General features: G+C 39.2%; 5 protein-coding genes across 11 annotated transcripts; 4 read left to right on the forward strand and 1 right to left on the reverse strand.

Annotated features, from left to right (window-relative positions):
• The first annotated feature begins 9,590 nt into the window (after positions 1 to 9,590).
• On the forward strand, positions 9,591 to 19,810 carry LOC146316873 (neuroepithelial cell-transforming gene 1 protein-like). Its single transcript, XM_084734593.1, has 12 exons — positions 9,591 to 9,885; positions 12,425 to 12,491; positions 12,655 to 12,714; positions 14,066 to 14,173; positions 14,258 to 14,425; positions 14,701 to 14,763; positions 14,859 to 14,955; positions 15,189 to 15,265; positions 15,367 to 15,624; positions 16,889 to 17,059; positions 17,149 to 17,335; positions 18,800 to 19,810. The coding sequence occupies exons 1-12, from the start codon at positions 9,740 to 9,742 to the stop codon at positions 19,135 to 19,137; spliced, it is 1,740 nt and encodes a 579-aa protein (XP_084590719.1). The 5' UTR covers positions 9,591 to 9,739; the 3' UTR covers positions 19,138 to 19,810.
• A 6,020-nt stretch (positions 19,811 to 25,830) lies between these two features.
• On the reverse strand, positions 25,831 to 31,342 carry LOC146316874 (ankyrin repeat and SOCS box protein 13-like). Its single transcript, XM_084734793.1, has 6 exons — positions 31,189 to 31,342; positions 29,779 to 29,978; positions 29,520 to 29,670; positions 27,939 to 28,073; positions 26,733 to 26,924; positions 25,831 to 26,639 (listed from the first exon to the last, which is right to left on the reverse strand). Exons 1-6 carry the CDS (start codon positions 31,229 to 31,231, stop codon positions 26,491 to 26,493), a joined length of 870 nt encoding a protein of 289 aa, XP_084590919.1. The 5' UTR covers positions 31,232 to 31,342; the 3' UTR covers positions 25,831 to 26,490.
• Positions 31,343 to 33,551: 2,209 nt separating this feature from the next.
• tasor2 (transcription activation suppressor family member 2) lies at positions 33,552 to 57,806 on the forward strand. Its single transcript, XM_084733444.1, has 22 exons — positions 33,552 to 33,982; positions 34,239 to 34,387; positions 34,699 to 34,794; positions 34,892 to 34,964; positions 36,764 to 36,855; positions 36,953 to 37,090; positions 38,534 to 38,667; positions 38,799 to 38,815; positions 39,072 to 39,171; positions 39,276 to 39,370; positions 39,475 to 39,581; positions 39,895 to 39,967; positions 40,082 to 40,153; positions 40,881 to 43,043; positions 43,877 to 44,186; positions 44,381 to 44,846; positions 47,688 to 52,133; positions 54,249 to 54,371; positions 54,452 to 54,605; positions 54,731 to 54,836; positions 56,615 to 56,796; positions 57,010 to 57,806. Exons 1-22 carry the CDS (start codon positions 33,949 to 33,951, stop codon positions 57,105 to 57,107), a joined length of 9,228 nt encoding a protein of 3,075 aa, XP_084589570.1. The 5' UTR covers positions 33,552 to 33,948; the 3' UTR covers positions 57,108 to 57,806.
• A 2,189-nt stretch (positions 57,807 to 59,995) lies between these two features.
• taf3 (TAF3 RNA polymerase II, TATA box binding protein (TBP)-associated facto) lies at positions 59,996 to 72,103 on the forward strand. Of its 2 annotated transcripts, none has more exons than XM_084733817.1 (7): positions 59,996 to 60,369; positions 60,821 to 61,063; positions 63,243 to 65,068; positions 65,336 to 65,418; positions 67,424 to 67,694; positions 67,835 to 67,941; positions 71,222 to 72,103. In XM_084733817.1, exons 1-7 carry the CDS (start codon positions 60,204 to 60,206, stop codon positions 71,334 to 71,336), a joined length of 2,811 nt encoding a protein of 936 aa, XP_084589943.1. In that variant the 5' UTR covers positions 59,996 to 60,203; the 3' UTR covers positions 71,337 to 72,103. The 2 variants fall into 2 exon arrangements, with proteins under 2 accessions (XP_084589943.1, XP_084589942.1); XM_084733816.1 differs by having other exon boundaries at positions 59,997 to 60,369; positions 63,240 to 65,068.
• An 8,847-nt stretch (positions 72,104 to 80,950) lies between these two features.
• LOC146316877 (CUGBP Elav-like family member 2) lies at positions 80,951 to 121,285 on the forward strand. Of its 6 annotated transcripts, none has more exons than XM_084734801.1 (14): positions 80,951 to 81,140; positions 96,453 to 96,649; positions 99,904 to 99,986; positions 102,844 to 102,892; positions 105,138 to 105,272; positions 106,206 to 106,285; positions 107,445 to 107,606; positions 109,745 to 109,808; positions 111,287 to 111,421; positions 112,076 to 112,201; positions 114,227 to 114,403; positions 114,524 to 114,667; positions 116,451 to 116,631; positions 117,590 to 121,285. In XM_084734801.1, exons 1-13 carry the CDS (start codon positions 81,028 to 81,030, stop codon positions 116,576 to 116,578), a joined length of 1,593 nt encoding a protein of 530 aa, XP_084590927.1. In that variant the 5' UTR covers positions 80,951 to 81,027; the 3' UTR covers positions 116,579 to 116,631; positions 117,590 to 121,285. The 6 variants fall into 6 exon arrangements, with proteins under 6 accessions (XP_084590927.1, XP_084590926.1, XP_084590923.1 ...); XM_084734800.1 differs by having other exon boundaries at positions 80,952 to 81,140; positions 114,521 to 114,667; XM_084734797.1 differs by having other exon boundaries at positions 80,953 to 81,140; positions 111,284 to 111,421; positions 114,521 to 114,667.
• The last annotated feature ends 611 nt before the right edge of the window (positions 121,286 to 121,896 follow it).

A 121,896-nucleotide genomic window follows, 5' to 3' on the forward strand; every position in this document is an offset into this window, starting at 1 on the left:
GTAACCATAAACCTTACTTTAAAGTTTGCGGGTTTAAAAAGTGAAGCAAATGCGGAAGTACCTTAAACCTGCATTCTTTCTAAAGGCCAGCAAGGGGCGACGTGACCCTACTTCGCACTTGATTTATGACCTGAGTAAACAGTGTCCTAATGAGTTTATAGTTGCAATTTCCAGGTTCATGTATTCTTTAATACAGCATGATGTTGATTTTTAAACTTGTGGTCCTATTTAGCGCAAAATAGAAGATAAAACAGGGTATGCTTTTGGGTGGGGCTACCATGTGACTGACAGGTCATTCTCAATCAAACTGTCCACCCTCTCATCGGTACAGTGCTCTGCCCTGGTAGCTCAGTTGGTAGACCGCAGGCTTGATATACTGAGTTACTATCTAGTGATCTCACATGCACTGATAAAAGCATTAGATGTTGTCCTTCTGTTTCTCAAAGAAACACTTTGTCTCTGTCTGTACTCTCAGAAAAATGTGATGCCACTTAGTTTGTGTGATTGATATTCAAGGTTCAGCTTCCTTTATACTCTTAGATACATCTGTATCCACACAGCTCTTCTTATCTTTATTTTGCTCTCTTGGTCTCATATCTAAATGATGCATAATGTGAGTGCCAGGTGACCACACCTGGATCCTGTCCTACATTGGTGCGGGTATATATAGCTACAGAGCCACACTGCCTGCGAACCTCATTCTGTCATTTAAATCCTTCGTGTGATGACGTCTTCCTTTGTCTGCACAGTCACTGATCTCGAGCAAGGCGATAAAAGGTCCAGACTAATTAACGGCAGACTGGCAAGTTGCTAAAATCCCCTCGTTACTCACCCTCCAACATCAAACATGGTGACATTTATTTCCATATTCTGACAAGAGTTTCTGTTTCTCTTACGCGCTTGTCTTCATACATAACCATCACCATGCTGAGACAGATATATATATGTTTTCATAACCAGGAGACTGTCCACCAGTGCTTGTACGTCCTCTTCAAAATGTAAAGGCCCAGAAATATTTTAGCTATGAGTCATCTGTCACAAGGTTGATTGGTTTAAGTAAAGGAAGCAGAGTTGATGTCTTGTGCACATGACACACATCTCAGTTTAAGTGCTGACATCATAGAGGGTATACGGACAAGGAAGTGGACCTACAGTTCAGTGTCCTTTCGTTGGTGACAGTCTGGGATGGGTTTCCTCCATTTGGCCAAATGCCCAGAGCCTTACTGGGTTTCTGATCCAAACAGGGTGCTGTAGATTGCTATCACACTTCTCTTAAAGGGCAACTTTATCCTTGTTGTTCCTTGTGTTTTTCAAATGGAAACTCCCACTCAGCTGTTAGAAAAAAGTGGTGATGTACGTTACAGCACTGATGCCCTCCCCTCCGCCATTTAGGTTTATATGAAGAAACGGCATCATGCAGAAACCTACGTCAGGTCAAAACGTTTGCACGTCTGTATTTCAACCAAAATTTGATTGTTCTGATTTTAATGCATGAAAAAAACTACTGTGAAGCTACAGACTTTCATAAAAATCTCAGATGATGGACATAAAGCTAGAAGCACTGAATTTGATCAATGTACTGTTTATCAGACTACAAATAAGACAGTTTAGGTTGGAAAACTAATAGATGCCACAGGCTCACTGATAACTTAACAAAAACACAACTTTGTTGAGGAAGTTGTATCCTATTGTATCCTGGTTTTCACTTTTCTGGTGATTTAGAGGTTCATGATGGAGAGGAAGCTTTAATGTTACTTGTTTTTATGTGTGCAGTTAAAAGTACAGCTAATGTTTATGGTCCTATTAGCTAATCCCTGCTCCCCCGCTCAGCCTATAAACCTCCTCTTCCTAGCAGTCCTAAGCTAACTGGCTAACAGCACCTAACAGCACCGTTAGCAGCAAAGAGAGGCCAGCAAAACATTTTTTCTCCATAAAATATGATCCAGATTTCTTCTTCTGACTGGTATCAGATTTCCAGTAAACTGTGGAGGTGTGTTTCCCAAATGTTGAACTACTCCTTTAACCTGAAGGAAGCAAGACCTCTTTGATGATGCTAATATGTGTCTGCATGTCACATCTGTCTGCAGAAAAGACTTTTCATCGGGAGTAAATCATCTCAGAATGAACCATCAGTGCTTTTTTTAGCAAAGTAAAAGAGCAGTTTTAGAGGGCAAATACTCGAAACAATCAGTTTAAGTTCCCCTCACCTGCTGAACTTCAAACTGATCCAATTCATCAGTCAGGAACCTTAAAGTCAATTCTGCTTCGCTTGAGTTAACAAGCCTCTGTGTTCGTGTCAAGATGAATCAGAAACCTTTCGACTAGGTTCACTCCCTCCTTCCTTCCTCATGTCTCTGCCTCATGAGCACATGATTGCACACATTCATGGGGTTATACCTTCCACCATTAAGGATAATTGCCCCTGCTTTGCCCTAGGTGTGAACCCACTTAGGCACGCTGAGGAGCATTCAGTCTGATCCGAACATAAAGTTGCAACAGGAGACAGACCACCTTCAGCAGGAGTTCAGGGGAACGTTACGCTACAATCACTATAACCTCCTCCTCTTCCTCCTCCTCCATGAGGCAGAGTCTCCACTGACTTCTGCTCTTCATATCCGAGTGATGTCTGACTGACTCACTCCCGCTCTGAATTCTTGGGTGCTTGATGACTCCAAACAAAAATATTGGAGTGATGCCTCCCAGGGTCTCACTCATTTAGCTGTGGCTCAGTCATCGTCCCAGTTTGTTGATGCAGAGCATTTACCATCAAACCCAGAGGAGGGTAGAATTTAATTTCCTTTCTCTTAACTCGTCCAGCGTTGTTTTTCTTGTGATGTGGCAGGATTGAACTGCGACAAATCTTCTCCTTGAATGAAACCGTGCTTCTTCTTTTTTTTGTCCTCGTGTGTTGTATTTTTATATTTGTTTAGATGAGATTTGGCCCGTGGATGTGGTAAAATGAAGGGGAAGAGGAGGTGTGATGAACAGTGTGTCATATGATAAACCTTCACCCCCTTCAGCTCCTGAAAATGAAGCCATCTGGGAACAAACATGAGTCATAGTTCCTGCTAGACCTGATACCTTTATGTATATTGTCAACAGTGTCCTGGTTATTTCTATAGCTCAGGACCTGATTATTAAACCGTTATGCATGTTTTTATCCACTTCTTGCTTCTCTTCCAGTCTACCTGCTGTTGTTTCTTTGACACATCTGTTGTTTTCTGTCACATTTGTTTACATTAAGGCAGTAATTTGTGCCATAACACATTTTTTGACCAGTTTTAACCTTACAGACTAACCTGAATGGAGGATTTTTGTCCTTGTAAGATGGTGACTGATACTGCGCTGGTGTTTATCCTGCTTCTGTATCAATTTACACTCAGTTTGTCCTTTTTTCAAGCACTTTCTACTTTTAAAAGAATAGTTTGACATTTTGGAAAACATACTTCTTTGCTTTTATGCAGAGAGCTTCATATTTATTTTAAATATGAAGCTAGAGCTAGCAGTCAGCTAGCTCAGCTAAGCACAAAGGCTGGATACACAGAGAAACAGTTAGTTTGTCTCTGTCCAAAGATGAAAAAGTCTACCTTTAGAGGTGCTGGTAGGTGGACATAATGACATGCAGACAGAACCAGGCTAGCAGTTTCTCCCAGTCAGTGGCCAGTTAGCTTAGCTTAGCATGAAGACTGGAAGCAGAGGGAAACAGCTAGCCTGGGTTTATCCAAAGGTTACAAAATCCACCTACCAGTGCCTAGTGCTTAATAATTAATGTGTATCTTGATAGATTAATTGGTGCAGCCAGCAGCCGGTTAGCTAAACTTAGCATAAAGGCAAAGGGAGAAAGCTAACCTGGCTCTGTCCAAAGCTAACAATTTGTTTTAATCTGTGCATGGCGTAAAATTTAAAAATACCATGTTGTGGATTTAGTGAGCTTTAGAAGTGATGATAGGTGGATACATTCCAACAGAATCAAGTGGCTTAGCTTAGCAAAAGACTGGAAGTAAGGGGAAACAGCTAGCATAGCTGTATCCAAAGGTTATACAATCCACATATAAAGCTTAATAATTAACATATATCTTGTTTGGTTAATTTGTACCAAAATCAAATTATAAAAACTTCAAGTTATACCAGTGGCTGTAGCTTCATTACATTTGCATGTAGACATGAGTGTGGTATCAATCTTCTCCTGAAACTTTAAGCAAAAAGGCCAAACTATTCCTTTAAAAATATCCTTATCAGTGCTAACATATAATCTCAAACTTTTCTCCAGAGGTATCCTGATGTGCACGTCAGTCTGAAACCTGATTAGACCTGATATGTTTTACTGTGATGTCTGTTTATAATTAGCTTGTCAGAGAACTGTGATGCTGCCTGCTGACCCAGTTGGGTGGAGTAGCAGGAGACACCTGGGGGTTTCCTCCAAGCTTTGCTGACGCTGTCCCTACAAAAACATCCCTTTGAACTACATGAGTGAATTTTGTTCCACCGCTGGGTCACTGGTTTGGCTCGGGCTTTTCAATGTAACCACACCCTCTGCTGTTCGTTTGTAGAATGGGCCACCGTGCAGCGAGAGGAGCAAACACAGGACAGCTGCACTCTTCAAACAACAACTTTTGACCCACATCTGCGCCCAGTTAGCAGCATGAGACTCCATATAACACAGTGTCAAAGAAGGTTCTCCTTTTCCGTATCCAGCATGTCTTGTATTGTATGTTTTGATCACAATAGTGCACAATAATGTCTATCAAGTGAGAAGACTTGTTGATTTAAGTTAACTGCACTCAGAAACTGATTTCATTTGGTGACGTAGATGTTTGTACCCAGTCTCTAGCACCATATGAAATCAGTGTTTTGGGACGTGGACTATCAGCATGTACAGACGTTGTACATGAATAAACTGAAATATGAGATGTTCATGTAATGCCAAAAAAGTAGGTCACATTTGTATAAATTACTGTACTCGCCTGCTTCATTCGCTAACCGGTCACAGCTGCCGTCCTGCTTCTTGTTAAATCTTTTGTTCCCTCTCTGTGTCTCCCAGAACACACATGTATTATCAGTTAGCCTTGTTTTTTAATGCATATTGAGTGTATCATAACATATAGTGGCAATTATGAGATAATATTAATTGCAAAAACAAAATAAGATTCACAAAGTCAGACTTTTTTTTTCCCCATTTGTCTGTTGAGTTGGTTTGCATCACTTATGTTTCTGTTGAGTGTTTTTTCTCTGTTTTGTGTTATCTGTCATCATTCATTCATTCTTAATTTCACTCATTTCTATGTTTGTTGCGCTCTTTTGATTGTTTTTATATTTTAGGTTGAGTGTACCTTTTTTAAATCATATTCATGTGTTGTATTTTTATGTTCAAGACACCAGGAATAGTGAGCTTTGGTGTGTTGTCTTTCAATTCAGCTTTTTCATCTGTAAGTCGAAGAACTCAGTCTGTCTTATTTCAAAAAGCTGTAGTCTCACTTTAAAGGCTGACTCTCTGTCTGAGGTCTGGTGACAACGACTACTAAGCTTTTCAATCCCCCTCATCACGTTTTTTTCTCTATACAGTATTTTTTTTTTCCCCAGCTGATTATAAACTGTACGATGATCTGTTGTACTACTGTACTGTTAACATTTTGTCAAAACAAATGTTTATAAGTGACAGCTACTTTAAACATTTTTTAGGCCATTAAAAGTTGTTATACATATTTATAAAATGCTAAAATTAACCTGTGTCAGAATCAGGTTTAGGTTTACACTCGCAAGAAATTTGTATTGGTGTTTTAGTGCATAACAATAAACATATTAAGAAGGAAAATATAACCCAATAATTTATTCATTATTTATATTTTCAGCTTTTCTAACTGACTTGGCATTACAATAATTTTGTATAACTCAACTGTGAAATAATAATTCAACTGTCAATATATGCAGCATTATTATTTAAAGTGCAATATATTGAAGCATGATGCACACACTTGTACGTAATTCATACTTACTTTCTATCTCTAGTATAGTATTTATTCTACATATACTGCTTTTTTGATAATAAGATACATTTTACATACTTCTCATTTATATATTTTTGTTATATTATTGTTGTTTTGTAGAAGAATGCACATATTTTTATGCTTATTATTATTGCATTGTATTATCGTATGTGAAATTATATTAGATTAGATGTTGTGTCCACAGTAAATGTCACATATGAAATAATTTAATGGAAATAAATCTTTGTGCAGCTACCTCAAATGTCCCTGGTCTCCTTTCTCACACTCACCGGAGCTCAGTCAACTGGAGAAAATTGCTTTTTATCTTCTGAGCTTTCAAGGTTTTCTAACTTCAGCTGAAATAAATTGAAGTGGCTGGATTTAACCCATCTGCCTCATTTAACCCGACTCAGTTCTTTAAAACATATTTATGCAAGAAATGTTTTAAAGTGTCGTCGGCTGCTGGATTTAATGAAACAAATAAATAACAGTAAAAATACAGTCAAGTTTAGAAGTTCCCTTCTTGAACTTGAAAACAGTTTCACCACAAAGTTCGTTCAGCCGTTGTGCAGAGTTGTGCACACAGTCTTCATTACAACATAGAGATTGCCCACTTGTCATAGAACCGTTTTTTTCTATGCTGGTCATAAGTATGAAGGTGCAGTACACGTCTTCTTGTCCATGAGGAGCAATTTCAAAATGGCTTCTCCACCCCGACTTTATGAAGACACTACAGCAGTGATGTCAGGCACCGTATCTCATGTGGCCGACAGGTACGTTGATTAAAGTGGAATGGATGGCCCCATTGAGGTGATGATGTGCTCATGAAGGACAGAGCTATAGGGTCCACGGAGCTCATCATTGTGTCCTGTCAGGTCGTCCTATAGGGGACAGTCAACCAGCCTCACAGAGTGTCTATAAAATCCAATCTTAAAAACACGTAAGAGAAAAGGTTGTCATTTCACATCTCCTGCCTTACCTTAACATGATGTTTTATTTTGAAGGCCATTTATAACATCATTGTATTCATACAGAAATAAAATATAGTTTCTGAGTTGCTGAGTATAAAAGCAATATGCATGAGAGAAGTTATAGTCATTTTCATAATATTTGCATCCCTGTCTCTCAAAATAAAAAGCCTATGTATCCAAATGAGACATTTTACTATTTTTCTTTGTCATGTCATGCAAAGTTTGCTGCAAAATGAACCCACATGGAGGGTAAACTAAAGATGTGGGCCCCTATTGTCCCCTGTCCATCCAGTCCTGTCCGTCTACTACAACACATTTAGCAGACTGAATTATTAGAATCACAATCTGAATCTATTTAATCCCATATGGAAAACATATAGATGCATTTTAACAAATTATTACATTTTATTTGAAACTTGTATGACAGTCAAACCAAATATCAAATGTATATAATTTGGGAACTTAGAGGTGCTTTGTATAAAAGTAAATCCATGCAATATTTTAAGTAGATATATGTGATATCAAACTTGTATGAGTCAAATGGAAATCTTGCAAGTATTTTATAAAAACCTTACAAGACATCAAGGATGTTACATATATAAGACATAACAAAAAACAAAACAAAAACATATATTATGGTGTATATTTATATATAAAGCATATGTCTATGTAATTGTAACCCTCTTTTCTTGGTTGTTGGTGTTCACCAGTTCTCCCAGCCTGTGAGTAACAAGCAGGCTACATCTCATCCCTCTTTCTCTTCATTTGAATATTATTTCATTTATATATTTTCATGTTCATTATTTGAGTTGATTCTTCACGTCCCCTTGACCATAAGTTAATTAGTTCCTACCTGCCATTGTTTTGTGTGGACAGAGTAGAGTGCTGTGAACAAACAGTAGAGGGAGAAGTTTGCTGTGAACCCTGAAGCTGGATGTATTGCACTGCCTTGCAAGAATAGACAATGAAAAAATAATGTATTTACCAGTAACTTAATTCTGCAAGTGCATAATAATACAAACTTAGGCGATAAAAATAACCTAAACATATAACGTGTACTTAAAGTTACATAAGTAAGATCATATATAAAGTCCTAACCACAGTGGCCCAGGTCTGATTCCAGCCCGGGGGCTTTTCTGTATATGTCATCTCCTCTCTCTTTCCACAGTCACAAACATCACATTAAAGCAGAAACGCCCACCCTTAAAAAGAAAAAAACTACAAACACTATATGCAACACACAGAAAACACAATTTGGCACACACTTAACCCACAAATACCCATAAATAATGTTTATTTAATTCATACTTACTTGATTCTTAATTTGAGAAAGATGCATAAGTGTCCATGTTCATGAGTAATTAATTTTATGAGACATGTAAGTCTTCTAAGACACACAATACATAAAACAAACATTTATTAGAGGCAATGGGAAGTTTGTTCTATTTCTATTACACTTACAAGACAACAAAGCTAAACAAAGACGACCAAACATAAACATAAAGCTGCAGGCAATGGATACATGAATAAACAACAAACATATAGCAGCTATATAGCTATAATTGTTACTGTATATTGTTTTTCTGCAGGTTCTTGTTTCTAGCTGTAGTGCATGAATATACGGCAGAGCAGGTTCAAACCTACTGTATAAATATTGTATGAGTAATGCAATAAATCAATCAATATACAGAGGTGGTATGTGCATTTATTGATTGATACAGTATATGTTCACTGTATTACTGTAGAACTTATTTAAACTGAAATTTCACTGTGGCATGGCCAATATCACTTATATTCTTGTGTGTTACAGAAATTATTTGGGCCAAGACAATATAACCAGGAGATTAAAATAATTGCTCTCAATCTCATGCAAAAAATATAATTAAAACAAAACAAAACAAGCATTTATCAATTCCAAGTGGGATGAGTATAGGTCCATATACAGTATCTATAGGATAAGACAAGAAATCCACAGGATATTTGCACAATATTAATATATGTTATGTAGTATTAGAATAGAATAGAACAGATGAAAATAAAATAAAATAGAATAGAAATAATTTATTGATTCCCCAGGGGATATTGGGTCACATTTGCTCCCATTCAAATAAATAAATATTTATATAAGCATCGAAAACATTTAAGAAGATAGAAATGAGAAGTATATAAAATATGTGAAGAAAATAGTAGAAAATCAAAAATGTGCTAAAATATGTATACTACAATATATAACAGTGTACATGTAAAATAAACATGAACAATAATGCCGAAAAATGGCATCTATAAATAAGTACGTTAAGATGGGATGATTGCACAGGAGAGATTTAAAGGATTCTCTGTATGTCTGTATAAATATAAAAAGATACAAATATTAAAATAATATTAGCTTATATTTTATGCAAAGCGTTATTGTTTAATTCTCTGATAACACAGATTGTATTTATAAATCATATATTTTATAGTTTTCTTGTTTTGCAAAAAAGAAACATGATCAGGCTGCATTCAAGGTCTTTTACTTTTTTAAGTCTCCCTGGCCCCTCCCACTTCAGGGTATCCTAGCAGCAGAGCTCTGAGACCTCTCCTGATTGGTCCATTTCCAAGAGTCCGCCATATTCAAACTTCCGCCGTGGTGTGTGTGTGTGTGTGTGTGTGTTCTGTTGTCATCGATCTTCTGCTTTCTTTGTACACATCAGGCCAGTTTTCATCCGTCTGTACTTTGTCGTTTGTTCGCTTACCCTTCACTACGTCTCGCCATAACTGATTTTAAAAGAAGCCTGCTGCAAAATGGAGGAAAATGAGGAAGTAAGTGGAGGGACGGTGGAAAATAAAAAGCATAAACTGCGTAGGATGTCATCGAGGACGTCCACCACCAGTATCATGAGCGCTGCAGAGCCCTCTCCACAAACACTGCGCAGAAATAACTCCAAGAAGTAAGTAAAACATGTCGAGAATATTATATCTTTATATGTGATTGTTTATTTCGAAGCCCTATTTGATATTTAATGTGAGTTTAGCACACTTCGAGCTAACGTTATCGTTACCCTGTTAGCGAATAGTGACGGTCAGGGCTGGTGTTCTAACTGGCAAATGATGCGTTCAAGTTCGCCTCGGAAGCCATGCTTTCGGATGTTGTGCCCATGATTTGTTATGCTTTATCAGCATTGGAAAGTACATTTACTCAAGGACTGTACTTAAGGACTTGTTTGAGGTTGTACCTTATTTGACCATATTGATTTCATGACATTCTGCTATATTTCAAGGAGGGAAATATCGTACTTTTTATTCCACTACATTTATTTGAGTGCTTTAGTTACTAGTAATTTTATAAATAAAGATTTTTGCAGGTGAAACATACAAGTACAACGTACAAGTCTAGCTGGGACGAGTAGACAGAGAATGTATTAACTGTTTTGATAATAATTATATTATTTGTTGTGCAAGAACATTTCATGGTTCCAGCTTCTCAAAACTGATGATTATTTCAATAAATTTTCAATAATTTTTAATATTTTTGAGGTTTGACTATTGTTTGGACAAAACAGTTTAGAACGAGCTCATCTTCAGCCAACTACAGCAGTAAAATTCTGCTTTAACATTAATGAATGACTAATAATAATCAATATATATATATATTAGCATAACAGTCACATATATCTGCTTAAGTACATTTAATAGTTTAAGTACATTTTCCTGATTACACCTACATACTTTTAATTAAGTAGAGGTTTCAATACAGGATTTTTACTTGTAATGGGATACTGTATGTACAGTGTAATATTAGTAGTTTTTCTCAAGTAAAGGATCTAAATACTTCCTTCATCACTGAACTACATTCACAAGAGAAACTAAATGTTTCATAACATAATAAACATTTGTATTTATTTAACTTTTTTTTTTTTGCTTGATAAGTTTCTTTATAAATACCTCTTGATTGACTTATAGATAGAATAATCATATAATCATTTCAGCACAAGATGTAATGGTATTGTGAGTTAGATGTCAGTTACATGTCAGTTACATCAGCAGATATGGTATTAGTTCAGTATTGCATTTTGCATTTTATTTTCAGTTAGTCTCTGGAATAGAAACACATCTTCTTTAAACTTACTCACTTGCCTTTAAAAAGGCATGTTTGCATAGTTAAACCTGCACCTTCAGTATATTTGTTCTTGCAGACTTTCAAAAAATGCAATCTGCAGATAAGGTTGAGGAGAATACTCAATATTTGTGCTGGCTTCAAATATATTGCTGCATTCCCAGAATGTAGACATTTATTATTACAAAATGCCAGAAATAATATAGTAATATTTATTTTCACCCACATGATTATTAGCTTATAATTATCTCTCTGTTTACATGATGACATGCTTATTACCCCCTACAAATCACATCCCAATGGCTTGTGGCTTATAGATTCATCACTTTCTGAGATTTTCTCATAATTCTGTGATTTCCAACATGTCTTGAAGGCAGGATTACAAGAAGTCAGTTGTGTAGCAGAGTTTTCAGCTGACCTTGGCCTTGACAGCACCCTCAGGGTGTCATTCACTAAGAGGACAGTGTATCTCTCTGTACCTGTGCTGTTTTGTCACCATAACTGACCTTTTTTTCTGCAGAAGCAGCAGCAGGAGAGAGCACTGCAGCTCCTTATATGGTTTTAAATATAAACACCCCTCAGTCATCGTCCACAGCGTTTGACAGATTTGAAACAGAACAGTGACTGGAGCAGAAATGGCACACAAATGGCATCCATCAAATTAACAGCATTTCCGATAAAGACAATGATTCTCTCAGCGCTTGATGTGAAGTGTGTCCTATTGTCCTGGGGACAATAAAAATAGCACGTAGGACACAAACATGCGCTGTCTTGGACAGTAGAAAATGATTTTGTTTTTGAAAATACAAGTTAAATTCAGTCATGTTTGTATTAGGGCTGAATGCAAAAAATATCGAATTGTGATTATTTTGACTGATATATATATATATTTGAATGTGATATGATTTGCACTATTAAGGGAGATGATAACCTTTAAATCTTTCTCATTTTCATTGAAAAACTTAAAATGTTTATGGTGCGATTTTTGCAGGAACCTGTACACAGAATCTGATATGTAGACCAAGACATCTCTGCAGCATGGCAATATTTAATTTAAGATGGTATTTTGACACTTATTTCACCCAAATATTGCACCTTCATATTGTGATTTCAATAAAATTTTGATCAATTGTTCAGCCCCAGTTTGTATGCCTTGACTTGGCATCTGTGGTACGTTTAAGCTCCAGTGTCTCTGCACGTATGATTACATCCTGTCCCTCTTGGTCAAGAAGACAAAAAAAAAAAACATCCTCAGCAGATTATATTTATTCATTGCACCGTTACAGCTTGACTCTGCTGTAACGGTGCAATGAATAAATATAAACTTGTTTTCATTTTGCCTGACATTTGTTTACTTGTCTTATTTCCTGTAGACCCCCACTACAGAGAGGAAGCTCCTTCACCTTTCTCACTCCTGGCACTCCGTGGGACTTCAGTCTAGTGAGTCATTGTTGAAAATGCCATCAGTCCATGGAATACTATATTATAATACAGAGTATTCCAAATTGTTATGAGTATTTTCGGCTCTGATTATTACTTTTACATCAGAGATGTTGCTGCAGAACTGTTAAAGTAACCAGTATGTATCCTCATGTTGCTGCAGAAGAGAAAGCGCAAAGAGAAGGACGACGACACCGTGAGTCTGTCCAGCTTTGACCTCAAGGTAAGAGTCAGAGCAGCTCTTTGTTCTGTCTGTTGGATGCAAGTTTAGTGTAGCACCCTTCAAACTTTAATCTGTCTGCATGACTCAGGTACTCACCACAGACGGACACGGGCGCTCTTGTGTGCTGTGAGCTCAGGATAATCCCAGTCTCTGGCAGACTGGCAGAAGTGTCTCTCTGTCTGTCTTACAAAATAATAATGGAGAAAGGAAATCTGAGCCACATTGTTCCTCAGCATGGTCACAGTCTCTTGGTTATGTGAAAGTGCTTGGAAACACTTTGTATACAAGATTAACAACCTAAATTCCCCTTCTGACACTATAAGGTTAAATTTCAATAACAGTCAGCTATAATATTTGAGAGTGGATTAAAGGTTTTTAGAGTGAGTTCTTAACAGTATTAATCACACTGAACAAAAACAGTGCTTTATATGTCAAATATAAACGGTTCATGTGACAGAAGTGAGAAATATCATCTCCTTTCTGCAACTGCAGGTGTTGAACAAAATCAAGCCCCTTTTACACGTGCAGTCTCTCCCTGGAATGTTCAGGAAAATTTCACATGTCAGTGGCAGCAGGGATCAATGTTCAAGGAAATCTGTGCTGCCGATTGTCCACCTCAAGACCTTGTAACATCTCAGAGAAACTGCCGGTACGGCTGAGCTGTGAATGACACAAGTAATATTGCAGGGACAAGCACTTAAAGGGTTACATCTGCCTGACATGAGACACTTTCACATGGAGCAAGTGATCTAATCACAAGGATTTAATGGTTAACACTCTTTTGTTTGTTCTTCTTACTGTATTGAATGTAGGGCTGAAACAAATTATTCCTTTCCTTATCTGTTTACTATTTTCTCAAATTAATTGATCAGTTCTTTGGTCTATAAAATGTCAGAACATTGTGAAAATGTCAATCGGTTTTTCCCAAATCCCAAGATGACGTCCTCAAATGTCTTGTTTATTTCACAACCCAAAGATATTCAGTTTATTATAATGAAGGAGTTAAGGAAGCAGATATATTTATTCACATTTAATAAGCTGAAATCAGATAATTTTGACTTTTTTCTTGGAAAATTACTCAAACAGATTAACTGATTATCAAAATTGTTCCAGCATTTTCCTTATGTCATGTGTGAAAAGCTGCGAGGTGTAAATGTTCCTGAACGTAGCTGCATGTGTGAGTAGTGAAAATCAGCAGTGATGCCTGAAACGTTATCCCAGTTATTTTCCAGGAACTACGTGTGAAAGAGGCTTGAGTTAAAGAAAGTTTTATTCACAATGAGAGCCTTGTCTTAAACAGCATGGTGTTATTTTAGGTTACACTGTTACAGTGCATTTCTTTCATTCCCAGGAACCCAGTAACAAACGTGTGCGACCGCTGGCCAAAGTTTCATCCCTCGTCAACTTGATATCTCCTTCAAAGAATGGAGCAGTGCGGCGCTTTGGCCAAACCATCCAGGTACATGTCACTCTCATGTGAATCCTGTAGAGATTTAAATGAGGAGAATTTGTGTTTAACTGTAAATTACTTTTTTTTTCCAAGTCTATGTCATTACGTGGCGACACCAAGTCACCGGGAATGTCCCTTAAAGCCAGCAGCAAGCCAGCAGGTCCCACTCCCACCAAACGCAGAAACAGCACGCTGTGGTCAGAGACACTGGACGTCCATCAGAAGAGCACATTCTCCACCAAAGAGATCAAGAGACAAGAGGTTCTGCACTTCAGTCTTTATAAAAATTTACAGCACAGTCATGTTGAAGTTGAGATGAAATGGAAAAATTACTTTGTGTGCAACTATTTAACAGTGTATGCCAAAAAAAAAAACAATTTCTTTGTATTCTTATATTAAAATCCAGTCAGGTTTTCCTCCTGTAAATATGACGTTTCCTTATGTAGGCTTGAACCAACCAGTTTTAACCAATAATATTATGACGTTCACCAGCCAATCTTAAACTTTAGTAACTTCCTCTTTTGTTTCCGCTCCAGGCGATTTATGAACTCTTCAGGGGGGAGCAGGATCTCATCGAAGACCTCCAACTTGCACGAAAGGTTTGAACGTTGACATTTATTTAAAATTATACAAAGAATCAGAACATTTCTTGTCATGTTCATCCTCACACTGCTACCTTAATTTTTACATTTAGGCATACCATGATCCGATGCTAAAACTCTCCATCATGACAGAGGAGGAACTAGCTCACATATTTGGAGACCTGGATGCCTACATCCCTTTACATGAAGGTAAGTTCTGATTGTAATGAGGTTTTTTTTATTCATAGAGTGATCATTTTTCCTTTTCTTTTGATTGTTTTTTTTTTTGTTTGTTTGTTTTTGATATTCTGAGATAATAAATTCCTTGAATGAAATTTCCTGAAAGTTCCCACTAACCATTCTTGCACTTAAACTGCTTTAATTGATGTCTTTATTTAGTAGCAAGTGTTTCTAACTGTTTGTTTTTTGTTTTCTGTCTGCAGAATTATTGACGAAACTGACGGAGGGAACTGGCCCTGATGGAACAGTAGCTCAGATAGGACAGATAGTCATAGACTGGGTGTGTATGTCAGCATGATACACATTATTAGATAATATATTTTGTTGTTGTGATCAATTTCAGCATGTAAAAACATTGTAAATGTCACTGTGTCTTTTCAGCTGCCGGGTCTGAACGCGTACAAAAATTACTGCAGCAACCAGCTCGCAGCCAAAGCGCTGCTGGACCAGAAAAAGCAGGACAAGCGCGTGCAGGACTTCCTGCAGCGCTGCCTGGAGTCGCCCTTCAGCAGGAAACTGGACCTCTGGAGCTTCCTGGACATCCCACGGTCACGTCTGGTGAAATACCCGCTGCTGCTGCGAGAGATCCTCAGACACACTCCTCCTGATCACCCAGATGTGGCCAGTCTGGAGAGAGCTGTACGTTATCTACAGCGCATATACCTGAGCAGTAGTATAGGCATTATACAACATGACCCCACACAAACTGCAGCACAAACTGTTCTTGTCTCATAAATATGTAATTTAAAACATATAATCAAAAGTTTTAAGGAATCTGAATGGGGGAAAGTATTAAAAATGCTGAAATCAAAATTTAAATAATAATATTGTGGGGGGAAAAACACTGAAACCAGTCATGCCACAATTTCCCATGTTAAAAAACAGATTTATGCGTCTCTTCTTGTCTGATGTCCACACAAAAGGTTCACTGCTGTGAGCTAGTTGGTTTGTTTTCTTGCAGTATATTTATAATGAAAATTTTAACTTAAAACCCAACATGTTTATCTTGTTGATTAGTGCCAATTTGGCATCATAGAGATTTTGAAAGTTATATAAAACTGCTTTTTCAAGTAGGGTTGCAAATTTTGTGCGTTTTCCTTAAACAAGTGTTGAAAAAGTTAATAATCAATTCATTAATCATTAATAATAAGATGAAAAATGCAGGTTTTGTTCTCATTTTAAGTTTTATTTATACAATTCTAGCAGAATAATAAAACAAAAGGCTCTCACTCATAATGACTGCTGTCTTGCCAAATGCTGCAGCCAAATAAAACGTTGCCGAATGGGCAACAATTAAAGCCATTTTTAGACTAACAAGGCAGAACAAACCAAATCATGAGAAAACCTGTGAGCTCTTGAGAAAAAGATAACATACATATCAATAAATACAATTTTAATCGGTTAACTTCCTAACAAATGATCAATGATTAATCCTGAACATCCCTAATTTTAAGTGATATTTAAATAATTTAATCATTGCCAACATTTAAATGGATTAGTGCCAGTTTATGTTATCTTGTATACAAGTTTACTCATACAGTAACACTTGGATCTCTTTAAGCTTTATTTGTGTTAATAGTAGAGACTTTAGTAATAAACATTTGTCAGATTTTCTGTTCTAATTTCTGTGAGGTTCATCCCCTTTTTTTCATGAAATGTCAGCACTTCAAAAGGAATTTTTGGTAGGATCTTTTTAAGCACATTTTCAAAATTTGCCCTTCATACAATTCCTCATTCAGAACATTGTGAGGATACTCATACTCTGTTGAGTTTGTTTATGCTGCAGTTTGTGCGAGGTTGACCCTTATTTCTGGACTGAGAGGGCTGTTGTTAGCTGCTGAACCTGACAAATAAGATTATCGTTTCATTACGTATTTATTCTTGTGTTTTGTCAATTATCCAGATCACAATAATCCAGGAGATTCTGTCTGATATCAACATGAGAAAAGGGGAGTCTGAGTGTCAGTATTATATAGACAAACTGGAGTATCTGGACGACAAGCAGCGGGACCCCCTAATAGACAACTGTAAGATCCTCCTTTGTCACGGAGAGCTCCGGAACAAGAGCGGCTCGGTGAGAATTAAAATCACTCTTTATTACTAATCTATTATTATCATCCATGTCTTTTAGTCAAACAAGTTTAACTCTCTGTTACTTCACAGAGGCTGCACGTGTTCCTCTTCTCTGAGCTCCTGGTTCTGACCCGACCGGTGACCCGGAACGACAGGAGCTGCTTCCAGGTGTATCGACAGCCCATCCCAGTGCGGGACCTGGCTCTGGAGGACCTGCAGGATGGAGAGATCCGCATGGGGGGCTCCTTCAGAGGGGCCTTCACCAATGGAGAGAAAGGTGGGTTGAGCTGAGTCACACTCCACCTGCTGGCGGAGCGCCTGCAGTGGATCTTTTGTGCAGTCTGACTCTTTAGCTGCTAAATGTTCCACTATGCTTCTCGCCAGTTGCTGACTTTGTTTGTCGTTTAGTACTGGACAGATGGGTTTATCTGAGTTTATCAGGCTTCATACAGGCGCCAGAAATCCTTGAAAACACTTTAATTTTAACGTAGCGTTTTCAAGGTTTGAAAAGTGCTCGGATCTTACATAACATGCTTGAAACTGCTTGAACGTTTAGGTGCATGGCTTTCATAATAAATTAGTTTGCTCAGCTAATATATGATTTAATGTTATGAAGAAGTGAAATAATCATTTTTGTTAGGGAATTTTCCAATATTAGGTATCATCCAAAGGCTTGGAGTCATTGAGAGGCCTGCACTAAATCTTAACAGACTTACTGTCTTTATTCTAGACAACAGATGCAGCTGTCTTCTCCTTGCATATCAACAAGGGAACAACCTGAGTGTTGCTATGGCAGCTAAGGTTGGAGACATGTTTGTCTTGTCTCTCTGAAAGGAGCAGATGTAACTGTTATCATATCACTGACCGTGCAAGGAACAGGAGAAAAGGGTGCAGAGCTGTGGTCTAACATATTGTACATTCATACTTTCTGTAGTTAGTATTTCTTTATGTCGTAGATGTTATGGGTCTGATCTTATTTGGGCATAGATTCATCATGACCTTATCTGGACAAAGTGTGTACTGGTTATTCTTTCATTCTCCTTGATCAAATATTATTAGACCTATTTCAGCATAAGACATATTGGACTCCCGTGGACTTTCTCCTTTTGATGTATGGACAAAAGATAAAATCAATGACAAGTTTGAGAGATGCCATGGCTGAAAACAAGTGAACCAAAACGAACAAACAAAAAGTTAGAGTTATCAGATGATAAATCTGTGTTGGTTCATGACTAGAAGAGACTCCTTTTATATCATCCATAGTCATTTGATCCATTGTTAAAAGGAAAAGTTTAATTAGAGGAACATTAAATTAAATTGGCTGTGCAGAAAAGTGGTCTTTAATAATGCCATTGATGAAGGAGGAATTAGATTAATAGTATATTGGACATTCCCATTTCCCATTTCATATTATGATATTCTACTTTGTAATGGTTTGTAGCTATAATCTTTTTCCAGAAAGAAACTGCAATGTATTTCCCAGGAAACCTAAGTTCAGATTAATTCTTAAGCTTTAAATATAAATATTTTGCCTAACAGAATAATCTGGGAACAGTCTTTATCCTTAGCCCCCAGTATAATGGTTGAATTTAAATTTTGGACAACTTTGGATGTTGGCCAAGAAACTTGTGACAAGGACAGTAGAAAAACAAATGCATCTGGTCTTCCTCTTCCTTTAGATTTTGCTGCCTTAGCAGATCCCATTGACTGTTTCTCTTTTTCTGTCTGTGTCCCTCTGCAGCCAAGAACGTTTTTCGTGTGAGCTCTCTGGATCCATCCCACGGCCAGACCCACACGCTGCACGTCAACGACGTCTACCACAAGCAGCAGTGGCTCAACTGTCTGCGCACTGCCATGACCCAACAACAGGGGGCTCCACCCAGAGCTCAGCAGGGAGAAGCTGTCAGAGCCAAGCGTCGCTCCTCCACCATCTCAGCCACCGTCAGCCACGACGAGGAGGAGACAGACGAGAACTGTCCACCCGCCTCTGGCCCCAAACTCAGGCCTCAGACACTCTCCAAAACCAGACTGGACCAGAAGTTACAAGGCTCAGTAAAGAGGAAGGAGACTGGAGTGTAGACATTTTTCACAAAGGGTTCCTCTCATACTGGCACATGTGTGCAACATGTGTCCTGTCTGATCACGTTTTCATGCAACCACTATTTTTGTGCTTTTGCCTTTATGGCTGCACTGAAAAACCCTGTCCAATCATTTCCGTCCAAATGTATGTCACGTTTTAGTCTTTAAGTGTAATTAGTTTACAAAAACGTGACATGTGGCAGTGTGACTTACATGTTTGTTTACACCAGCTAAAGTGTGTGGAATTAGGGTTTTAAATGTCTACCTAAAAGAACTTTATGCCACTTGTAGCTCATGTAGCTTGATCGTTCATTCCAGTGTCGACATATTTAACCTTTCTCAGTCTTTTGTGTGATCACAATGTCAGTGCATTTGTATTACAGGCATCATGTGTGCAGCTGTCAACTATAAGTGTTATCTGTGCCAAGATAAGGGATCAAGAAGCTGAGCATCAGCGAGGACCTCAGCTGCCTCAGCAGGAAGCTGTTGACAGATGAGTCTAAAAATGTTTTGAGATTAGATGGAAGATAATGAGCAGAACGTGAGCAACAACATTGACCATGGAAACGATAAAGTTAAAAACTTTCTGGGATAAAAGAAAATTGAATGAATCTAGATGTATTCAGTGAAAAGTTGTGAATAGATAAAAAAAAAATAAAACATTTAGTTTGTACTTTTACAAGAGTCCTGAGTGTGATTGACTGTGAGATTACAACAGACCAGCCTCCCCCTGTCTGTACTTTGACCCACGAGTCACTTCCTGTTGACAGAGCTGTTCAACAGTGTGTCGCAATATTTGTTAAGCAAACAGACGCTCAGACAGAAGAAAGTGGGAAAATATCATCTTTTTCACTTGCACAAACAAGGATTCATTTTTAAACTGGAATGAATCATGATTTACATTGAATTATATGGCACCAATTTTTTAAACTAACCTACTTTAAATGAGATTAAATTTAAACCTCTTTTTAAAGCCAGTTTAGTTTTTACTTTAAACTGAGATTAAATTTAAATCTGTTCCACCAAAACTTTGACCTCCAATTTAAAATGTGACCCAGCATTAACTTTAAACTTACACTTAGGAAGGTTTAACTTTTAAAACAGCTGCCTCGTTAAGATCAGATTTCCTTACTGAGCTGCTGTCATTTTCAATTTTCTGGTATTTGGTCATATTGATCCATTAATTAAGCCAAGAGTTTTTGTCAAAAGAGAAGAAAAAATGACCAGGCTAACTAAATGTTTAGCAAGCTAGAAAACAATGTAATATTTTGCTAACTATTCTAGCAAACAATATATCATTTTAACTTTTTTGGCTAGGTAGCAAACAACGGAACATTTTGTTAAACATACAGAGCAGCCAAACATTAACTGTTCCCACATCCTATATACTGACTAGCTCCCCACAGCACAGAAAATATTTTTTATTCATGTATTTGTTTTAATTTGGGTAAGCAAGCATCTCCATATTGATTAAATTCAGTTTACACTAATAAACCTGGATTTACCAAACAGATTAGATTTTATTTGTGTAATGGAACTCTCCTACATTTTAGATCTGGATTTGCTCATTTTAAACCTGGTTTTGCTGAACTCTGATTAAAACTAATCTTTGATTAAATTATTCTTTGCTGGTGCAACCCAGTCCCTACATCCCTAAAGCAGTTTTGTAAAATTTTCAGTTGAGAACGATGGAGTTACGAAGGCAGTTAGCTCTCACAAAAGGTCTTGATTGAGTTTTTTTCATTTGATATGCTGTACTGAAACATTAAAATCCCACTGAAAAATCTATTCTAGTAAATACTTTTCAGTTCAGAAGCATGTTTGATTTTCTACCTTCTCTCTGTAGTACTTAGTACCGAATGCTGGTGACTGCTTGGTGAAACTTTTTCTCATATGAGCCCTCAAATCAAGCTTTTGTTTGGTGTGAAAGAATTTGAATACAGAAGAAAAGGGATGACAATGATTTGCATTAACACTTCTGTTTTTACATATTGCAAGGACAGATTTACATGTAGGTGAACTTTAGCTAAAATATCCACCGTTGTGTCTGTTTTACTGCTGTTGTGTTCTCTGTAAAATCAGTGTTTATCAGCATTTGGCATATGAGGGACTCCAGATAAGAAAAGTCGATGTACTTTATTATTTTGTTTATGCAGAAGAAATCCATCGTGTGTTTATAATCCATGCAACAAAATGACTGCAGTTTCATTAGGAAATAAGAATACTTTGAGGAACCAAAAATGAAACTGCACAAAGAGGAAGTAACTTTTGAATTAATTCTGCTCTGGAGTGAGACAGATGTCGGTCATGACTTCCTGCATGACCAGTTCTCTGGAAAAGAGATCACTGGATAGTTTGATTCATCTAGTTCAGTCATTTAGTTCAGTCATCTGGGAGCAGGTTTCCTGGACAAGATCAGGGTCATAAAGTTCCATCTAACGTGTCCGAAGGAACAAACACAACCAACCAAATTAATTAATTTGACTACAAAAGGCCTCTCATGTCAGCCGTTGACCCTGTGGTATTTATGGCTTATGGTGAGCCACCAACAACTGACAACTTCTCAAGAACTGTGCTGAAATCTGCTTCCTGAAAATATTTTTTTCTGCTGACGTAATAAACTGTTGAAAGTGCAGTTTTCAGTTACCAGTGTTTGGTGTCCAGAGTTTTTGGTAGGATTATAAAGATTCATGTAACTCCACATGGCATTTGTCTCCTCTGTCCATTCGCCATTGCCCATAATTAATATTTTCTGATTGACAGTCACTCAGTGGTTCCCCAAAGAAACAACAACAACAAAAAAAAAAAACTGTTTTAGATTTTCAACACCTTCAAAGAATTTGACTGTCTTCTTTTTCGCCAATGGACATTTTTCACAGGAGCCATTTTGACATGAAAGAGTTGGGTAAACACAGGTGATACCATTGACACTGTTTAAGGTATAGTTCCATTCAGGTCAAACAGTATGCTGCTATTGAGCATGCTGGCTCACTGGAAAGGCCCTGCTACATTAAATGGAACAGGGCTTTAATTAGTATCACTGGTAATGCCTGTGTTTACCCTGCTAACTCATGACTACTATATATGGCTACTGCAAACATGGTCTATTAATCCCTCACCTTTAACCATCTTTATCAGCTACACATTTGACTGAATTTAACTATGGCTCAAATGATATCCCATGCATGTTCTATTTTTTTAATCTGGCATTTGTTGTTTAAAACCTTAAGGGAAATACAACAGATCAATTAATAGATTAGGTATAAAAATCAGGCAGAAACTGTGAAGTGTGAATTCAGATGACAGTGATGAGTAATAGTTTATAAACTTAATACCATTTCAAGAAAACTTCTCCTGACCTCTCTACAGAATTTCCTACCGAACTTCTTTGTAGCTGCTTGTTTACTGACTTGTTTATTACTATTTGATTAACCCAAGTAGCTTTGCCATGTTTGAATATGCTGAATTACCAAGAGAATTTTTTTTTTTATCATTCGTGCTCTATAAATATACAACTATGCCATCGTGCATTCCTCAAAGTTTAAAAAAAAAAAATAGAATTAGTAGGAACTGTTGTAACTGGTTGTTGTAGTTTGTCCGGTTTAACAGGAAGTAACACCTGTTGACTGCAGGCTCGTAGAATTTACAATATAACTCTCGCGAGAATCGCGCGCTGTGTTTCTTAATTGATCTCGTTTTACAAAAAATTGTTTACAATGTGCTAACACTGTGGTTGAGATATGGTTTGGTTTGAAGATACAAAGCATTTGGTAAGGGTTACAGAAACTCATGGTTTGGTTTACAACGTTTATTCCCGCGAGATCTCGCTCGGATCTGGGGTTCCCATCTAAACACAAAAGCAGGTAGCCTGCAGCTTAGCCGCGTTATGCTCAATATACTAAATAAAGGATTACATACTCAAATTACGCGTGTATTGTTATCACATTCATTCAATTTGTCCTTGTTCTAGTTGCACCTTTTTCCATGTAGTTTTGATGCAACATTTTACCTTATTCCAGTACTTTTTTCCTCCTTCCCATAGAGCTTTAGCTGCTAGTTAGCAAGCAGTGCAGAGTTCTTGCACATGCGCAATACGCAGACTCAGGGCGGAAGTCGGGATTTTAGGAAATATTTAGCACTCCACAAACCCCAAACTCTCAAACACTCTTTAACATGTGTTAGTTGTATAATTGTCCAAAACCCTTTGTTTCTTTTTAACGTCTTCTTTCTTTGTTTCTTTTTTCATTACATATTTACTCCTTAACCCCTTGTAGTTATATAAATTGTTGTTATTTTAGTACAGAAACCAGGGACAAGTGTTAGTTTACTAAGTTAACTGATTCTAAACGCAGTTTCAAAGGCTTCTCTGAACTGTCATGAATAATTCTAAATAATACTGTATCATTTAAAATATAAGATAAGATGAGATATTCCTTTATTAGTCCCAGAATGGGGACATTTATATTTAAGTTATAACTAACTATAACTGCATATAACTCTAGCAGTTTGACTTTTTTAAGTGAAAAAAAGGTTTATAATCCCCTAAGTGATGTATCATAAAGACACAGATACCCAATCCTTGTCCGTAATCTATTTTTCTATAAATAGTCATATTTAAGTGTTTATTGAGTCTAAACGTACTGGAATCAGCCTGTAAAATCCCCACAAGTGTCACAGACTGTAAAGTCCCCTAGATTACAAAAAACCTGAAATACCCTGAAAAAAAAGAGGATATGACATATCAGATGTTTGTATATTTTGGACTGATTTGCACATCACCTGACACATTTAACCACAACTTCTCTTTGAGAATACATATCCACTTGTTTCTGTTCATGTGTTGAACAGTAACATTTTTCACCTGATACCTGTCAGGTTCTGCAGCAGAAGTTCCTGTTCAGACATGTTTTTGTACAAGTCAGACTGTATGGACGCTTTTATTATCTGCTCGTGGGTGCGTCTCATTTTCATTTCAGTTTGTGGCAGCAGATTGCTCTCATCTAATCTTCAAAAGGTTCCTCTGTAACTGACCACCCTGATATCTCTGCATGGGGTATTGGTCCTGTGATTGACAAGGACAGCGGTGATACCAGCCTGTTTTTTTTTAAAGTTATCTTTCACCTGGTTCCAACTAATCTACGTCTGTATGTATGTCAGTGTATGCCTGAATGCCTTGCAAAGGGGATGTGTGTGTGAAGCCTGTTCAACCTGTTTATTTACAGTTTTTCTACTGTATATTCACCAGGTTTTGATGAGGTCTCATTTCACTCAGTCCTGTACAGAAAAGTTTCACCATACTGTAAAGTTTCCAGCCCTAGTTCTCCTTAAAATGATTTCATCAGTCATTTAAGTTGGATAGAAAGTTCACAGACAATAATTCCTCAACCTTTCTGAAGTCCATATCATTGTAATATATTTCTAATGTTTTCAGATCTTTCCTAACGTTCCAGAATCATTTCTGTGGGTTATGAAAATGAGTTAGTCGGCTTTTGAAACTTGCTAGAGTTTTTTTAAACCAGCACAGTTAAAGTCTACAATAAGTGTTGTCAATGTTACTTTACTACGTGAGTAATTCTAATTTTCTACTTTTTCATTTAGAATTTTTATTTTCAATTCTGTTTAGTTTCAGTTTCAATTTAGTTTTCATTGTTGTAAATGTTTAGTTTTAGTTTCATTATTAGTTTCAGTATTATTATTATTTTTTTTTATTATAATATCGGAGTTATTAGTTAGGTAAGTAAATAAATGAAATAAAATATACACCGAGGCCATCATTTCAGCTAGTTTTCTTTTTTTGTAAAGTGTAGTTTATACTTTTATTTCGGTTAACTCAAGTAGTTTTTACTTTAGTTTTAGTCAGCTATAATAGCCTTGGTGTTGTAACTCATTTTTTCATGCAAATTAGTTTAAAAAAGAAAGTATGGACTGAATCGCCTCACAACAATAATTTATTTGTGGCCCTTTGAAGCAATACTTCCCTGAAAGGAACATTATTAGAAACAAACACAAAAAAACAACCAAATTTGTATTCTATAACAACAGAAGAGACAACACTGAAGAGTTTTTATAATAGTCCGGTAGCGGTCTATTTATTTACACAAATGTAATAGAGGTAGAACCATCTTTATTATTTACAAATTTACATTAAAAATAAATAGTTACAGAATATATACAAATACATACAGTGAAATAATCCTATAATAAAACTAATTCACGTTCCTCTCTGGGTTCAGTAAAGTTTAACAGCATCTATGATGAAATCACAAGTTCATGTTAATACATTTCAAGCTCCATTAAATAAGACTTTTACTTATTAACACTGACTCAAATGACTCAACTCATGTGAACAGCCCTTCACGCCCACGCAGGGTGTGTAGCGCTCAGTTATTGTAGCTGATCTGACCTCTGCTCAGGTTGAATGTGGGCTGAGGCCTGCGGTGAGTTACTTGAGGTTATCCAACACTGCGTGATAATAAAGAAGATAAAGTTGTAATTTATCCCGCTGTAACAAGTTCAAAAAGCTAACAGGAGATTCTGAGCTTGATGGACAGCCTGGACATTTCCACATATCACATCGTAATTGCAATATCAGTCCAAAATAATCATAATAAGATATTTTTTCAAAATATCTCAGCCCTTGCGCCAGCCTGCTGTGATGGAAACGTGACACCCGGGTGGATGCCGGTATATTAGTAACTTCTACGCCTCTTTGTCACAACAGTTTCATCCGTCTCCATTCAATTAGACTATTATTATTTTAGCCTTCACACAGACTGTATGGTTGAGTCTCTCTTTTAACCACCAGGAGCAACGTTTTTGCAAACAAGCAAAAGACAAATATGACAAACCAGCTGTGCACTTCCTGCTGAGCATGATGCAGCAGAGTTTAAGAAAATGAGGCAGTTGATCATGTTTTTCTGGGAGTTGGTGGATAAAACTTCTAAATATTGGACTTAACATCGATTTAGTGCGCACAAAAATGCTCGTGTTGCTCTGTGTCTGCTGGATGTGGTAACCATAACATCTTGATAAGATGATGATACAGATATAATGGTCACATGTCTGTGTCTTAATTGTCAAAAAATGTGTTAAAGGAAATTAAACCTTATTTTAACTTGCTTAACTTGCCCCGTTTCATTTACTTGGGTAAACAGTTTGCTTATTCTAGTTGTGAAAAACTCTGTGTACCAGACAAGTCTGGTGTTGTCAAGCCATTTCATCTGTGTTGCATTTTTGCCAACTTCAACATCCTGTCATGTGACTTTGCAGAGAGCAAACGAGCAGAGAGTCAGCAGACATAACAGATCCGCATTTAACCTTCTTGGAGCTGCACTTTGATTTTCCTAGGGGTGATTAAATTTCAATAACTGGAGGCGGTATGTAAGAAAGAAAATTTATCATGCGATTGGGCAAGCCCAGCTTGGGAACAGCATCACGTGCTCTTGTGCCGAGAGTCCCTCTCAAAACCACTCTGCTGATCTGCTGTAGACTGAGTGGGGTGTCTGAGGAGGCAGAAACAACAGAGATGACATTTAATCCACGATCTTAGATGATTCATGCTCTTTGATGCACTCTTTTTAAATGAACACACTTACTCTCATAGAACTCGAGGCAGAGATAAGAGGGAGACCCCAGACTGGTGTAGTTGATAGGTTTTTTGTTCAGGTTATCCCTGGCGTACACGTTCCCCCCAAACTCCACGAGTAAGTCGATCAAGTCAACGTTCTTTGTTTTGGCTGCATGATGAAGAGCCGTCTCATGGAGCTTGGCGGCGTTCACATTTGCCCCTTTGGGAAAGAAAGATAAAATTGTATGTATTTTCTTTTATGGAGTGTTTGTGTTTATACATGAATTATAAATCACTTTATAAATGATTATCATTGGCAGTAAATATTAAAACAAACCAGCCATTAACTTCAAATAAATAAATTCAATCTCCTTAACGAGGGATGAGTGGATCACTGTTGTGGCAACCAGTGCTTAACCAAACTATCTAAACATGAAATTGCACAACAAAAGTTGGGTGTCCAGCCAAAATACTCATAACTTTTGGTCCCAGGAAATTACTTTTCAAGGAACTAACCTACTGATGTCAGCATATCCACTGCAGTCTAAAGACAGATGAATATTGGGCAAATGAGTCTGCTGATGTGGAAAAGTGGCAAATGTTTTAATATGTCATTTTTGCATGTGACTTTATAACAACAATGACGCAGCCCATCATAGATCCATCTGTTGTATCCTTACTGGTGTAACTCTATGTGAACATGTCGAACCACAATGAGCAAAAAACAAAATATAGTGTAAGATAAGAGTATAAGATATTCCTTTGGCACTCCCACAAAGGGGAAATCTAATCTCCACCATTTTAAACAATTACTAACACTATTAGACACACAATTAAGTTTTAAATAATAAACTAATTTTAAATCATGAAATAGACACAATTACCATTTACTATATTGTGTAAATCTAGTGTTAATATTAGTAAATAAGGTGATTTACAAATCCGTACCAACATAAACCTCTTCTTCCAATAATATCAATATTGTCACATGAGACTACATACCTGATTTTATAATGGTAATAAGCTGGTTACTATAATATGATATATTGTAAATGTTGTCTTTTCTCAGATTACAGTTACATAATAAAAAACTCAAAACATTTTAGGACTACAGCTACAGCTTCTGAGAAAATTGTTAAGATAAGACAATCCTTAACTAGAACCAGAACGGGGAAATCTGCAGTTTTAGCAAAATATTTTGCCTTCTGTGTGCAGAAGACAAACAAGAACTGACCTGCGATGAGGAGAACTTTGGCGCAGTCGTAATGTTGCCTTGCGCAGGCTACATGAAGCGGTGTCCCGTAGTGGCAGTCATGGGCCTCCATGAAAGCTCCCTGATCAATCATGAGCTGAACACATTCTGAATTACCTGTTGTGAGGGACAAGTAGAATCATGTCTGTGTAGAACAACACTGAATGATCTGATTTCCGTACACTGCTGGGAAATAAATCCCAGGAGGCAGGGAGTCAAATTAAAGTCATTTTGAGAAATGCCAATAAAGAGAGATACTCTACCGCAGATTCTGTCTTTTGGGAATCCAACACCCATTTCCTGTGGGCTGTAACAGACCCTATGAAATGTTTGTACTTTGATCTTTCAGAGAGTACATACGCTGTTGTTCAGCTTCAATAGATTTTGGCTGGACTTTCACTTTAAAGCTTTCTCCTTACTAGTCATTTCTCTTTTCAAAATAATCTAAATCAATACTGCAATCATCTTGAGTGTGTTCCAGTACCATTAGCAAACACAGTCAGTACGCTTGTGTCCAATAGTCTAACTGGTAATTGTGTTATAAGGTTTTTGTTTTATTGACATATTTTGACAAAGTTTTAAGTGATAATCAAGAGCTCAGTGGTCAGCTCTAGTGTTGAATTCTGCTTCCCTGAATCTGCTCTTACTTTCTGTCCTCTGGGAGAAATTTTCAAATATTTGCTTTCAGCACTATTTAGTAAGGTTACTGGTGAAAGTTCAGACTTTTTTAAGTGGTGCTCATCAATAGTCAATGTATTACTTACAGTGGATGGTGTTGGCATGCCTCCAGTTTGGAGAGAGAGCATGAGTAGTGGTGTAGGAAGCTAAGCTATGTACTGGTTTGCCCTATATTTAGAATATTTTCACCGCTTTACCTTACCATCCGACACCCTTTTCTGATGAGAGACCACAAGCTAAGTATTGCTCTTTCCAAAGCCACCAAACTCCTTTGGCAAATACTGTAATTTTTTTTTGCAGAACACGAGAGTTGCTGGTCTACTGCTGCTTAAATCAGTTTAGTTAGTTACTGTTACTGTGTGACTTCAGTGAATCCAAACCAACCATTTAAAACACTAAGTCACACAATAACACAAACAAACTGACCAATCAAGGCAGTGGTAGACCAGCAACTCCCATGGTAAAATTACTGATTTTGCCAGTGGTGTCCGGTGATAAGAGTGGTATTTGGCTTACAAGATGGTGACTTCCCATCAATGAGACTGTCTAACAGCAAGGTAAAGTGCTGAAAATATTATAAACAGAGCACACACTTACATGAGATGATGTGATTATGATATTGATTGTTTTAGGTAGATAAAACTATAGCTATGACTATATGACTATGACTATAGATAAGTGCCCTCTTCAAAAAATCCAAACTATCCCTTCAAGGCCTGCCTTGATGACTCATTTATGCTCCGTTTTCAGAGAAATGACAGAATTGCATTGACAGAAACACTGTGTGGAAACTGGATGAGCAATGCAAGACTGATAAAGCAAACACATCTTGATGGACAGATATACCGCTCCAGGTACATTCCTGTGTGAATGTAAAAGACGCACCTCCCATGCAAGCCTCATGAAGAGGTGAGAAGGTAAACAGTGGAGGGTTAACTGTTGCTCCGTACTCCAGCAGCAGCTTCACACACTCCAGGCTACCTGCTGCACAGGCGTCACACAGCGGAGTGCTGCCATCAATGTTACGAGCATCCACCTAGAGCGCACAGAGCCAAGATTCAGTCAAAAATACACCAATCAGTCCATCATGCACTGATGAAGAAAGCTTTGCTTCTAATGTTGCACATTACTGACACCAACTCACCTGTGCACCAGCGTCCAGCAGCAGTCTGACACACTGGGTCTGTCCCTGTATACACGCCTCATGCAGCGGAGTGATGGAGTCGACCGCCACGATGTTAACTGCTGCGCCTCCCTCGATCAGCTGCTGCAGCTGGAGGGCCCGGCCCTGTGCAGCGGCCTCGTGCACCGCTGACCGGTCCGTCCAGAATCCAAGACCGTGAGCTGTGAACATGTGAAGTCAAACAAGACTAAGCCTCTGTATTCATGATGTTTTGAGTGTTGAGTTATGTTTAACAACACTGTCTGTCTTCAAGTCAAAGTTTATTTTGTCATTCCAACCATGGCTGAAATATTGTTTCTTTTTTGTTTGGCTTCAACCACAGCATGGGGGAGAAGAGCCATAGTGAACCTTTCCTACACTTAGTACAACACGAGACAGGAAGTACATATTTGGGTCTAAATCCTGTGACAAAAAAAAACACTTCACCAAAATGTTTTACAAACAATAACCATAATAACCATCTACTTTTACTGGCACAGAAAGGAGCAGAAAAAAAGTTCTTCAATTCAAAAACCAGATCTCAGCTCTCCCAAATTCATAATTACTCTAAGAAAATTGCTTGTTGAACCAAATATACTTTTAAAAAGTAGTTCAGCTCCATCCAAACTACATCATGAGAAACTGACACTGAGTCAAGTGTAGGTGTGTTTGATTTAGGCACCAGGGCAGCCTAGGGGCAGAATAATATGAATATGGGTAACTCTATATTTGAAGGGGTGTGAATAAGACTGTGAAGACTCTCAAGTACAATTATCAACATATCACCTTGAGGGCAACAGTCATAAAGTCCCCCTAATGTTCATGACAGGTGTCATGACATGGTTATGACACTGTATGAGAGTCTTGTGCACACGCCTTCAAATGAAGTGTAATCTGAACATGTAGGTTGTAACTAACTACTGTTGTATGTGATGCTTCTTTTCCAGTTGTGAAAACTAAGAAACTGGAGAAACATGCACACTCTCTGACACACACACACACACACACACACACACACACACACACACACACACACACACACACACAACATTTAAATTCCTGGCCCTTTCAGCATTCCTTGTTCATATATCTATTTCTATCTGTATCTTTAAGTATGTCATGTTCGCTGTCAAGTGACCGACGCAGTTGCACAACGTGCACTTCAGAGCCTGCTGGCCTCTCTAACGAGCTTACAGCTCTGTCATGCGCTCACCCACTTTAAGTGACCCGTGCTAGCTAACGTTAACCTAGCTAACGTTATACGTGTGACAGAGACCTTGAAGTGAAAAATAATGAAAAGCTAATCATTGCAGCGACCGACGGCATCTAATCATTTACTTAGCTAACCCAGTTTTACACTGGTGTGTTGATCACCAACTGTAAGCTACTTACCGATTTCTCCATACAAGGACGGTCTGGTCCGAGTGATCTCCATCTCATGTTACCGTCTTCTTTTGCGTAAAACCACGAGGATTCAGCCAGACATGTAGTTCATTTTGAAGCAAAAGAATATAGACTGAAAGGGCTGCATTATGGACTGCAACGAACACGGGTGCCGAGTGTTTCCGCTGAGGTTCAATCCAAACAAATGACGTGGAATTCTGGGATATGTAGGCGACTGACCTACTCAAGCGTGAGGCCAGTAAAGCTTTACTACACTCAATCACATACTTGATTTTTTTAAGGACACTATAATATACCAAAAGAAATAATAATAATTCCACAATGCAAAATATATTTATTAATATAATGTTATAATCACAAACATTTCTTATAGTCCCATGATCAAAGCATGGAGATGAAGCTAAGCTAAGTTAGCTAGCTAGCTAATGCAGTGATCAACATTATGGTCTCCTTTGTGTTAGCTAACAAATGAACATGTGTGTCTGTTTCAGGCCTGTGTCTGTAAGTACAAAAAATATTTACAACAGAGTGAAAAGAATGTAATTTCCCCTCAGAGATTAATGAAGTAGGTTTTCTTCTTCTTGGCTAATCGTAGTATAATTTAGGTCCTTTTCACTCACACTGTTCATATTTGATCAGCACTGTTTAGTTTGGCTGTTTGATCTGAGTTTGGTGAGCCTGGTGCATTGCGCTGTCTCACTGAGAATGACTTGCAAATTATAAGCTATCCATGTCCTTGAGTATATTTCATTATCTATTTTACTCTAAATGGGACCACAACTTACAAAATGAACATCATGCTGTATTGAAGAAGACATCAAACAAGCAATTGAGACTGTAAACTCATTAGGAAACTGTTTACTGAGGTAATAAATCAAATGAGAAGTAGGGTCATTTTACCATTTGAGGTCATACGATCAGACTTCTTTTGCAACCAATGGAGTTGCCACCTGATGGCCGTTAGAAAAAATGCATATTGGCTTTATTTTTCAGACCTTGAAGCTCTGTCCTCTAGTCTTTTTTTAAATATAAATTTCATGACATATGTCTGACTTTATGTCAGCACTGGCCTTGCAAGTTTCACAGCTGATGATGTGTTGAGCTATTTTCAACATTTTTATAAATTTGGTAGTTAATGACCTTTTAAGATGTTTTTGAACAATGATAATGTAGATGTTGATTGTACTGATGTAGGTAGATTGTTCTAAAGAAATGGTCCTTTGTATTTTAACCTGTTTTGATTAAGAGAAGTCCGACAATATGAATTTACTATATATACTTGGTAAATGTTTCAGCGATACAGGTTAACCGATGACATGTTTAGGACTGCATTCTAAGGCAGATGTTCTCAAAGTTTTGATGACTGTCAGTTTTGGGAGCCAGTATATCGAGGGCTGCACAGGAAAAGCTTGTTTTAGGATTCATAACTGGTCTCACAACGGTGTTTGACACCCAAAGTCACCTGTTTGCAGATAAAGCAGATCACTTCTTCTGTCCCCCCCGAGGTCTGACGAAGGGAGATGTTGATCCAGCAAATCCCACCATGACCATTTGACCCTTTTGTATTGCAATGCAAAAAATAAAAACACAAAAACAAAAAGCATGGACTGGACATTTTGTTTATGAGAGCCAATGCTGGATATCTGGGGGCTAACTGATTCTTGGCTAGCTCTACACCATTGGTAACCATAACACACCAATTCAAGGTCAGCATCAAAAAATATTGTTTTAAAAGTTCATACACCTCATAGTCGGTTAGTGAACACTTCCTTATCCACATAAATACCTACATCACCATAAAGGTGATAGCAACCAGGAGACTTGGATTACACCAGATAAGCAATATGGAGGCACCGTTATGTTTTTTTGAAAACTGTGAAACTCCAGCAGTGTTTTGTGGACTAAAAAACTAAACCTGACCTTCAGCTGGCATGAAGGTGAGTAGATGATGACCAAATTTTTATTTCGGGGGTGAACCACCCCTTTAAAATTCTGTGGAGCACCAGCAGGAATAAAATAAGCTTCAGTGTGAAAGTTGGCAAAACTACAAGTTCAGCAGCTCATTCTGGGTAGCTGAATTACATGGATGACATGCTAAACGTGTTAGCACCCACTCAAACTTCCCCCACAAGCGTTATACAGAAGAATTACACAGCACTCTTATGTAGTGTAGAGAATCCACGTTATAACCGTCCATAAACAGCTGGTAGAAGGACAGCTTGTACAATGTCAGTCCGTCCGCATTAAGAAATCATTAATTTTTTGACTGGAAGCAGGAAAACACACTCACACACACACACACACAGAGAGACAGTGACACAGACACACAAACACAACCAGCTCGCTAGCACCACAGTTTGGTGTAGACTTTCAAGATGGATGCTTTCGCCTCGATAGGTTTCTGTTTCTTTTTCACCCCGGATTGCATGCGTCGACGGTTCCTGCGTGGAGACTGAACAGCATTGACGATTAAACGGATTTATTAACGAAATGACACGATAAAAGTGGCTCCAAGTGGATGATTTTTTTTCGGTTTCTACGCCTTTGGACTGACGGCTGTGTTTTAACTTCCTGGTTGTCGCGTGAATATGTCTGTTGAAACTGCGGCGAAAGCTCAAGTTACTTCGAGAGGCTTTTCGGATTCAAAATACTTGAGACTTTATAATTCTGCTGTAATGTGTAAAACCAGAGACGGCTGTTTTCAACGACGGGCAAAGGGGGAAAGACAGATTTCGTAAGAGTTCAGCAATGGAAAGTGGAAATGGTGGTGCCTCGAGTAAAGGTGACGAGCTTTTTCCCCCTCGTGTCGACCAACTTTCACTTTAAGAAAAACAACAAATGTGTATTTTTACCCCTCCACGATTTTTTAGTTTGTTTATATGTAACTAGACGAAACAGCACGTGAGTTTTAGATGTCGTCTCTCAAAGTAGAAACAGTCCCAGCCCTGTGGAATAACTCGGAAAACTTTTTACCTAGTTGTAATTTCGCCATTTTGTTTGTGTAATGTGCTCATTTTGTATTTTTTATCCACTTTTAGGTGTTTTAGTACCTGTGTCAGCAAGTTCAGACGCCTTTCAAAACAGTGTTGTGGCTCCACTGAAAAGTGCGTACTTGTATGAAGAGTCAAAGCAGTCCTTCAGATATAAGTCCGCTGTCTTAGTAAAGAATTCAGCTCTGGAAGAAAAGGTCAGTCAAAAAAAATCTCATTCACCATATGTCCCAACCATGTAGATGACATTAACATTAAGACACATTTAATGGTTAAACTCAAATGCACATGGTTTGATGGCAAAAACAGAAATATTTTATTAAACATGCCCGTCTTTTGGAAGCTATAGCAGTGAATACTTAAGTTTTATTTTATATTTTACATCCTCTATATCAGAAAACATGCAAAGAATAAAGTGAATGCATGAACATAGGAATTGCCCTTTAATGCAGTCCTCAAACATGAAATCAAACTGGCCTCTTATGTTTTAATTTGTGTTTTACATCAGTATAATGCTTTCCGAGCAAAAAGAAGAGAAATAGGATATACAGAAGAGGATCTGAAAGAATCCTACGGGTTTCTGCTGTTTGATGATGTCAACAAGGTAAAGGCATAAAAGTCAGGCACACCTGAGAAAAAACATGCTCCAACAAATCTTAAAGATCTCGCACGCTGATAACTCATTTGTTATTTTTTGAAAGGCCAATGCACTCGGAGAAACCGGTGTGCTCACTGGAAACAGCACATGTACAACTCTGGGAGATCCTTCAAAAGGTAAGTTGTGAAGATTTGTTTTTTTCTTTCCTCCCCTCATACTGCAACTATGCCAACAAGAAGTGAGGTCATTGTGATATTTTAATATGAGCAGCTCAGGCATGAACAAACACGGTCATGTTTCTATGCAGAAAACACCCAGTTAAGATTTACACACAAAAATAGCAGTAACATATAACTTGAATTTACTTACTGGCAACTTAGTAAAAAAAAAAATCTAAAGCATTACATTGAGCCTCTCTCATTAATTTAAAGTATTTACCCCAAGTTATTACCTTTATGGTCATATCCAGGACGGTGTCCATGCAGGCAATCTAAAAATATAGTGGTGCAGATCAAGCTAAGAAAAAATCCATGCTGACTGTATGGTGCTCCCACCTGTCTTTGAAAGTGAAAGCAAGTTGAATGCAACAATCTATACAAATGAAAGTGGAAGAATTTCAGTTGTGAAACAGAAACTATAAGAGGCAGGTCAGGATAAGTATGTTGGAGGTAACATTTGTTCTCTGCTTCACTGTGCATTGTAACATGGATCCCTTTAAATTCTGTTTTTCTTTATAACTTGAGTTTGAAATGTTGCCTTTCAAAGTTTTTTTTTTGTCTGATATCCTTCCAAACACTCTAGGCTGTGATAAGTATGAAAGTTATCAGGTACAAACACTGGTCAAAGTTCTTTTTATAGGGCTGTTTTTCTGAGAACGATAGGGTGAAATCACACAGGAGTGACACAACAGCTCCACTGTGTCACATGTAATTGAATACAGCAGTGTTTCATGGGGCGAACCTGTGTTTGGCTCCGCATGCGTGCTTGTTTTGATCTGTTTCAGTTTCTGTGCAGCTTGCAATGATATTTTACCAGATATTTTCATAAAAGAAGCATTTATTCTAAATATTAGGACTCTTGGAAAAGTTATGCTGCATTGTATGTTGTAACTGTCTTCACTTTGACAGCACTCTGCTGGTGTAGGTGTTTAAAAGACACACTGAAGTTGCCAAACCAGTTATTGTCTCTTTGTTTTGCCTCCTGCATTAAGATTTCCAGCCTGTTGTTTTCCCATACCTGAGAGGAATTATCTGAATGTACCTCATTGTTCATCACTGAAAGTTCAGTGAAGCATGAGGCTCTGTTGAAACTAACTTGATTTTTCTTTTTGGGTTGTTTGTAAGACACGTACAGGCCTAAAATATGTGGATTTCACTGAGGAAGCAGCAACACCCACCCCATATCCTTTAGCCAGCAGACCCCAGTTTCCTGTCGATAAAGCAAACAAGATGACAAATTTCTCTTACTTTTAGCCTGAACTGTAAAAAAAAAAAAAAAAAAACTGGGAGTGTACAACTCATTGCATTAATTTGCTTGGTTAAAAATGTAACAGCAATATGTTTGGTTACTTTTTGAATACCTTCTGAAGCTACGAGTAAACTGCATTTTCTCTGAACAATTTGGATCTATAGTGCTGAAGTATATGTAGCGTTCAGCTCACGTGGTCTCTTATCTTGAAATCTCTTGTTGATAGGCATAAGGAATTGTCTGGAGTTTAGAACATAATGTGACATTGTTCTAAGTTTATGTTCTGCCGCAGTGCTTCTGAGGTCATTCAGATAGTTGTGCAATGTGTGGCGTGTCCTTGTCACATCAGTCTTTTAAGGTGTGGCCTGTTGCTTGGAGAGTCACTTGAATGTCATGTGTTAAACATTGTATTTTTTTTTTTATTATCCTCAAATCTTAATAATCAGCCCCCCCTGTATTTATTTTTAATTGATCACACATTAAGTGAAAGTGTTCTGTGTTTACTCAGGTGTTTACATATCAATGTACTCTGACTGTTTGGATCTGAATCGCTGGTATCATGGGAAATCTGGCTACATTGCCATCATCAGGCTGACAAAGGTATTGGAAAAAATAATAATTGTGAAATATCTGTCTGAGATATGTTGTCATTGTTTTTGTTCTCAACACAATCATTGTCCTTTGTTGTTGCTAACAGGGGAGAGTTAAAAAGGTTTTAGAGAACTACACCCAGAATTTCACTGCACCCACTGAAGGGTTTGACTGTCATGTGTCAGACCAGTTGCCCTCAGTCTCTGCCAAAACCAGCTCCTTTCTTGCCTTTGAGAGGACCCAGGTAAGAGGAGACATGTGACTGGTGCTAACAATCATGCAGCACAGGTTTTTTTTCACAGCCTCCACTGCACCTTGATGTGGAGCTACAAATACACAAAAAATGTAGGTGCTTGTAATTTACATTAATGGCTCTGAACCCAGGGGTTATAACCTCCACTAGGGGTCGCCAAAATTTCACAGGGAGTCATGAGGCCTTTTTGATTTCATTGAGTGAAAGAAAACTTAGAAAACAAAGAAAACAAAGTGGCTATGCTGTGTAGAAGGTAAATAAAAACAGAATTCAATGATTCGCAAATAATTTTTGTCTTATACTCAATTGAAAACAGTTGAAAGACAAGTTATTGAATTTTCAAACTGATAAACTTTCTTGTTTTTGTAAATATACACTCATTCTGAATTTGAGGCCTACAACATATTTCAAAAAAGTTGAGACAAGGATATATTGGGTTTTATGATTCCTCAAAAGCCTCTGACGTTCACAAGCATGGATGGGGTGAGGTTTGCCACTTTGTGAAAAACTGTTTGGGGAAATGTTTCCTACTTTTTCAACATTTCTCAACACAAAACTGCAAGGAATTTAGGGATTTCACCATCTACAATCCATAAGAGCATGAATAGATGGATGGAGAAATATCTGCACGTAAGGAGCAAAGCTGAAAAACAACAATGAATGCCCTTGACCTTTGACCCTGCATAAAAAAAAACTACATAATTGTATAAAGGATGCTTCACGGTGGTGGAAACACTTTGGAACGCTGTGGTGAGTAAACATAGTTTGTCGTTGCCTCTACAAATGCAAGTCCAGACTCTACCATGCAAAGAGAAAGACCTATATCAACAACATACAGATGTGAAAAGTGTGCTGTGTTCTGACAAGTCAACATTTCAGATTTCAGAATTCATGGACATCGTGTCCTCTGGCATCTTGGCTAACTGCCATATCTGTGAAGGTCCCATTAATGCTGCATAAATGTACTGGAGGAACATATGCTGCCATCCAGACGACGCCTCTTTCAGAGATGTCCCTGTTTACTTCAGCGAGACACGGTGTGGCTTTGTAGTAAAAGAGAAAGAATGGGAAAGAATTTCACTTCCAGATTTCAACAGTTAGCTTCCTCAGTTCCCAAACACTTATTGAGTGTTGTTAAAGCAAAAAGGTGTTGTGATATTGCAGGCATTAAATTCAAAATGAAACCAAAACAATAAAGTTAATCAGCTTGAACATGAAATATCTTGTCTTTATACTGTATGTAATGAAATATAGGTCAAAAAGTCTCTGCAAGCCATTGCTTTCTGTTTTTATTTACAATTTATGCAACATCAGAGCTTTTTTTTAAATTTTGTGGCCTCGTGAGCACAACATTCTTGTGCACCTTAATGCATGACTAAATGTTAAGAAGGAAATATGACAGGCACTTAAATATTGCTTGTTTTGACTTCACAGTATTACATGTATGAGCTGCTAGATGATGGAAGAAATGAGACGACTCAGTCTCCCAGTGCTGCCTGTCCTTTTGCCATTGTGTCATTTTCATACACGGATACCAAAGACACACTTGTAGCACCAGAGGAGAAAAGGTCCAGTATCACTATTTCCACACATGCTCTGCCCTGATTTTTATACTGTGTGCTTGATCAAATACCAGTTCATACAAATTGTGAATATGAAAGTCATATTGATTAATAGTTCCCTGATTTCTTTTTTTCAGCGAGGAGAAAAAACAGGGTAAGTTACTTCTGATTATAGGGTTTCAACATATATAAATAAATAACACTGTAAGCACTGTTTAAAGAATATGCCATCCAAATTAATGCTCAGCAAGATACAAATAAAATAATTTTACGCCTTTAACTATTTAAATAATGGGAGTATTTGTCAGTCATTTGTGACCACATTTAATTTACTGGAAATGATGTGTTACATATGTGCAGAATTTGTTTTTGTTTTAAAAAAAATGTTTTATTTGATGATATTTTCCCAGTTTTTCATTACTTTCCATGGAAGGGTCAGCTTCAGATAGGCACCAATCTTTATGATGTTGGCCTGAGATCTACAGCAGGGGCCTTGGTCCCTGCAAAACTGTAAGTTAAATGTGGATGTAGAAAACACCCACACACAGTATTCTTGAATTAATTAAGTCGTTTAGATTTCATTACCTGTTTTCTGAATTATTTTTCCATTTAAGGCCACCGGTGGTGAAAGTTGACCGAGTCATTTCCATGTTCGATCTGAGACAGCTGTTGCCACGGGCTGTCTTTGAAACCTGCTTCACTGGTGAAGGTATGAGGAGTTATATTCTCAAGGGAGCTTTCAGCATAATTGTTGGATTTATTGAACAAATCATTGATGAATTTGGTGGTGGGGGGGTTTTTGCTGTCTTTCAGTCTTTCTCGACGGCTTATACTGCAGTCTGTGTGAGTTGGTTTCCTCTGAGACGGAAGAAACAAGCTCACTGTCTCTACTTCTGTGGGAGATCAAGGAGAAAGATGTTGTGAGTTTCTGTTTAACATAAAGCTTTCAGAGACTTCAGAGCTTAGTCATTAATTCCCTAAAACGTCAAACATAATCACACCTATCACAATTTATCCAAAGCCCAAAGTGTTTTTTTATTAAGTGTGGCTAACAGTCAGAAATGTGTAGTCATTTGATCAACTAATAGTTTCAGTGCTGGAAATTTTCTACGCATTACAACAGTTGGGCTCCTTTTTATATCTGTTTACACTGTTTGATAATGTGTTGTTGAACTTTATTTGCTCACAAACATCCAAAAATTATACCTGACTAAATTACTAATTTTTGCACAGGCCCTCACTATTCCATTGAATGATGGTGGTTTTCTTGTCCTCTTGCACTCCTCCCACTTCCTCACATATGATGGTAAGATAAGAAGATGATGACAGAGTACTATGCTGTCAGTCAAAACCTGCTCAATTCTATCTTCATTAACAGCTATTATCCAACTTCATAGCTACATATCTGTGTTTTTTCCAGATACTGGATCCAGTGTAAGTGAGGTCCTGCAAGGCCTGTTTGTGTTTCCAGACTCACGAGTTATACAAAAAGGTGATTACAGCATTTGTTTAACAGTGAATATATTCATTTGATAGTTTCTCACATAAGAATACACATTTTTTTCTCTGGGCTGTTGTACAAATCATCCATCTATTCTGTTTTGGTGTAAGTTTTCTAGTTTTGGGGATATCAGCTGTTAAGATTTCTACCTTCTCTCAAATATAATGAAACTAGATGGCAGTAGTCCTGTGGTGCTCAAAGCTCCTAAAAAACAAACAACCATTTGAATCCACAACAACCTTGTGGTGAGCAGTTTCATATAGGAACTAATTTCTTTCTGCAGTAGGATCTACTGAAACTTTTTTAAAATCTACAGGAACAACTTTCTTTCAAAAAAAAAAAAAAAAAAAAAGTTCCCACATGACACTGCTTACAACCAGGTTTGTGATTTATCTTGAGTAAATGGGTCATGATTTTTGCAAAGAGATGCTGATTTTGAGTTTTTCAAATGTATTTTTTGGTGCTTTGAGCACCACATGACTACTGCCATTAAGTCACATTATATTGGAGAGAAGGTAGACATCTCTGTGGCTGATATCTCCAAAACTCTGCAACTTCACACCAAAAACATCTAGCTGGATAAATAGCACTACAGGCCAGAAGGAAAATATCTGTCCTTTAAATGAAAGGTTGTGTGCCCTTCTCAGTTTTGCATTAATGACATTTTATGAATGCAAAATCAGAATTTAAACACATACTCTTTCTTGATGTATTACAGACACAAAATTTGGACAGAGAAAGCCTGCCATATCATCTGAAGTCCTGCGGGTTCTACCGGTACTAAGTTATGCAGAGGGGGAGGTTGAGAAAACATCTGATGACCCAAACGAAGACCTGTGCGAAGTATTTTCACAGCATATGCAGCAATACGCAGCACTGATAAATCCTGGGATGGCAGCAAGTCCCTCAAGGGAAGTCAGCATCTTTCCGGATCATTATGATGTACCAGATGACCACAAGCACCTCTACTCATCCCCAGAATGGCCTAACAGGGCATGGCAAAATGTCAGGTCATACCTAAACAAACCAGCCTCTTTTCAACTGCCAGTGTCCAAGGCTTCAGAAATTCTCATGGCTGGACAAGAGGAGCGAATAGACGACCTTCATGATGATGTCTACTTCTGTCTGTCATCTCCTGAGGAGGCTCCGGTCAATCATGATAGTATGGGATCAGAGGACCAGTTGACAGACCAGAAATCTGTTTTAAGTGTTGAGGCATCTATGGACAGTTGTACAACAAGTGCCGAAACACAAGTTGAAGTAACAGCTGTGCCTCAGAATGTTGTACCAGATGGTTTGCAACCTGGAGATGCTACCAAAGACACTGAAAAATCAGACCTGACTGCGCTGATCAAAACTTATGATGTGAGGACAAAAAGTCTCCTGACTCCCTCTACATCAGATGAACTTCCTGCAGAGCTGATTGTCAGCATCTCTTCAGCAGAACGAACTGTTACTGATGCAAGTTTAAGTGGGATCAGTACTGAGTCTGCCGCAAAGCATGACTTTCAGCTTTCTGGTTTTTCAACAGCCAAATTACATATGGCAGGACTGAATTCTTTGAATGATGAGACTGTAAAAACCGAGAAGGGTTTTGATTCCCCTGAGCTCACCAGTCTCACAAAAACAAAATCTAGGAAGCTACACAGGGGACTTTCCAAAGGAAGGAAGTCTAACGCTTGTACCGAGCCTCCTAGTTTAAAATCAGTCAACTTGCCAGTGGAAGATGACAACTTGAAGAGTCAGAAGGAAGACCAGGCCATGGAATCATCAGGCCACCCACAGTTGAGTAATCCTTCAAATACTGATTGGAGGAAAGTGCGAAGGCGAAAGCGCATATTTGGAAAACTGTCGCCAAGAACAAAAAAAATTAGATTTGCTACTGTTGGTCCAGCAGTGGCAGAGAAGAAAAATGCCCAGGGTGCAGATCTGGGACAGGAGAGCTTTGACAGCACCATTTTAACGGAACCTGAAGCTTATCCTTTGAGAAGGAAAACAGAGCGCTGGGACTTAAAGCCAGTTGTCAGCAAATGTGGACGAATCCTGGTTCCTCATGGCTCTGTAGACATTGCTGATCAGATTAAGTCTTTAAGGGATAAACTTAAATCTACAAAAGATGAGCAGTTCCCTGAAAAGATGTTGGTTGATGCCTCTGTGGATGCTCATGACACAGTCACAATGGAGCAAGAGTCGCACATAGCTCTAGAGACAGCAGTGAATGAAAAAGAGGCCACATCTAAGGTTGGAGAGAACCATCTTCAAAATGATTGTCAGGTCAATCCTGAACCCAGCATTTTGAGACAGCCAGATGATGGCAATGGTACATTAACTTTGAATCCAGAGACGAATAATCATTCTTCAAAGACTGATGGCACAGACACTCCTCCCTTAAAAGCAGTTCAAGAAAAACCTGACACCCCCTCCTCAGGAAAGTGCTCAACAAAGGGTGAACTTCTGTTGAGTAAACTAAAATCAGTCCTTCTAGGGGGAAAGAGAAAAACAGGTATCCTTGTGTCCACAGAAGCAACTGCAGATGCTACTCAAGACACCGAGCCTTGTCTCAAGAAGGGAAAAGTTGACTCACACTCTGGGAGTAATGATACGGTTACCAGTGTCCAGAACACCAGTTTGAGTGTCAAGGAAGTTTCAAAGAAATCAGTTGACCCTGATTTTGCATATGCCCTAGGCCTGACCCCTAAAGAAACCCCAGATAAGGTACAGAAATCTGAGGATCACGATCCTCAACAAAGGAAGGACTCATCAGAGACACAAGAACAAACCAAAATCATACAAAGGCCTCTATCAATTTTTCCTAGAAGGACTAGGATTAAAACACTCAAGAAGCATCAAGGCATCTCTGCAGAAAATGTTAAAAAGAAATGTAAGTCATATATTAAAAAAAAAAGATTTGGAATGCTTGTTTTTGTGTATGATGTGTTAGGTGTCTTGTCAGTATTGTGTGGGACATTTAAACTGACTAACCTTTTGGCTCTGTCACTTCGGCTACTATCCTCATCAGGCTATCACTGCACTTTGTCAAGTATTTACTAGTTCTTTGTTGGCTTTTGCACTTCTCTTGCTTGTGCTGCAATTTTGCCAGTCTTAACGCATCTACACCCAAATCTCGCCAATCCCTTTGTTTGAAACAATGCCATAGTTTCTGTGTTGGTGAAAAGTTCCTAATAGCAATACATTGGTATATTTCAAATGCTTTCAATGTGCTACTTTTTATTTTCATGCAGTTTCTCTTTTCTCTCCTCTGTTTTGTCTTCACAGGGTGGTTGCATTTTCAAACCCCAGCTTGTTTTGCCAGTGAAAATCTCAAATACAATGATTGTACTAGGGATAATTCTGTCAGGAAGACTGTTAAGGAAAAAAGTAGCAGTGCTTGCTCGTCTACAGATGCTTTGAACTTACTTGCTGACTTGGCACTCAGTGCCAGTAAAGACCAGGTTCCACCACAACCACACCCAGCACTTGAGAGAGAACCTGAGACAAGTTTGAAGAAGTGTGACGTTACAAAAGAGCTTACCACTGCTGAACAAGAGTCAGTCCTTCATGCTCTGCTTAGACAGCCTGCTGCTAGACCCATTCAGCCTGTTGAGTCTCCTGCACCAAGTCATCTTGTGGGAGGCAGTGAATTGGTTGATTTGGTATCTAAAGAACATGCTTACTCATTGCCCCCGTCTTCCTCTCTACTATTGGGTTTGTCAGGTACACCCTTCCAGGTATCCCCTATAAGTGGTTCTACCAGACTGCTGCACCATCACCAGACAATGTATGGCGATGGAATTAAAACACTACACCCCTCTGTCGATCTGGAAGACAGAAGTGAACACAGGACTCCAGAATACCTGAAAAAACAGATGGTGCGCCGAAGAAAGTTCAGGCAGTCCCGCACCTTCGTTTACAAAGATGGATCTATCCAAGTCACAAAGCAATGGAAAGAAAACTATGACTTTAATCTAGACAGCAAGTTTACGAGTGACTCAAAGGATAGAGGTATCATCCGAGCCTTACATGGGTATGTACATTGTGTTACGAACCTCAACATAAAAGTTAATGTATCTTTTCAGATAATTTTCAGTGCTCTACTTTTTTATATCTCGTTGACAAATGGGGGGAATATGGAATACCGTTGCTTTGTAGTTCAGATGATATGATCAGCGTTTATTTAACTGAAAGAGCTAATTTTTGTACATTTCACACCTTCAATAGCCCATGGGATTTATCCATTCAAGACACCAATGAAGAGGTGCGACTCATCGTCCATATGTGGATAGGTCTGTTCTACAGCAGGACAACAGCAAGGTTCTTTCATGTTGACTCAAACTGTTCAAACCTGTGTTCAGAAGAAGGTGATTCTTTGGACCTGTCCAGTGGAATGAGGTCATCGGTTGCTCAGTCTGAGCCCAAGACCTTTGCTACTTTCCCAAATGTAACAGACACTTCAGCCAGTTCGACTTCCGAAGCTTTGGACCTCAGCAAAAAGGATGCTCCTGTCTTGGACCAAGGAACTGTGATTTTGGACTTGTCACTAAGAAACCCCAGTGCAGAGATTGTCACTCCAGATCCACAAGTCAGCAAAAAAGAGACTTCTGTGGCTGGTGAACAGAAAGAAGCAGGTGAAACATTAAACAAAGTTACGTCATCTGTGGGACTACACAAGGGAGGCCCATTTCAGGTTTGGATCTAATGTTATTATTTCACTAAAGACAAACTACTATGTATTTATGGTTTTGTCATTATCAGATGGTTTTCAGAATATAGAAAAGAATAAGGACCAAGTTCTTGCACTTGTGATATAGTATTAGCAATACAATCTTTGCCATAAGTAAAGGATTTCATATAAACATCTGTTGAAGGTATGGGAGTAGATGGAAGTAACAGTCCACTGCTTTCTGCCTAAGTGCTATGGCATTTGGTAGGGATGTGCACGATTAGTCAACTATACGATTAAAAGTCCCCACCCTTGCTAGTCAGCACCAGAAATACTAGTCGTGTAAACTACTTATCAATATTTCTGTCATGCACGATGCCAGTTATCTGTTGCCTCTAAGATTTTATGCAGCCTAGTCAGGGGTTCTGGCACTGTCAGATGGCAGACCCTATCACCCAGTGTGTGTGCCGCGATCGCCGAGGCAACCCCAGATGTTTATATCAGCAAAGTCGGACAGATAACACCTTGTAAAAACACAGCGCAGTGTTTTAATCTAGAAAGCAGAAATAATGTTGAACGTAGACTGTGACAGAATAAGAGGATATATATTCACTTGACTGGAGAAACGTGCCGACATTAAGCACAGACATGAGCATAAACCTGCAAGTGGAGCAGCTGCTGCTGCTATCACTGCTGACGTTAGCCACACAGTGTGGCAGGCTGACAGCTAAGATCAGCTCTGGGTCGTTTGCCCACCATCACTGTAACCTCATGGGTCTCAAAAGTTGAAGCATTTATTGAGTTGTTGTCATGTTTTGTACTTTAATGTATAAGGTTTGCATTGCACAACGCAAAGTAGCGCACATTTCAGCAGCATTTAAAGTACGATCTGGCAATTGTAGACTGATTAATGGCTTCAAATGGCTCTTAATACACAGTAATTTTGGACAGGGTTTAACATTACAAATTAATACATTTTGCTCAATTTTAACTGCTTCCTGAGTGTTTTCTTAGTGTTAGACTAGTCGACTAGTCTAAATTAAATTTTGCTTTTAATTAACAGGGAAATTAGTCACCAGGAACATCCCTAGCATTTGGTTGGGTGTTCTAAACTCTCACACCAGCTGCTTCATGCTGCAAATCACGGTAGCTCTATTGGACACAGCTCCAAACCGTTATCTCTAGAATGGAGACTTTGGACCATATATCTCCATCCTCCACTGAGAGTGCTGAAAGTCCAAGGTCCTTACATTCAGAATTCAGACTCTGAAATGCTGTTTAGCACATAATCGCAAAAAAACGGGGAACTCTGATATTTGTGACAAGCAGTCATATTACCCTTTTCATTCTCTGAGGGAGACTCCAACATGTCAGCAACCAGGACTTGTGAGTATCCTCACTACATCAAGCACCCTGGATGATTGCAGACATCAAGAGTCCAGCAACTAGGCAGGAGCACAGAGATGAGCTCAACTACATATAGTTGTGCCTCAGCTCCTTTTTCATCAGAGGTAACACTGCATACACTGATAGATAATTTCAGCAGCTAGTCTTAAGTTAGACAAGACCTCCACCTTTGCCTGTTGTCCAACTAACCAAGTGCCATGTACAGAAGAGGCCCACCCTCCTTTGTTTGGACTCTTGACTGGCAATGTCAGATGGGGCCAGGTCTAGCCGATTTGATTCTGTGTAGTCTTTCCTCCAAGGCTTGGCTTTAAGAGCCCCATTTTCTGTGTTTCAGATACAGTGGTTATGTCCTGTTTTGGCCTTCTAATGAGGTTGTTCAAATCAGTCCTTTTTTGGCTTCAAGACATGGACCACATGGAAGACCCTACTAGGGACTTGCCAACCCCATCTGTAATCTGCAGTCAGATCACATGCATACTTCTGGCATAGCAGAAATAGATTATCTGCAGGTGACGTAGGAGTGAGCTTCAGTTATGGCTTACTCTGACTCACAGGAAGTAGGCTGCTGATATGAGCTTGCCATTGGCTGACTATTTCAGTTGGCATTCTCCTATTTCACAAAGGCACAATTGTTGCAGCTTGGCCACAGGCCACCCAAGACAGTTGTGATTAGTTAAGAAAAGAAGAACAAGCCAGAGCTTTTTTTTCCCCTGGGGTCTTCTGGGCAAAAGACCACAGTGCTAGAGTCCACAGCTCCAGCACGTCCCGTTAGAGATCTGGTCTGGCTATTTGAGACTATTTGGCCAATCACATCAACTCCTTTCATCCCTTTGAACTTGGAAGGCAATTGTCCATCCCAGCTTCTTGAAAATGCAGTATTGATGTTTGTGTACTTACTTCCAGGAATGTAGTGTGTAGTGTCTATTATGTCTATACTTGTGTCACACTCTGGTAATAATGCTTAATGCCCAGATGATCTGTACACACCATGCTTCTGATGTACAGTATGTCGGCTACAAGAATTTAACCAATTGAGAGGGACTTCTTTCATTCATGTTATTTGTTATATTCGTCCTCTGGGAAAACAGGGAAATTTAATGCTTTTGCAGTTCAGAGAGCTGTGTGTAAATGGCAGTGCAAATGTGCAAAAATTGTACCCATTGCAATTTTCTTGGGGTTTGGCATGTGATTTTGTGGCTTTTGTGGCAGTTTTGGTTTGATTATGACCTGCATGTCAGGCCTCATTATGCTTCTGTAAAAGTTGACACATATTTCTAGATAGTATTTAACTTAATGTAACATATTTAGTTTCCCTTTCAATTGAAATTTACAGTATCCATTGTTTGAATCGCTGGTACATCAATGCCAAAAGTTAAATTGCTAGAGAGGAAAAGCAACAGGTTTTACGGAATGAAAATGTTTCTAATTTCTTACTCTGTTTTCTCTTTATTTTTCCAGTGTTACAGGAAGAGTATACACTTGATCAATACAATGAATGATATCAGAAGGACCTATGAAAATAAGAGGACGCCTGTGCAAAAAGCTGGCTGCCACAAGCACAGTGATGTACCATCTTTTAAAAGTGGTGGAACATTCATTTCTGTAAAGGAAGAGAAGGGAAGTGTACCTGTTCAGCCTGCCATCAGTGAGAAGATGTTTATGAAAGATAACATTGAAAACTCAGAAGTTGCAAGGATGAGTTTAGTGCGAAAGCAAGGAGGGGACTCATCCAAATCTGTGATGGACATAGAGGGAGACTCTAACAAAACAACAAATGATGTTGCTCATAAAGCTAAGCATGATGAAAGTGAATGCAAAGATGGGGAGAAGAGAGAAAAGTCATACCAAGAAAGCAATGCAGAGGTTGCTCCAAAACTGGGCCATACAGATATTTCAACAAGCAAAGAATCAGATATAGTCTGCACTGGAAATCTTTTGGAAAATGAGTTGCCTCAAGAGGAACCTAAAACAGTCTCATCGGGGAAGACTGAACATGTTAATGAAGATAAAGTGATCAAAGCTGATCACTTTAAGAAAGAAGATGGACTTGTTGAGAAAGACTGCTGCATTTCAGATATGGAAGCTGGTGCTGATTTGAATGATCATCCATTACCTATGATGTGCGATAGTCCAGACTCAGTAAAGAGGGATGGTGTCACAGAGTGTAATCACCAAACACCCTTGGATGAACAACCACCTCAGACAGTCAACAAAGAAGATGGTGGTAATGATTTGCAATCCAGAAACCTCTGTGCAGATGGAAATGCATTGACAGATAAACATGCCATTTCAGACACAGCTCCTTGCCCTCCATCAGATATGGCCGCATTTCATAACGAACCTGCAGATGTGGAAGATTCAGAAAATAAGGTTCATTTGGCAGATTTGAGTGATCACCCATTACCTATGATGTGTGATGGCTCAGACTTGGTTGAGAAGAATGGCGTCACAGAGTGTAATCACCAAGCACCGTTGGATGAGCAACCACCTCAAGGAGACAACAAAGAAGACGCCCTCCGTGATTTGCAGTCAAGAGAGCTGTGTGCAAAAGGCAGTGCATTTACAGATGAACATGCCATTGCAGAAGAAGCTCCTCACCCTCCATCAGAAGTTGGGCATGTTCATAATGAATCTGCATTTGTGGAAAATTCAGAAAATCCTGTTTGTGTAACAGATTTAGGTGATCAACCATTACCTATGATGTGTGATGGCCCAGACTCAGTAAAGAGGGATGGTGTCACAGAGTGTAATCACCAAACACCTTTTAATGAGGAATCACCTCAAGCAGGCAACAAAGATGATGTCAACCATGATTTGCAATCAAGGGAGATGTGTGCAAATGTTAGTGCATTGACAGATGAACAGGCCATTTCAGAAAAAGCTCTCCACGCTCCATCAGAAGTGAAGCCTATTCATAATGAACCTATGATTGAAGAAAATTCAAAAAATGGTGTTTGTTTGGCAGATTTGTGTGATCAACCATTACCTATGATTTGTGACGGCCCAGAGTTAGTTAAGACTGATTGCATCACAGAGTGTAATCACCAAGCACCCTTCAATGAACAGTCTCCTCAAGCAGACAAGGCAGATGCACATGGAAGTGCACTGACAGATGAACATGCCATTTCAGAAGAAGCTCCCCATGCTCCATCAGAAACTACACAAATTCATAATGAACCTGCAGTTGAGGAAAATTCAGAAAATGATGCTTATTTGGCAGATAAGGGACATTATCAGAAGGCATTGCTCAAGTCTGATGAGAACACGTGCAAATTAGATGGGTCTTCTGTAGGTGCGTCTATTCCCCAGATAAATGACAGTGAATCAGGTAGCCAAAATGAAGTAAAAGCAAACTTCACTCTGAGTAGTGATGATCATGAACATCAGGATACCAAATCAGTTGAGGGTGAGCAAAATGTTGATAACACAACTAAAAAAGAACTATTTTATCATCAGTCCTATTCATTTCAGTGTGATGGTGTAAAAAGGTGTGCAGCTGAAGTGGCATCAACTCAAGACACAGGCAAAAGTGACATAAATGAGGGACTGGAAAAGATCCATGGTCGGGTTGTGATTCCATTTATCGGAGTAGACATCTCAGGAGAAGATGCAGTACAGCCACATGACTTATGCTCAGAAGGCAAAGTTGAAGAAGTTCAAGGTCCGAAAGGAATACCATTTATCAGTGAAACTACCTGCCCTGAAACTGTCCTACCCACAGAGGTATGCAGTACATCTCAATTGTATAGTAAGAAGACAGAATTTTCTGTTGGTAAAACTTCGCTTCTTCATGTAAGTGAAACCAACCTGCCAGAGGTCTCAGGAAGTGAGTCTGACGACCGTTGCCCTACACCAACTATGGACGAGGAACCATATGAGTTCATCACTCCTTCTGGCCCTAATAGTAGTAGTAGAAGTAGTACTTCTGCCCTTAGCGGTAGTGAAGCCAGAAAAAACATGACTCAGAAATGGCTTAGCAGAAGCTCGACATTTATTAAGAATGAGATGCCTCTTGAGCGAAAACGGAAGTCTGCAGTTAACAGTGATCCCAGCCCTCAGTGTGGGCATCACCCTGATCTTGAATTAAGAACTCTGAGAGTTTTACAAAGCATAGACAAGTTCCTCTCCAAATCAAGCCACACTGACAAATCCAGCCAGATTAAAACAGGACATATGAAACACTCTCTTGATCAAAACCCTAACACCAGCATCAAGTACACCCCCACTTGCGTAATGCCTCACACCTCAGCTGACTTTAAGGACAAGAAAATAAGCAGTACAAAGCCAGTGATGGTGTCACCTTCTACCTTGCAAGAACAACACACAGAATCACCTGATCACTTTCTTATAGCACCTTTCAAAAGCAAATTAGAGCAAGTACTTGGTGTTAGATTGCAGCTAAAGAAAACTGACTCATCAGTTCATCAACACTATTTTGAAAAAACAGATAAACCACAGGAAAACTCCATAGGGCAAGACTGCCGTCACCTCCACAGATCCTTTCCCTCTGCTGAGTGTTCACAAGCCAGTAAAGCAAATATTGACCAAGATGGACATAAGACACCATCACAGACCAGTTTAAGTCACGAACCACGTTCATACAGTCAGCGTCCTGTCATGGCTGTGAAACCCTCAAAGAGTGATGAAATTGTAGCAGATTTCAGCTCTACAGACAGGCAAATGGAAACTTCTTCAAATTCTGTAATGTCAAATTATTCCTCAAATAAACAGACTGAAATCCCCCTATTCACGTATGCCACACTAGCTTCCATGATCTTGGAGAAAAAGGCAGAAAGTCTCAGGGAGCGTTCTGCAGCACTAAATGATCATAAACAAGAGGCGAGTGAGCTTCCTTCCAAGAGCAGTTGCTTCTCAAATATTAGTGACAGTAAGTCTAACTCAGATAAAGCTAAATTTGCACTTCTGGATCCTTTATATCAGTACGAAGGAAGGGACATTTCAAAATTCAGCAAGATTCCTTCATCATCACTTCCCATGCAGGCTTTTGAATATGCAAAAACTCCCTCTGAACTTGTTGATGGAAACCAGAGTTCCTTGACAAATACTTGGGTTGAGAAAGCTGTCCCAACAGCTAAAGAGAACATTGAGATTGATCAGAGAGACTGCTCAGACGCATCAACTTCAGTTGCGGATTACAAAGAGAATAGCTTTACCAATGACAGTCTCTTACTTGGACCTCATAGCACACTCACATGTACTGTCTATAACACCAGCCAGAAGAAACCTGAGTCTATTCTGGAGCAGGTTTCTCGGAGATGCCTACAAGATGACCCTACTCAGGCGTCAATGGAACAGGAGTGCCTTATCTTCTCAGAACAAATGAAACAGCTTTTGAAAAGGAGTAGATGGGGGCCCAATCATCAACTGGACACACATGACAAATTGAATTTGTGTGCTTCCACTCCTGTGACAGTGCACTTTTCCAATCTAGAGGAGGATGAGGGTTTGGTGGATCACTTTGACACACCGTCGCTTGTTGGACAGAAAATCAAGGTAGACATGTCTGACAGGAAAGACCTTGCAGACAACACAGAGGAAGGAAAGACTTGGCATCTTCAAAAAGCATCTCAAGGAACAGGCAACCCAATGGAACATGCTGGAGTTTCCAGTGTGACTGCAGAATGTGCCAGGCTATACAGAGCAATGATGGATGATATTTGTGGTGTCAGAAAGGTCCCATCTAGATCTGACCCCTTCATAATGGATAGAGTTTACCTAAAGACTGAACCAAGTAACCATTTTGACTTCTGTGATGAAATGAAGAGAGAGATGGATGAGAGTTTCCGCAGTAATCTGAACTCAGTTGTGAAGAAATCCTGTAAAACAAAGTACAGATTCTACATACTGGTGACATCAGATGATCCCTTCTTTGAGGAAACCAAGGTAAGATAAGTTTTCAACAAACTTAAAATGCAGCATTTTTATTAACTATGTATTATGCTACTGTTTCTAACCTGAATTCCTGAAGTAATTGAAGTAATATGACGCCCAAAAGGTATTTTTGCAAACACTCTGACTCACCAGATTACTCTGTGGGTATGAGCCTGCCATTGGATGGTTTGTTTCAGTCGGCATTGCAGCATCTGCTCTTTTCAAACAGACCTTTTTCCAGTGCTAGTGCTGTGGAGGTCTGGCTATGCAAGACTATGCAAGACAAAAGGTGCCTGTACAAATTTGTTGTTTGCTCCTGAGTAGAGATGGGTAATGGTCAGCTTGGATTCATGGCAAATTTTCACAGCCTGTCCTGCATCTGTATGTTCACACTACACTACTAAATATTCTGCTTTCATTCCAGTCCTCCCACACTATGCCAGGACTATACTATGATCTGCCCCATCTTAGCAACCAGCCCAGACACTTATTTAGTGACGATAAAGACAAATGAACAAACATTAAATATGATTTTAATTTGAGATTGTGTGAATAGGCAGGCCAGCAGGCAGCAAAGTGTTTTAGTAGTTCAATTCTCCCACAGTAAGAGGTCTAATTCATCTTTTCTGTTAATTATTGTTGATTTGTAAAGCTACTGTTAATACTAACTTAATATTTCCTACAAATGCTTAGCAATAAATGTATTTTAATGTGAAGGCAGTTGTGAAGGCACTTCAGTTCTTCTTATTTGTGAACAATACCACCAAGATTTGATTGATGTGTGAAGAGCAGCATGAGGTGTGATCACAGCTGTTCAAAGTAGTTCAGTGTTGTTTGTATCTCTGTCACTATCAACTGAGTTTGATGATGATGATGATGATGTGCTACATATTTCCATTTTTCTGAGCAATTTAAGCACTACTTGACATCTTGGCTTAAATGTTGAGACTCAAAGTTCTCTTTTGACCATGAAATTAACAAATGTGAACATCTGTTTCCTGGGTCAACAACAGAAAAAGAATTGTCAAACTGAGAATTTGATTTTATGATGGCACCCCCTGTCTTTGCTTTAATTTGTTGCAATATTGTGAAGTCCCCTTCTGTGAAGATGAAGAACTTGTTTCCATGCAGCCAGTCAGTTAGATTTTATAAAAACCATATTTGCATAAAGACTGAATGTCATCATTCGATTAGCCAGACAGTGGCTACACATTAAAAGAACTACAGACCTTGCTACCCTTATTATCTAATTTGTAATCATGAACTTGTATTGTCCTGCACCATAGCCTATTGAGTGAGCCACCAGACAAATATTTATCCAGGAAAAAGTGTACTGCTACCTTCAGTTTGCTGGCTAGATTGCAAATGAGCTGGTCAGCCAGCTGCAGCACTTTAAACAGCATGTAAATGTACCTGCAAATATCACTTCCATCCATTTAGGTGCTTGTGTGATCATTCCTCCTCAATGCCACCTCTTACAAAACTTTGTCTTATAACCTTGTAAGCTACAGTCTAAGTTTGCTTACTTTGTCTCTTGTTCCCCTGCTGGGGCTCAGTCTGCCAGCCATTTTCAATCAAACACAGACAACAGCACGCACCGCTGAACTGCTGAGACAAAAAGGAACATAAACTGCTGCGGTCATATGTCATCCTCCATGTTTGTGACCTTTCAGCCTTTAGCCACTCCCTCTCACGTGCAATAGTGACACGACATGAACTGCAGAGTAAAGTACCTGGTGGCAAATTGTGTTTTATGATTCTGGGCTAAAGTTCTTCAATTTAAATAAAAATTGACTTGATTAAAATATGCATCACAATTCTGTACTCAAGTGGATGGTGGAGTCCACACCACAACTATAAAGTTGCAGTCCAGGCTCTGCCATCCACTTGAGTCAGAGCGATTTTTAAAACAGTATTTTAATAGTTTTTGTTCCTGGTGTGAACGGCTTCATATTGACTGAGTCATATTTAGATTAACATATCACTGGAACAATAAGTAGTTGGAGAGGGTGGAGAAGTTTCTGTGGTCAATGTGTTACTTTTGTTTTATTATGTCAAGGCAGTTTAAGAATTGTTAATGCAAAATGGCTTTTAAAGCCTAGTAATTTCTCCTTAATATCTCAAAAGGCACAGTTAGAAGCAGAGGGACATACTGCTGTACAGCCATCCGAATTCTTCCTTGGTGAGGACAGTTCTTCCTCTCTACTCATCATCCTCAGGAATGAAGACATTGCGGAGCACATTTGTGAGGTAATTCATCAGCTGGTGAAAAGGATCAAGACAGGACTTTTGCAATAGATAATCATGAATTAATGACTCTGCTGTCTCAGGTCCCACGTTTGCTCGAGCTGAAGAAGTCACCGGGTGTGCAGTTTGCTGGCATTGATGAGCCAGATGATGTTGTTAATCTCACCCATCAGGAGCTCTTCATGAGGGGTGGTTTTATCATGTTCAACAAAGCAGCACTGGAGTCCCTCACCGTTTGTATGTGTACCTGTTTTGTTTTTTTTAACTGAATACCCACTTGCTTTTTGTTGTTTTAGATCTTATCATGGAAGCAGTTTATTATTTATCCCAGTTTAACTAATTGTGTTTGTTTGAATTTTAAGGCAACATGAAAAAAATGTCAGAGATCCTGCAAGAGTTAAGCAGAATGGGGAAGTGGAAATGGATGCTGCACTACAGAGACAGCCGTCGGCTGAAAGAAAATGCAAGGTAGGGGTCAACCTTTGGGGAAAAAAAACTCTTTTTTCTCACTTCCCCACATTACTGGTTACAGGTGTTCCAAAAGCCTTTAAATTCAAGTTATTTTTGACTTTCGACAACATGGCAATTAGAACAAAGGAAACATTTAAACAAGACGTGTGTTGGAGAGAGAAGACCAAAAAGTTGCAAAGGGACTCCCGCACACTGGCTAACTTGCAATATATAATTTATTTGCGAAGTTTCAGTACTAGACCTTCATCAAGCAAAACATGGCAATACAAATCAATAAAAAACACACTGACAAAACACTTAACAAGTCTGGGCCCACAGAAGGAGCTAATACTACTTATGATTTATCTATATGTGTTACTAGAAAAATCACAATTCTTCTGTTTATGTAAATTTTTCTTTTGGATTTTTTTGTAATTTACACCAGCTTTGGCGATGTAAACATCTGTTTCCCATACCAATAACCCCCCTTTGGAATTTGAGCTAATAACATTAATGGGAAAGGTCATTCCCATAATATAATAGTCTAGTGTATTTTATATGGATAAAAATGAGACTGAACTTCTTAAAACTTAGTCGTTGTTAGTATTTTTGTCTGTCACTGGTTTTAACCATTTGGAAAAATCAGGCTTTGACTCTTCAGTTGGCAGAGAAATAAAACCTGCCAGTGCAAGTCCAAATTGTGGTTTGGATATATTTTGGTAGAAGAGATCTGCTAATCTCCTAATAAGCAGACCTGGGAAGACTCTGGCAGCGGTTTGTGCAGCCACTCCCCAATACTTTTAATAACACGTTTCCAAAAAGGAGAAAATACAGATCAATCCCACATTACATGAAGAAAAGTAGCTGCTTCATCTTTAAACTTCCAGCAGTGATTATCATCTATGTGTCCACTGCATCTTTAAATGGAGATTTTCAGACACAGTGTGGTTTGAGCCGTGTTCGCCGCTGGATTCAGCACCAGCTGTGCACACCTGGCATCAGCCACCATGTTTCTTTTTTTTTAAAGATATCCTATCGCTGTGTTTCATTAGTAGGTCCACTTCCCCTATAGTCATGCGTCACTTGCCCCCTCTGCCCTTGGTATGATGGCTTACGTCTCACGGAGGACACTTGGAGAGGAGAAGGAATGTGGGCAGGGGGGGAGTGAAGGATTTTAATAAAATGCACTTGCCCTTGTATGACCACCAGTTGCGTTTTTACAAGTCACCAGAAAGAGCAGCAGATTCACTTCAATGAGGTGAAATCAACATCTGCACTTCATCAAGAAACTATTTGCTAATTATCCAAAAAATAATATATATTAGAAAAACTGAAACAAAAAAATGGATTGTTTACCCTGCTGGTGTGGATGGCTTAAATGTGCTGTCTCTATGTAAATAAATGATTAAATAGATAAACAAAATAAGTTTTACATACATTACTACCACCTAACCATGGATTTTCTGCACCAAATGCATGATCGCAATGCATTATGGGTGTTGTACATCTCTGGAGTGACCATCATTGTTGACTCGCTTCTTCAATGGGTGGATTGGACCAAATTTTTTTCAGACGAATGGAACGAAACTTATGATGGCGGTGGGGATTCCCCTGAGGGGCGGTCAACGAGGACATGTTGAACAACTAACGGATTCAGATTTCTTTCCCAGACTTTGCTTAAATTTTCAGTCAGTATATAATTTTCTGAAACGCTGTGGGTGACGGTGCACTTTATAAAAGCCTCTCTGTTAAAATGTTGCTTATCTGAACATTATGTTTGCTCCTCTCGTGTCCAGGTTGAGTCCAGAGGCAAAAGAGAAGAAGCACTACCTAAACTGGTGCCAAGAAGCCGGGATAGTGGAGGTCTTGCCTTACCACGAGTGTGACCTCACGTCAAGAGATCAGCCCGACTATCTCACATGTTTGGCCCGTCTGCAGGTCCAGAATATATCAGCCCGCTACCCTGTTTTTATAACCGGTGAGACATCAAATACATTGAGCGTGCCTTAACATTCAGCGTGGTTTTAATTTTGAAGATGTTTGCAGGATTTTATGAACATCTCTGTATGTAATTGATTAAAATGATTTCTTTTAGTCCTCAGCTGCCTCAAAACTCTTGGCTAACATGTAAAGGTTTTAATTACTGTACAATGCGAAAGGAGTGACATGTTCTTCTTTCTCATCCTTACAGATACGACAACAGACAGCGCGTTTGGAACAAATGGAATATTAACAATGACTTCCAGCGCGATCCTGACGTGCTCTCCAAGCGAAACATTTACAGCCTGATCTGGAAAAGGTCAGGCGGCAGAGCTTAAGTTGTGCCAATTCAAGTTCACAACCATCAAAACAGTTTTAAAATGTACTGCATTTTATTCTATCCAGCAATAATTGTTGATATATTATTTAACGTGTTTTTTTTGTTTTGTTTTTTTTTTGTGTTCATTTGTAACCTAAGTTATAATTCAGTTAATGCATAGAGCGAGACAAATGCAATGTACAGGCAGGCATACTGTAAATACTGTTGCATTTGTGTTGTATTATATTGTAAATTGAGTGTAAAGTTGTTAAAGATGATTTTTTTCAGTGTGTATATTTTGTCTTTTTTCATTACAATCCTGACTGTAAACATTGCAGCACAATCATCATTAGTATTTGTTTTATGATTACGTGTTTTGTGGTCAAAAAGCTGTTCAAATATTTTTTTTTTTTTTTTTTTTTTTGGTACAAATTCATTTTAGAACATTGTTAAAGCCTGGCAACAAAGCTAAACTAGGCTGTTTTCAATGGGAGTGTATTTTAAATATTTAAGTATACTAATGCACGTTACAGTTGCTGACAATAAATCTTAACTCTTGAGTGCTGAATTGTTAGAGCACTTTAATGTCATATAAGTACTAAAAATGTGTATTTTTCATGACATTGACTCTGTACAGGGTAAAGACTGAGAATAAATATGACTGTTTCATTGTTTTGCTTTGAAAGAAATCATCCATACTAGTTGATAAATCTGCAGTTGGATCCTAACTACTCACACTACATTATGTATTCATGCACAGAGCATTAAGACCCACAACATGTTTACAATAGAGAGATGAAGTGACCTCCATATTGCTATAAAAGGAAATAACTCACCTGGAAAAATAAAAGTAGTTTTAGCAAGGAAAACCAAGTTAAGCTTTATCAGAATAAAATACTTTTAAATTGTTCTCTACACAGTGGTATTTTCCCTGTTATGGATTTGCTAGCCATTCATTCTTGTCATGTTCCTCATTCATACTAAAACTGACAGTGAAAGAATGAAAAGAACATGAAATCTGCATGGCTTTGAAATATCAGTAACAGTATGTGTAAGTAAAGTGATGCATAAAGCATGCAATGGAAAATTATGAGTTAAGAACTTTAACCAGGAGAGGGCCTCACTGAGAAGAAAAATCTCTGACAGGAGTGTCCTGGACAAGACAGCACAACACACTGGATTTTAATGAATTACATGTTACCTTTTACCCCACCAAGAGCTGATAGGATCAGAAGGATAATGTAATATTAATAAAACAACAGCAGCAAATGCAAAAATATATATAGTGGCTTCCAATTCTTCAAAACTCTCTCAGAAATATTTTACACTGTTGCTTAATTGTGCACATTACTTAGATAATTCTGCCCAGCTCTATAGTGGAGACTTAAAGACATCATTACTGGTTAATTTCTATATTAATCGTAACCAACACAGCTTTGTAATTTGCAACCATAATGAAAGATCAACTGACATTTTTAGCATCTGAAAAATGTACGCTTTTAGAAAATGAAATCCCTGCACCAGGAAATGAAACTAGACCCACTAACTTGCCTTTTTTATATCAATAAATATTATTATTACTAGGTCTATATTATTATTATTATTATTATTATTATTGTTATTATTATTATTATTATTATTATTATTATTATTATTATCAGTGTATTGTCATTGTAATTTGATCTAATGGTCAATGATTTGTTCATTTTAGTCAATTTTTTATAGCTGAATTAATAAAGACCTGACCCATCCTCTTCAAAAATACTTAGATAAATGCAAAAACTACTCAGTATATTCAATTTAACTGATATTTGATGCATTTAGATCTAGACTAATTAGTTGTTGACTATTAAATTAATTCTGTGGACCAAACAGCTAATTTATTAATCAAAAAGTTAATAGTTATTCTTAATGGATGTAAATGGGTCGATTCTCATTTGAAAACAGACGAAACAAGCCTGTATTTACTTTTTCTCCATGCAAGTTACATTTAGACCTATATCCAGTAAAAAGGAAGCAGGGGGAGATTTTTTCTTTAGATAATTTTATTTTTTTTATTTAGAAACACTATGACTTTTGTCCACAGTGGCCTCCAAAATCAACTCAATATGAAAGTTTCTCATAGTAGCTTTAAAATTCGAATTGTAGGACTACTCAGTACCCAGTTGCGACTTTAAAAGGCCTAACATGTACATTAATTAGTGTAATTCATACTTAAGTACAAGTGAAATTACAGACTTGAAACAATACATATCGCCAAAAATCAACACAATATTTAAGTCCATGGTAGTAGCTTTAAAATTCAAATTGAAGGCTCAGTTATATCTTTAAAAGTAGGTCTACTAAGTTGATTACGAACTAGTAAAATTCCAGACCTGAAAAAATACACTTAAAAGTATAAGTCCCTCCCCAGAAATGACTTAATTACAACAATTTGAGTGGTAAGAAGTCACTCCCAGCTCTGGTTTTGACGTACTAATTTAATCAGTGAATTCACAGTAAACAAATATGTCTCTACTTATTCATTCAGTAAGGTTTTGCTGTGACAGTTTCAGAATCATAAATCGTTTACAGTATTTTCTCTCACTTCAGTGTGACACAGCGGATTTAAACAAAAACCGAAACTTATCGTCGATGTGTTAAAAAATGTTCCTGAGCGGATAATGTTAATTTGTTTGAAGCCAGTCCTCTTCAGCCATGACTTTAATAAACATTTAACCGGTCCAGCAGATTAACAGCCTCGCTCTCTGTGAACATTATAACTACATTTGAAGCAGCTTTTCCTCTGACACACGGAGCTCCTGCGCATCATCAGCCGCTGATGACCCGCTCGAACACGGCAGAGCTGTGTGGGCAGAAGCCGCCTTCTGCGCATGCGCGAAATAGATTTCGGGGATGGGTCTATCGATGGAATCAAGATGGCGACTCTGGCGAAAGCGCCAATATATTTACTGAAGTAGATGTCCAAAATTAACCGCGGAAGCGGGTTTTCTTCAGCCCCTCGGGGGTTCCGTGAAACATGAAGAGCGGGAAGATGTTTTGGAAGAGGAACTGACCGGGATTAATACCGTAACGAAGTCAGCGAGATGTGCGAGAGCTATGCCCGCTCGCTGCTGCGTGTTTCGGTGGCGCAGATCTGCCAGGCTCTGGGCTGGGATGCAGTTCAGCTCACTGCGTGCGATCTGCTGTCCGATGTGCTGCATCGATATATCCAGCAGTTAGCCAGGGCCTGCCACCGCTACTCTGAGCTCTGTAAGTGATGAGTTTACTGCCCTGATCACTTTTTTAACCCGTAAATGTGAAGGAGTCGATCACGTTGTTGTTGACTGCTTCTGGAGCTGGCGCCCCCTAGCAAAGGTTGATGTGTCAAAAAGTACAGTAGCCACAAGGCTAATCGGCTTCCATGTATTATTATTATTGTGGGTGGGATGTTTCCAGCTGTGATTACCACATCATGAGGAGTACATGTCACATGCTTTAAAACTTAAGTCTTGTATTATCTGTAAAAAAACATTTAATCAGCCTGGAACCTGTTGAGCATTAGTTCTTAGTTAACGCTGAGTGTCAATATCAGACAGGGCTCCTTCTTGTATGTAGTCAAACATTTATCTCAGACTGTTATTTACCCTGGCAGTGTAGTTTAACAAAGCACATGCAGGGTGTGTGCTGAGGTGTAACTGCTCGTTTTGATGTTGGATTCCAGATGGCAGAACAGATCCAGTCCTGGATGATGTCAGCCAGGCCTTCAGGTTACTGGGGGTGAGTCTGAGTGAACTGGAGGACTACGTCCACAATCTGGAGCCGGTGGCCTTCATCCATCAAACGCCACTCTTTCCTGTTAGCAAAAACAACGTCCTGCAGTTCCCCCAGCCTGGAGCCAGAGATGCAGAGGAGAGGAAGGATTACATTCCAGATTACATGCCACCCCTGGTCTCCCTCCAAGAAGGTCAGTACATGTATATGTACATCTCTGAGTGTGTGTTTGTCTTTGTGTGTAGAGATGAAACCGAATGAAATTTTCATATTGTGACTGTAGTGACCCAAATTCTCAGTTAAAATTATTATCGCAGTTTTGTTAAATGTGCCGAAGAGTTCAAAAAGCACTCATACACACACACAGACATCACTTCAAAAAGTTTTTTATTAAAAACAAAAAACTCAATGAAAAGGCATCGTGTCCTTTGTGATATCAAGTTTTCAATGATGCAGAACAAACCCACATTGCTGCTCCGCCTGCATCTTAAATGACTTTTGCTAACTTTGGTTGATGCTGGACAGTATTTACTCTGAGTTTTCAAACTTTTCAATAGCTCGGTAAGCCAACGTGGTTTTAATGATAATTAAACTTTGAAACAGTACTGACATACTAATGACAGGAATTTTAAGGTGATCCATCATGAAACCTGTTATTCTTTCTTTCCTGTGCGTGTGTGTATAAAAATAGAATATACATAATACAACTCTACACTCACCTTCCATTATTCAGTACAACTACCTAATTGATCCTGTGTTTATGATGGATATAACAATGACTTTTTGTTGGTTTGTTTTTCCCAATATTTTATTAACTCCATTTAAATCAATGAGTTTGGACCAAATATTAGAAACACCTCTCATCATTAAGTTGGATCACCACCTTTCTTCAAACAGTCCAACAAAAACTGAACATTGTCAATATCAATTTTGGGATTCGGATATTAGGTTTTGTGTTTGTTTGTTTTGTTTTTTCCAAGTGTAAGCTATTAGCGATGGACAGGTCAGGATTTTTTAATATCCGCACTCACGCGACCCATTATGAGAGCTAATCTGCACCTCCCGACCTGCAAAAATATGCATTAATCAACAACCTAAACCCAGATCCAACCCGACTGGCAAACCGCCAAATTATGCATTATAGTGGCATAGTAGGCGCTCTCCAAGGGGCTGATCCTGCTGCTGGGCGCAGCTGTTGTTAGAGCTGTCACTCCCTTGCTCAGTCACACACACATGCACATACACACAAACATCTAAATAGTGAATTTAACAAATAGTAGTCTATATATATAGATCTATATTGTATTTTTCAGCCTAGTATGGAAAAAGAATCACACAGTTCCAGGATTTAACCTATTTTGATGCACTTTGAACACCAAAGTGTGTTGTGTGTCCTGCTGGGGTGGTACAGTTCTGCTCCAGCCAGCATGTGTACATGTTTGAGAGAGAGAGAAATAGAGAGGAGAAAAGAAGGTGGAAGTGGACAATTGAATGCAATATGTATTTAAGTTATTAATACCTTTATCAGAGTGCGGCTTTGCACTTGATCTGTCCAGCGGATATTTTCTAGCAAGTCAGCGTGACTGGCGTGCATCACTACAGAACTCAACAGTGAGGATCGCACAACTATCCAAGGTAGACTCAAAACGAGCTGTGAGACTGTGAAACAACGACTTATGTTCATGTAGAAGCCACAAGTCTGTAAGATATCACCCTTGTTGTAATAAAAATATGCTTAATTTGCAATGTTCAGGAGAAGTACTACACTACCCACAATCCTAAAGTGAAACAGTGACGTGTTTGACTGGTTGCGCTCGCTATTACCATGGAAATGTTTTCTGCCCCAGCAAATGGGCAGTTCTGCTTGCGGCCTGGCACAAGTTGTGCTAATAATGTTGTTTTGCTGCAGTGAATACAATTTCTGTAAACACAAAAAACACAAACTACAACATATTATAACACTTCTGTCAACAATATAAACACTATAATGATGACAAAAGTTAAATTTGAGAACACTCAGTGTCATTCGAAATGGTTTATTGGATGAGAAGTTCTTCACTCTTAAAATAATTATGTACACAGTTTTGTACCTTTGCCTTTTATCTGTTTTCTTTAACTGGGGCTGCAGCAAAGTCACTGTTGTACTCTATAGGCTATCAATAAAGGCAAATACCTTTTAATTATTTGGGGGCATTTGGCATCCCTCTCATTCACAGAGAAATGTTTGGTCGGTTCCTGACGGGAAGTTTGACACACAGTGCTGCAATCAACACACAGTAACTTGTATATGTGTTAGAACAAGAGTTGTGGTTGTGAGAATCATTGGGAAATTAATTATGCAACTAATTTTTTGACCTTCTCCTTTCTAGAAGAAGAGGAGGAGGAGGTCCATGCTGACATGGGCACATCAGCCGAAGCTATGCAGGTGGCACTGGAGGAGGACGAAGAGGAAATGGACGAAGACGAGACAGTCAACGATGAGAACCACCCGCTGAAGAGACACCTGGACAGTCCTGATGCAGCTATGGGCATGATGCCTACCTCCAAGAGACCACGCATGTACCCCGGCCTCAGCCCAGAATGGGGGGTTGAGCCCAGGGAGCCCCTTACCTCTCTCAACCCTCAACGTGTTCCCCCAGGCATGCTGCCTTCTCATGATAGCCTTGACCCCCTGTCCCCTGAAACACCCTCTGGAGCCCTGCCTTCCTTCAGACCTCTGCCGGTTGTACCAAAACACGCTGACCAAAAGGGCCTCACCACTCCAGGAAGAAAGCCCAAGGTCCCATCCCCTGGCAGACAACGGACTAAGTCCCCTAAAGGGGTCCTTCCTGTTCCGGTGGGTGGTAGTCCTATCCACTCTCCAAAACCGTCGAAGGAGAGGAAGAAATCTCCTGGAAGGACGAAGAGTCCTAAAAGCCCCAAGAGCCCGAAGATGGGTTCAGCCAAAGCACCCCAACCCCCAAGCAAGACAGACACTGTGCATAAGCTGCCGCTGTCTGCGCTGAGCGAGAGGATGGGGAAAGAGAACATCCATATGCGTCTAAATATCGAGGACAGGGAGTTAGCCGAGGGCCCATTCAAGAAACTAGAGCCTGATAACACAGCTATCGATGACTCCATCGATGCTGTGATTGCCAGAGCTTGTGCGGAGCGGGAGCCTGATCCTTTCGCTTTCTCCTCGGGCTCTGATTCAGACAGCAACGGATTCTCCAGCCCCAGGCGGCTGACCATCATGGAGCCGCCTATGTCTAAAGCCCTGATCGGGCCGAGCAACTCCATAAAAGACACGTCAACACCACTTCACCTCCAGGCACACCAAGGCCTGGGAAATTGGACTATGGACGATTCAATCAATGAGGTGATCCGAAAGGTCAACCAAGGGGGCCCGTCCGCACCCCCACCGAGCCAAGGAGAATATGTGTCCTCAGGATCAGCCTCGCCACCGACTCCTGAACCTCTGCTCAAGGTGTTCGAGGAGAAGAACAAGATTGCGTCGTCAGTAGACGTGAAGAAGAAGCTGAAGAAGGAGCTCAAAACTAAAATGAAGAAGAAGGAGAAGGACAAGCCGAAAGACAAAGATCGGGAAAAGGACAAGGGCAAGCTGAAAGAGAAGAACAAGGATAAGAACAGGGACAAAAACAAGGACTTTTCCAAGGATGGTAAGATGCCCTGGAAGGAGTTTGGACTGAAAGAAGATGAGCTCTTCGCTCAGCGAGACTTTGCTCTGCCTGAGGGCTCCATCAAGATAAAATCCAGAGATGGAGATGGACCTAAGAAGGAGAAGGAGAAACACAAAGACAAAAAGAAGGACAAAGAAAAGAGTAAAAAGGACAAAGATAAGCGGGACAAGGGTAAAGACCGGAGCAAGGAGGACAGGCAGAAACAATCTGCCTTGGCCCCCTTCGCTATGGGTGAAGTCCCACCACTGTTCAGCCCCTCTGCCTGCCTGCGTATACCCTCCATGCTCCCTCCTCTGGCCCCGATCCTCCAGGATAAGGATGTAAAGACCAAGGAGAAGGACAAGAAGAAAGACAAGAAAGAGAAGAAGAAGAAGAAAGATAAGGAGAAGGACAAGGAGCGAGAGAAGGCCAAAGAAAAGGAGAGGGAGAAGGAAGAGAAGAGGAAAGAAAAGGAGAGGGAAAAGGAAAAACGGGAAAAGGAGAAAGAGAAAGAAAAAGAGAGAATTCGATTGGAGAAGGTAATGTTTTTTGGGGTTTTTTTGGGTTCAGTAAAGGGTTGGAAATTGAGATCTGAAATGTGAGAACGTGTGAGAACCAGCCACTGACAAATTCACCAGCCAGTCAATAGCAGATCATTATTTTGTGTCTGAAATCTACCAGCCGCTTTAATATTTCAGCAGCGTTTGGCTGGTGGCTGGCTGCTCATTTCCCACCCTGGTTCAGTATGTCATCATGTGTCTGTTTTAGAGTGTCGCTGAAATTTTCCTGCTCCTTCCTGTTTCCAGGTGAAAGTAGAAACTCCAGCGGCTCTACCATCTCCAGTCATCCCTAGACTGACGCTCAGAGTGGGAGCAGGCCAGGACAAAATGTAAGACCCGAGTGAATGTTTTTAGCTGTCTTTGTCTTATGCTGTTAAAAATGTCACTGTTTGTTTCTGCAGCCATATTTTATGGCAGGGCTGGGTATTGAACATTTTATACTTGTTTGGTACAGACTGAAATTTGTCTGCAACATTACATTTATTATTATCAATAGCAGCAGTATTGAAAATTGTCAGGTACCTTAACCTGCATTGAATGTTGGTTCAGACATTCTTCTAGTTTTAGTTCTTGCACTTAACATTTTAAAAAGTTTTGCTTCTTGTATTAATTTTACATAGGAAAAAGGATTTGAGGAAATAAGCATATTTATATTACACAGAGGTTTGCAAATATGTAACGTGTTTAATCAGACAGATTTATTAAAGACCCACTGAGATTGAAATCTCATTTTAAAGGCAGACCTGAGCCCCTGGAAGAAATATACTGAAGACCAATGATTTACTTCAGAATATTAAAAAGAAGAAATGAAAATTAATGATTAAGTAATTAATATAAATAAATACACATTAAAAGTACATATTAAAAAATAAAAAAATTGTGGGTTCTTGTCGTTCTGTAGGATTAAATAAATATTGTAACATCATAAATAACTAAATATGAATATAAAGTTTTTGGGTAATGTATTGTCCCCTGCTCTCCGTGTTGAGGTTGAACTCCACATACAGACACAAACACAAACAGAGCGAAGTCCGTGAACAGCAGAGCAGAGACGCCGCAGTGCAGAGACAATAAAGTGAAAGTAACACTAAGATCGAGCTGCTCAAGTGGACGACAGCTACACTCATTACTGTAATTAAGTGCAATAAAATTTCCTGAGTAAAAAGCCAATACTTTTTCTATACAGCTGCCCAACAAGTGGAAATTTTTAGAAAGCGATATTTTGATCTGCTCTGCCAGCAGTCTTTCATCCATCTATGTTTCACACAAGCACAGCACACTTGCTCAGCTGATGGCAAATTGTTACAAACAAGCTGAAACAAAAGCTGTCTGTATGTAGTCAAACTGTTAAACTCAGTTTGCCACGCAACTTAAAATTTGGCAAGTTGTTGTAAACTTACTGCTGACTGAGACAAAGCAGCTCCTCCTCCCTCTAACAGTGGTACCTGCAGGCAGTGAATCACATCAGCAGCAGAGGGAGGAGGACAGAGGACTAATACTGACCAATGTTCAGGAATATTATGTAATTTATTAACTTTTTTGACTGGTTTCTAGTAGGGCGGCAACTAACGATTCAACATTATTTTTGTTACAGATTATTTTCTTGATTAATCGATTAGTTGTTTGGTTCATAATATAACAGAAAATGATGAAAAATGTTGATGATCAGATCCCAAGATGACGTCCTCATATGTCTTGTTTTACCCACAAATCAAAGATAATTAGCTTACTGTCAGAGAGGAGTGAAGAAACCAGAAAATATTTTTTTAAGAAGCTGGAATCAGAGAATTTAGACTTTTTTTTCCTACAAAAATTACTCAAACTGATTAATCCATTATCGAAATAGTTGGTAATTAATTTAATAATCAATTCATAATTGATTAATCGTTGCAGCTCTACTTTCTAGTGAGATATAATTGAGTTTGTGTGTGACTTTGCTTTTCTAAACATTATTGTAGCTACTCTAGAAGCATTTAGTTATAGGTTAAGTATAGAAGATATCATTCTATACCAATCCTTCCCTGAATTTATTTTTTAAGATATTTCTTTACAGTGTTGAGAATTGTTATAAATGTCTTAACCAATTTTAGAACTTGGTAAATAATTATTTTCTATGGCTCAAAGGTCTTAAAATCTACACTAATCCACTGTATTTTTCTTTTCTTTCAATTTCATCATAAGTGGTATTAAAAGGTTTTAAAAAGTCTAAATATAATTTTGAGAACCCTGGAGGAGATACCTTGTTTATTAATATTCTTTACATAATATAACTTACATAGAGATGGAAAAGTCTCCTCTTTTTGTTGACTTGTATTTGCCTCTGTTTATCTTCAGTGTTATCAGCAAAGTGGTTCCAAATTCAGAGCCCAAGACGCCAACGCCCAAGACCCCCGCCGCCAAGTCTGGACCTGGGAATCGTCCTCGGACGCCCCCGCCGCCCCCGATACTTGCCCCCATCGCACCTATCCTGCCCCCACCTGCCTCTCCGCTTCCACCACCTCCTGCCCCTTCATCGTTGCTCTCCCCCGCCCCTATGCTCTCTCCCGCCACGTCCCTCAAAACGCCGGTCCGCAGCGTAGTGACTGAGACTGTCAGTACCTATGTGGTGAGTGCTCGTGCTCTGGACTTTTGTTTATCGATAAGCAAATAAATTACACCTAAGATAAGATTGTTTAGCTGAACAGCTATTTGGTCACTGAGTGGTGTGTTGCTGATCCTTATTTGTATTTACTGTATTTACTGAAGATCCGAGATGAATGGGGAAACCAGATCTGGATTTGTCCTGGATGTAACAAACCTGACGATGGCAGCCCTATGATAGGTTGTGATGACTGTGATGATTGGTATCATTGGTAAGAGACTTATTTCCTTTTATTTTGTTTTTCATTTCTGACCCAGCGACCCCTTTTGTACCATGTTGTATTTGTATATAGAATTAGAGTTCTGCATGTTTTGTTGACAGTTAAGTTTCACTTGTTTCAATTGTAGCCTTAAAGGGAAAGTTCAGATTATTTGAAATGGGGTCACCATTACCATTTACCTATAGTCGATGGTGGTCGATGCCCCCAGTTTGTAGAAGCAAAGTCCTGCTGTCGACAGGGTCAGCAACAAAATGTATTTTAGCAACTTAAAAAAGGGTCACCTAAAAAAATCTATATCAGTTTAAGTGTACGCTATATTTAGAATATTTTCACTGCTTCATGTTGCCGTCAGACAGCCATTATAAAAGCCAAATATTTCTCTCGCCAAAACTACGACATTCTTTTCGCAAAAACAGTTTTTAAAAAACACCAATATTTGACTTATACAACAGTGGTTTCCCATCAGAGAAGGCAGCCTGACGGCAAGGTAAATTGGTGAAAATATTCTGAATATAGTGTACATACAAAGTGATTCTTTTTAGATTGCTAAAATATATTTTGCTGCTGACTACAGAGAAGTACCTCCTACAACCCCACTGCAAAAAATCCAAACTATCCCTTCAATTCACTGGCTTGTGTTTGTACCTGTTGGCGAAAATTTGGATTGTAATGGTACATAAAGTTTTCAGTTTTGGGTCACAGTTTGTCATTTATGTTGAAAAATGTAAACATGATGGCTCATTTGCCATTGACATGTTGGTAAATGGTTGGTTAAAAAGTAAAAAAAAGCAAAACAAATGTCAGTTTGTCTGCAAACTATTCTTCTTATCTGAGACATATTTGCAAATATAAAGTAAATGGGTGAAAAAGTTACTGAAGATAAGTTCATAATAAAATGATTTAGGGACATTTTTGTAGGCCAACCAGGAAGTTGGCATGATCCTGGTTCCCTCAACAAAAGGGTGGGATTTTCCATTAGATTAGTGCAGAAAATAACTTAAATAACTAAAATGAACGTTAGCATATAAACAAACTATAATACAGTTGCATGACTTGTGTGTTTAGCATGATGGCGTTTAATGTCTCCGACAAGCTCTGCAGGCTCATTCAGCCACTTATTAGAAACCGCCTCTTTAAAAGACATAACTGTGGTTTTTACTGGCGTATTTTATGTCGTAGGACATAATGTGAAAATCTCTTAAGCCTGTGTTAACCACAGACCTTATTTCAGGGTTGTAACCAAAAACCCAGTCAAAAAAAAAACACTGACTTTGAAACGAGTGAAGTAAGTGCAAAAATATTAACTAATTTCCAGGACTTCTGACTCCTTCCTGTTGCACTCTATAATTAACTTGAATCAAGCATTAGAGCCAGCAGTATAGTTCAAATTTTGTTACCATGCAGGTCAGCAGTTTTTGCTTAATGTTATCCTCTATAGTCAAGACTATATTCACTCTGTTTTCAAGTTTTATTTACTCTCTGTACTTCTGGAGGTCCGTCCATCAGTACTGAGTGTGTCTGAGTCTGGTAGTGGATAATTCCTGGATGGCTGCAGCATGTCTTTAACTGAAATGTATGTGTGAAGGAACATTACAGTGAGACTCCTGCCCCGTTATAGGTACATTCATAGACTTGTGTTGCCAGCAGCTTGTTTCTAGAGACATAATGTCCTCAAACTTCAGTTCAACAGGTCACCAAACAGTTTTGGTTTCCACTCTTTGTCATTTTATCTTACTGAAAAAGCACAGAGCTTTCAAATGACATCTTCCAGCTCTGGTTTCTCATCTGTCATTTGTCTCAGTTGTCCCGCTGCCAGAACTCTCACACTGTAGAAATGTTACACACTTGCCAAGACATAAAATCAATTTGACAGGTTTAAGCTCATTTATGTATCTCTTTTAGTTCAATATATTAATTAGTTTATATTTAAAAAAACACAGTAAATAATAAAGTAATATATTTTTTTTTTTAAAAAAGCAGCAGTCCTCAAGTCTGAAGGCACATTGTAGCAAGGCACAAGCACTCTGGACCGTATGTTTAAATCCTGTATTGTCTAAGACTGAGTGTAGTCACATATCTGCAGCGACAAACACTCCTGTAGCCTTAGTTATCACTTCTGTCTGAAAGCTTTGGGGAGGAAGCCTCGCCTTTCAGTCTGTTTTTGTCTCGTTCCACACATTCGGGTGATGCCTTCGTAAATGACTGAGTGTGTTTGAAATGTTTCACAGACGTACCCATCTTCAGCTGAACAATGTCTGCACACAGCTTTTAACCACTCCGCTTTCCATTTTTGCTGTAACCAACCAGCAAACCCTAATATTCACACAGAGTGGATCAAAATGTCATGGGAGGAGCCTAAAGCTCTGGTCTCTCCTGTGTGTTTGCCATTCAGATGCCAACAACACTACATTAGCTTTACCAACCTGGCTAACTGGGCTAAGCCGACTAGCATGCTACATCTGGTGCAGTGCCGAAACTTTCTGGATAAACTTGCACTTTCCTTGGGTCACAGGGTGCACCGAACCGAGTGTCCTGCACCATGCAGTTCAGGATGAATACACGTAGCATTACACTCCTAATAAATATAGTTCATTAGTTTATGATACTAACATATAAAAGCTTTATTTTAATCGCAAAAAACATAATTGGTTTGGTAGAAATGCATGAAACATCCCTGTACTTTTTGGAACATCTCAACATTAGCTTCGGAACGTGGATCGACATTTAGCTGCCGAAACTGAAAATAGGGTTGCCATTTTTAGTTGCCATTTTTAGTTGCCTTATTAGTTGCGGTTATAAGTCAGCTTATTCATGAAAATGTGACTTTGTTATAACAGGATGTGCTACCTTGAAACACTTAGAGCTGTATGTTGTACTTCGCCTCCCAAAATGTCACTAATCACCAGCTCTGGTTTGATTGAATTTAAACCTAAAATCACTGTGTGAAAAGAGCGCAAAGAGTCTGGCTCTCTTTAGGCTGTTTTCCTTTCACTCCTCACCCAGCTCAGTGCACTCGTCTCAGACAAATATTGCCCCAAAAATCATCCAAAAAACACAGCCGGTGATGGATTCAGCCCATCGTCAATAGGCAATATATTCATCCAGTCGCCCAACCCTATAATTATTTTGGGTATACTGAATTGAGGAAGCTCTCATACAGAACTGAATGTCCTGTAATGATCTGGGACTCTGCTAGAGATGTGAAAAATAGCTGTATCCTCTGCATCTTTTCACTGACCTGACCTCTCTTCTTCTTCTCTCGTGTGCTCAGGCCTTGCGTTGGGATCCTTACAGCCCCTCCCGAGGACCAGCAGTGGTTCTGTGTTAAATGTTCCAGCAAGAAGAAGGACAAAAAACACAAGAAACGGAAACACAAACTGCATTGAGACTATGCAAAAAAGCACATATTTTGGACTTTTTTTGGACTGAAAGCCATCACTGAACACTCGTGGCACTGCTGTAAAATAAAAAAAAAAAAAAAAGAAGTTTAAAATTGTGGCTGATACTAACATCTGATGATTTTTTTAATGATGTCAGCCATGATGCTTTGTGAGTTGGTAAGAAGAAAAAAAAAAGGATTTTACCAGCACATATCCAGCCTTAGTTCTCATGTGGGGCTCTGTGGTTTTCCCTTTTCACCTGTAAGCTGTTTGCTTGTTGTTTTGGATGTCCAGAGATCATGACAATTATGTTTGTAAAAGGAGACCATGATAGTTTGTCCAATATGAGAGCTCAACAAGGCAGAACCGGAGAACAACTAACACCCACCGTCTTTATTTCCTTCTTCAGTGACCTCCAAGTCAAACCTCTCCCCCAGTTTTCTGCAGTATCATTGAAATGTCATGTATATAATAATGACGGCATCAGGTGTGTGTAAATGTGTCAATACCAACTTCCAAGCCAAGTGCATTTTGTTCTTAGGATTCTGACTTGTTAAATCCATTTTCAGATATTGGTTTTTAACTCGAAATGATTTTCTGTAATTTCTGTACATTTTTTAAATTTAAAGTTTGTATTTTTATTTTTTTCTTCATATGGATTTGTCCTGGAGTTATATGCTGTAGCTGTGCTTGTAATGTAATTCATTTCGCTGATATTTCAATATTAAAGATGAACAGTCTGTGTACTCACAGACTTTAAGATGTAAAGCTCATTACCATCAAAACCGTACCTACATTTTCACTTCTGTGCAACCGTATTTTAATTTAAACCCCGACAGACGTCTCTACGTTTACATGCTTTTTTCCAGTATCTGTTTGTTTGCATTTGCTTTGCATATAGTTTCAAACGTGAGTTTCAGATGTTCAATTTTGTTCCAACTCATTTCGAGGGTTTCTGTGGGTTCTTGAGAAGTCTTAAAAGATAAATTATTTGAATTTTAGGCCTTTAAAATGTCTTAAATACTAATAATATATATATATATATATATATATATATATATATATATATAATAGACTTAATTTTATGTCAGTTTGTTATAAAGTTAGGTGCTGCCACAATGAATTGATAAGTTGTTAACTACTAAATTAATTTCCTACTATTTGGTTAATCAATAATTTTGAGTAATTTTTTAAGGGAAAAAAAAGAAGTCTAAATTCTTTGATCCCAGCTTCTTCTTCGTATAAATATTTCCTGTTTTTCTTTTTTATTCTTCTGACAATAAACTGAATGTCTTTGGGTTGTGGACAAAACAACATTTGAGGACTTCATATTAGGCTTTGGGAAACACTGATCAACATTTTTTCTCTGTTTTCTGACGTTTTATTATTGACCAAACTAGAGTCGATTAATCAGGAAAATAATTGACACATGAAACAGCAATGAAAATTAGTTGCAGGTCTAAGAAAGTTAGCTTTAACCCCAGTCTCACTTTTAAACAAGTTTTTTTGGGGGAAAAACTAAGCTATTGATTCACTACTACAAAATATAACCACTTATGCAAACTGTGCATGAACGTTTTCACCATTATAGATAAGAAAAGGGTCTTAAATTGCACTCATAATTGTCTTTAAATTTAACTTTTTGAAACCTGCAGAAACCCTGTTTTCAGACTTTGTAACAATACAGTTGAATTTGTCCCAGCAGCAGTGTGCAGTTGGTCACAGATCAAGTTCAGGATCCTCCCTCGCAGCAGTCTGTGCGATGCATTAGCCTAGATTTTGGGGCTGTTTTGCTGACTTGTCATTTAGCATTTCACCTACGTAAGATGCGTGGGAGAGTGCCTGACAGTCACACTGCACAGCGTGGCTTAACTAAAAGATTTTTGAATTGTAAGGAACAGATTTCTTAAAGAGCGTGTCTGAGAACGTCTCCTGTTGCCATTTGCGGCAGAGTTGTTTTTGCTTTTCCCTCTATGACCACACGGTGTCATTCTTCATGCACAGACACCGAGGCATGCTGCCCATGACATCTATAGACACCACAGCAGCAGCCTCACAAAAAAAAGAAACATGTTTCACCACATTATGAATGTCAGAAATGTAACAGGTGTCTCTCAGTTGATGCATGTGGAATTTTTATCTCGCAGAGCACGGCCATAAGTGAAACCATCTCCAGAGGTGTCATCCTTCATGAGAGAGAGCCTATAGATGACTGTACTGACTGTAAACGTGATTTACAGCCACTCAGAAGCTGTTAAGACCCCGTTTTCTACTGAAAAGTCTGCACTGTGAGATAGTAAAGTGTGTCCCCACAGTTATCAGTGGACTTATCATTTTTATGATGCAGGTTTCGCATGTCTGATGATCTAACTTTTTCCATTCTGTGAAGTCAAATGCGCACGTGAAAGGTTTGCAGGAGGAGTCCGCAGCTGTTATATCTATAGCTGAAGGTTTTATTAGCAGTCAGGCTTCTGAACTCTTAAAGGTCTGGATGTTCATCAGATTCTCTGTGCTTCTATTTATTTCTGGGAACAATCAGCAGACCAGTGCTGCCTGACCACAGGAGTCTGATCGGCTGATATTATAGCACAGCAGAAATTTATTCTGGTGCAAAACTATTTAATCATTTATGAACAGTACTGTAAAGGACCAGAGAGTAGGATTTACTGGCATCTAGTGGTGAAGTTTTGATTGCAACCAAGTGAATACACCTCATCTCACCCTTCCATGTGTGTAGGAGAACCTATGGTAGCCACTAAAGACACGACTACAGAGTTTCTGCAGGTCCTTAAAAAGTATAAAATCCAATAAGCTGAATTTCAGGCCTCAAAATGTCCTAAATATGATTTTGACAGGTCTTAAAAATTGATTGAATTATGTAGTTAACATAAATTGTATTTGTAATTGCAAATTGCATTAATATTGGTCTCACTTTTAAATGTGTTTTAGGGGAAAAAATGTATTAATCATGCTGTTACAACTACAAGACAGAGCCGTTGAAGTATAACCACAAATGCAAACTGTGCATGTACTTTTTTGCTAGTATGGACGTGCACATGGTCTTAAAAAGGTCTTAAAAAGGGTGAACTGTTAAAAATGCTTGTTTGTGTTTTACATGTATATGAATGTACAAAGTTTTAAACTTCACTTGTTGAGTTAAACCCTTTATCTAGAGCAACTGTTTGGTCCATTCTGGACTACGATAGAAACATGGCAGTTCAACATGGCAGCCTCTGTGGAGAAGGACCTGTATGTGTGGCACCATATTGACCACTTGCTGCAATATGTCAATAATGTTGCCGCCATACTGGTCCAGGCAAGGCTGGCCTGTGAGCAGATATGTTGCAGTTTTTGGATAAAAAGTACTTCAATGTTTAGATTTGAGTCATGTTATATTCAAGGGTTTATCTACAGTACATGGAGAAGGAAAAACGTTTTTTTTTTCTAAGTTACTCCATGTAGATCATGATCTCTTGAATATAAAAACAACTTGGCTGAGAGATGTAAACGTTATGGTGCCTGTTATCCAGGACAAAATGCTCCTGTTAAGTTATATTTGTGTAGAGGCCAGTTTAGACTGGACTAGTATGGCAGCGACAGTGACATACGTTTCAAAGGCTCATGCAGCGTCTATGTGTATATGTGTAATGAGGACCTGCGCCCTAGATATAAATAGCTCCTTCTAAAGTAATGAAAGCACAACTCCCACACATTCATGTGATTATATACTGATGAAAACATACTTATTAATATCATATTCAATTCCTGTCATATTCTGCAATAGATCTCTGTAGGTTTTACACACTGGACCTTTAAAATCAACTCTTTGACAGCGTGGTGTGATGTGCAGAGCAGTTTCTGTTCTGAATGAGCTGCAGCTGTCAGAAAGCTCTTAGCATAACCTGAGAAAAGCCCATTACAGCCTCTTCAGGGTAAAAGCATGGATTAGTTTATTAAATCTTGTTCAGACATTCTCTAATTCTGATTTTTGTGTGTTAATAGGCTGACTTTTGTCTTGACTGCTGGTAAAAAAAAAAATTTAGGTCTGAATCCATGACTGCACACACCAGGGTGCCTGTCATTTGTTCTACTTTGGTGCAAAAATCAATTATTTCAGTTTTACCCTCGTTTAATTGAAGGAAATTGTGGCACACCCAAACACTGATTCGTTTAATGCCCTTATTTAGTGAGTACAATCAGAGAAACAACAGTCAGTGTAGTAATACGCAGGGTTCAACCACAGGCTCTCAGATACACACCAATATCAGAATTTTAAACTTTGATACGATACTAGTATAAGTCAGCTTTATTTTCAATTCTGCCTTATGTACAGGACATACAGAGGATTGAAACACCATTTCTCTCACATGTTCTAAATAACAACAACGGCCAAAAAAAATACTAGGATGAAAACAAAAATACTAAGAAGCAAAGTACTCAAGTAACAAGGTGCTAACAAAAAGGATTTAGATTTGAAATAGTTTGGGAAGTTTAAGTTTAGGAAGGAGGTCTGGAGGGACAATAACAAGGCACAGATCAAAAACACAAACAAAAACTGTACTTGATGTCTCTTTCAGTACCATGGCAAAAAGAAAAAAAAAGCCCCAGGCACACAAAATAGATTTATTTTTAATTTACTACATGCACACAGTGAAAAAGTCACTGAACACTGTCTGGTTTTGCTGCTGCAGGCCAAATTTCAGGCAGGACAATAAAGACTGAACTGAACTGAGATCTTGAATGAGCATTTAGATCATTTTTTTTAATAGCTTTGGTACTTTCAATACGATTAGTAACAGATATTGGATGATTTTAAACACGTGGTCAATACTTTTTACTAAAAAGCACACGTGACTCATTCACTTTTTAAACTTGTGAAATAATCCTTTTACTCATTCACGTCTCTTTCTGTCTCTGTTTGAGTGTGTTCCTCCCCATAAATGGCCCTGATGGAAATCTACTCAGTGTCGTCCGATAACTGTAAATCAAAGAGGAAGTGGAAAAAATGATGTGGGCCCAGTGTAAAGAGGAACTAAGATGACTTCTGCCCATGCAAAACAAGCTGACATATCAATGTGGTGAAGCTTTTTATCACATGAAATGCACTCTCTTATGAAAGCCCACACAAACAGTCAGTTTACACAGAATCAAAGGGGGTAGTGTGTAATAAAGAGTTTCAGTGATAAAAGTAATCAAATAACAACACTTTGTACAAGTTAAAATGTCAACAAGGTCACAGATAGCAGTCGAATGCTAAAATGCTAACTCCAGTCATGGCTGTGGGCCTGTCTCGCTGTCTGTCTCCCTCTTCAGTCACACATGCTGGTGTCAGGTCTCGTACAGTCAAACCTTTATGCTAGCATCTGTTGGATCATAAATTTTACTGTCCGGTGGCGGTAAAGATAGAGCTCTGGCATGTCTGACATAAAAAAGGATTAAGTCTTTATTTCTAATTGGGTAAAAAATGTTTTCACCTTGTACAGATGCATCTACACTTCCTCACTGACAGGATATGATGCGTCTGTGATGCAGAATATGCTGCCTATTGATATACAAACAGGCAATATGCTTCCAATTCAAGTAAGATATTAATTTTGCTTCTTCAGTGTACTCTGCATTAATGCACGCAAGAGAGCACAATGTGCACCGAGCTGTAACAGTTTCACTTTTAACCCACAAAACACAGACAGTATTTGTTTAGTGGCCTCGGTCCCATGGGAGTCCAAAAGTGTCAAAAAAGGGAAAGCTGATGGCTGCTTTCACTCATCATGAGGCCACCTGCAGAGCTGTAATCGTGCTGTTATTTGACTTATTACATGACAGACACGAGAGCAGCTCTCCCTTCTCTGTGGACGTGAACAGGATGTGGCTGCTTTCTTGCAGCGATGCATCTTTGCAGCTTTCACAAGTTGATTATATCACAAATGCATTTCATCTAGCATTCAGATACCATTTTGTGTTGTATTATTTTACTGCTGGAACCGGCTCTGAACGAGGTTTTTCGACTGGGACTGGAACATTAGTGCACACCGAGGTTATTATAGTTAGGTGGTGCAAAAAACATTTTAGTGAACCAAAATAAAAACTTGACATCAGAAAGATGGAAACTGACTGAAACAATATTGTGTGCTTATAAAACTAACTAACTAAAAAAAAAAAAAAGAAAATACAAATGTCTTCAGTTTTAGTCTGTCAATTTGGGATGGGAGCCGGGATCTATATGTAACGGTGAGTCAACTGCCCTCACAAAGTGTTGTGTTTGTACTGTAATACCTGACCTGAACTTCTTAAATCTTGGCCCTGACAAATACCCCGATATCACGAGATAAGGCCTGCAGATTCAGTGACATCTTTTAAATCACTTCTTAAAACCCATTTTTATAGACTTGCTTTTATGTGATGTTGATGTTCTCTTATTCCATTCCTTCAGTATTTACATTGACTTGACAACATCATGCTATGTCTCGGTAATCTCTGCCCTCTTCATTTTAACTTATTCTTAGTGTCATGTTTTTCTAGTTTTACTGTTCTTATTTCTTTTACTGTGTTTTATTGTTTTTCCTCTGTTTTAGTGTCTTTGCTTGTGTCTTGTTTTACTTCAGTCTTAGTTTACTCCTGTTTGGCTCTCTGTTGTTATTTTTCCATGGTATCCTGCTCTTGTGCTCTTTTACTTTGTCTGTCAAAACACTTTGTAAACTCTGTTTTTAAAGGTGCTATATAAATAAAGTTATTATTATTATAATAAAACAAGAATTACCACCTTGTTGTATGCCTGTGTCAACCACTCAAGTTGCAGATTACACCCATGTTTGTCCAGACTCATATAACATATGTAGTGAAGACTCTGAAGGAACTTAATATGTGTATTGTTTGGTGAAATTGTCATTATAATGATATGTATGATTCCAGTGAGAAACATGTTGTCTTCACCAAGAGCCCTTTCTTTACAGAGAAGGACAGGGGACTGACAGAGAGCTGAACATATGATGTGAAAGTGAAGTTGACTTTTGACCTTTTGGATAACAAATGTCATCCCTTTATCATTGTATCTTATTAGATATTTGTGTGTAATTTTGTAATAATTAGCATATGAATTCTTGAGTTATAGTCAAAAACATGTTTAGTGAGGTCACAGTGACTGTTGACCTCTAATAAGTTCATCAAATTAGAAGAAATTCCCTCAAGATGATCTTGACTTATCATGTTCATGAGAACAGGATGGACATGAGGTCACAGTGACCTTGACCTTTGACCCCAAAAATCTAATCAGTTCAACCTTGTGACCAAGTGGACATGTGTGCCCCGTTTGAAGAAATTCTGTCCAGGAGTTCCTGAGATACCGCATTCGCAAAAATTAAAGTCACGGTGACCTTTTACTACCAAATCAGAATCAGTTCCTGCTCGAGTCCACATGGTCATTTACACACAGTTTGAAGAAATTGCCTGTAGGCATTCTTGAGATATTGTGTCTCAAGAATGGGACGGATGGACAACCCGAAAACACAATGTCTCCGGCCACAGCTGTCACCAGCATGGAATCATAAAGATAAATAAAACTAGTACTGAAAGTAATAAAAGCAAAATTTTTCAAACAATATCAAGCGTGAATTCTCAATAGCTGCAACCAGCCGACCGTGCATGTGCAAACACACACACACACTCACACACACACACACACACACCCACACACACACACAAACTAAACTGAAAGGAGCAAACCCACTTTAGAAACTAACTGAAACTAAACTGAACTGAAAACAAAGATTAAAAATGAAAACTAATGAAAAATACCAAACTACAACAACTCTGGTGCACACGATATTATCACACTGAGCGTTTTTTTGTTCTCTTACATGTTAGTAGATCAGAGCAGGAAGAGAGACCCTCAGTTATTTTGCACTCTGCAGGATGCCTGTGGCACTGCCAGTCATACTAAGTAGCAACACATCATAAAGAACTGGATTCCAGTGTTTAAAATATTCATGTCGGCAGCACGAGCGGGGCTGAAATGAAGGGAATTTTGTGCCATGATGATCAGAGGACGTGGAGTCCCTTCATGCCGGTCCTCTCAGCTATGATACCAGCACACGTCGACATGACCCTGTTTTCAGATGACTTTCCTACTTAATGTCACGTTACTCTAACAGGACACAACACCTATGGGAGAATGAGACCTAGATTTAATCTCTCCTGGGTTTTGCGCAAAGAATATTGTGACAAATTACTTTCACATTTATAATCGGACAGGAAAAAACACGCGTTAAGTGTGTTACTTATGAGAAGATATGTGTTCTGCTTCGAAAACTGGTTTGGAATCATCATATTCCTAACTCTGTGGCTCAGAACATAGGCAAATAAGCTTTGTCCAATGCAAATTAACATGCGATGCTTTCTTTGATGCTTTCCTTGCGCTCTGAAACCTGCTACCAGTTAACGATTAGGGCCTCCTGTAATTTAATCGTAATATTGAGAGCCATTTCCTATCCTAGATCATTCTGTAGAATTACATGGAAGTAAATGTCATTTGAATATGGGTACATTTTGCTCACAGGCAGTTAAAATAACTCTCAATGACTGCAGGTATTTCAGCATAGATTGACTGCAGTCTGAAATGGTGAACAGTGTGGGCCGTACTGTAACCTGTCCTTATTTAACAAGTCTTCAGGCTGATGTTTGCTCATATTCCAGCAGGCTATCTTTACTCCTTTCTACTCCAGACCAATAATGACACGAGGTTGTCAAGGACGGCTCCCTACCTGTCATGAGCCAGCTCATGGAGGGACAATGACATGTACATCCGCACAGGAGCAAAATATAGAATGGTTATTTTTATGGTTTTCATAATGATTAATCTGTCCATCATTTTCTCCACGGACCTGTTAGTTGTTTGGGCCATAAAATGTCAGAAAAAAGGTGAAAGATGTTGATCAGTGTTTCCTAAAGCCCAAGATGACGATCAAAGATCAAAGATCAAAGATCAAAGATCAAATAATCAAATTATCAAATGTCTTGCTCTGTCAATGAGCCAAAGATATTCAGTTTTTTTGTCCTGGAGGGATAAAGAAACCAGAAAATTTTCACATTTAAGAAGCTGAAATTAGATCTTTTTTTTTTCTTTAAACAAATTACCTGTGTATGGGTACTCAGTGATGACCAGAGTGTTTAGGTATAATAGTAGTAATATAATGGTTTTTAGGGTGCTGGACTTGATAAAACTGTTTGCAGGAGTGTGCCTTGTCTTGGCCTTTATTTGCAGCGGTTCACTGATTCAAGTACATGCCAACATGCACAGAAGTGCGCCACAAAACCAGGACTTGTGGATGAGATCTTGTGGCAACTGTGTCGATGTTTCCTCTAATTTTCCCCGATCTGACAGTGGGAATAAATCATCCATGTCCAATATCCTGAAGTTTTCCTAATATGGGTGTCAATTAGTGGAAGAGTGCTACTGTGGCCACAGCTTTACAGCCTGCAAACTGGGCTGCCGCAGGCAGCACAATGCATTAGCGCACGATGAGCTGTCAGAGAGGATTATTTCAGCCACGCCAGTCAGCGAAGGGGGTGGGCGCCGCTCTGCTGCACTAAACCGAGGAGAAAGAGTGGGCGGGAGACAGAGAAAGGGAGAGAAACACTATAGAGGAAAGAGGGAAAGAGAAGAAAGTGTCCATTACACCGGGTGGATTTTTCCAGAGCACCGATGTTGGAACACTCTTCTGAGCTGGCCCTGGTGCAGAGTTTGTATGCCAACAGCATGCGCTGTCCCCCCTCTGCGGCCGGGATCTCTGTCAGGAATGAGGACCTGCCTATGAGGTACGTTGGGGTTGGCCCCTCATTCAAATCTGGGCTAGCTTTTGTGGAGCAGCCCCGTATTTGGACTGCTCTTTGTCTGGGCTGAATATTGTCATAGGATGTATTGTTTCCAGTTGAGGCGTTCTCCCATGCTGTGAGTGTGTGACTGTGGGAAGGGTGGTGGTCCTCTGGTGGCCCTATATGTTTTTTTTTTTTTTAATGAACCCAGAAACCATACATTTGAATCCACTGAATTTGGCCACTCATATCAGTCCCATCTTCCCTGGACAAAAAGGATTTGATCAGGAGGGTTAGGTTTTAAATTGTATCTGAATAGAAGGATCAATATCGTACAGCATCCTCATGTCATTTCATATACGTTCCTCCTCTTTTCAAAGTTTCACACGGGCTCAGACACTTGCATGAACTATAAATAAAGAATGAGAGATAAATGTGTCAGTGATGCAGGTGTTTGCCTCTGAATCGCCACAAAAAAGACAAACCTATGTGATGATTAGATATCTCCTGAAACCAACACAGGCCTTACTGTACGCACTCAGCCAAAAACAACAAAAGATATCAAGAAGGAACATTTACATCCATCTTGAAATTTGCATCAGTTTAGTGGAACTGGCCCCTGATAAGATGGTGTTGTCATGCGTGCAGCTGAGCACATCTTGACACAGTAGATTTCCTTTACAAAGCCTGATAAGATGAAGTTCTCCCTCTCCATTTTGAGAGCTCTTTAGTTGGTCGCCATTCTGCAAATGCTTTCACGAACGGCAGAGCTAAGAAAAAAGTGTGCCTCCAAGTTCATGGTGAACGTGTTCATAAAGGCATGATTTGGCCCATTTGGGGTTGAAGCTGGCCTATTTTTACACTGAGTGGTTTGTCACGAAAAGGGTGCAAATTTAAATGCTGCTGGATGATGATGATGATGATGATGATGATGATGATGATGAGTGGGACTTGAGTTCCACCGCATGAGGGGAAAACATTTGATGTAAACAACAAAAGCATGGTACGTGTGGAGGATTATGTTGGGATTACAGTAGTAATAATCTGAGATTAAGAATAGAAGGCTAGTATTAGAAGGTGCCAGCAACTAGGCATCAGGCTCTGGAATTCACTCCAATAAACATCTCTTAGAAAAACCAAGGAGCCGCACACCAAATGGGAGAAATAAACAGGTGTGGTGGCATTGTGTCCTGTACAGAAAACTCTACTGTATGTATTGTACATACCCACAAGGGAAACTGGAGCTGCTCCTTTTTTATAACAAATCTATTCAATAAGATCCCCTGAGATCTAATTGAGTCAAAGGAAATATGTGGATGCTGCAGATGGGATGACATTATTGTATTTTTCCTCCATCTTAATGAAACCTGATTCTCGAGAGAGGTTTAGATGTGCTTTTTATAGCGGCCCCTCCAGCTTAATGGTAATGCATGTTGCATAGTGGGCTTGTCTACATGTATGGCAAAATAGGTCGCATATCACATTATGCATACAAACCTCTTTTAGGCACTGTTTAATAGAGCACACTCGACACTGCTGCCAAGTTGCCTTGAAATTGCTATGGATACAAGGATTAAGTCGGATTTCGTGAATGGGATGTTTCTTAACACTCGCTATGAATAATATTTTTGGATTGTGCAGCTGCTGGGGCAATAATGAATGGTTTGATAATTAGGCTAGGCACCCCCGCCCCCCCTCCTGCCTCTCTGCTATTGCAAACAACACTTGACAACAGCCCCCCTACCTTTCTCCCCCAAGTGTAGAGGCCTCGCCCTGCAAGTCCGGCACAACAAAAGAAGATAGGCTCCCCCTCCCCCAGGGAGACAACAGCCCAACACAAAGGGGTACGTGACCTGTGACCCTGGGGAAAAGCAAGACAGAAAGAAAAACTGCTATTTAAACCATCTCACTTTTGATTTATGGACCCAACTGCCATGTAAGCCAATAAACAACCTGGAAATAGTCTTGTTGATTTGCGTAATCTAATAAAAAACAAGACAGGTGCCTAATTTAGGCTCCTGAGAAATTATGGAAACAGGAACAACATTATTAATCATGATGGTAATGACCTGGGTACTATATTTAAACGTTTTAAATGGCACTCTAATCAGGATCATTAGGTCCCTGACTCATCTACAGACTAACCTCCCTCTACGACAAAGCTGGACAATCTAATGTACCACTTTTGATGGGCTCCAGAATATATATGAATCACATTATATTAATATAATGATGCCACAGCAGATAAGACACCATAAACTACAAATAGGTCACTAAAGTCTCTATAGAACACCGTGTCTCAACCCCTAAAGGAACATTGCAGTTGTTTCTGTACCACTTTACAATAAGACCACCCTTATGAATGATTTATAAATGTTTTTTTTATGGTTGCAAACGCCTTATAAATCTTTGATAAACAATTATAAAAAAGTTATAACACAGTGTTCATACATTGATGTGTGTTCACTACTTGGCAAGATCCAGGTACCGCTTACAACTAATTTAATCTTACTAATAATTTCTTTCTTTATCTAATAATTTATCAACCATTTTCTTTATTAATCATCTAATTGTTTGGTCCATAAAATGTCATAAAATGGTCAAAAATATTGTTCAGTGTTTCCCAAAGCCAAAGATGATGCCCTAATTTTTTTTGTTTTGTCCACAACCCCACAGATATTCAGTTACCTGTCATAAAAGACTAAAGAAACCAGAAAATCTTCACATTTGAGAGGCTGAAATGAGAGAATTTTGACTTTTTCTTTCTTAAAAAATGATTCAAAAAGATTTATTATCAAAATAGTTGGTAATTTTATAGTTGACAACTACTTGATTTATTGTCACAACTCTAAAGCCAAGTGAAGCTTTCTGACTATTAAGATATGCTGACAGTAGTTAAATACAAGTGACTTATTAACAAATACCTTGTGAAGCTGACAGGTATAAATGCTGCTAATGGAGAAGACAAATTACGCTCAGTAAGCAATGAGATCTGAGGCTTAACAGTACAGATAAATGTGGGCTCACTATTTGGCAAACAAGCAGCCACTGTTGATATAATGATTTATAAAGTGTTTACAACCTAATTATAAACCATTTATATTGTAATCTTATCGTCCAGTGATACAGTAATTTTACATCGTTTAGAACAGGGGTGTCAAATGTACGACCCACGAGCCAGAACGGACCCACCAAAGGATTCAATCTGACCAACTGGGTGCCTTTGCAAAGTGTAAAAAAAAAATGCAGTTATTAATTCCAGGCCAGATTCCTATAGTGGTCATATTTAAATACTGATCATTGTGCAAAATATTGTCAATCAACCACTTCAGTACAAACAGTCTATATCAGACTTGTAAGGCAGGGGATAACTTAAACTTCTTCCTCATTAACTTCCACTTTGGTTGGTGTGGTATGGGGTTGCCAGCAATACTACACGGGTCTGGAAATGTATAGAAAATTAAAAGAATGTTTAGATCTTGACATGCTGTTTGAATCATAAAGAAATAAAATACTATATTGTCTTTCAGTTACGAAATACATAACTGTTTGGTGCATTTGTAGATCCACTGTGATCTATAATGACAGTAGGCTCACTGTATGTAGAAAAACTGAGACAGAAACAGAAATTGCACTTATTTTTCTAAAGATATTTCATGCTGCTCATCATCTCATCATCATCATCTGTTCTGTAAATGCATGCTTCATTGATTGTAAAGGCTTTGTGAATCTACTTTTTACACTAAAAAGTGAAAGAAATGGAGGTGTTGTTATTTATAGGTTATTATGCAATGGTTTTACTGGTTTGGCCCACTTAAATCAAACTGGACTGTATGTGGCCCATAAACTAAAATGAGTTTGACACCTCTGGAGGGACATTACAGTAATTTTACATTGGGTAGGAGCTGTGAGGCTGTCTGAGCAGCAGCAGCAGGCAGCATGGTTTCAGACTTTTGTTGAAGAGGCCACGCCTCTGGTTTGCTGCAGCTCGGTGTGTGCAGTGTGACAGCGGCTTGCCTGAATTTATTTCAGTCGGGGGACGAGAGAGAGAAATTAGGAGGAAGGAATAAGGCGGATATCGGTGGCCTCTCTCTCTCTCTCTCATGCAGTTTTGAAGAAGACGCCCCCTCCCTGCACCTGTTCTGCTTCGTCTTGTCTCGCCGGAGTTGAGCCTCTTGCGAGTGAGCGGACGTCGCTTCTCATTGTTAGATAGATAGACGTTGTTTTGAGCATGACTTCGACGTACAACCTGGATTTCCACCCTCTGACCGAAAGTCGGTTATTGACTTCGGGCGACACAATGTAAGTAAATCCCACCATTATAGATGTGTACTGCGTTCACATCTCGCTCTTACATTTGTGGCTGTTTGTAGAGCTGAAGCGAACAACACAGTTCAGGGCGAGTTGGGAGTTAGCTAACGTTAGCTTAACTGGCACAACTGAGATGCTAACGTTGCTAATCATTCGAGCAGAGACTATACGCTCACCTGGAGTTGAAATAGTTTGTCTAACTCGCTTCATGTGGCTTATAACCGCAGGAGAAGACGGTTAACTAAACGTAACACCTCTACTGAGCAAACACACCCTCTCGGCTACACTTTAACTCGAAGTGACTGGAAGAAAACGCAATTTGCTTGCGATGGTCCGGTCTAGAAGGGAACTCTTGATATGCGGTACTCTCGCGAGATCTGTACACCCTCTTTCCTCATTGTACACACAGTACAAACTAATTATGTTTTATAACGTGACAACTCTATTGTCAGGATCTGAGTAGGTTAATGGACAGAAAACAGTTGACTAGGGTAAGGGAAAGATGTTGGGTTGGTTTGAAATGACTACTCTCGCGAGGTCATTCGCGGGTCTGGGGTTCCCTTCGAGACAAGACCGTTGGCGACGGTTTCGGATAGTGGGCGCGCGCTACACTGGTCAAGTGACATGTGCTTCCGTAGATCACACGTTTCGGTATCAGTTCAGAAAAACATCGATTAGCTTTTAAAAACGGGAGCCCAGGAAGTCTGTTTGCGTTACTCTACTTTTAAAAACACATCACCATCTTCTTGGTTGATGCTTTAATTAGTAAGCTTAGTTGCAACTGGATAAGTTTACGTTGACGTGTGCTCGACCGAAACGGTAGGTGTTAAAACAATTATCAGTGGGTTTTAAAGGGAAGTGCGTTGAATAGGTTTACTGTATTAAGTTGGTGTAAAGTGTGCTAATAATATATTTTGTTGTCCACCAAATATCGGTGTGTTTTTTTTGTTTTAATGGTGCATCGCAATAGTACAAGTGAACTTGTTTGTAAGCAACACACGGGCTATCTACTTGGCTTGCATGGGGAGTGTTAAAAGGGAACTCTTCATAGCGAAATTCTCGCGATATTTGTGCTCGTTGATTCCTAATTTTGCAAGTCGTACAGTTAAATCATGTTTTATAATATGCCAGCGGTGTGGTTGAAATCTGGGTGAGTGTAGGGACAAAAAACATTCAGTATGAGTTAAAGAAGAATCATAGTGAAGGTTAAAATGTACACTCTCGCGAGATCTTTATAGCGGGTCTGGGGTTTCCTTCAAGACACGACACCGGGAGCCCTAGACCTGTGAACGATCTCGCGAGAGCGTTGATTTGAACCCATGAACTTTCCCTAACCATAACCCAAGTGTTTTCGGTCTTTAGGTAGATTTTAACCACAGCGTTGTCACAGTATTTATCATAATTAGCTTGTACGTCGTGCACAGTGAAGAAATGACGGGTGTAAATCTCGCGAAAGTTTGACGAATCAAGGGTTCCCTTCTAAACACGAGCCGGTCCCTCCCTGTCTCTTTGCTAGCAAGCGTGCAAGCTAAAAACCTTAGCTTCAGCTCTCAGGCACTGGTGCCCCCGTCCATGTTGAGAGTAGAGTGCTTACTTAACAGTAGAAAACACGTGGTTTGCTACATTATTGAGCCATTAATGGACATCTTGTGACAGGGCATGTAAACAAGGGAGAAAAGACATTCGCCAAAGCACAGAGGTCTATATTAAAAACTATGTCCTGTCGACATAACAGCTAATCCTGTTTGACAAAAACATTTCCAAGACCACAGTCTGCTTTTACAAGGCTGTTTAAAATTTAAATGTTTTCACTTTCAGGAGTGCTATCTTTATTTTGCAGGAAAATGGGCCTGGTCGTTTGATTTTATGGACTTGCACTCAGGAAAATGTTACAATCAAACTGTTAGTTTGTAAGAGTGTTTCTTCAAACCTTTTTAGTAGTTTTGTCATTAAATTATCCCTTTATCTTGTTCTACAATGAAACAGTCATTAACTGAAAAATAATTGGCAACTGTATTGATAATCATTTTGTTGCAAATTTGATCAAAAATGTTAGACATTCTCTTGTTCTTACTTATCACTTGTGGACATTTGCTGCATTTCTTTGTTTATTTTGACAGTAAATTGTATGACTTTAGGTTTATAGGTGTGAGTTGGAAAAACAAGTAATTTGAAGACTTGGGCTTGAGGAAATTGTGATGAATGCTTTTCACTAGGGCTGCAACTAAGGATTATTTTCATTATCACTTAATATCTAAATCATTTTCTTGATTGACTAGTTCTTTGGTTCAGAAAATGACAGAAAATGGTGAAAATTGTTGTTTTCCAAAGCCCAAGGCGATGTCTTCAAATATCTTTTGTCTACACCCCAAAGATATTTGATTTACTGTCATAGAACATCAAAGAAACCAGAACATATTCACATGTGCGACATTGAAATCAGTGAATCAATCAATTATCAAACTAGTTGGTGATTAATTTAATAGTTAACAACTAATTGTTTAATCTGTTGATCATGGCATCTCTGCTTTTCACTATTACATTTGGAGACCTAAGAATCAAATAATTGAGAAAATAATTGGATGATTAATTGTTTGTGAAAATAATTAATGGCAGCCCTAATTTTTTGATAATAATCCCAAACCAAGATTTAACCAGTGAATGGCTTGATTTTTTTTTTTTTTTTTTTTTATAATATTTGACACTTCTTAAGGATATTTTTCGATCTTTTCAGTGGGACTTGTAGACAGTGAGGTGGTGATTAGATCTGGTCTCAGCTTTATTTGATTGATTTATCCCTCTGATTGTTGACGGTGAGAGTGACTATCAGGGCTTAAGCGTGATCCTTTGGCAGCCAACGCAGCTGTAGTGCTATGTCAGTAAGCTAAGTGTCACAGTGATCCCTTTTGTTGTGGCCAGGGAGCTGTTGATCTGTGCAAAGTGTAGGATCTTGGCACAGGGTCCGGGGGCTGCTCAAGCCAGCTGTTCTGTTCTCTCCCCGCACTGTGAGGGTGGCGCTGGTGGAGGGAGAGTGCCATGCAGCCAGATGTTATAGGCCAAGAGTAGGAGGGCTCTGATCTTGCCTGTCACCTGTTTCTCAGCTCCTGCTGCTAGCTTGGCGTGGCTATAATTACAAGACTCGCTGTCCTGGAGCTACATGCGCAGCCTTGAAGCACTCATAATCACGTCCCCTACGTGGGGTGGCGTGATCGAAGGTTGAGCAAATTCCTCTGCAAGCTTTGCAAACAAAAGATATTGTCAGACTGGTTTACATAAGACCAGATGTATCCACCATGTCCATGAAATTGTCAGTACTGTGTGGCTGCTCGTCATTAAAAAAGTCTAGACTAGAGGTATTTCAAAGCAGCAAAATAAGCTATGATATAATTCTAAAGTTAAATGTTAATTAGAATAATATTTTCAAAATTGTGCACTGTTTAGGTCAGCATGCTTTAGACCTAAAAGTCAGTGACCTGCAGTCCAAATGAAGTGGTATCAGCTTTTTGGTTGAGAAAGTGCCTCTTGAGTGCTCAAGTCAAGAGTAGCAGTAATGGATTGGATTGAGGGGATGTGACAACAAGAGATCCTTTCTTTTAGATTGATTGATGCCTTTGTGGAGCAGAAAGCTTCTGTGTGCAGTTGTAGGCTCTGTCACGAATCACAGATTATTAGTGCCCTATATAAATGTCCACCATTTCAATTCTGAGTGTCCAAAAGTCCTTTAAGTGTCCAACAAAAACACAGTGCCCATACAGTACGCTACTTTCTGTGTACAATCCCACAACACATTAGGTGCTAGTGAGTAATATGCCATGTTGATCAAATGGAAATTTTAATTTAGACTCATTGACTTGGCTAAAAGTTAAAGAAACACTCAGAGCAGCCCAAATTTTCCAAAAAAACAGGATTTTAAGACTTATTTGGTGTAGTAAATCACATGAATCAATAAATAATTTGTATTTTAAATGCCCCCGTCGTTTTTTGATGGTTGTGTTCGAATCTGGATGAGATCATTTTGATTTTGCAACCAGCATTGTGTATTCAGACGAAATATATTCCATTAACTTACTAAAGTCTCTGTCTTCAGATAGAAGTCATTGCTGTGATGAGCTGCATTATTTTGTCAGACTGAGCAGGATCACGGTGTCTCTGAGTAAACAATGGCTAATGTTAGCAGTCCTTGCACCAGCAGCCTTTTTTCTTTGCAGTTTAACGACCACATGCCTGTGATTAAAGTCGTTACACATTGATCTAGTTTAGTGGTTCTGTGTCAGTTTGTTCTTACACTGCCTACATGCAACCTTATTTTCATTCTCTAAACAAGAATGCTGCCAAACTGTGCTGGTTTTATGTCAACTGTCCCACCTTCCACCTTTCTAGTTTACAACATCCGGGCCATCTGGGCATTAGTGTGAGGAGAAGGTGGCTGCTGTCTGGGGGGCAGCTGTGTAACATCTTAGACACAACAATTAAACAATATTGGACATGAATAAAATATTCATAACTCATTTATTTATGGGGCCAACTAGTGAGGGTAGCAACATTTAATCGTGTAGTCAACTTACCATCGACATTTCAACAATGCACTGTATCACTTACTGTAGTGAAACACAATGATGTTCAGATATGTCCAGAAATCTCATTTTACAGCTCACTCTAGTGTAAACTCAGTGTCTATAATATAGGATGCACTGAATGGGTGAGTGGTTTCTGTCACAATAAAAAAATGTGGGGGTTTTGTTGGTATAAGCTGGAACCAAAAAATTAGATGTTTAGTTAGGGGAGTTTTGTATTAATTAAAGATGTTCTGTTGCCTATCACAGGTTAGGATAATGGATGACTGATTTAAGTCAGGGCAGCAAGCACAATCTGTCAAAGTAATCAAGTGTAATTGCAGCTTTTAGTGAGTTGTTTGTCTCTTCATTTGAGATGCATTGGTAAGGCTGCTGCCTGTTCCGGTGAGCTCCACCTGAAGATTTAAATTCATGCTACGTCTGAAGGCTGACAGAGGCGTGAGCAGAGTTTATTTAGTCGGATGTTTGACTGTTTGTCGTTCACACGAGCTTTACTTTAGCAACGTCATCCATAACCGCCAGGGACACTTGGTGTGATTATGGAGCTAATGGGGCGGGCCTTGTCATCAGATGCTGGCCGTCTGTTAACATGCGGCCCATTCAGAGGCTGATTGAACATGTCTGTCTTCATCAGGGGAAATGTAACAATGAAATCAGGCCATATTGAGCTGAATTGGAGTTAATGCCAGGAGGAAAATATTTTAATAACTTCTCATCAGAACCACAATGTGCTGATTAGGGTCGACCACTCAGTATGGAAATCAAATAACACGCAGGCCTCCTGTTTCTGCTTTCTGGCCTCGAGCGACATCCACTCTTGGTTGTCATTTGTTTTTTTTGTTTTTTTTTTTTCCTTCTTCAAACCCGGGCCACAAGTCTGAGTGATTCTGGCTCAGGGGTCCTACAGAAAACCTCCTGTAAATCCTGCTGCTGTTTGTGACCAGTTTTTAAGTTCCAACTTCAAGCCTGTCAGGAGGATATTTTTATACAAAGCGCGTGAAACCTTCTTCAACCTGTCAAAGAATATTCCACCTCCTTTTGGTAGTAGTGGAGAAAATAGATGGAGCTAGAAGAGAGCGCCTTTATGTTCTACTTGACAGCTGTCAAAGATATTACCGAGGCATTAGAGGCATTCTGTGTCTCGTTGAATCAGCTTATAAGGCCATTGGTTTCCTGAAAGAAAAAGCAACTCATGAATTTTTCTGAGGGTATTACTCGCAAACAGCTGTTTCCGTGGACTGATTTTCCTCTTTTCTCAGAAGCATTACGAGTGTCCATGTGAACTTTGACTTGTTTTTTATCCCCAATAAAGCATGACAGCAGTGTGCTGCTGGTTGCCAAAACAGCCCAAGGCAAAGGGTGTTAGTCCATTACTCAAAACAGGAAGAGACTCTGCATTGTGTGCAGCATTTCCCTAACAAGACCTGTTTGATCTGTGTTTTAATTAAAGCATCACTGTGGTAGTTTAATTGATATTGTAAGTGCCAAATATCACTAACAAACAGTTAGTAATGATAAAAATACACACAAATCAGTTTTTTTTAATAATATAAATGACCACAAGTAATGGGGAGGATTGAGGTTGCTTTCTATCAGCGGTGGTGACAAAACAAAATCATGTGACATGTGTTGCTGCTGTGACCCCTGATGGTTTAGGGATGAGTAACGTCCAAACGCACAACGCTGAGCTTTCAAAATCATGTGCATTACCAGGCAAATTGGCTGGCTTTCTATTACGGGCACAGCAAAGGTGTCGCTGGCATACTTGCGCGGTCAGAGCTCACCAACAGGACAGACACATGGTCCAGATAAATCACCTGTTTTTATGGGTGGTGCAGCAGTAAGCATGCAACTGTCGTGGCTCAGGCTCTGAATGACTTGTCAGCTGCTGCAGGGCGTCTTGGAGCATGATGAGCTGCCACATCGCAGGGCTGTTTGTGGAAGCTCAGCAAAAGACTTCATCACCACTGTCTGGGAGCTCTCTGCTGGGTGGTGTACAGAGGGAGTAGAACTGGACAGCATTGACTGAATCAATTATAGTATTTTTGAAATGGTACCCTCATCAATAATGTTCCAATAATGTGCATGCAAGGGGAAAATGTTGCTTATGTCAATAAGATCATTAAGCAAATAGTGGCCCCAGCTGTTGATTTCTCTAGAGCAGTTAAATTATTTGTCAAAGGCTGTAACAGAACTGTAATGCAGACTTGATGTTTAAAGGGTTGGTTCACCCAAATAATACAAAATATTTTCTCACTTGCACCATTTGTTATACATGCTTAGGTTTTGAGATGTAGGCCATTAGATATTTGAAAGAAACATTTTAAAAAAAATTACCAGCAATGACATGTTTACTGAAACAATGTCCTGGTTATTCATCACGTCACTGAACCCACTGTAAACAGTTTTCTTTGAAGCTACTGAAAAAATAACCCCCATGAAAACTGTTGACAGTATGTTAAGGTGTATGCCAGCAGCTTTATATTGGCATAATGCCGCCGCTGTATTGACATAACATTATGCTGCTTTAAACGGCTTGACACTCAAGTTCCACTGATAGATACTACTTTAGATCTGCCACTTAAAACTGACAGACTGGCAGATACTGATCCTCACAGGCAGCTGTCACCGTTGTGGTAGCTAAGTTAGCAGGGTTAGCTGTAGTTACTTAATTACTAGGCATTTCGTTCCTTATTAAGAGTTTGGCTGGATGAGAAACGGGACTACTTCTTGGCCAGGTGCAGTAACTTTCTGAACTTAAGAGGTGTTGATAGATTGATTTTGTAACCTTTCTTTTTTTTTCTTCCTGCAGTAAAAAGGCAATATTCCTCGGGATGGGGGTGTACAGCGACTACCTAAATAATTGCATTTTATTGGGTTTGATTGAGGGATACTGCCATGCTTGTTTCAGGAATAGGGTAGCAAATGTGGCATGCAGATGAAGGAGACAGAGTGACCAGCAGGCTGAGAGTGACGGTGCTGCGAGCAGAGTAAAAGCTTGTAACGGTCTGACTGTATTTGCTTGGGGTGTCAGTTAGGTCAGCACCTAACAATACGTCGTCAGGTGTGAGTCTGTATTTTTATTTTTATTTTTTTAAAAGTAGTCAACCACACATAAAGTATTGAAATAAGAGCATCTACACAAAAACCTTTTTTTTTTCTTAAAGAATATACAACCATCAACCAGCAAAGCCTCAAACAACACAAAACCACTCCATTTGAGATTCAGTGCAACCAGATTGAGTAGCACTCAAGACCAAGAAAAGTCTTGTCTGTTGATTCCCAACTGCTGGTAAAGTGAAGGAGATTAGGCCTGAAGTAAGCTGAGCTGGAAAGCCTAACGATAACGTTACCTAACAAAAGTTACCTACCTGTGCCTACAACATTTGCAACAGTGAGAGTGTTTCCCTTTCATCCACCCTTGAACTGCAATGTCATTTTTTAGGGGAAGTGGTAAAATAAATCTCTAATGATGAATTCAACACTGAATATCTTGTGCGATTAGCCCTATTTATCCATTTTCAGTTTGAAGTTTGACTTTAATGTCAGTGCAGCAGCATTGAAGCTTTAAACTTGAATTTTTCTCAAAGCTCATATAGTTTCTATAGTTTAACCCTTCTGTCTCTTGTTCTTATCTCTTTTCTCCATTTTCAACTTTAGCAGTGAATATATCTCTTAGTGTGACAGCACCAAGGTCTACTGTCTGTGCACTTGTCTGTACAATATACATCCATGATGTAACTACACTTTGAGGCTGACAATATGAATCCATGACTTTTATTACTTGAATTGCTAATTTAATTAACTTCCTTGAGTAATATAAATGTACCACATATAGACATTTTTGCAGTAATTAAATCATTTTTGTGTGGGTCAGCTAATAAATGTATTATTGCAGTCACATTTCTTTTCAGCAGTCTGTTACGCTGAAGAGACAATGCACAGCTGCAGGGGGTATTGAGAATTTAATGATTGTTAAAGAGACTCTGCGTTCAAAGGGAGTTGATTTTCATATATTTGAATGCAGTGACACAAATCCAGTTTTTCGAGTGCAGCTTGTTTTTACAGCTACACATTTCGTCAAATGGGCCCCCAGCAAAATGGCGTCGGAGTGCCACTGGCAAAACTGGATAAATGGTGTCACCCACCAGTGCTGTGGCCTTAGCAGACGTAGCCTTCGATGTGTTCCAAAGCATCTCTCTGACTTGGCCCATTGTGCTGCAGAGGAACGGTGAATAGTGTTCTCCAGCATGGGGGAACAATATGTGATTGTTCCCCTGCTGTGGTGAAGAAGCTGTAGGTTACTCTCTGTACCATCGCCAAAGCGCCTGAGGAGGAGATGTACCGCAAAATCTCTGTCTGCTAACCAGCGATTCTTTTAGGTTTAGAGCTCTGCAGTGCTGTTTTCGTTTAGCTGTCGGAGCTGGTGGGAGGGGGGCACTCACCCCCTTTTTTTTTTTTTTTTTTTTTTTTTTTTTGGTGGAGAGGCTTTTGTTTCACTGGAGCTTTTTTGTTTATATGTCATCATTTGAATGTATTGACAGCCTCCAAGAAAAAAAAAACATTCGTAGTGTGGTGTGGTGTGGAGTTGGATTTCAGAAGAAAGAGAGCTGAAGAAGTGTGATTTGTTAGTATGTCATTTAAGTCCCTCAAGGAGTTTGGTGTTTCTGCAGAACGGCTGGGCTCAATTTGTAAGAGATGGATGGCCCGCGTCCAAAGGTCTGTGTGTAAAATTGCTTTTACGTTAGTGTATCTTTGTGTCAGTCTTGCTTTTACAATGTTGTTGTAAGAATTTTGGTCCTGCGGTATGTGTTACATGTGGTCCTTGGCCCTTCTTGATCCTCTGTGGCACTACTACATTCTGTATTGGGAGCGATGCTTTATGCTTAACATGATTTTGCTGCCTCAACACCAGTGGATGGCTGAAGCCTCATTCCTGGTTTCCAGCACCGCTACTCCTGTCAGAAAGTGTTTGTGTGTGTGTAAGTGTGAGTGAGACAAAGGTGCCGTACTCGTAGGTACACTAGTGGGTATTGATTCTCTGTCCCTAAGGCTTGCCTGAAAGGAAAATGGCACGATTTAGTATTTCACCCATCTCCATTATTGCGCTACTGCTCTGACCACCCAGATTGTTGCTCGATATGTTGTTGGCTATGCAATTCAGAGTCCATTATTGTAAATAATATATTGTTTCAGTATCCAAATAGTCACACTGCAAAGGACTCAATGCTACAGTTTTTCCACAACATATCTTAAAGACACAAAGACTAGCCCATCTAATAAATCACAATTAAGGTGGATTTCAGTATGCTTTGGTGGTTTCACACAATACAGTCGATTCATTTAGGGAGCAAGCTAACAAGAGTCTCATTAAAACTGTCAAAAATAATTGATAAATTTTCCCACAGCTATTTGGAAGATTTTAAAAAGGATAATGTGGTGCTTTCTGAGGTTGTTAAAAATTTGTTTTTTGTAAATGACTTTATGTCCATGATTAAAATCCAAAATGTTTTTACTACTTTTACTGTCCACTGCCAAAAGAATCACAGTTGGTTTAACATCGCTATGAAACTGCTTTCAGTTGCAATATGTTTTATTGTGTTGATTTAGCTGTTTTGGAGACAAATGCATTGTAAATTTTTCTAGCATTAGTTTGTTAAAATATGTTGGTGATCAGCATGTCTGACAAAAGATCATTGTCTGAACACCCATCAGAAACCAAAGACTGGATAATTTTGTTTTTTGAATGAGGGTTGTTAAACTTATGAAGTATAATAGAAAGACTGGCATTTTGCAAAGGTATAATTGGTCAAGTAAAGCAGATAACATGAAAACATAGAGACAAAAACTGAGCAGCAACTCTTTTCATACTGTGGAAAATTCTGATGTTTTTCTTGTGACAGACAAATAGTTCTAATCCACTCTGAAGAAGAACTGGTTTTGTGTATTTTTGTGACCTCTTAAATAAACAATTTCTGTAACCTCCATTGGTGTTTTGACCCTCGGTCAGTTGGCTGGAACTACTCGTTGAAGCAGTTCTGTGACCATTATCATCTAAAATGGATGAAATGAAATATTATCTTGGTTGAAGCAGACCATTTAACCTTGAAGTTAAAACTGAGTATTTTTCTGATTTAAATGGCTGCCTTTTTGCTAGATATTTAGAAACTCTCAAAGTGAAATAATCATGTCTACATAGATACCATGTTGCTGACCTCCAGTTTAGATAAGATATTGCGCAAAAGTGTCAGACCCAAAGTACTGTTTTTGATAGCATGGTGTTGAGTCATCCTTGTTGCCTAATTGATGCATGTTGGTCCTTGCCAGTGAACCACATGTATATTCACATATGACCACTGATTCTAACTTACAAAATTATTTTTGTTTGGACTACAGTATACTAATACGATTTTTGTTTTGTTTCTCATAGCAACGGAAACGGCAGCAAGATGAACGGGTCGCTGGAGCACTTGGACCAGCCTGACCCAGACTCCATCAAGATGTTTGTGGGACAGATCCCGCGTTCCTGGTCAGAAACAGAACTTAAAGAGCTTTTTGAGCCCTTCGGAGCTGTGCACCAGATCAACATCCTCCGCGATCGCACCCAGAATCCCCCTCAGAGCAAAGGTACGGTCAAAGGAATAAAATTATTTTAGTGATTGTTTCATGTACTATTACAAAGAGGCTTGCAAATGCTGGATTCTAGATGTTGTAAACATAGTGTTGAGTGAGTAATTGATTAATCATTTGGATTAACACTAAACACACCGATTATGATTGCTAATATTTTTTTTTTTTTTTTTTTAACAATTTCTTGCCTGCTATTACAGGCAGAACAGAGGTCTTGGTATATAGTTAGTTTTAAGACATTTTGGGTCTTGTAACTTGGCTTGAAACACCTACATTTTATAGAGTAAATGATCTTCTGTTTAATTTAAAACAAATTGTTAAGTATATGATAAATTAATTATTAGTAACAGACATAATGAGCTGTTACGTCTGAGTATTGGCTGGTTACCCTCCAATGGCCAGAAGTAAAGAGACTAATCATGGCTACTGTTGTCCTCGCTTTCCCTTGCCTTTAGTGGTCAAATGCAATATACAAAACCCTGTTATTGCCACATCATCTACTGTCACATTTCAGCACATCCCCTTAGGCAATGTGCAGCATTGCTTGTCTGCACACGCAATGCAGCTGTGTTTGCGCTTACAGATGAGATGATTCAATCGTCTTTTGTTTCAGGGTTAAAAAATAACACCTTTTTTCCATAACCCTGCTTTATGGAATGTCTTTTCACTGTGCTATGCTGCTTTAAAAGCAGCATTGTATGAAGGAAGTGTTACTCAACTGCAATTTTCCATTAAGACATCTATCGATGCGCTCACCTTTAGAAATGGTGCTCGAGTTGAGCGATTCAGTTTAGGTTGCAATTAGAGGAGACGGTGAAGTGGAAGCCTGCTGTCTGCAGAGAGCTGCAAAGTGGCACTGGAAGTGCTCAGTCTCCCGTAACTAACTGCAGGTGAATGAAGTAAACGACAGTTTCCCTGATGTAACTGTCCTGGGTTTACGACACCACCCAAATTTCAATTCCCTTGATGGTTGGATGACTCACTATGGTTAAAGGCAGGCACTAATCCACTGGGGTTTTAATGTGGTGGGACCCTGTTTGATGCTGGACTGTGTGTCTAAATGGAGTCCGTTTTGTGCGACCAGTGGTTTCACGGCCACACTAAGCCGGACCAAACTGTCCGGAGTCGCTTGGCTGTGATTAAAGGTCTCTAGCCAACCGTGACCCGTAGTTTTTGAGGTGTGTCCAGGACTGTTGGCATTATTCGGCCCTTATAAGCTGCTGTTCCACTGATTGAGTTTCTCTAAAATCATTGGAGAAGGCAGGCTGAGAGACAGTGTTTTCAGACTGGTTGTTCAGTCTAGTGAATTTCTGATTTTACCCGTATAGCAGTCTATCCTTACGTTTTGTCCCCGCCCTTTTTCTTTTACAAGTGAAAGATGTGCTGACAACAATACAGCTACTTGGAGACAGACATCCTGCCTTTCTTGTGTTTTTGATCTCCTTTTATGTCTTTTTTTTTTCAGCATCCATTCAAATGTCAGTCGTGCAGCACTAAAGTACAAAGAGCAACATGATGACTCTCTGTGTTGTCTTGTCACGTGCAAAAATTTGCCTGAAGTAAATCAGTTTCCTTTTAACTGGTTAGCTGTATAATTTGCTTAATCATAATGGAATGCGTAAAAAGGAACCTTCTTGTTCCTGTGTCCCTGATGTTGATGTCTGTTTAGTTCCCAGGGCTCCTCACTTCACTGACTGTTTGGTCAGAAAGAGCCTTCAGTGTGTCAGGGCCCTAAAGGTAAACACACCTTGTCATCACCAGGACAGCGCTTGATTCACATGATCTTTTTACAAAGATGTGCACACATCAAACGTCACCAAATAATCCTCAGTGTCTTCAAAGATATACCGGGAAATCTCCAGGGTGCTTATTATGCAGAGCGTATATAAATATACAGGCAACAGTGTGCAGTTCATTCGGAGGCTGAAGAGTTCAAAGACCCCTTTTTTAGCAGAAGCCTCCCCTGTTCTGTGTGGAGTGTCAGCTGTGATGGCCTATTGACATGTTAATGCAATGTTAATGTATTCTAATAGATAATCTGGCTTGATCACAGCGGTCTTTGGCTCACCCAGCCTGTGTGAGGTGAATATGGTGCAGCAACTTCTCCCCACACCCATCAATTTCTCTGCCGTCCTCCTTTCTCTGTAGTCCTACTCCTACTGGGAGAAGTGGGGGGCATTTTTATCAAAGCGCAACGGCCTGATGCTATCTCGCTTATGTTTATTTGCATGGCAGATAATACACCCTTCGCCCCCTTCTGATGTCATCAATCTTGCTTTTGTTTGATTTGTTCGCAGAAATTGCTGTAATCCCACTTCCATTTTGGTTGTTTACTTTGCCATGGATCTGCTCTGAGGAGCCATCAGATTTGTGGTGTTTTTAGGTCACGTCTACTGCAGGTCATGAAAAAATCATCTGATAACTATCACGCCTCTCTGGATGGTTTATTTAGCTCCAGTAAATCGGAGGCAGGGCTAAGCAGCAGAGAAAGAGAGAGCTCAGCTGGTTGCGAGAGAGAGAAGAGAGCAGCTCGATGCATATTAGAGTTCAACAGCCCTCCCCGCGGCCTGGGAGCTCCAGTAACAGCATAATACACACTATGTAGGTCAGAGACGCTGCAGTGCTCCACTTCCCCAGCCCAGTGAAACTGACAGGCTGGAACGCCACTGGCGGTCTGCTGGGACGGAAGGATGAGAGGCTTTTTTTTTTTTCCTCCTCCCCCGCTCTTCTTTTCTTCAGCCCCCTCCCCCACCACCTCTCTCCTACCATGATTCCTCTTCCTCCTGCTCTCTCTTGTCTCTTTGTGCTGTTTTCATGCCTCCTGTATGGATGTTTGAGTGTGATTGGGCTCTTATGTAATGCAGCACCACTCTGATTTGTTGATGTGTTGGTACTGTGCCCTGGCTCGCCCGGGCCTTGTTGACCTGCGGACTTGTGCATCAGTGCCTCCTGACAGCTATCTAACCCTGTGGTCATCTCCATGGCCATGTCACACACAACAGCCTTCAACTATCTCATTACTCCAGTGTCCTCGCTGCAAGCTCCTTCATGAGCACCATCTAAGAATATCCTGTCACATGTTTCTAACATGTGCATATCACATGGAGAACATACTCTTCATCTATTTAGCTTCTTTCCTGCTCTGCAGCAGTCGTCATATTACATTTACTGTTTGTATGCGCCATGTATTTAATGCTGCTTTTGTCTCCTTCCCCCCGCCCATTGTTGTCCCTGTTTTTCTCTCTCCGCAGGATGCTGTTTTGTAACTTTTTATACAAGAAAAGCTGCACTGGAGGCCCAGAATGCACTGCACAACATAAAGACCTTAAGTGGGGTGAGTAAGCACAGTATGGGCTGCTTTTAGCTGCTTGAGCCCCTCTACATCCCTGGTGCAGGCTGTGAGCTGTGCGCTGGGCGATAATGAGCTCTCGGCTCACTGAACGCCTGTCTGGCCTGAGAAATATCTCAGCCCCCAGTATGCACTAACACCACACCTAGGACTGCCCTGAACCAAAACACACTGAATTGATAACCCTGCTGACCCCCCACATGCACAAATGCATACACACACACACACACACACACAACCAGGTATCAGGTAAAGTGTACTTGACCAGGCAGCAGGTTATTCACTGAGGCACAGGACCCGATCGCCACAAAGTGGAACAAATTATTAATGCTTGTCTTCATGAATCATTGATGCACATCTGCATTTTTATTTCCCAAAGTTGGAGGTATAAAAGGAGGAAAGTCAAAATCTTTCTTTCTTTTTTTTTTTTTAACAATGCAGCCTGGTTAGAGTGAGTGTGGTCTCTTAATTCCTTACCTGATTTATCTAGAGAGATTAAAGCTCAGTCAACTGGAATAAGTGCAATTGCTTGTTAAAGCTTTACAAATCTGCCCTGCCCGTACACCGTCCTAAATGACTCTCCTTCCAATCAATTAAATCTATACCAAACAACTCCAACCGTCGATTAAGTCAATAGCCCAGTCTATTGGAAAAGGAGCCTCTGTCAGTGAGGTTACAGGTAAATATTGAACCGCGTTGATAAATGAGTGTAGCCGGCTGAGAATACAGGCCCAGCTCTTCACTGGAGGACTATCAATCAGCCAGACATTTCAAATAAAGTGTGGTCTAACAGCTCAGCTCTCGAATCCCAATCCCCACTCATACTGTTACTGGCATTGACTGCAAGTGACTGAGTTTGGTTTGCGTGACAGTGGAAAAGCTTGTTTCTCTGTTTCCTGCTTTCTCTCCCTTCTGTGCCTCGCTCTCCTTGGTCAGTGACGCTAGCCAGTACCCATACTGAGCAGGCCATCTGTCCGCTTCTCTTTAGTGCTTGTCAAAAACAAACCCACCACTTTTCATAAGTACAACCTGCTCAGGCATCTCACGGCTAGATTTATTTTCCTCTTCTTTCGCATCACATGGCAGGTAAATGTGCTAAAAATATATTCGCTTTCAAGTTCTATGAGTCGCCTTGGACAAAAGTGCTCATTAAATGGCACAGAATGACAGATCCTGAAGCAGTTGTTCTGCAGCCACTTTCTCACGTACACAGCTCGAGAAAGAGCATCATGTTCAGAGATGTTAGGCTGACTCATATGAGATTTTTCACAGCTCTGATTTGCCACACCTGGTTCTGTTTGTATGTGATATAGTGGAGGATAGAGCAGGTCTGTTCAATTACTTTTTTACAATAGATTGGGCAAATTTACAAAAGAAAAGTAGGATTGCAGATTTTGTGCTTTTTCCATAACCAGTAGATGAAAATTCATTAACAATTAAAAATATACAAATCTTATATCTTTTTCTCAGTTGAAGCTCTACTGAATTAATTCTAGTGAAACATTATGTGAAACATTTATTTACGGAGCACAAATGATTAAAACGAACAGAATGATAAAACAATAGGGCTCTTGCTTGAAACGGCTCCTCCTGTCTATATACAAAGTACAGCAAAAAAAAAAAATACATATAAGGCTCGATATTGTGCAAGAATTTTTGATACCAGTACCCATACCTTGATTTTGATACTGGTTTCTGAACAATACTTTTTTGAATAACAAATCGGTTTTAACAAAAAGATAAAACTGCATTGCATATTATATAAGACCTGGCGATAAAAGAAAAGTCAGCCCTGTCTCTGGGATTAACAGTGTTTTTCCTGCATGCCGAACACCAGCATTATAAGATCTTGGTACAAGCATGCTGACACTAATGACATTTACTCATTGGTTAGATACTGAAATTTGCTATTGAATGATGAGGCATTTTCAATACTCAGTACAGTTGGAGCTGTTAAAGCATTGAAGTTGGGTAACCAGCCCTAAATGTGCACCATTTCTGAATTAAAATGTTTAAAAACACTAGACGTGTTTTATTGAGTTATGTACTTGCATTGTTTCCAACAATATTTAATTACAGATTTCTCTGAATTTGGACAAAGGTATCAGCGAGTTTCCCTACAAACTGCTTGTTGCTAAGCACTGGGAAAACACAGGAAACATCAGGGCGAGGAACAATGTCGGCAAGCATGACTACACATAACACAAACAAAACTTCAATATGACATCGTCTGTGAAAATTGATGGTGTGAAGATTGAGTCATGTCATACAGATTTGCATCTGCAATGGTTGTTTAATGAAGAGAACACCTCCCATGATCCCACACTACTACACATTGTCATCAGAGAAAGTACCAGAGTAGGTTGCTGTCATCCATCAGAGGGCCAGATCGAGATTATTAAAGGGCTGGATTCATGTAGCTGGTTAAAGAAATATATTATCTCGAAAACTAAAACTCAAGGAACACAGTGCTGGCCTGCTTGTCAACCATCTCTAAAATTGTTCTAAAGAAGATAAGGGATGTTGACAGGAAGAATCGATAAGTTCAATCACGAGTCTACAATACAGCGAGAAGTGAAATTGGATACTGGAGAATTTGATCCCCTGCCATCAACTCATAGACACTTCCTCCTGAAACTGGCAGCGGTGAGGGATGATGGTTTCAGAGTGAGAGAACAAAACAAGAAGCAGAGAGAGAAATGCTTGAAGATGGTGGGGGGTGGGGGTGTGAGTGTGAAGACATGAGACCCTTGTGATGATGAGAGATTACAAGGCCAAGCACCTGCATGGTTTCTAATGGTGACAGGTGCGGCGGTAACCATTTCTCTGCCCTTTATTTCAGATGCATCATCCTATCCAGATGAAACCCGCTGACAGTGAGAAAACAAGTGGTAAGTGGATTCATGTGAAACACAGGGTGACAGCAGCCAGAGATGATGTCTGCCGAGGGAAAATGTTAGTGGATGAAGATTTAGATAGGACAAACAGGGTTTCTACGCAGTATAGAAGAATATGGAATTTGATTTGAGCAATTATGTGTGCGGAAAAAGAAAAGAGCATGGAAAAATATTTGTTTCCAGAGTATTCCGCTTATTATTTTCTAAAATGTAAACTAAAAATCTAAATTTCTAAAATGGAAAAAAAAAATAAAGGGAGAGTTTTTATGATGTTTGAAGCAGCACTCAGAGCACTGCATTTTCCAACAAATGAAGGATTTATCTTTATAGTCATTGCACTTTTAACAGCAGAGACATCTCTTAACGCGCATTGCTATCAAGAGCTACAACGACTAATCGATTATAAATCCGTTATTAAATTAATCGCCAACTATTTAGATAGTTGAGTAATGGGTTTGAGTACTTTTTTATGAATGTGCCAGTAAACTGAGTATCTTCGGCTTGTCCATAAAACAAGACATCATTGGATGTTACCCTGGGCTTTGGAAAACACATTTTTCATAATTTTGTGACATTTTATAAACCAAATAACTAAGCAGATCACAACATCAATAAAAATTGTTGTTAATGGCAGCCTTTTTACAACACTCACTAATGCATTATTATGCAAACTAATGCCAGATTCTCCAATTCATATTTTAATGATTATTAAATACAAAAGTTCTACTCAGTCAGACATAGGTATGGTTTTAAATTATAATAGCTATGTACAAACTATGACGGCTAAAACACACAAGAAGCCTGATTCTCCTTTACAGTAATTCAGTGCATATTTACAGTCAGGTAGACAAACTCATTCAAATATGCACTTATTAAGATTAGAGTATATGATGGAATAGTGGTGTACCAGAGGCCACTGAAGTTGGGCAAGTTTTACACTCCTAGCAGGCTACTTTTTCCCCACCTACTGGCTACGCCACATCCCTGAGGAAAGTCCCGTTATACAGTGACCAAGGTATCAGAAATAGGGCTTCAACTAATGATTATTTTTATAGTCGATTAAGCGGTTGATTATTTTCTCCATTAATAGGCGTCCGGTTTATAAAATGTTAATTTTTCAAGCACAAGATGCTGTTCTCAGATTTCTTGTTTTGCATAAAACCCAAGGGTATTCAGTTTATTATCATTAAGGTGTAAAGAAACCAAAAATTATTCACGTTCAAGACGCTGAAATCAGAGAATTTAAATTTTTTCTTAAAGGATTCAAACCACTTAATTGATTATCAAAATAGTTCCTGAGTAATGTAAAAATTGATTAATAAGTAATTAATCAATTGTTGCAGTTCTAATCAGTAAATAAACAGAAAGAAAACATACCTTTTATGTTCCGTGTTCATCGCCTTTTCCATGGACTTAAAATAATTTTCACGGCATCTGTGTGGCCTCATTTATTGAACCTTTTTCAACTCATTTTCAGTTTTCATTTATAATAACAGACTAATAAATAACGGAAATAATAATATGATATTTATTCAGTATGTTCATGGAAAATAATTGTATAGATGGTACAGGTTATTTTACTTTCTCTTTGTGCTGAGGTTTGTCGTCTGGGCTGGCTTCACAATCCAAAGTGTCAAGCCTGAATTGTTAAAGAGTCCAAATAGGAAAAGAAAGCTAGAAGTTAAATACGGTCTAAAAAAAAATCTACCAAGAAATCTGGAAACTTGAGTCTGGAAAAGTCTGAAATTTTGAAGTGGAAAATGTGTAGAAACCTTGGAGACATGAGATTGTGAGATTTTAAAAGAAGGTGGGGGCTGGATTGTGTCTCTATTTAATGCCAAAATATGAAGGCCCGAGAAGGACTTAGTTCAGGGAATGTGCAGCAATACACAATTTCTATATAGTGTCAGGGGTTAGGAGGATTAAGGGATTTAAAAGGCACCAAGAGGAGAAGAGTAGGGCAGGTACAGGGGATCTGGAGGAGACCACAAATGGATGATACAGTCATCTGTCTAGAGAAGTAGACACTGAGGAAAACAAAGCTGCAAGTTGCAGAGATTTGTACCAAGAGGCTGGCACCTCGAGTGAGAGGCAGAAAATGTGGCAGCATGACAAGGAGAGAGCTTCAACAAGAGAAAGTGAGGTGCATGATTTAACGCCTGATGTAACCGCGGCTTTCATAGCTCCGTAATTGTTTGGGTTTAACTGAATAGCTGCTCTCTTTTCATCTCTCCTGCAGCGGTAGAAGACAGAAAGCTCTTCATCGGAATGGTTTCAAAGAAATACGGCGAGAACGAGATCAGAATGATGTTCTCGTCTTTCGGGCAGATCGAAGAGTGCCGAATTCTCCGGGGACCAGATGGTCAGAGCAGAGGTGGGTGTGCTCTCAGCATAGAGCATAGGCACAGTGTTCTTGGCCTCGCAGCCAGCACCCTCAGCGTTAGCCGAGTACATATTCTCATCAAGTATTTATACAAGCCCCTCCCTACTTCTTCATTTCACCCCACAAATGAAGTGCTATTCACCTCCAGTGGCACCCATTTCCATCCCCATAGTCTTATCCTCCCTGTCACCGTTACACTCAGCCTCCACATCTCACAGTGAAGGGCCACCGCACTTGCTGTCCGGCACAATGGCCCGTCGCCTTGGCAACCGCTGGCTGCTGGTGCTCGTGGGCTCAGCTGGCAGGCGGCTCGGCTCTGCTCAGCTCCTCCTTTACCGCCTCCTTCATCACACTCTCTACAAAGGCTGGAATTAGCCTGTCGTTGCATCTCCTACGTAGCTCTCTCTACTGCATGAAGCCTCAGATCGCAGGCTTGATGTATACGATTAAACCTCTTAGCAGAGACAGTTGGCCATGATTTTCTGCTCTTTTTTTTTTTTTTTTTTCTATAGCGAAATGTAACCGCAATTTGAAATGGAGCGTAATAGTCTTTGATGTTTGCAGATCTTACATATTTTAGCAAATCAAAGCCTTTCAGTGTGTATTTGTGTGCATTTTATGTGTATATAATCATGTTGACTGTTTTCACCATGACACCACTAGTCGAGCCTCTCTGGGTGGCAATTTAATCCGTCGATCACTGTGCTCATGTGACACGTGTTACTGTTCTCCTTGTTGTGTTTCTTTCTCCGTGTGCTAACCAGTGAGGGTGGTTTCTGTGTGCTTGGGAGTTGCCATTCTCTGTACTGTAATGTGTTTTTTTGGGGTTCATAACGAGTTGTCCAAACCTTTTGTCTTGTTTTTGTTTCTTCTTGTCCCTCCCTCCCTCCCCCCCTCCCTTCTCCTATTGTTCCCCCCCTACAGGCTGTGCGTTTGTCACATTTGCTACCAGGGCAATGGCACAGAATGCAATCAAAACCATGCATCACTCTCAGACTATGGAGGTACTGTACCCCTTAGCACCTATTTCTCATTTCCCCCCCTCCCTTCCCCACCCCTCATACATTCTGCTGCCCCCTTGTGTTGGAAAGACGAAGAACCTGTCCAAGCAGATGGCGTCCATTCATCACAGAGCATGAGTCATTTCCAAAAAACCACTCTCGCCAATTATAAAATTACATTGTCGTCTGCAAAATAATTGAATAAAACTTGAAACATTGCTGCTGAATCTGGAGCGGCGAGAATTGCTGTCATCTCTAATTTTGGGCTGAACTAAAATGCATCTCATTTATCGATTCTGATCATATTTTAGAGCCCACTCTGCCATAATCAATCTATATTTTGGACCACAGGGAAATCAAATATAGGTTAACAAAGAATTAACCTAGCCTGAAGCAGCCACCCCATTAGATTTCTTCAAAAACTGGGTCCATGTCATCATGTAGCCAATGATGTCTTAGTGGAAGTGGAGCAGCAGTAATTTGACAGCTAGCAGGTCAGAGGCTCCCCAGTGAAGCATCAGACCACGTCTAATTAGGAACCCAACCAAACATAACACTCCTACCAGATTAAACGCAGGCCCCACTGGTGGTACCACCTATTCCCCCCCATATCATAATCTCCCCAAGCTGCCATGGGAGGTGCTGCTGGTTCAGAAGCCATTTTCCCTGTCCAGCCTGGTCCTTGTCTGGCTCTCAACTCTCAGAATACTTTTGCACCGCATGCCTCGTGTCCATGCGTCTGTCTGAACAGTGTGTGTTTGTGAGATTGTGTGTATTGTAAATGCATTTTTCTTGTTAATGTCTGCTGACACATTCTCCATTTGAATGTCATGTTTTTAAGTGTCGTCTCCATCTGTCGTCTGCTTGTCTGTGGACTCAATTCAGCTCCTCAGAGTGCTAAAAAGATTCACTGTCTGCAGCATTATCCTGTGCCCCTTTTTGGAATGTGGCCTGGCTCAGCTATGCATGGCAGATGTCCTCTGTGTGTTAGCTTTGATATGAATGCAACAGGCATAAAAATTGTCTTGAGGCGTAGATGATTCCCCCCCTTTTTTTGAGAAATTCCTTGCAATGACTGTGTCCTTGCATTGGTAAATAAACTTTGACTTTTTCAATGTGCTTCTGAGTCAGTCTAACGTCTCTGACCTCTTCACTGCTTCAGGGCTGTTCCTCACCTCTGGTGGTGAAGTTTGCAGACACACAGAGAGATAAGGAGCAGCGGCGCCTGCAGCAGCAGCTAGTACAGCAGATTCAGCAGCTCAACAGCGCCTCCACCTGGGGAAACCTGGCCGGCCTGGGGACCCTCACACCGCAGTACCTGGCTGTAAGTGTTGCCCAAACACGCAGCCCCGCTGAGCCACACAGTTACTCATGTTATCATTATATGGCACAGTTTTAGTCTCTGCAAAATGTTTTAATATTTTAGCCATATGTTGACAAGTAAAGTAAAAAAGTGTGAAGAAAAAAAACAAGAACTGTCTTACAATATAAAGTAATACATAGAGTATAGGATAGAAAACTTCTGTTGGATTATGTATAATGTCAATAAATAATTTCTAATCTAGAGTGCTACTCCTGTGCAATAAAGAGGACATATAAAAATACACAGGAACAAAAACAACCACAGTGAGCAAACTTTTACAGCCGAATAATAGATAATCTAATGTCTAGTAAGTCCTGGTGGCTGTAGACATGATTTCCTTGACTAAATCTACTGAACTACACACAAAAATGCACGGACATGGAGAGCCATGAGCTGCCGTGTCCCTGCATGCCACCATCTTACACGAGGTATCAGGCAACACGTTTAAGAAATACAATGTTGAGACTGTGTTCTGTTCATACATGAATATAAACACCTCACAAACACAGAACGATTTTAAGGGTGACAAAGGCAGCGATTTTCTCAGCAATATGTGTTTTATTGAATTATACTGTCCTTGTCAAACAGTGATTGTTCTGCATGAAAATGCACCAGGCAAGGCCTCAAACCATATAAAAAAAAGTGTTGAAGTTGTTATTACACTATCAAAAAAATGCTTATCATAGGCCAAATACATATAAACACTGACAGTGCAGAATGCAAATAAATAAATGGTTATATTATAATTTGAAATGCTGCACAGTATTCAGAGATGAACTATAAACTGATTCTCTTTGGCTCAGAATAGGAATATCTTGTCACACCCAGTTTGTGTTCTTGCTCAAGGACACCAGCATGTGACTACTTGCATGTGCCTGCTGTGAGCATGTGACTTAAACATGGGCATAACATGAACAGCTGAGCTGTTTGTGTTCCTGGGAGGAAAACTAGACCATTGCATGCACATTAACTAGTCACAGGCAGTGTTTGAACTGACTGAGCTGCAATTGAATAGATCCAACTATCATTGTTTTTGCTTTAAGGGAGATAGATTAATTTGTAGCAAACCACACAATATCTATTATTTGGTAAATATTCTTAAAATGCAGAGTTTCTGCATAAACTTTGCCCATGCATTGTTGCTGCACCTTAAACTGTGGCTGTGTTTATATTTAATTATTACTTATCTGATCTCAAAAGAGTAACATGTATCCAAGAAGCATACAAGACGGATTGAAATCACCTCTGGAAGAGGTCCGACACTCATTCAGCCAGATGTTGAAAAGGTGGAAATGCATCCTGGTCTCCAAGACATATACATAACCTTAATCTTTTCTCCTCCTATGACGTTACTGAGTCAGTAAGCGGTCTTTGTAAATAGCCTTTCACTGTCTGATTTTCTTAATACATCTGTTGTCTGTGCCGTCTGTCCTTGAGCTAACAGCAGATAAAATTACACTGAAATGAACCATTGTTCACATTAAAGCAACACAAACAATGGCGATAAAACTTTTGTCACACTTGTTCGTAAATATGATTCATATGTTTGTGTTAAATTGAGCATAGTTTATGACTAAAACCATCTTAACTGTTATTGATGAAATAAACTGTCAAAAAATCCAGAGGAAAAATAACTTGTGCATTTTAGCAATTACCCTACAACTTCAGGTGCATTACTGCTTCCTCCTGGACTGGAGGAGGGCCAAACCTCATTTGCATTTACCCCAGGAAAACAAAGACTGATTGTAATCAATGTTCAGGCCACAAATCTTAAATGTAAATGAAAGCTTAAGTGGATATGAAAGTCTTGAATTGACAAGTGTAGATGGGGCCTAAATCACTAATGAGCATTCACCCTCAGTAAACAAATAAACAGAACTAAGCATCACATATTAAAAGATGAGTGTATGAAAGCCAAGAGTATAACATCTAATCTTTGTCCTCACATTTATGTGTAATGGCAGCACTGAATTTAACATTAAGAAATCCAAAAAGACATGCCACTGCAATCATACATGTATTATATATTATTATATTAGTCATTTAAGACCTCATTTGTGCCCTCTGTTTGATTCTGTATTTCTTTCTTCTCCCAACAGTTGCTCCAGCAAGCCACATCCACCAGTAACCAAGGCAGTTTTAATGGTATTCAGAGGCTAGGAGGTGAGTCCACCCTTTTCAGATGTCGAGATGTTCTAAAGTCTTCCTCTATAATTGAACAAGCCGACACTTTTCATGTCACCAACCTTGTGACTCAGTGCTCTACACCCACATGGTTTTAACTGCAGTAAATCACATTACTCTTTCTTTCAGATCAGTGGCACATTAATAATCAGCGCTGCTATTCTGGGCCTGTGCAGGCTGCTTAAAGACAAACACACACTGCACATGCAACCATGACTTGGTCAAATTAAAAAGCAATAGACCTGTGAGAAAGAAAATCCATCCTTAAAGCTGCTGAAAACCCATATCCTCAATAGCCTTTTAACTATGTAATTTAGGTTCTTATGCACAGAATAAGCATATGAAGGGTATTACAAATTAGTTTTAATCCAAATTCACAGTCATTTAAGTTTTTGATATCGCGGTTGAATTGATTGTGGTTATGCACAGACCTTATTTATGAAAAATATTCAATTATTATAACCTGCCTCTCTGAGGGAACTCGAGCTGTTATATCACTCCTGATTCCTTGGACAAAAATGGTAAATTTAGCTTGCAGAACACGGGAGTTGCTGGTGTACTAATGCCTTGATCCGCAGCAAGTGACTTTAGCCGTCTAAAAGCACATTTTGCTGTTTAAATTATTTCTCGGGAGTGTAAGGCATGGCAACCAGCAAATTGTGTGTTTATTGAACTAAGTTTGCTAATAATGTCTTAATGAGACACTCATCTTTGATATTATGTATGCATTTTTACTTTAAAGCAAGAAACAAAACACACCATAATTGTAGAGGGCTAGTTTTGTATGTTGAAGTATAATTTCAGGTCTAATACTAAAACCAATGTTGCATTTTCTACATTATCCGAAATAATCCTCAAGCCAGTGTGAAACCAGGGTTCCAACTAACAATTACTTTCCAAGTCATTTAAGCTGTCGATTATTTTCTTGATTAATTGATTAGCTGTTTGGTCCACAAAATGCTAGAAAATAGTGAAAAATGTTGATCAGATGTCTTCTGTTGTCCCCAAGTCAGGGATATTCAGTTTACTGTCACAGAGGAGTAAATAAACCAGGAAATGTTCACATTTAAGAAGCTGGAATTAGAGAACTTTGACTTTTCTTCCTAAAAAAAAAATACTCAGACTAATTGATTACCAAAATAGTTGGAGATTAATTTGATACTTCACAAATAATTGATTAATTGTTGCAGCTCCATGTGAAACTATAATAAACGCTGTATTTGCAATATTTCAATACAATACTGGCAAAATTATTGAATGGTTTAAATACTACAAATGAAGAAAAATAACTTTTGTTATATGAGTATGCTATCTTAAACTGTAAAGAATGTAGTCTTCTAGGCTTACATTCGGGAAAAGTTTATTCCCTCCAAGACATTTTGGAAAGGTCTTCACAAACTTCAGCATGAATTTGGACGTCTTTGATAATCACCTCTGTTTCTTCGCTCTCGCAGCAGGTGTGAACCCCCTTCAGCTGCAGAACTTGGCCACATTAGCTGCCGCTGCGGCTGCAGCCCAGAGCTCTGGCAGCCCGACCTCCACCAGCGCCCTGTCTTCAAACAGCGGAGCCCTGGGAGCCCTGGCCAGTCCGGGTAATTAAACACAACATGAGCTGAGTTTTGTAGCGTGTGCATGTACTGTACATACAGTATTAAAGCAGCAGTGTGAATCAAACCCTGTGGCAGTTGTAGTACTTGTTTATTAATGTGTTTTGCTGGCTGAGTTTTTGACCTTGTTTCATCATAATTGCTGAACTAACCTGTGTTTATCTTCACATGCAACATTAAAATCTCAGTCTGAATAAAGATTCCTCACCCGTTGAGACAAACATACATGTTCACAGCGAACTCTCCTGGTGCTGTGATGGTACCTACCAGCTGATCTGCAAACCTCCCTCATCTGCTATTTGCCTAACGGCCCTCAGCCATTCCTCATTTATTTTATGGGAGTTAATCACCCACATATAAAATTTTATGAGAGCCCCCATTTCCCTTTAATCTGTGTAAATATACATTGGCTCCATCTGTCTGAGTTTAGCATATTGCTGCTGCGGTAATGACCTCTTCTCGTTAAGAGACAGATTTTTAACTGCCCCCTCACTGCTGTGTCATCCTCTCATAACCATAACCATTTGAGGCAAAGATGGCAGGCATTAAGAGTGATATGTGGTGTTTTGAGCATGAGCACATCTCCCCTGTGGTAACCCATATGTCTTTCTGTGTTTTTTTTATTGTGTCTTTAAACAGCCGGTTCAACAGCGGGGTCCAGCGCGGGTGCTGCCATGAACACCTTGGCATCTCTGGGCACCCTGCAGGGTCTCACTGGGACCTCTGTGGGCCTCAACCTCAACGCTCTCACCAGCAGCGTCAGTGGTACGAATGTCCTTTTTCAAATAGCTGCATAAAAGCTATAAGAAATTCACGCGGTTCCTTACAGTCGCACATTATCTTCAATGCCACATCAAGCGATTTTGACCACAAGGGAATTTTGGTTTTCTGGACTGGCAAGCTCATTGTTCTGTTGCATAGACATTAAATACATAGGCGCCACATTAAGCACTTTGGGCTTGTTGCTCTAATATGTCAGTGCTGCAGCCATATTGTTCCTGGCACGACTGACCTCTGAACACAGACTTGTGAACAAGGCAGCTGTGTTTTTTCCCAGATAAAAAATTCTATGGTTTGGGTTAAAATGATCACCCCTCCAGTATCTTCAGCAGGTCTGGGGTTCGCATCTTGACCCCATGTGTGCCGTTATCTGCTGACAGTGACAGCATGGATAATTGAGTTGTTGACATTAGATAGTAGCCCTCAGTAACTGATGAAGGTACCTTTTTGTATGACAACATTAACTTTCTGCAAATATTACATAGTAGCTTGACGTTTGACGTTTGACAATAGAGATATTGATAATGAAGAAATAGAGAGAAAATTGACCTCTTCTGCCACATTTAAGTTATGAAATAGTATGTAATATATTTTAAAAAAATGAATTCATATTCATGGCTTTCAGGGAAAAAGTATTTTCTGTTCTTGATCCACTTTTGGCGAATAATCGCAGGCCCAGTATATCTCTGTGGAGCGCATTGTCTCAGGCAGCCACTACTTTTGGAGGAGCCGAGAACTGCACTTGTTCTTCTTAGATATCTATGTCAAATGTAAGGTTACATAAAAAGCACATTTAAAAGTGGAAACTTGTACATTTCTTATGACAGCTCACATTCAAGTACAGGCATACTCTAGACGCCACCACAGCAATGGCGGCTTGTTTACTTCTATCACTTCCCCATATTCGTGTGTACTTGTTGATGGTCTCACCGGGAACAATATGGCAGGGGCAATGACGTATGATCCAAAGGCCAATGTAGCTTCTACACATATAGGTCTAAGCTTCTGTTGGTGCCGTTTATCCATAAGCAGATAAAACATGCACTCAGTGGCCACTTTATTAGGTACATTTTAAAATGTAAGGCAGTCCAATACAACTGCTCAGCCATAAATTCAATTATTACAAGAATAATAACAATCAATTTTTAGGGGTATTAATTTAACTATATGTTTATTAAGTAGGGATTGTATTGGACTTGAAAAAGTGGTATCGAGCTGGCAACCACCCTGAAGTATCTCCAGATGCCAACACCAATCTGTTGCCATCTTTTCCTTCTCTTTAATAACCAAGCTCTTAATATTACATCTGTATGGTTGCACTGTGTTAATCCCAACCAACTAAAAAGCATCATGCTCAAACTGTGAAACAAATACTCTGCTGCCTCTTTTTATTTAATCTTTTTAACACACACAGAACTTTTAGCAGCATTTTTGATGGGTTTGCATCACTCAAATATTCAAAATTTAAAGAAATGCCAAAATTGCACTTGGCCGTTTTTCCTTCCACACAGCTGATGTTGCTGCTGACAGGTCTCACTTACATTCTGTCTACTGTTCATGTGACGCATCTTTCTTACATAATAGTTTAGACTAATGGATCATATCAGATTATACTTTCTTTCCTTTCCCCCAATGATTTCCAGATCGATACCAATACCAGCTATCAGATCAGTGCATATGTATTGTGAAGATTACTGTTTGTCATGGTGTTGAACAGGTCTTCATTATACTGATGATTATAACCTCAGTAATAAACATATTCTTGAATAAACACCTCTCTGAAAGTTTTAACAAAAGCTGTCCATTATAAACTTCTCAAAAGTAGAATTATGTGACAGAGCTGTTGCAGTGGCCAGCAAGTATAACATGACAAGCAATTCATAAAGATTGGCCTTTCTGCCCCCTGGTGGCCAAAACATTTAATTCTGTTTCAGTCACCAAACTCATAATTTTCTGCATGTTGTAAAATGTTTATCAAGGGTGTACAGCAGATTTACTTGTGTTTTGCAGGTATGGGGGCCATGAATGGAGGCCTGGGAGCCTCCATGGCCAATGGGTCAGCAGCCAGCTCCATGGATGCTCTGACCCAGGCCTACTCAGGGATGCAGCAGTACACAGCCTCCGCCCTGCCCTCCCTCTACGGCCAGTCTCTCCTGCAGCAGAGCATCGCTGGCAGCCAGAAGGAAGGTGAGCAGTTCCTCAGCTTTTACCAGCATACTTTTTCATTGAACTAATTGTACGTGTGTACATATGTAATCTAAATCTGCATCTAACTTGAGTTTCTGATTTTCTTACCAAATGGAGTAGGGCCAGAGGGCGCCAACCTGTTCATCTACCACCTGCCCCAGGAGTTTGGGGACCAGGATCTTCTGCAGATGTTTATGCCTTTTGGAAATGTGGTCTCTGCCAAAGTCTTCATTGACAAACAGACCAATCTGAGCAAGTGCTTTGGTAAGTCGGCAACATATATTATACTTGATAGACGTTCCCAACATGCTGTTTCATTTTGCGGCTATTAGGTTGCCATGGTGCCACCAAAAAAATCCCTAGTGAGACCCCATTTAGAAAGTAGGGAAACAGGTGCTTCTTGTCTCGAATTTGGCACCATGTGGTGGACTGGAACAGTATCAAATATAAGCTTTAAAAAAGAAAGCAGCAATTCTCAAAATAAAGGAAAGAACTAATTAAATTTAAATAATAAGATAAAAGATAAAATAAGTTTGTATATATTAAATAATTAAAAGAGGAAAAATAAATCTGAATCTATATGAATAAAAACATAACTCAGATAATGTAGTCTAGGCACACCTTTTACCTTATTCTACTTTATTTTCCCCTTTACTCGTCCTCATCCTGCTAAATATGAGAAACATCTATGATGTTGGCTTGTACACCATGATCTTCAAGTTCAGGGCAACATTGTCTTAATTCGGCTTAACTCCGTGGAGTTAAGTTTTTTTTTTTTTTGGTTGCCACAGGCGGTCAAATTTCAGATGCTAAGCATCGTCTCTGGAGGTCATCCAGAGTTCATACAACTGTAGTTGTAGTTATGCAACTGTTGTTAGGAGCTTTTATATGAAAGGAGAGGTTGAGATCATGTGACAGTATTTGGGTTTGTTGCATTCTCTTAACATGTAGATGGATTGTGTTGAAGTTAAAATAGCGTGTTAAGATGTGCTTAAACCCTCCAGACCCCGGAGCGCCTGTTCTGTTTCACTATAGTGCCTAAGAAGATCTGTCATTTTAAAATCCTCCCCAGTGTATTAATATATGAAAAAAAGACCTGAGCTTTATGATGTAGATGCTTTAGGTTGTCGTCTGTAACAGCAATCAGATACATTCATCATAATGTTGAGATCTCCCCTCCTCCTCCTCACTGCCTGAGGCAGACGCTGTTCTCTCGAAGTGCGATGAGAGTCTGTATGGACGACTGGCCAGGTCGTGACTTTTTCATATAAATTCAGTGATTTTTCTCATACAGGTTGCCAAAACACAACCTGCAACGCAGTCGTGTAACATGACAAAGACATCGTGAGGTTTTTTGTTTGAAATCTCATTACATAATCACCATCAGTAAATGGCTCGACCTACTCTGTCACACTTCACCCTTCATTGCAGGCAGGGAGAGCAAATAATCAGTATCAACAGCTGACCGGGTTGAGTCTTTTCCACGTATAAATTCAACGACGGGTTCAACATTACAAATGTTTACTCTTGTCACATAGTCGTATATGGTACAGTGTGGAACATTTCTCTTTTATTTTGAAAACCCAGCATTATTCAGTGAAGGATCCATTATTGGCATGTTGTGGATTTTATTTGTCATAAAACTGACCTGAAGTTACTTTCTATTCTTTTAGGCTGACTGAGATTCATTCCGTCACAGCTTTTTTTTTTTTTTTTAGAAATATTTTGGAAATGCTTTGTCTAAAATATTTAGTATCAAATTTAAGAAGAAATTGTGCTTTTTGTGTGTGGATTCTCACTGAGCTGCAGCAACGTTTTACAAATCCAGTGGGGTCGTGAGGGATAAGTAAGGAATCGTCTACAGACAAGAAGCAGAAGTGTCTTGAATCATCCTGAAGGGATTTATTTCACTATAATGACCTGCTCACTTTGCATTATCCTGCTCATTTCATTGTTATGCTCCAGAACAATCAATAACTTGATCTTTATATTTAATAAAGTCATGTAATAAATGTATTTAAAGTGTGTCCTCCACCTTGTTCTTTAGGGTTCGTCAGCTATGACAATCCTGTGTCTGCGCAAGCTGCCATCCAGGCCATGAATGGTTTCCAGATCGGAATGAAGAGGCTGAAGGTTCAGCTGAAGCGCTCCAAGAACGACAGCAAACCCTACTGATCCTAGCCCCGGGGCCCTCCCCCCTCCCCAGCTCTAATGCTAGCACTGCTAGGGTAAGTTCACCCTCCAGCCAAGGTCACCACAGCAGAGACTCAGTGGGGCAGGGGGAAAGGAGCCCAACCACAGGAGGGGAGACTCGCGCTATTCCTAAAAAAAAAAAAAAAAAAAATGGTTGCAATGATCTTTCCACATTTTACTGTATTTCATTCCTGCAGTTTTATCATGTAATTTGAGTCGGATTAAATATTTTAATGTATATGATTATTTATGACTATCACTGGAGTCAGTGTTCGCTGGAGGTATTTTGTGTCACTGTAATTTAGTGGAGAGCATCAAGGTGTGTTTCCATGCCATTTCATTGCCTTCAGGTCAAAGCGAGACGGGTTGACTAAGGATCAGTTGTTGTGTTGAAGGGCTGAAGCCAGGTCACGTTAGACCCCCCGAGCCCAGAGCTTCAACCTGTGTTTGGCTTTTTTTTGTCCATGTAGTCCGTCTCGTTCGTTTCATTCTCAGTGTGAAAATCTTTTGCATTCTTCAGTCTTTACTCCCCCTTCTTCATCTCTTCATCTTTTTCTCTTTCTCCCATCTTTTCCTCTCTATCATCTATCTAAGCCATGTTAAGCTAGGCTACCTCTCTCTTTTTCTCTATTAACAACCTCTTCCAGTCATTCCATCCATCCTCCAAGTCTCCCACAAGGGACTGGCTCTAGATGGATCTCTCTGGGTGCCAAGTATACAGTTTGTGCATGTCGGAGTCTCTGCCATATGTCCTGGTGGTGTCACTTCCTTAAATCTGTGTATCGTTTTTGTGTGTCGGGGGAGAAAGAAGCAGGGGGGGGGAAATGTTTACCGCACTGTCCTTACTGTATGTGGTGACTGTTTTTGTTGGTTTTTGTGCCTCATGGCTAAACGATTCTTGTGCTGTGCCCCTAACTTTCTCTTCTCTCCTCTTTGTCTCTCTTCTCTTCTCTTCTCTCCTCTCTTCCTTTCGTGTTTTTGTTCCTTTTTTAGAACAAATCTCCATGCCTGTTTGCTCATCATTAGCCTAGCATGTCTTCATGATGTTGAAAGCCAAGCCAAACTCCTGGCCTCATCATCCCACCATTGTCTGTGATGTCTCTCTAAGCTCGCCTGACCAATACCTGGCCACCCACTGACCCTTGACCTTAGCTCAACCTGATTTTTCTGCATGTATATTCATTTTTTTTTTTGTTTTTTTGTTCTACTTGTATAGAAATGTGACAGGTGGGAGAGAGGTCAAGCAAATCAATGTGAAAACGTACCTGCGTTGAATTCATTTAAGAGACCTTTTTTTTTTTTGTTTTGGTTTTGCGAATGTTTTAAAAACCTGTGGGATTTCTTATTTTTAATTTAGCTTTGTTTTTTTGTTTTTTATGTTGCTTTCTTTTTACCTCTCTCAGTAAAAGTTCACTTGAAAGTTGAATACAGGGATCGGCACACGTCTGTGCTATTTGGTGCCATTAGCAATATGTTGGCTTCTTAAAAAAAAAAAAAAACAGACCACTTTCCAACACTTTTGAAAGTCTGACCGGTAAAACCCCTCTCAGTGCTCTGTAATGATCTCTACATTTTGCGGGCAGTGTGAAGATTTACACCAAGGCTATTTAAAAATATATTTTCTTTTCATTTAGATAAAAAAAATACCCTGTGTATTTACCTTTTTTTGAACTATTGATGGCACAATAAAAGGTACATTTGCTCTGTTTAGAGGAATGACTACCTAACATGAGTCAACTTTTTTAGAACTGATTCACAAATAGACAATCTGTGGTTTAAATGCACACTTAGATTACCTATATTTTATACCATTGAATCTATAGAAGTTTAACTAACAGAACCCAGGCAAAACTTTGGGTTTTTTGTAGATTATGTTGTAATGTCATCTGTGTCGGGGGGGTCTTCAGTGTATTACATTTTTAAAGAGGACTAAAAATCAGTTTTGATCAGCGTGACCTGCTTGAGGGTCATTTCTAGTAAATTAAAAACACACTTTAAGTCAATAAATTCCTCTGCATTTAATTGTAATTTCAATTTCTGGGTATAAAGTACTTTTTTTAAGGGTCACAGTATGTAGACTTTAATTATTTTTTTTTTCTTCGTTTAAGAAAAATTTCAACTTCCACGGTACGTCTTGTTGACTTTTCTGTGAATTTCTCATTAATAATTTGATTAATGGATGTTTCACTTTGGTTTAGTTTGGATGCCTCATGTCGAAAGATGATTTACAAATGTCTGTTAATCATACAGATGCCAGACAATGTCTCTTCTTTTGTTTTTTTTTGTTGTTAAAGTGCCCATGTGTCAAACTCAGTGTTTTTTTTTTTTTTTTAATTCACACAACATATTTTTCCTGTAATATTACCTAGTTTTCTTTACACATGCACACACACAAATACACACACACACACACTGCGACATACACACACAAAACACTTTCTGTGGTTGCAAATGTGGGAGCCCCTGAAGAAGAGATCACTTGGACACAACACACAACCTGCACATTTTATAATAAACACACTCACACTTGCTTTTTTTAAGTTTTTCGCTGATTGTTCTTTTTAAGTGACTTCCAGTATCATGTTCACAGCACATTAATACTACTAAAATCCACCACTATAGTGTTGGTTTACAAATACATTCCATTTTTTTCAGCACAAAGTTTACACTTTTTTTTAAAACCGGGGTGGTATTTTGTCTGTTGTACTACAAAATAACAACCACTTCACCCCCCCAAAGAAGGGTTCCCTAAAAACTGCGTACCTGATGGCGCTAAAGAGTTGTCAACTCAGGGGCTTTTTTTGTGTGTGAAACTAAGACACTCACACAGGATTACGACACAAAAAAAAAATGCACAATTGTCACCATTTGACCTTTTCAGTTCGGATTTTTTCTTTTCTTTTTCTCAAAATACATAAATATTCCAAAAAAGTACAAAAAAAATATATATAAATAAAAAGGTACCAAATTTGAAACAGTGCTCGAGGAAAAAGTGTTGTAGTTTTGTAAAAAGGAAAACGTTAAGCACAATTGTGGGAGCTTAATCACTTTTGCAGAATGTTGTGTGTGTGATTATGATCCCGACATTTTCAAAAGGTACCACTGATTTCACTTTTTAATATGGGCATGTGCTTTTTACGGTGTGTTTTTTCTATCCAAATGCAATACAAATATTCAAAGTGCCATATATACGTCTAGAAACTGCCTACACATCCTTATTAGGCCTTGGTTTAGAGATTGCTGCAGTTATAGCCTTTTTTGTCTATTTATGCCAGTGTCATGAAAGCTCTTGTCACCTGCTCATGTTCCCCTTCTCCCTCCCCCCCACCCCCACTCTGTGTGTTGAGTTATTGGTAAATGTGTATTGTGATGTACTCAGTTTGAACAGTTGGTTAAAAAAAAATTGTAGATAAAACAATAAACTTCCCTCTACATTTGAAGGTTAAACCTCTTTCTTAGTGAGTGTGAACACGTGTACTGTAACACTTTGCGATACAGACGATTGGTGACCAGATGTGTCGGGGAATTAAAGTCAAAAACGAGCTAAAAGATGCCAAGTGATGAAATTGTGTGTCGAACACTGAATTGAGTGCAGATCTGTGAAGAAATGCAGCGTATGGTGAAGTGTTACTGTGAATGAATTTAAAAAAAAAAAAAAAAAAAAAAAAAGGAAAAGCACAATGTACAGTCCACAGCGGTCCCAACAGGAACTTTGACTCACTTCAGGGGCTTCCATCACAACTCCCGTTCAAGCTCTAATAACAATCACTTTCTTTGTTCTGTGTTTTCATATTTCTGAAGTGCTATTTTTTGACAGTGTGTGGTAGCTTTGCATCTCTATAGATATTGTCTTGATCCAAAAGAAAAGAGCAGAAAAAAAAAAATCTTTTCTTGTGTTATTTTCTTGTCTGATAATCGGTAGGACTTTGTTCATGTTCCACCAATAATTTAATAGATGTTTTATCTTGTCTTGATGAAAGCCAAAGTGGGTGCATCTTGATGTGATCTGTATTATTACATACAGTAGTCTTTTCTGTTCGGTCAATATCAATTTTTTTGAAACTGGGTGGGATTTGAAAAAGAAGAAAAGAAAAAAAAAGACATACACAGGCTTTCCAATTTCTACAACTGGTTGTTCATATGTATTTTGTACCAGTGAAGCTTTTTATATTGGAAATTAAAGAAAAAAAATCTATATTGGAAAAAAAATTGTCTGGCCTCTCAATGTGGCCTCGCCTGGACCAGGTCTTGAGTTTGGCCTCTTGGTGGTGTCAAGCAATTTTTTTTTTTTTTTTTTTAAGTTGTTTTTCGTTTCTTTTTTTTTTTTTTTCTTTTTGTCTCTAAAAAGATGCCTGATTTTGATTTTACTTCGTCCTTCACTTCGTTTATCAGTTTCGGGGGGGTTGGGATCCTCTAAAATCGTGGTAAGTTTCATGTTAGTATTTGTGCTGTCCACATAGTTTAATTGTCATCAGGATTTCAACAACTTGTGTGGATAATTGTCTTAGTTGAAGAGTTAATAACTATCTGTTTAGTTTTTGAGCCTTGCTTTTTACCTGTGTAGAGTTTTCCGTTTTTTCCCATAGCGGAGTGTGTAGCCGAAAGACTCTGTGTTCTTTTTTGGTCAATGTTTGTTCATGTGTGGTGTGTTTCTTTGCCTCTGTCTCCAAATTAAACCATATCCCCTAATATGGACTGTGTGTGTGTGTCTTTGTGTTGTTGTGCTCGTCCAGTGTTGTAAAGACATTTTACAAACCACCCCTCCCTCCCCCAGTGTGTCATGTCTCGCTAACTTGTTTCTCTTCGTTGTGCTTCTCTTTGCTCATTTCTGATCAGTGACAGATGACAGGAGGGAAAGTTAGCCGATTCGTAGAACTCAGTGGTTCCCAACCTGGGGGTCCTGACCACCACTAGGGGTCGCCAAACCTTCGGAAGGGGTCACGACCTTCTTGGGTTTAAGGGGTGTAAGAAAACTGCTTTTAAATGTATGCAGTTGGGCTATATATCAGTGCTTCATCTATTTCGGTGAACAAACTCGATAAAATTCAGACAAGAGCTGCGAGAAGTAGTTGATCAACTGTCAACTATTAAACCAATTCACCAACTCTTTAATAATTGTTTTGAGTCATTTTTGTAAGGATAAATGTCCAAATTATCTTTTTTTCAGCTCTTTATTTGAGTTGCGGATAAATATAAATAAATATATAAATTAAATAAAACATTTGAGGATGTTACCAATGGGCATTTCAATCATTTTTGGACAAACAACTGATTGATATTGAGAAAATGCTCAGCAGATT

This window comes from Lutjanus erythropterus, chromosome 13 (assembly GCF_056507025.1).
Source record: "Lutjanus erythropterus isolate fLutEry1 chromosome 13, fLutEry1.hap2, whole genome shotgun sequence".
In the NCBI taxonomy this organism is placed as follows: domain Eukaryota; kingdom Metazoa; phylum Chordata; class Actinopteri; order Lutjaniformes; family Lutjanidae; genus Lutjanus; species Lutjanus erythropterus.

Excerpts from the sequence above, each read along its gene's own strand:
- tasor2 (XM_084733444.1), top strand. The coding sequence starts at position 33,949 with ATGGAAAGTGGAAATGGTGGTGCCTCGAGTAAAG. Across the intron at positions 36,856-36,952 it reads CCATCATCAGGCTGACAAAG|GGGAGAGTTAAAAAGGTTTT; the intron begins GTATTGGAAAAA and ends TGTTGCTAACAG. Across the intron at positions 39,968-40,081 it reads CCACTTCCTCACATATGATG|ATACTGGATCCAGTGTAAGT; the intron begins GTAAGATAAGAA and ends TGTTTTTTCCAG.
- LOC146316873 (XM_084734593.1), top strand. The coding sequence starts at position 9,740 with ATGGAGGAAAATGAGGAAGTAAGTGGAGGGACGGTGGAAAATAAAAAG. Across the intron at positions 14,764-14,858 it reads ACCTCCAACTTGCACGAAAG|GCATACCATGATCCGATGCT; the intron begins GTTTGAACGTTG and ends TTTTACATTTAG. Across the intron at positions 15,625-16,888 it reads TGGCCAGTCTGGAGAGAGCT|ATCACAATAATCCAGGAGAT; the intron begins GTACGTTATCTA and ends TCAATTATCCAG.
- LOC146316874 (XM_084734793.1), bottom strand. The coding sequence starts at position 31,231 with ATGGAGATCACTCGGACCAGACCGTCCTTGTATGGAGAAATCG. Across the intron at positions 26,925-27,938 it reads CAAAGTTCTCCTCATCGCAG|GGGCAAATGTGAACGCCGCC; the intron begins GTCAGTTCTTGT and ends TCTTTCCCAAAG. Across the intron at positions 26,640-26,732 it reads CTGCCTCGAGTTCTATGAGA|ACACCCCACTCAGTCTACAG; the intron begins GTAAGTGTGTTC and ends CTGCCTCCTCAG.
- LOC146316877 (XM_084734797.1), top strand. The coding sequence starts at position 81,028 with ATGTTGGAACACTCTTCTGAGCTGGCCCTGGTGCAGAGTTTGTATGCC. Across the intron at positions 107,607-109,744 it reads TCACACCGCAGTACCTGGCT|TTGCTCCAGCAAGCCACATC; the intron begins GTAAGTGTTGCC and ends TTCTCCCAACAG. Across the intron at positions 112,202-114,226 it reads TCTCACCAGCAGCGTCAGTG|GTATGGGGGCCATGAATGGA; the intron begins GTACGAATGTCC and ends TGTGTTTTGCAG.
- taf3 (XM_084733816.1), top strand. The coding sequence starts at position 60,204 with ATGTGCGAGAGCTATGCCCGCTCGCTGCTGCGTGTTTCGGTGGCGCAG. Across the intron at positions 60,370-60,820 it reads CCACCGCTACTCTGAGCTCT|ATGGCAGAACAGATCCAGTC; the intron begins GTAAGTGATGAG and ends GTTGGATTCCAG. Across the intron at positions 67,942-71,221 it reads TGTGATGATTGGTATCATTG|GCCTTGCGTTGGGATCCTTA; the intron begins GTAAGAGACTTA and ends TCGTGTGCTCAG.